The 125,694-nt window shown below is 38.7% G+C and overlaps 6 protein-coding genes and 2 long non-coding RNA genes across 10 annotated transcripts; 5 read left to right on the forward strand and 3 right to left on the reverse strand.

Moving 5' to 3' along the window:
- Positions 1-22,165: 22,165 nt before the first annotated feature.
- On the reverse strand, positions 22,166-23,770 carry ascl1a (achaete-scute family bHLH transcription factor 1a). The gene is made up of 2 exons (XM_078243051.1): positions 23,142-23,770; positions 22,166-23,026 (listed from the first exon to the last, which is right to left on the reverse strand). The coding sequence occupies exon 1, from the start codon at positions 23,755-23,757 to the stop codon at positions 23,155-23,157; it is 603 nt and encodes a 200-aa protein (XP_078099177.1). The 5' UTR covers positions 23,758-23,770; the 3' UTR covers positions 22,166-23,026; positions 23,142-23,154.
- A 3-nt stretch (positions 23,771-23,773) lies between these two features.
- On the forward strand, positions 23,774-26,253 carry LOC144512355 (uncharacterized). The gene is made up of 2 exons (XR_013500993.1): positions 23,774-24,077; positions 26,147-26,253. It is a non-coding gene; the product is annotated as an uncharacterized LOC144512355 (long non-coding RNA).
- A 1,118-nt stretch (positions 26,254-27,371) lies between these two features.
- itfg2 (integrin alpha FG-GAP repeat containing 2) lies at positions 27,372-37,436 on the forward strand. 2 transcript variants are annotated; one of them, XM_078242833.1, is made up of 13 exons: positions 27,372-27,819; positions 28,616-28,711; positions 28,806-28,847; positions 28,946-29,123; positions 29,211-29,350; positions 29,928-30,076; positions 30,160-30,254; positions 30,407-30,460; positions 31,849-31,940; positions 32,708-32,743; positions 32,857-32,974; positions 33,609-33,782; positions 37,293-37,436. In XM_078242833.1, exons 1-13 carry the CDS (start codon positions 27,724-27,726, stop codon positions 37,358-37,360), a joined length of 1,338 nt encoding a protein of 445 aa, XP_078098959.1. In that variant the 5' UTR covers positions 27,372-27,723; the 3' UTR covers positions 37,361-37,436. The 2 variants fall into 2 exon arrangements, with proteins under 2 accessions (XP_078098959.1, XP_078098960.1); XM_078242834.1 differs by lacking the exon at positions 32,708-32,743 and having other exon boundaries at positions 27,373-27,819.
- A 12,346-nt stretch (positions 37,437-49,782) lies between these two features.
- On the reverse strand, positions 49,783-80,475 carry nrip2 (nuclear receptor interacting protein 2). The gene is made up of 6 exons (XM_078242790.1): positions 79,767-80,475; positions 64,977-65,291; positions 58,590-58,672; positions 57,873-57,970; positions 54,066-54,118; positions 49,783-52,066 (listed from the first exon to the last, which is right to left on the reverse strand). Exons 1-6 carry the CDS (start codon positions 80,292-80,294, stop codon positions 51,950-51,952), a joined length of 1,194 nt encoding a protein of 397 aa, XP_078098916.1. The 5' UTR covers positions 80,295-80,475; the 3' UTR covers positions 49,783-51,949.
- A 2,245-nt stretch (positions 80,476-82,720) lies between these two features.
- klhl42 (kelch-like family, member 42) lies at positions 82,721-87,500 on the reverse strand. The gene is made up of 3 exons (XM_078242825.1): positions 86,327-87,500; positions 86,055-86,248; positions 82,721-84,684 (listed from the first exon to the last, which is right to left on the reverse strand). The coding sequence occupies exons 1-3, from the start codon at positions 87,088-87,090 to the stop codon at positions 84,230-84,232; spliced, it is 1,413 nt and encodes a 470-aa protein (XP_078098951.1). The 5' UTR covers positions 87,091-87,500; the 3' UTR covers positions 82,721-84,229.
- Positions 87,501-90,341: 2,841 nt separating this feature from the next.
- LOC144512310 (endosome/lysosome-associated apoptosis and autophagy regulator family member 2-like) lies at positions 90,342-106,237 on the forward strand. The gene is made up of 22 exons (XM_078242979.1): positions 90,342-90,570; positions 93,858-93,978; positions 94,147-94,336; positions 94,448-94,595; positions 94,719-94,808; positions 95,040-95,145; positions 95,250-95,399; positions 96,684-96,772; positions 97,579-97,759; positions 98,011-98,139; positions 98,297-98,387; positions 98,611-98,713; positions 98,901-99,038; positions 99,262-99,534; positions 100,479-100,652; positions 101,747-101,939; positions 102,029-102,125; positions 102,204-102,305; positions 102,476-102,602; positions 104,074-104,252; positions 104,997-105,159; positions 105,782-106,237. The coding sequence occupies exons 1-22, from the start codon at positions 90,466-90,468 to the stop codon at positions 105,851-105,853; spliced, it is 3,021 nt and encodes a 1,006-aa protein (XP_078099105.1). The 5' UTR covers positions 90,342-90,465; the 3' UTR covers positions 105,854-106,237.
- A 1,632-nt stretch (positions 106,238-107,869) lies between these two features.
- Positions 107,870-116,495, forward strand: LOC144512258 (tetraspanin-9). 2 transcript variants are annotated; one of them, XM_078242883.1, is made up of 10 exons: positions 107,870-108,066; positions 109,615-109,653; positions 112,967-113,028; positions 113,148-113,227; positions 113,374-113,565; positions 114,551-114,625; positions 114,730-114,831; positions 114,968-115,099; positions 115,523-115,606; positions 116,040-116,495. In XM_078242883.1, exons 3-10 carry the CDS (start codon positions 113,022-113,024, stop codon positions 116,109-116,111), a joined length of 744 nt encoding a protein of 247 aa, XP_078099009.1. In that variant the 5' UTR covers positions 107,870-108,066; positions 109,615-109,653; positions 112,967-113,021; the 3' UTR covers positions 116,112-116,495. The 2 variants fall into 2 exon arrangements, with proteins under 2 accessions (XP_078099009.1, XP_078099010.1); XM_078242884.1 differs by lacking the exon at positions 112,967-113,028 and having other exon boundaries at positions 107,871-108,066.
- Positions 116,496-118,019: 1,524 nt separating this feature from the next.
- On the forward strand, positions 118,020-118,974 carry LOC144512022 (uncharacterized). Its single transcript, XR_013500948.1, has 2 exons — positions 118,020-118,099; positions 118,518-118,974. It is a non-coding gene; the product is annotated as an uncharacterized LOC144512022 (long non-coding RNA).
- Positions 118,975-125,694: the final 6,720 nt, after the last annotated feature.

A 125,694-nucleotide genomic window follows, 5' to 3' on the forward strand; every position in this document is an offset into this window, starting at 1 on the left:
AAGCTGCCAAATTCTGCTCTGAAAAGACTATTTAATACAAACCAGTAATGCACTCTGAATATTTATGTACCAATCCTCAGTTTTGGTAAAACTGTAGGTCTTTATACAGGGTTCCCACGGATCCTTAAAAAGTCTTAAAATGTCGTGGATTAGGTGATAGAGCGAGGGAGATGTGAGAAAATGACAGCGACTCTAGAGTCATATAGTAAAAGAAACAAAGTGTCTCCCCTGTTCTTTCTGACCACGGTGGGAAATCTGGAGCAGGAAAAGTTAACCCTCTCCTTGATTTCATAACGCCATACCTGTCTTTCTCAGAATCAGAATCAGAAAAGGGTTATCGTTGAGTGACTCACTTGTGTTGTTCTTGTGTGTACGACTCTGCGTGCTTTCGAACCCCTGCCCAACTCTACCTCTGATTGGCTAACCATGACATTTTACTCAACCTCAGCCAATCGTCTGCATAGTCGTGCACTGCCCACTAACCAAGGAAGAAAAGTAAAAAAAAGTATTTGCCTCTCGGCTCAGACTCAGAGATCTAGTTGGTCTGATGAAAAAAACAGCTTCAAATATAGTAATGAGCCGCATTTTTTGGCAGTAACGGTAACGGCGTTATTAAGATGGGAAGAGTAATCAATTAGATTACTCTTTACTGAAAAAAGTAACGCCGTTTGTCACCGATGGCCTCCGGTAAATCACCTAATGTGTCTTTGGTTACCTCACCTTCGTAGCCATTTGTAGTCTATTGGAGAGTTTTATGATACGTTAGCTAGCTAGTGACGATGATGCATGTTTCACCTTATTTTATATAGCAGTGTGTGCTACGTTCAGGATGGGACGGTGCAAATTTAATGAAAAATGGTTTGACGAAAATAGGTTTCGGGGGTGGTTAAAGTTGGCAGGAAACAACGAGGTGCAATTTATGCCGTAAGATTTAACGTTTGGGACCATGGGAGTGAAAGCACTTGAATAACAAATTAGCTTGCTAAAACAAATGGGGCTAGTGGGGCTATTATGCTAAAAATGTCAGACTCCCTCGCTGCTTCTCACCTGGCGGCTTTGAGTGGTTTTGTGTCGCCTCCAGAAACTCATAGGGCAGAGCGGTTCTGTGTTCTTCACACGGTAAGCAGACACGATTATACAATGTTTAATGTTACCAACAAAATAAAAGTTAGCTTTGTAGAGATCGTGGGATTTCCCAAACCGAATAAATAGTGCACATATTGATATATTTTCCATTGACGAATTTAGCTCTGTACGTCACATGTAGAAGCTATTTTTAACATAGCGCCCTATCTGATGTGATCCAAACATTTCCAGTAACAGTTAACTTTGGAGCGTGAGTCGTTTAAAACAAATCACTTTATATAAATATGTTGAAGAGTTCCGGTGTGTTCCACTGTGGTTCCTGATTTATTTTCATGAATACAATTGTTTCAAAAATTGTTTTTGATTCAATTCTGTGATGTTGACATGGAAATGGCGGAGTAAAATTTGAAGTGATGAGCCTGGTGTGCTGTCGTCACGGATGTATTGGCTGTCATGTTGATTTGAGCACGTTCTACATGTCTAGTTGACCAATCAGATTGCCTTTTCGAATCGACTTATATAAATTTTTGTTTTTGAGGATGCACAAGGACTATAAGGACATTGTTAAGCTATTAAGTTAATTAACAATCTTATTAATGACTCACTAAATTGTCTTTCCTATCAGATATTTTTTCTAATATTTTTAGCATGGGCGTAAATCTGATCTAACAGTAGGGGGGGACAGTAAACGCAAAGCAATTTTTGAAGGGGACACAAATAATACAGCCACAATTCTACTCGTAGAGGACGTGTACACAGAGGAAAACCTTAATACCATCATTAGTGTAGCATGGAGACTCTACCATTATCCTTCTTTTCAGCGTTTCTCTTGATTCAATGAAAAAGCTGACTAAATTGACCAAAATATTGTTCTTTAAAACCATGTATTTATTTTTAAGTTGTTTACAATCAAGCCACAAAAATACCTTAAAACATAATGACTTATTTTGAAAAAGTGTCCCCATATAAAAGAAATACAGTGCTTTTGTACACTTGTTAAATTAGCTGATCATAATGTAAATTAGTGAGCCACTGGTAAAGCTCATCTGCTCACCCTGACAGCCACACACCTCCAAAAATATGAACTTACCTGAGACTCTCCACCTGACTGTCCCTGGTCTCCCTGAGACTCTCCACCTGACTGTCCCTGGTCTCCCTGTTCCTCAGTTCTTTCTGTCTCCTTTGCCTGTGACATAGTGACGTTAGTATTTCCATAAGCACCCATTCTTATAAAGATGTTACCAAATTGTCTTGATATGAGGACTTATTGTACTTACTTGACGTTTTGGTGTAGGCCTACTGAAAAAGGATCTTATGTCTGTTTTTCTTTTCTCTGTCATTTTTCTGGGCAACAACAATACAAATCTTTAACGTCAGATGTCTAAATATGAGTTAGGTTCATAGGTTCACCACGCGGTCATATTATAATTATAAAATGGTCTTTTGTTCTTCACATAAATATTAGGTTTCTTCTGGGACAGAGGATATATATTTATCTGATCAGCCACTTAACTTCATATTGAGCAAAACACAACTGTAGATCTTTAATATTAACCCTAATATCAGTTCACACACATAACGTTAGGCTTATCGCCGTGGTAACTTTAGTTGTAGTGGGTGCATTTCTATCCAACACGCTATTAAACAAGCTAGGTAACGTTACATTATATTACACTAACATAGCAAACTTTTTTGTCATGACTAATTCATTAATTACTCAGCATCATTTCTATTTGAGAAAAGAAAAACTTCCGAGTCGATAAAATAGCCTTGAACCGCCTACTTACTACTTTTCCACACTAAAATGTAATAAAAACGACTAGACCTATTGTATACATTTTGTTGAGTTTTACATTATCCCAAACGTTTCCAAAAATGTTCAAACGAGCAATGGTTTAGTCAAGGTAACTGTGCATACGTCAGCGTTGTGGTTATCTGCCAGAAGCTGCCATTAATGAACTTTTTATCAGTTTTAAGCCACACTTAAGATACACTTTTTAGAGCAAGCTTTAGCTGCAGCTCAGCCGTCAAGCCAAACAGCGTCGGAGAAACAGATTTTTAACGTGAAACTGCTTTATTCAGTGTTTTTACTGGTTTAAATCACCGGGTCCATTTGTTTTGGAGAGGAGGAGACCTCTGCCGATAATTCGGCTCCTGGGAAAAACCTTATGAACAATGAACACTGAAAGAATCCTAACCAGGAGAAGCTGACTGCAATGACGGCAATGGTGCTGAAGACAGCTCCCAAGATCCCACAAAATTTTTCGATATCACCAAACTCCGCCTTTTGTTCTTGTTTTGATTGAGAGACCCCTAGCAGCAGAACATTACATATTGTATGTTTAATGTCAAGTGAAAACCGATATCTAAGCCACATTACATTTTGGCCAAAGTTTGTTGACATTCATTGTTCTATATGTAATAAATAGGAAGAGATTTTGCTTAGTATTCCTTCATATACATTGACATTATAGATATCAACATTCGTACATACTCAGTTTACTTATCCTTTAATCTTAATCCTTTAATCTTTATATGCCCAGTTAAGTCTGTATGACATACATTTCTACCATATCACAGCATCAAACTCATGTAAGGATAGACAGAAAATAAACTTTACTGCTTGATGAATTGATGGCTAAAGAGCATTACAGATGTGCATACTTTTAAAGGCTACAAAGCACATTTAATCTACTCTGTGTGCACATGTGGGTCGCCTGATTGCTTCATCATTCTGAGAACCTGCTCAGTCACTTGGACTGCACCTCCTGCTGGTCTACACTGCTTTTCCTGTAACACTTTTATCAGATAAGATTTCGATCTTTACCTTTGATGTGAAGCCTCTTCAAAACACTCAACAATGCCTCATTCTATACTATTGTGAAATGATACGCTTGGCCTGGTTTACAGGTCTGCTTTGGCGCCCAAGACCTCTCACCTCCTTATCTTATAGCACCACACTACATATTTTATGCCTTTGTCTCATGGCGTTGAGGCAGTGGATTTACAGCATCATCACATGTTCAAGGACTTAAACTCAAAACATCCCATAAACCCATTTCTCACGGACTTTCTGCAGTTACAGATCGGTTTAGACTCTGTTTATCTCTGTGTGTGTGAATGCTATTTGCTCTAAATTTGCGCTCTTAATCACATATTTTAGGGCTGTATATGTGGGGCATGTTGCACTCTGACATTCTCCTATTAAAAAGGGGGTCACCTCCTCTCCACTGCTGAATGTGACCTTTGTTAAAGGAATTGTGGGACACTTTATATAGTGTGATGATGAGCAGAAACAAAAGTCTGGGATTAAGCGGGAGAGAGAGCAACAAACAAGTGAACTCGTTAAAAACACAATAGACCCCTGTGTGTGTGTGTGTGTGTGTGTGTGTGTGTGTGTGTGTGTGTGTGTGTGTGTGTGTGTGTGTGTGTGTGTGTGTGTGTGTGTGTGTTAGAAATTAGTATCCCCGACACTGTTTGACAAGTCAGTTATGGAAGTTCACACTAATAAAATGTGTTTTATTCGAAATTTAAGCACCAAACTGTCTGTTGGTAAGTAGAGCTGGGTATGATTTTAAGGTGTAATATGTAATATATTTACTGTATTAAATCCAAAAATGACCACAATATGTCATTAGATATTAAAGAAACATACTATTTTTTTTGACAACAATGCTAATGCCAGTATTTTCTCCTTTGAAAGATCCGTTCCGTGATAGAATGTCTGTTTGTGTTTTGGCCTGTGTGTTGGTATCAACTGCCTATTTTGATAGCCTGGCCGGGTTGCCAGACATACCTGTAAAAACGCAAACCCATGCACGCTGCAGCTGAAGTACAGACATGGAAGCGACAAACAAACAAATGGGATCAACGGAGATAGATTCTACCCGACCTAAAAAACCTCAGTGTTTCTAAACAGTTGTATGACCAGAGACGTATCAAACCCGGGTAAATATTGGAGATGTATTTGAAAGATGGAGACAGCTTAGAGCCCAAAAGGACGCTGAGTTGGCTAACGTTAATTTCCTCCTGAACAGGTAAGCATTAAGCTTCAGGCTAATTTATCACGGCTACTAGGGACGGGCATTTTCAGTCATTTCGTGTATTCAGATTGAATTATATAGAGTACTCGAGTTGGTTACTCGCAAAAACAATTGAGACACAGCCAGTGAAGTAATCCCGACTAGTCCTGGATAACGTCGCCATGCTAACACGTGATAACTGCTAACGTTACTGGAGGACCAGGCAAGCGGGCCACCGCTGTTTACAACCACTTTGACAGACCTATGAGCTAAGTTTGACTTCCTCATAATGGAAACATGCAATTTAACTTTGGCACCATGGAGCCTGTTCAGCGGGCGTAGCGACCAACGGTGAGTCATTTTAAGCCCAAAAAGTGTATCTGTCAGTAGAGAAGGCTGTGAGTTTGCAGTGTGTTTAGCGATTGTTGCCGTAATTTTAAGCCAAGAAAGTGTGTATGTCAGTCGGGTGGAGAGGACAGCAAGGTGGTGGTGTTTTTAGTGGTTCTTGCCATAATTTTCAGCCAAGAAAGTGTGTCTGTCAGTCTGGAAGAGAGGACGGCGAGGTAGTGGTGTTTCAGCGGTTGTTGCAGTAATTTTAAGCCAAGGGGTGTGTCTGTCAGTTGGGTACAGAGCTCCACATGAGCACGGCCTTTTTATGACTGTCAACATAGCCAGCATCTAACATTAGCTACTCCGCTGCGCTGTGGTGTAATGTCTGGCAATGTGAGACTAGCGTCCAGCAACATTGTTGGATGCTGAGTTCTCAACCTGGAAACCTCAGTGAACTTGGAGTCTGGGGAGGAAGGCCCGGGGGAGAAGACTCTCCAGTATTTTGAATTTGGACTGCAGTAACTCTTTTAAATGCTAGCTGTCAGTATTACATATTGCGTCTTTAAGAGAGATATTTACACTTCTCTCTGCATTCCTCCAACAACACAGGATCAAAAGGATAAAAACTTAACATTAGTAGGTGAGGCTGCAATTTGTTCAGCTATATCTTGCAGCTTGCCTAGGGCGACGTTTAAAGTGAGCTAACGTGAGCTTAACACAACTGTACACTACCACTTGTCATCACCACCACAGAAGGCCCGCCTCTCAATACATCCGATTGGACAATAGGAAATAGAATGGTTAATGACATCGGGAGCTTTTCAGCTCTGAGTGTTTTCAAATTAAGGCACTCAGGGCATTCCTGCAAAACGCGAGGCGCATAAAGTGGAAAAATGCAAGTCGTGGAATCTAAACTACAATAGTTTTGCAGCTACTGTGCATAATATTCCATTTTTAAATGTTTCAAAACAAGATAAAACCTCCTAGCAGTTGCTGGAAGACGCAACAGCGTCACTAGGAAACGTGCCGTTAACTTCCATAATGTGCTACTGACTGGAGCTCCTTTTAGTTCTGTATAGCCTATGAATGTTAATACAACACGGTTTTCCCCCCTTTTCAATAAACACATATTGCTGGTTAATTTAATTTAAAACAGTTATAACAGTTTGGAGGACTCATCATGCTATTGAGTTTGTATTTCATTTAGAAAGAGGAAGCTAGCGAGCTAGGCTAAGAAATTTTAGCTTCCATTCTTAAAGTGGAGGCTTAGTAGGCCTAGCATGCTAACATTAGCACTGATTTCCACTAGATGTTATTTTTCTTTCATGTTATTTGATTTCAACACATTTCCCCCAGAGAACACTGATTTAACTGCAGAAAAAAAGCCAAACTTCCATAAATGTAATGTTGTATCAAACTAAATAGCAAAATTATTATTCAAAAAAGGAGCTATCCAATCATATAAGTTTAGATCAAATAAGTAAACAAAACTGTAAATCTAACAGAACATTTGATGCCACCTTTCAATACCTGACAGTCTTTGATACTACAGACTGTGCTACAGACACATTTCAGGTAGTACCAAAAAAGGGAACATAAATCATACACAGATGAGTACTAATAGTTGTCAGACGTGTAATCAGCAGTGTTTTTCATCTGTCAGCTGCAGGCATTGAAAATGACGTCCAAGTGTGTGTTAAATGAGTTGTGACCCGCGTCTGTTTGCAGCCTGCGGACCGGTGCACGAGCAGTGACTCTGCAAGAGAAAAGGAACAAAATAGAAAAACAAACGGCAGTGAAAGAGTGAACCTCCCTGCTCATCATCATCATGGCCCCATTCTTCCTCTCTCAATTGCAACTGAATCGCCTCGGTCTCGTTACAGATTATGGCCTCAACAGAGTGACTCTCCCCTTTCTCTCGCCTTTCTCCACACAGTGCCTCTCTTGATTAACATTTTCTGCTAGGCTTCACACCAAAGGCACAACCTGTGCGCTTTAAAGGCAGGGTGAAAAAAAAGCCATCAAGCGCTGGAGTGGAATCAGATAAGGCTATCAGGCAGGAGGCTTTACTGCCTCGGCTTTGTCCTGCTCCTCCACCCGCCCTTGCTTCCTCCCTCAGTCTCTCACTCCACTGCACCTTTTGTCCGACTGATTCCCTGACGGAGTGCTCCCCTCTGCCAGGGACCCCCCGACCTCCTCCAGCACCACTGCAGTGTGTGTGTGTGCGTGCGTGCGTGCGTGCGTGCGTGCGTGCGTGCGTGCGTGCGTGCGTGTGTGTGTGCATGACAAGAACAGGCAAGGCTGTGGTCGGGGTTGATGTTGAGGTTGAACTTCCTTTAACTCTGCTTCATTCAGCATGTACTCTGCATTTCAGACAAAATTACTATCACGGTGTATATCATAGTAAATAGTATAAAATGTATGGTAGTTTTATGATATATATTTACCTCAAACAATAATTTCACCTTTTTTTGTGATTGCTTCTCAGTGCAATCGCTGATTTTTGATTAGGTTACCCTAATGTCTACGTTTTTTTTTTTTTTTTTAACAATTGCAACCAGGACATTTTACAGTTAAAAAATAAAGTACTTTCTGGTGGACAAACTACAGATTGGTAACACTGTTTCAAAACATATCTTTGTGCATTTCTGTACTTCAATTTATTGTCATTTATCGGCTGATATATATGCCAATACCAATTATATCTGTAGCTAAAGGCGACCAATTTATCAGTTCGGTCGTATAGCGTTTACTAATCACTACTACTACATGAACTACTACTCAACCACTGAGTGGCCACATTATTAGGTACACCTGTACAGTTTAATGTAATCCAGTACAACTGTATGGCCATAACCTCTGTCTTAATGAAACTCATACTGTTCTGTTTTTGGTGACATTGTGAATTCAATCATGTTTATTACTGAGGTCGTAGTTAAAGGTGGTGTTGTACTGGACTACATCATATCGAGAGGTGTTTATAATTGTTTGTCCTTCCTATTTATATACATGAGGGGGGAATATATGCTCTCTATATGATGCAGTCCAGTACAACACCATCACTAACTATGACCTCACTGCTTACACCTCTATGACTCAATAAAAACATTATAGGCATCATGCAAGTAAACTTTATGGCAGAACGGTTGTATTGGGTTGCATTAAACTGTACATAATAAAGTGGGTACTGAGTGTATATTTATTAACGCAAAGTATCTAGTAAGTAGAGCAGTAAAATAAGTAAAACGTTGAATATATGAATGTATGAAATGTAGTGGAGTGGATGTACAATATGCTCAAAATGGAAATGACTATAAGTGTCTTAAAAGTTAATTTGAATATAGTATGTGAGTAAATGCTCCTCCACCTGTGGAAAAAAGATGGACTAATGAGATAATAATACATCTATAACCTCCGCACACACACCTGACTGGTTCTGGATGGTCAGTAGAGTATAATATTAAACCACTATGGGTCCTTTAAAAAATTAAAAAATAAAAAGTATGCTTTTTTTTTTTTTTATATTAAAGGACCCATAGTGGTTTAATATTATACTCTACTGACCATTGTTGATCATTGTATGTATATATATATATATATATATATATATATATATACACATATGTTGATATCTATGTTGCTAGACTCACTGAAGTCACCACTGCTAAGTCTCCTCCAGATGGTCAGTGAACCTCAGCCTGCCTCGTTGTCAAAGAGAGAAGTTGGATCCATTCACTCTCTCACATAAGCTGCCATTTCACTTTAGCAAATTGACCAGTGCACTGATCCAGCCGCTGTGTGAATGTGTGTGTTGGTGTCTTTTGAAGAGAGAGGACTTTAAATCTGGTCCCATGCAGGCTGAGCGGTGTCTGCATGTGCGACTCCAGATCCTCCTCGTCCTGCAGCCCCTTCTCATCACAGATATTTGCAAACAGATGCGCAAAGCCGGCCCGTAGGTTTTTGATCAATCAAGCTTTAACAAGTCAAGTTGACTCGATGCGAATGTAACATTTTGCATGTGAAAGGATGAGGCCAGAGAAGGCCTGGTTTCGATTAGGCCTAAGCTGATAAATGGCAGATTCAAACAGCCCCCCTGCTATTGGGAGAAACCCCAGAGGTCCAGGGGTTTAAGTCCAGACTGATATCAACTCTTTCGCTCATGTTTCTTCTCCAAACCAATGAATAGATTCATTATTCAGTAGACTCATTCTCATCTCCTAAATTGAAGTGGCAGCAGCTTAAAAGCCTTCATTTTCTACCCCCCGTTTTTTCAAGTCACTCTCCCTCCCAAATTTGTCTACTGAAATATTCATGGGTGTGGTTAGCCTCAGTTTGTTCCCCCCCCCCCCGTGTAATCATCGTTTTTGTATTGGAGACTTTAAGCTTCATCATTACAGTTGGGTTAAAGAAATAAGGTGCTGTTTTATCAAAAAATAATCAGTAAAAGGCTTTGTTCACACTTGGTGTCTTTTATTAAGATGCCAGCGTCTGTTTTACATTATAATCCTATGGAGTAAACCGTGTTTTCAAAAAAGTTGTGAATTAACAGAGCACAACACAAAGATCTTCAGGTTTTTTTCCGCCTAAAACAAGGAGAAACTGCAAATTCTAACATTTGAGAAGCAAGGTACAGAGACTTAATCGATTGTCAAAATAGTTGCCGATAAGTTTTCTGTCGATATTCACTCAAAGTAAAACCCTTTTTTCCTGATAAAGCAGAATATTGTGGTTTATTTCATGCTCTTGGCTGCTGCGTCTCTCCAGCATCTATTCATTCCACTTTCTGTCTTTATAATAAAGACTCAGCAGCCAAGTGCCGCTCTGGCACTTGGTTGCACTCCCCCCCACCCAATCATGGCCGACTGGATGCCCTGTGAACCACTCGCCCTGTATTGTCCACCCTTCATGACCCTACTGCGACCGGAGGAGAGAAATATTGCTCCAATCCAATCTCACACACACAGAGAAGCCTGATTCTGTTACTCTAGCTGGAAAGCACTATTATGTATGCTATCAAATGTAAGATACAAATGAACAGTCCAGCTAAGCGTTGTACAGGCTCTAAAGGTTGGTCTTTGTTTTCCTCTCTTCTCTTTGCAGTCGACTTTTTGGCAAAGTTTTGCATTTTCAGTCAAGAGAAGCTGGCTGAGTACAAAAGAGCTTTTGAAACAGTAAGTAAAAAAGGCATTTGAACCCATTTTATATTCTGAATATTCTCTTTCGCTCACTGTAATATGTTGTGCTCCCTATCAAGAATAAGGTGATTTTTTTCCTAAAAATAACAATGAAGGTGACAAGGCTTCAACTAACAATATGTTGTATTATTTTCTCAATTATTACATAAATTGTTTGGTCTACAAAGTGTCAGAAAATAGTATATATAATGTCCATCAGTTTCCCAGAACTCCAGTTGACATATTTAAATTACTTGAATTACAGTCCAAACACAAAGTTATTCAAATTACTATGATATAATACTCAGAAAATTAGCAAATATTTAAATTTAAGAAGCTGAAACAGGATTTTTTTGTGTGGCATTTTTGCTTTTAAAAAATAACAGTTCTAGATGAATGATAAATCGACTAATCGTTTTGTCTAGATCAGTGGTTGTGAACCTGCAGGGGGTCCCAAGATATATCGGGGGGGTCATTCTTCTAAGGTGAAGAATGAACTTCCACTCTCAAAATCATATACATTTTTGTGAATTGTCTCTATACTGGATACTTTTGCATCTGAGACTCTTGAAAATGCTTCAAATGAGCCACTGATCCAGCTGATGATGATGATGATGATGATGATGATTTAATTGCAGGAGGACGATGATGGTGACGGCTACATCTCCTGCCTTCAGGTTCTACTTGCTCTTAAAAACATCATCCCTCCAGAGCTGCTGTCTGACGAAGAAGAGATCTACGTGTACAGGGTCAGCTTTTACTGTATCTGTACACATGCAAATAACCACCCATTCACACACACACACACACACACACACACACACACACACACACACACACACACACACACACACACACACACACACACTGCATTTGACTGACACAAAACAGGCCAATCAGAGCCTCCAACCCAAGCAATCATCATAAAATTAGCCCAATTCTTTTTTATCAAAGCCACTATTACAATAATGAAAAGTGATCTCTACCAAGTCTTTTAGATATTGTTACATTAAACGTTATAATTCTACTTTTATATAAAAAGATGTAAGCTTTTACAAGTCATTCGTCGCCAAGCTATGATTGAATAATACTTTCAAAGGACAATTACTCAATAACAAGACTGAGAGTTTGCAGCCATGTCAGCAGCTCGATGAGGCTTCACTTAGACACTGCAGTATTTTGAGCTCATTGCTAACACATTGCTGATGTTTAGCAGGTGTTTACAATGTTCACCATTTTAGTTTAGCGTGTTAGCATGCTAACATTTGCTAATTAGCTTATTAGTTCTGCAGGTATTTGGTCATAGTCAAAGTATTGGACAAATTAAAATGTTGATCTGATGGTGGCGCTAGAAGGAAAAGTACCTAAGTACAGTTAATCATGAATGTGTGTATCAAATATCATTGCAATCCATCGAGACATTTCACTCAAAACCACAAATATTAACCCCAAGGAAAAACTCACGAAAGGATCACGAAAGTCAGTAGGATTCATCCTCTGGGGATTATGAATGTTTAGACACAGTGTCATGGCAATCCATCCAATAGTTGTTCAGTCTGACCCAAAGTTCTGGATTTATGGCTGGGTTTTTTGTTTAGATCCTGGAGATGGTGGACTTCAGAGTGACAGATGGGCTTGTGGATCTGAGGCTCTTTGCTGTGATTGCTAGTCTGGCACAGAAAATAGCCACCATGGAGTAAGTGACCTTCAGCAGACACCACACTCTGAACTCCTCAATGAAGCCGGAAGAGGAGTCCCTGACCTTCCATAAATAGGAATAAGAGTGTGTACGCAAATTAGTTCCAGTGATTTTGTCGTCGTGTGTGGGTCTTCCTTTGATCCTCTTCTCCCTGTGTCTTCAAACATTTCATATGACTTCGGAAGTCAAAGTTATGAGTTTGGATGTGATAACCGCATATGCATTAGAACTAAAATAATTAATCAATTAGTCAAAAATGCTAATCATTCTCTGGTTTTAGCTTCTGAAATGTGGGAATTGGCAGATTTCTTTAGATTGATTTCACTTTAGATTGAATATATTTGTTTTATTGGACTGTTGGTCAAATAAAAGAAGACATTTAAGGGTGTTAATGTGGGCAGTGGGAGATTATAAACAGGCATTTTTCACAATGTTTTGACATTTCTTTTGACTAAAATGATTAATCAAGAAAACAATCTGCAGATTAATCGATAATAAAAGTTAGATACGGCCCTATATTGGACCCTGTGCAGACAGAAAACATCACTCTGATTGGCCTCGTCTTTAGCATTCTTGTCTCTACATTATGCCCCATACGCCGCAGATTCCCACACACATCGCTTTTTTCTTGCCCTGGGCTGTATAGCTTCCTACAGACAGGAGTGTGTGGAGCCAAGCCTACTCTGGAGGTCTCCGAGGGTCAAGGCCTGCTCCCAAAGCCCTCACCCCGGAGTGAGAGCTCCCTCTTAGCGAGGACAGGGTCAGGGTCATGGGTCCTCTGATTTACGGCCAGCCCTTTGTGTTGTGTGTTAGAGGAGGCCTGTAGACTGCCTGCCCCACTGGCACAGAGAGACCAGGGTGTCTCCTCTGTATGACGGTAATTAAAGTAATGATAATGAATGAGCATATTAAACCTCTTTTCACAGAACTCCTTTTTGCAATTTAAATAATAAGAAGAGAGAAGATCAGCGTTCATAATGCCAGCTGCTAAACAAGGAGAAAACAACAGCATCCTTCTGTCATCTCATCCCAACTGAACTAAATTGATCCTCTTACCTGTTTCAGTTAATCCTGTTGTCTCTAATCCTATTTTAGAAATGAGCTGCAACAGTAGTTACACAATCAGCCTTCTGATCATGTAAGGCTTTGAAATCTGAGGAGGTGTTTTCTGCCTTTTTATATAGATTTATTTTTCTTCTTCCAATTTTTACCTCTCACTAATTGCACCCTTCCCCCGAACTCTCCTCTTTTCTTTTCAACTTTAACTGTCCATGCCTCTCATGTCTCTAATCTCTCCGGCTCTCTTGTTGCCTACCTCTCGCCCTCTGTGCTGTGCTGTTTTGGCTCTTGACTCAGCCCATCTGTCCCTGTGAAGCATTGTGCTCCCAAACAAGTCCACCTCACACAGCGCCACATTCCCTCAGGGCAAGTCACATGATCTGCCAAGAAGCACATTGCCATACAGGATTCCCAAACAGCATCAGTGGCGCCGTCGCAGTCATTGTTATTGTCACTTTGATCCCTTGTCCCTTGTGTTGGATGGAGGATGCATGCACTGACAGTTACTGTAAGTGTCCTCGCTCCCTAAATTAGTCAGGAAGCGAAGCATAACTAAAGTTGGTGAAAACATGACCTCGACCAGCTCCCCGCCACATGAACTTGTCTGATAAAACAGGAATCCCTCCTCCTCCATAGAGTTCCCTCTTACCCAGTGAGCACAGCGTCACTGCAGCCCGCTCAAAAATACCCCAAAACAACTCTCAATTCTGTCAAATCAAACTAGGTCAGAATATGTTTGCATCCCTTCACCCCCCGCTGGACTGTATACCGGCTCCCAAATGAGGAGGCCGCCAAAATGTTGGGCATTACGTAAGCGAGACATCTTCTATGTTGGCCACAGCAGGGTGCCAGAGGAGGTCTGACAAAAAGAAAATGGGTTAGGCTGCTATTATCTTCCTTGCAGTCCATCACCAGTCCCCTAGCCCCTCGTTTACGCTAGCCATTATCACGCCAGTGTCCTTAAAGCACCAGCATTTGGACTCTTTTACTGCAAACCAAGTGCAATTAATGATCATTAGCTGCCCTGTCTTGCTTCATCCCCATCAAGCCCCTGCCTGCACCATGGTTAGAGGACAAGGGCCAATCACAGCACAGGGAGCACTCAGGCGTGCATTGCACTCGGTGGCCTAGTGCTTGGCCATTATTCGCTCTATCAGGCCATTGAGCACACGGCGAGGAGGGGCTCATTAACACCGGGCGCTCGTTAGAGAAGGGACGACCGTCGCTGTGCCACACGCTGGACAGGAGAGGTCTGTCCCAACACAATCGGTCGTCTCTCCCTCTCATTATCCAAATGGACCTAGATTTTGTTGTTTGCCAGTGGTCACTTAGCACCAGAGTGTGCCCTGGTTGCTTATTCCCCTCCCTAAACCTCAACACAAAACCCCGCTCACCCTGCTCTAGCTCCCCCCACACCCACTGTCCCCAAAACCAGAGCAGTTTTATCCGTTACTGTGGCGGGATGTCCACGTGTGCCAAAGTATTGTTTGGCAGCCAGGCCACCGTGAGCAACCACAATGGGCTCAGAACACTTTACCATCACATCTCTGCAAACACAACATCGCACGGAAATGACCCGCCAAAAATCACCCACCGCCATGAACACATTGTCCTGAAATTGTCCGCAGTGGCAACCATTTACCAACGAACACGATGAATGAGGTTATTTTTATCTTGATTCACAACAAACGTAGGCTTGTTAAAGGTGCACTGCACTGATTTGACACTCAACACTCTGTGGCTCTGGAAGAGCTTTCCCATGTCGGAAAAGTAACCCTGATCATGTCGTCAGGGTTACCTTGCTTTGGGCTTGGAGCCACCAAATTTATAACCGAAAACCTGCGTTACAAACTATGGGCGTGGGCATTTACCAGACAGGAAGGGTGTAATGAAAGTCGCTATTGAGTTGCATTGTGGGTGTTATAAGTGTAAGATCTAGCTTGACCCATACAAGGCACTAAGAGTCGAGCCAAGCTCTGCTGCCCATTTCTTGATTTTAATCTCTCTTTTCCCCCGACTTTATGAATATGCAATACTAAATCAATGGAGTACTTCTTTTGAAAAATATGCTCACATGTTCTTTTGCAGAAGCAAATAATCATTTTACGTTTTTCTTCCAGTGAGTTTATGCGATCACTAATCACCAACATGGACTTCCGCTCGTTAGAAGTGAGGCTCTTCAAAGCAAAGGTAATAAAATGGTTTGGATTGCAGTTCAAATTCAAATTCTCCCAAACTTCTGCTGGCATAGAACTCCCCACCACATGTTTATACTCTTGAATTTGGTTTCACAATGTGCACTTTACATCCATGCAGCATCAGATTAACTCTCACATTAGTCACATTCATGCCACAAACACCGTCTCCGCCTCGCTTTCATGGCTCCGCGGGTATAATTATAATGAAATAAATACTGGTAAACACTTTGAAGAGCAATTCCAAAGCATGCTTTGTAAAGCTAGCTTTTTTTTAATGAAAGACACTCAGTCCTCATGCATAGAAATGAGGGAAGCAAACCAGAGGGAGAAAGAGAGGGGTGCTTTCCCCTTTTCATAGATTAGCAAGGCCTTAATCTCATTAAAGTGCCCAGCAGTGAACATGCCGTCCACTCCGCCCAGCCCTGTAATCAGCCTGAGACACACGGCTCATCTCAGATGGACCAGGAGTGGCCTACCAGCTGGCCGCTCACAAGCAGGCCCAGCCCTCATTCATACAAGGAAGTACTGAGCAACTGAAAGGCAGGAGGAACATGAGAATGGGCTAATTGCCAGAAGGATTATTCCCCCCGCCCCCCGTCCCCGTCCCCCCCCAACAATTATCACCTTGACTGCATTAACTGTGCAAACAGGTGCACTCAAACAAGACTAGAAACAGGTCGAGGTAATCTGAGGCTCCCCTGAGAAACACGCACAATACAACACACACTCACACATAAGCATACACCCACACGCTCTCTACTCTGCTTAGAGTGAGTCCAAAGCCAGTTTACCTTGTTTTTAATCGTATTTATGTCAAATATTATTATTGTATAGCAACTGTTCCTGTTCCTCATGGAGGAGCAGCGAGGAGACACTGGAGCTCAGCGGGGCTTCATCAGTGCAGAGCAGCTTCTGTTGGAGCTGAAGGCTGGGGGAATCCATCTGGAGCAGGAGGCGGCCATCAGACTGGAGCTGCAGCACATTCCCCCCCTGGACCTGCTGGACTTCCTGGCCTACCTGCCCCTCTTCATAACCATTCACAAGTCGGTCATCTCCAACCCTCTCGATGACTCCAGCCACCTCTGACCTCAGTCACTGCACCGTCTGCCCTGTGTGGCTCAGGTATCAGCATTACTGCCACTGCAATTATCAGTACTGTAGTCTTGTGTGAAAAGATGACACGCAAGAAACAGAGACGCTTACATTTAAGGGAGTGAATTAGGCACTGTAGTCATTTTTCATCCTACATGGAAAATGATCAGTTCTTTATGATCTTTAAGGCCCGGTCACACCAGAATTTAAAGTAATGAAATTTCGCGGAATGTTTTAATTCATTCCAATAGGATTGCCGTGATCAGCACTGCCTTCACGTCATATCATTTAAACCGTAATTACAAGCAGCAGAGGAGAAAACAACAATCACATCAGCCTCTCATGGTCGGAGATTTGGGGATTGGAAAAATGGCTGCAAATGCACCACCGGTAGTAAAATAAAATTAAAGGCAGAATGAGTAGGATTTGTTGGTTGCGGTTTTTAAGCACAACATACAAAGTCCGCCCCTTCTCCTGGCTGAACGAAAGCCAACCCCAGATTCACTCTCGTTTTGGAACTTTGCGTTTTGCCTCTCCCTATATTTGCATTTTTTTGGCACAATGTCCACCATTTTCGTCTCTTCCTCTTAGATGCATGCTGATGATCTGGCCCCCGGTCGCTACCTTTTTGTAGAAGTTGATGACCAGAAATGTCCCAAACACAGTAATACACAGTAATACACAGTAAAATAAGACAAAAAGAGAAAATTCAGGCAGAGGGCATTGTCTCTGTACATCGGTCATACATAGCTTTTTTGGGAAAAATCTACTCATTGTGCCTTTAAACACGAATACAATCGACTCAGCTATAAAAGGAGCTCTCACGAATGCGTAACGCAACAAAAGAAGCTCATTAAGGCTGTTTATCTAGTATCTACAAGTCTAGCAATGGGGCTAAATGCCTTGGAATAATGGGTCAACACTCCCAAATTGTAGTAAAAGATGTTTTTTCTTTTCATTCTGTCGACATTGCGTAAATGCAGCATGAATCTGCGCGACTCGCCAAATTCTCCTTAAAGTAATAATCTCAAAGATTTTTGTTTAAATAAATGTCTATTCAGCCACTATTTGCCGCCGAATGACGCACATTTAGTGAAGCGTTGTCCATCACCCAGCTGTAGTTAGTCCACCAGAGAGGGTAGGGGGGGCTAACGCAAAATACGCTCACATCTGTTACTGCTTATCGCCACAGGTGCTGCCAAAGAGAACCAAACAGAGATCTTCAGGATTGGAGAATTGAAGAATTATTTAATCCACAAAGATGACTTTCACACAGTGGTGGAATGTAACTAAGTACATTTACTTACAGTACTGTACTTAAGTACAAATTTAAGGTATTTGTACCTCTTTTCTTTTAATGCCACTTTCTACTTTTACTCCACTACATTTCATAGGGAAATATTGTACTTTTTACTTAACTACATGAATCTGACAGCTTTAGTTACTAGTTACTTTACAAATTAAGATTTTTGCACACAAAACACATGTATTTTATAAAATATGATGTTTTATTATAAATTAAACTACCCAACAATATATTGGCCTACAAGCTGCAGCTGAAATGATTAGACCATTAAACACTTCCAGTTTCTAAAATGTGAGGATTCTTCTGCATTGAGTACTTTTACTTTTAATACTTTAAGTACATTTTCATGATGATACTTACATACTTTTACTTAAGTAACATTTACAATGCAGGACTTTTACTTGTAACAGAGTATTTTTACCGTGTGGTATTAGTACTTTTAGTAAAGGACTGGATCTGAATACTTCTTTCACTCATTCAATCAGATATGTTTAGAAAACGCTACAAGAAAAGCCATATGAAATGGGCCTGTTAGCTACATGACATTTCATAGAGCTGTGAAAGTGCTGTCTATGGTCCTGAAATGCTCTGCAGTAGTGGATGGTGATCATTTTTCACTACAGTTTGACAAAGCTTTAAAATGCACCACAGCATTAGATAAAACCTCCCAAACTCGCCCGGATGCACTGCTTCAGGGGCGGGGCTCATGTAAATCTTCTGATACAACAACTGCTTATTGTTCTGATTTGAGCCGCTCAGACTGTTGTCCTCTTCCATCCAACTTAATCAACACTGATGAATGATATTCAGTGAGATATTCAACTAATATAGTTTGAGCCATTGTTTTGCCTCAGCTTTGCCAATTAGATATGGCCCTGCTCTCCTGCGGTTCATACATGCTTGACAGACTGCCACAGAAGAAAACATAATGGACTCTGACAAGCAGCAAACCGGGATGCAAGATCAGGGATGTCCTGTACGCAGCATATGTCATCATGGAAAAACCCTCCAACAAACAAGACTGTGATTCTACCACCTAATGTGAAACCTTTTTCTTTTAAAAATGCTCTTCACACATTCAACTCTGCCATTTATAAGTTATACATATAACACTTTGATCTTACTTTGATGTCAAATAAAGATTATTATCAATGTTTGTCTTCAGTATCCTCCACTAATTTTGCAATAACGCCCTTATTTTACTGTGACCTTTAGTTATTACAATCTGCCACTAACGGGTGAAGAAAAAATGTAGGATGGTTAGGATAGTATGAATTTGTACCTGCAATTCCTGTTGATAACTTTCCTGATGGTTTTATTACTCTTTTAAAACGACTGTAGCAATTCTGAGAGGGTTTAAGTCTCTAAGACATGATAGATATAGCTTAGTTTGGGTTCTTGAGAACACACTTTGTGTTTATTTTAACAGTTTACATACTGTTATTGCTAAATTGTTGCATGATCAGCATTGTGCTACATGTTGGTCATGACCTCTGCAACAGTACAGGGGAAGCAGGTTTGCAGGTAGGTTTGTCTTTGGCTTGCAACATTGTACTATTTCTAATGACCTAATATTATAAAAAAAAATTAAGCAGAGCTTACAGTTACAGTTTTGTCAGCTCCAAGAAAGATGTTCAGGTGTTTTGCACACTGATTGGTTAGAAGGAACCCCCCAATAAAATCTCTCCTACGTTGCCCCCAAGACAAGCAGCAGCCTCAGCTTAGACAGTAATTTCCTGTTCAAAGTGTGTTTGCTACGTCAGGATCTCCTACACAATTGGAGTACAAATGTTTGTATTGTATAACATATGCATTAAAGCTGCAGTGGGTAAAAAACAAGAAAACAGAATTTGAAGTAGAGTGAGACCTCTTCCTGCAGCTCTCTCTCTCTCCCCTCTTTGTTGCACAGGCATATGCATGCACAGAGCAGCCAATAGAAACGTGCTCTCTCTGAAATGACCTGAGATTGACCAAAGTCTCCATGACAGCTAGACTATCCAAAGCCTTAAAACAGAGTCAAGAGGAGATGCTGAAGTCTAATTTTCTCTCAGACCAATTGAATTACAATATGCAGAATGATTATTATGGAATTTTTACCCCACGCTGCCAAAAATAAAGTGCTTCCACCAGCTTTAACTTTAGTCATACACTCAGTTTACATATTGTTGGGTGGTTTGTTAATTATATAATAGTATGTTGTTAACTGTGTATTTCACTGACTGTATTGTCTTTTATTAGACATGATTAGTTAATCATCATCATTTATTTTTTATCCAAATAAAGTTGAAAAATGAAGATGCTGATGTGACTCACAGCTTTGCAGGGTGTCATGTTAGAAGACTGAGTTTGTTTTACATATAAGTTTGAGGTATATTCAGACAAGAGTTCAAGTAAAATTCACATTTTATTGTTTTATAAGTTTGTCAGAATTGAATATAGGTTCAATTTACTGCTGTTTACACACATTCCTGATATAAACAAAACATTGCATCAGGAAAATAACATGTAGTTGTTGTCTCGTAGTTTGTGAATGAAAAGGCCTGTCAATTAATTTGGGAATGAGAGCAGGACCGGATCGTATGGGTTGGCTGTTCTTTACTTTAACTCCCAAAGAGTTTTTGTACAGTTTGAACAATAGCAGACATTGATTGATGAGCCTTTTGGAATCCAGACTTACTTTAAGATAATAAACTGCTGTGTGTTTACATATGTCTCAAACAGAAAAACATGCAATCCCTGGAATGGTTTTTGTTGCTGTATTTTATGACAGGAGACAACCGTGATGCAAGTAAAATCCTAAATGAAATAGTAATTTTTTACAAATTTGCAAGTTTTTACAGCAACGACTAGTTTTTTTCTTGTTGCTCATTTTTCAAGTGACCCTCTTCCCCCCACTCATGGCCCCCTGTCGGCCCATGAACCCTCCTTTAAGAGCAACTGATGCAGCGCACGCGCATCTTGCGCAATGAGCCCGAACACATCACGCGGTTTTGCAGTAAGTTTCTCTTTGTGAATGAAATATTTCATTATTAAAATAAAACTGAGAGTCAAATGTGTTAATTTCTTAATTTGATACGATTTGAGTTCATTATCAAAAAAGCTTTATAAAAAACAAGACCAGCCAAAGTATCTTCAGACACACACACACACACACACACACAGACAGACCCAGACGGGGCCTTTTCCCTCCTTCCCAGGTGGTGATTGTTGTATGTTCAGCGGCATGCTGCTGTCAGGAGGCACACGCCATCAGCCAATTCAGCTCTGTGTCTCCACTCGACCACCACACTAACATCATTCACTCATTAAAGCAGACACGCGTCCGGCTGCAGCCTCCGCCCTACCTGTCAAACTTAGTTTTGCAGAAACACAAGCTCTACCTTAAAATCGTTTGGTGATCGCAAAAGTGTGATCATCATTACCGCCCTCCATGTGCTAATTTAAAAGACACTGGCAAAGAAATGTTCTCGTTGTTTCACTTTTACTCGATTTGGGAGGTTTAGATGAAAAATACTTCCACACGAAAGCTACAACTTTGGTGCTTTCTCTTTTCGTTTCAGCCCGTTTGTGTACACGAACATTACAGATGGTGATTCCACTTTTAAAAAATAATGTATGCGAGGAGCTAACGCACCGTTTAAAGCTGCACCAGCCTCTCTTCATGGCATAGTCCAAACTATGAGGACAAGGCGTTTTAAATAAAATAAAAAATAATTAGTTTTATGAAAATGGTGTTTGGTAAATTTAAGATGCATTTCTTAGGAGAAACCACATTTCATCAGTGCCCGTATCTTACGTGTTTAGTAGGATTTCATATCTGTTCATGCTTTGAAATAAACAGAAATGGCTTAAATTGTACTCTTGTGACACCAGATTTGGCTACGTTTTGCGCTTGCGCAAAATTAATCAATTCTGTTGTAGATAGTGTCCAATTTTACAAAACAGAATGGGCAGACTTGGACATGAGGGATGTGACTAAAGGCTTGAAGGAGCCTTGTAAATTTCGACAGACGAAAATATATCGAGCGTAAAAGTTGTTTCTAATCCTTTTTGTCCCTCTACAGTGCAGTGTGTATCTCACTCATCACTTCCTTTGGCTTTCCCCTCCAAACAGCTACTAACCACATGTTGAAAGCTGTAACCAAAAGTGCCCTCCCTCCAATAAATACACCCCCAAAAAATAAGACAGAGAAAATAATTCAGTAGCAAATCATTTTATTCTTGGACTAGTGTAGAAAATATGGTTATAAGAGTTATTTTTTCAACATCTGTAATATAGAGCTGGCAGTATAAAGAGACAATGCATGGCCATTGCGCTCTGTTTGGACAATAGCTGCATAAGTTTTGATCATTGTGAACTTCATGACATAATGCAATAACATGGTTTTGCTATTAAATAAGACACATTGGTGCTAGAATAAAGGAGTGTCAAACTCCTTCTGGAAACCTCATGAACAGAAGAGCCAGAGAATAATAGACTACACGTCTACATAGGCAGGAGGTATAGAAGCAACTTCGCAATATATAGACAAAATATATACAAAAGGATGTGTACAAAACATCTATAAATCTCTTACATACAAAAATATCTTAATATATTTCAAAAAAAGCGTTTGATATAGAATTTTATAGAATAAATCCGCGACTTGGAAGCATTTTCTGAATTAAAACGTCTGAGAGGTTTACCAAAGGGTTGGTGTTCTGTGATTGGATTTAGCATAGTTGAAGAGCAACGTATTAAATAATGTTTTAATGTGCTGCTGAAGAGCATGAATTCGCTTTAGGGTTTTTATTGTTTTGTTTTGTTTATCATGGGCAAATGTAAAGAAGCTTGGATTCCCACGCTGTCAGGAGACCCGTCTTCCTTTAATCCTTTGGCGCTGATCTCCGGCCAGATTTTGCCCAAATTTTTGGGACGTTAAGGCCGTGTCTGTCTTTCTGTCAGTCTGGGAGGACCGGGCGTTTAAGGACAGTGCGTCTTGTTCTTGAGGACACCCAGCCGCCTCCGGGACCATCCCAGGCACGCGTACTCCAACAGGAAAGTGAGTTGATCCATATTTCTGTGAGAAGAGGAAAAAAAGAAATGTTATAAGCCACTGTTCAGGGTGTTTATCATGAAAGTTCATCTATGATAGTGTTTGCTATTAACTCCGATAGCATTAAGTCTATTCTTACCTTCTATGGATGCTCAGAACCAGTTGGTGAAGTCTAGCAGTTCCTGCTCCTCTGGACTGAGAGGATCGTAGGAGCCCTCGTCGGATGAGTATGAGGACACCGGTGAACCTGCCATGGAGTTCATGTCAGCGGAGTATCCCTGCGACATGGTGGGCGACAGGACGCCGGACTGAAACGCCGCGCTCACCGCGTCATGCTCGTCCAGTAGCTGCTGCAGGGCGCGGATGTACTCCACGGCTGAGCGCAGCGTCTCCACTTTGCTCATCTTCTTGTTGGCGGCGCCGTTGGGGACGTGCTCCCGCAGAGTGGCAAAGCCGTTGTTGACCAGTTTCACCCGGTTGCGCTCCCTTTCGTTTCTCCGCGCCACTGCGTGCGGCTGCTGCGGCGGAAGACTGTAGCCGAAACCAGCGAAGTTCAGTCTCCGCTTGCACCGAAGCAGCTCGGGAGAGGAAGAGCGCTGCCTCTTGGGCTGCTTGGACACCGACTTCCCGCTGCCTTGACTGCTGCCGCTGGGGCTCAGCTGGATGCTCTGCGCCGCCGCGGCGGAAAAGAAACAAGCGGGCGGCATGAGATGCTGCTGGCTGACGCTAATTTCCATCTTGGCTGTGAAGTCCATTCCTGGCAGTAAAAAAAAACTTATAAAGAATCACAAAGTCTCGAGGCGGTGCGTCCCGCTCGTGCCGTTCACGTGGTGTGGCTGTTTGACGCGCACTTGTTTCAATGGGGGCACTCCGTTGGGCTGCTGCCTCGCGCGCTTCTTAAAGCTGTTCTGAGTGCTCGAGGAAAGACGCCACTGCTTTTCAATACGCTTGGAGGGGGGATTGGCCACGCCCTCCGGTCGCGTGGATTCACCTTGGGCTCCTGCCCCTGCCCCGGTGCCGGTGCATTGCGCGCGCCGGACGCGTGCCACTTGAAGCACTAAACAAACAGTCAGTGGTGAGTTTTTCTTTCTATCTGTCTATCACGGGTGTCAGCTAGGTGTGCGGCAGAGCGGATAGGAAAGTGTTCAACACAGAGTCCCGTTCAGGACAAGAAGTTCACAACAGAGTCTACAGCCTACTTTACAGCTGCAGCACTTTAGTGTTTTATTCCAAACCTAGCAACCTGTTTGTGTTGATTTTTAATGACAGAATAAAAATCTGTTCTTTTTGTCATTATTTTGGAAATCATCATGAAAAACGCTCTCATTGGGCCATTTAGGGATCTTTTAAGGAATAGATTGTAGAGCTCAGTATACCAATTTGTTTTGAAAAGTCATGTCTCAAATGGACTTTTTTGTAAAGTTACGATAAGTGTGAGGACTTCCCATTGTGTTTCACTAAACGGACGCAATTAGAGTGGTCAGAGATGCTTAGCGAGTTCAGAAATTACGTTTGAAAGTCATTTCAACAGGTGACATCCAAACAGTCAGTGTATTCTCAAATCTAGTCTAGAAAATAATGCAAAGTGTTTCAGAGTTTGTCTTTGGAAATATAGCTCATTAAATGAACCTTCCGTTTCTCCAGAGTAATATAGATTTAAAATGAAGATCTATGCAGGGAAGCAAGAAAAAAATACATTCATATTTCAGAATAAGAAGTAATATATGTTATTACTTTGTCGTTTGATTTTTCTTGGCAGCTCTGGACCAAACTGTGGTGCTGAAATACAGCTCACCTCGCTGCGAACCATCCAGATTCATGCTGGAGTTTATCTGAGAGCGCTGCATGTAAATCAGTTGGTCGCTGGCGTTTCAACTCAATAAACACAGTCTAGTTTTATTGTTAACGTTACAGACGCGTCTGAATGCCGCTCATTTGAGGGACTATTGTGCGTCAGAAGCCGAATTTTCCACTTTGATTAGAGCAGATCATCAGCCTCGCTGCAGGCGGAACGGAGGGGCGCAAATCTGCGGAGTGGCCCTAAGAAGCTGTTTGGAGGAGGCTTTGTGTATGATTTGATACACCCGGTATGGTTACAGTAGCGTGGACGCGGTGTGTTCGGCCGATTATTGTCGCTTTGAAAAGCGCAGAATGATAAAACACGTCTTTCAGCGCGGAACAAAACCAAGACCGAACGGTATTGCCGCTCTGTTCTTCTGGGTTTGCGCGTGCATGTGCAGCGCGTGTATGTGCAGTTAAACTAAAATCTGATTGTTTTCAGTTTGTTTGAAGTTGCTTGAAGTTATCTATCCGTGTTTGTGTGATTGTCCGCGTTTGTGCACAATGATTGCCTGCGTGCTGTGTTTGCGCGTGCACGTATGGTGCGTCTTAATACAATAACACACACACAGAGAGAGAAACCACACTCAGGATTGTTTTTGTGCGTAATCTTTTACTTTTTGCGCATTAAGTTTTTCTTTATCAGCGCTTGTGTCTTTTCATTGTTACTGTGTGCGTGCGTGCGTGCGTGCGTGTGTGTGTGTGTGTGTGTGTGTGTGTGTGTGTGTGTGTGTGTGTGCAAAAAGAACCTCTGCCCACCCCCCTCCCCTCCTCTGTCTCTTTATTTCTGTGTGCGTGCGTCTGTGCATGCGCTTTCCAAAGAGGGGATTGTAATAAATTGTCCAATTTTTCTGCGTTGGCAGTGGCATTCAAAATCAAGCTTGCATTGCGGAACCACCCCCCCCCCACCACCACCACCACCAATACTTTCTTTTCTTTCCCTCCCCTCTTATTCTCTTTCTCTCTCTCGCCCTTTTTTTGGCCCAGCAAGAGAGTTTAGAAAAGAAGCGTGGGTTCTATTCAGCCTCCCCCTGCACCCCTTCACCATCGCCCGGCTTTCTGAAACCTATCCATGCCCTGTCAGTGTGCTTCCAAAGTCCAATTAGCGCTTTGTGAGGACTCTCTCTCTCTCTCTCTCTCTCTCTCTCTCTCTCTCTCTCTCTCTCTGCTGGTCTTCCAGTGGCTGGGAGGGCGCTCCTTTTTCTTGAGGGGCTTTCCAGTTATAGCTGAGTGTAATAATTAATATGACATCTGGGCGCCCGAGTTCTTCTTTAACCACTTTCTGTATGTTTCTCCTTTCTTTAGGGAGTTCTCTGTGTGGAGACAATAAAACAAAAACTCGTAAGCACCCGTATCATCCATACCATCTTTGAGTGTGATGTGAGGGATCATCTTTCAATTGGTTTGTCATTGGTTTGTCAATTGGTTTGGTTTGACAGCGTTTTGTTTTCTTTCGGCAGGTGCACCATTAGTATATATTTAGCATGTTTTTAAAGCAGTTAGGCTACTCTTTTTATCTAACATGCAAAATACGTGTGTGCATAAACTTACTTTCTTGTAGCAGAGATTCATTGTTGTAAGTGAATACTTTGACTGGGTTTAATGAATCTAGTCTGATGAATCTATTAAACATTAGTTTTTCTCAAAATGATGCACAAACTTGAGTATATGAAAATGTCAGCACTCCGATGCTTAGTGAGAGATGTATTATAGGTCTACCCTCTAAAAGTTACAATGACCAACTTTTTATTAGTTTTTTTTCACACCTTAAGGGCCCAAACATACTGTATGTTAAAAGCCTACAACAAGAAGAAAGCATAATAAAGTGCAAATAAATAAATGGAGGAGAAGAGAGGGAGAAAACAAAACATACAATCCACACACCGGTTACAATGAGCTCATGGCATTTTTAAAATAACGATTTCTATAATAGACTTCTGCCTCCTCTGTGATGTTTGTGTAAACATCTCCTCCATCTTGAACGTGTTGTTTTCTGCCTGACATGAAAAGTTGTAATTGAACGTCGCCCTCTAGAGGACAACAGTGGCACTTAACTCTGGGAGACAAATAAAACTGCGATACCAAATAGTAGTAATATTAGTACCAAACAGTATTAGTATTATATGCAAGGAGTTAAGTGCTTTAATAAAACAAAATAAGAAACACAATTAAATTGAATGAAATATTCAGCAGTTCAGTCAATTATCTTGTAGAATGTACATCTATTAAGAGTTTTGAAGGCCTGGATTGGAGTACTGAATGTTTTTATTGTAAGCCTATGCTTTTGCAATTTTAAATGAAGATTTTCTGTTAAAGAATTTTGGTAAATGCGAAATTTTGCTAAGAAAATAAAAATAACAAAAATAAAAAGAGTTTTTTTCAGATTTTTATTCATCATTCCAAAGATTCTCTATAACTAAAACGTCTCTGTCATCATTCAGGCATTTTAATAAATACATGAAAACATGTCATAACGCATTTTACCTCAATTAGGCTATGTTAGAAGAACCGCGAAATAGACAGTTTGTCTCTACTGAGCTGCCATACTTTCTAAGGTCACGTGCTTTTGTTTACTAGGAAGGAGCTAGCAGCTGTTGCCAACCATACAGCTATTAAACTATACAAACATATATACAGGCTTTAACGTCATTAAACAAAGGTATTTTAAAAAGCAGTTAGGTAAGAAGAATGCGATGTTATGTCACGCTCTTCAGGAGAGACTAACGGTAATGTTAAAACCTATGAGAGCTAACGTTAACGTTAACTGAGCTAACGTTAGCTATCATATCACGAACTGTCTTTGCTCTAACTAATTCTAGCAACAGCTGTCCAAATGTTTAGGGACGCTTAGCGGTTTCAAAATATAGCTCATAATAGTAGTTATGCGGTCCTTGAACTACGTTCAACGTGTCAGCTTGGATTTTACAGGAACTCTGTTTCCTCATGCTATCTGTCTGGGAGATGCAGACAACGACTCGGTGAGTAACGTTCATTTCACATAACTTTTTTTATTTTTTTTATTTAGACTCATGGATTATAGTGTCCAACGTTACATCCAGAGCTGCAATAAGTTTGTTCACTTCAAAAAAGTTTGAGTACAGATGCGAAATGCTCAAAACATGCATGTAATTTGGTGCTAGGCTTTTGAATGCACGCTCCTTACAAGGTAGACTGGTTTTCTTTTTATTTGCTCTTGTCTAATGTACTGTATTTGTAAAGTTGCTGAAATGTTCTCTGCAAAAATCTCAGAGGCAGTGTTGTTTTAAAGTTTACTTTCTGTGTGTCCTTGATTTGAAATAAAGAGGATAAGTACTTGGCATTCTATCTGGGCAGCAATAAGGTCACAAAACAAAAGTCTTGTTCCTATATATATTAATTACTATTTATATAGCACCTTTTAAAACTACCCTTACAAAGGGCTTCACAAGAAAGGAGAACAATCAAATACAAAATCACAGTCAGCAAATAAAGATACAAACAAAACAGCTAAAAGTGAAGATAAAGAACAGTTAAAATAAGTAACAAAAATAATTAAAGAATGCAACTTGCCAACACACCTGAGACAACATTGGGATGTGTATACACTACTTTGTGGCTTCTCCCATATTTATTTAGCAGTTTTTAGGAACCAGAATATAAATTAGTCAAAAAAGAGCATGTCTAAGCAAAATATCAAGACATACACCTTAAGATTCAGATTATTCTTCACAGTGTTTAAATAGTGGTGGTTCCATATTATAGCAAAGAAAATGTGCTTTCTTTCATTCACTGTAGTTGAACGAGCTGGTTGTGGGGGACACCAGCGGAAAGCTTCTTGTGTACAAGAATGACGACTCCAAACCCTGGATCACAAGAACCTGTGTGGGCATGGTCAGTACATAAACCAGGAAACCGAGGGAAATACTTATTATATCATAGAGTAAATTTATTTCTGTTACTCATATAATGTGTCTTCGTTTGGCAGCTGACATGTGTTGCAGTTGGAGATGTCTGCAACAAAGGAAAGGTTAGTTATAAAATGATAAATGATCGGCAGCAGCCTATAATGAATATCTTGGTGCTGATGTTCCCAACATTGTGTTTTTTTTCCCCCCTGTTTGACAGAACTTTGTGGTAGCTGTCGGTGCAGAGGGCTGGTTTCACCTCTTTGACGTGACAGCTGCCACCGCAAGTAAATCTGATTCATCCAGTCAGCATGAATTCATGTCGCCTGATGACCAGAAGCCCCTCTTTACCCAACATATTCCTGCGAACACTAAAGTCATCCTCATAAGTGATATCGGTAAATTACTTTCTCATATGTTGTATTTGTATCCTATCTGTTGTGCTTTTTGAATTTGACTACAGCGTGTGCATGCCTGTACTGTAGACGGTGATGGCCGCAGTGAGCTGGTGGTGGGCTACACAGACCGGGTGGTGCGAGCTTTCCGTTGGGAGGAGCCGTCTGACGGTTCAGAGCTGGGATCTGGACAGCTGGTTCTGCTGAAGAAATGGCTTCTGGAGGGTCAGGTACACTTCAATTAAGCTCCATAAATTAGTATCTCAACCAATAATTATCATCTCAACATAGGTTAACTGAAACTGTGAGGTGCATGTCTTAATCAAGTTTGGGTTTATACTGGCACATTTAGTTTATGTGGTAGAGTCAGGGCAATTAAAGCTATAGTGCGTAGTTTCTGTCGGAGGATTAAAAAAACACGGAGGATTAAAAAAAAACATGATGGACTCTTCAGAAGAGGTAATTATCTTGACTCGATTTTTCTGCGCGCGAAAGTCGCCGGACGACACCAGTTTCTGAACATAGCCATACTGAGAAATACAGAGAGAGTTTGGTGGAGCTGATAGTCTTAATTAGCTTTGTATCAACTCATTTGGCAACGGCTTGAATGTAGTCATTAATATAAAAAATGTATGCACTAAAGCTTTAATGGACAAACGTCTTTCCTGTACACTAACTGGATAGCAGAGCTGGGTGATATAACAACTATTTATGTGCAACACAGAGCACTAAAGTCATCCTGTACAGTGAAATGAAAGCTTATTATCACACAAGGTGAAAGCCCAGTGTTGACTGTCTGTTGTGCAGGTGGACAGTTTGTCAGTGAACCCGGGTCCAGAGGGTTTACCAGAGCTGATGGTGTCTCAGCCAGGCTGCGGCTACGCTATCCTGCTTTGTTCCTGGACACAACAGGACTCCAACAGCTCTGGGGAAGATGCCCCCGCAACCCCTGGGAGGTAGACACTGTTGCAACAGTTATAGATGTGTAGAAGTAAAAAGCTGTGATTCGAGAATTAAACTTTGATTTCTTTGTTCACAGTGAGGGACCTTCCAGAGATGTAGTTCTCCATGTGACCACTGGGCGGATACACAACAAGAATGTTTCCACTCATCTTATCGGCAGCATCAGTAAAGGTACCAAACTGAAACCTTGGGCCAGTTGGTCAATTTTTCTTTACTATACACAACACTTAATAGATAACTCATGTGTTATATTTTGAGAAAAATAGGTGTAACCATATCAAAAAGATTTTGATTAATACATTTTGATCTCTGTTTTTCATCAGGCTCAAAAGAGGAATCTTCTAAATGTGGGCTGTTCGCTCTCTGTACGTTAGATGGTAAGTCATGAATTTGACACATTTGAAATCTTTTATTAAATTAGTGTATTATGTTGAGGGTGCTCTCACATCAACCTGTTTGGTTCAGTTCTCTGGTGTTTAGTTTGGGTCTGTTTGGGCTGATATAAAAGTGTGATTTTAACATGAATTCAAAAACAAATCCACAATTAAAAGATATTGAAGTAATATATAGCCTATTGATACAGCATCACTGTGTAACCATTGTAACAGGAGCGCATGGAATTTCTCTGATCAATTACAAAGTGAAAAGGAGTTAAACCAGAGGTATGTTGGGCTTGTGTCCTCCTCTGTGTACTTTAGCAGTTCCTCAATAAAAAAAAGATAGTAAAACAAGTAAACCATGTAGTAACTATCTCCATCATATTACAGTACCAAGATCTTTTTTTGGTGAGCTTTTTGTGACACCAGAGAAGAAAAATCAACACATAAGATAAATAAACACATAATGCACTGTAATGTGCTGCATAAATTGCTGTCCGTCTCACGATTTTCTGTCCCCCCAGTCCCAATCAATGAGTTACTCAGTCTGTTTGACTTCATGTTTTCTCCACACACACACACACACACACACACACACACACACACACACACACACACACACACACACACACACACACATACATACATACATACACATACACACACGCCGGCCCTGCTATTCTTTTAAAGAGATTGACGCACACACCAGCACAAGTATCAACTTCAGGCCACTTACGTAGGCTATGGCGAAAGCGCTGCGTGGAGCCTCCGCGGGACCATAAATCACACTTTAGTCCAAACCTGATGTGAAAGCACCCTTATCTACGTATTTGCTTAGCAAGGTAAAATACAAATTAGTACGAGCCATATTATATCTTGTGATCCACTTACTGTATTTTGGAGCCGGTAGTGATACTATATGTGGTAAGCCATTTGTCATATATTGGTGGCTGTTAGTTGAGGCAGAGGATCCTCCTGGCAGCAGCACATAACTGGCAACCAGCTCTCAGAGCAGCTGGAGAATCCATCAATATTTAAACAAGAGAGGATCTAGTGGGATAATCAGCACTTAAGGCTCCTGGTTGCCAATTTTTTACACTCACAACCTCCCTCTTGGTGACACCTTGATGAGCCAACATTGAGAAACGAAATTACAATACCATTAGAGGTTATGAACTTAGAAACAATTACTGTCTGTATTTCAACATCATCAGCAATTAAAAGCAAACTTCTCAGAATCAGTGTTTGTCAGAAAGCACCTTTTGTCCAATATGTCTTGAGATTTGTTGATGTATTCTTAATTTTTTTAATAGCAGTAGCATATAATAACAGGTAGAACTGTACTTTAATGTTATACTTACATCTCTTTTTGCCTTTAAATGTTACAGGTACCCTGAAATTGATGGACAGCTCAGAACAGCTCCTGTGGTCCGTCCAGGTGGATCATCAGCTGTTTGCGCTGCAGAAGCTCGACGTTACTGTGAGTTTGTGTGTATTTATGTAGGAATACATTTCTTTTTTTGAAATAGTTGGATTTGCCCAACCAGATTCAATTTAAGATGTATAAAACGGATAAAAGCTTCATATCCTCATGTTGGAGAAGTTTGGCCATTTTGCTTTATAAATTATTTTAAAAAGTAATTTAACAGCAGCTGGAAGTCAGTTTTTGCTGACCTCCACTGGTTTAACTTCTCCCCTTGCTGCATTGATGTACTGTATAAGTGTACTCCAGGATGCTGTTACATAACTATGGGGTGCAATATTAAAGCACACACCTGACCACACCCAGAGGCTTTAAACTGTCAACCTTGAGAGTGCAGTTAAACACACACTGGTGTTAAGTTACTCTTTACGATTCATCAAATAAAAGTAGCAATCAATTAATCGCCTAGTAATTTTAGAACTATATTAAAGGGATAGTTTAGATCTTTTGAAATGGGGTTGCATGTACTTATCCATAGTCAGTGTATTAGCTACAGTAGATGGCGGTTGGCACGCCCCCAGTTTGGAGAAGCAGGCAGGAAGCAGGTCCTGACACAGAATCTAAGCAATGCACTGCTGTGGACGTGGGCACCCAGCAAAATGTTTTGCCACCTAAAAAAAATGGCTGCTACATTGAGAATTCTTTCACCACTTAACATTGCCGTCAAACAGTTCTTCACAATGGGGAACTAAAGTCATTATATCCATTTATGCTCTCTTCAAAGCCACCAGATTCCTGACAAAAACAGTAATTTTACCTTGCAGAACGGGAGAGTTGCTGGTCTTCCTCTGGCTCGATCGGTTAGTTTGTTTGTGTTTTTGCTTTGGTGTTTTAAAGGGTTAGTTCGGATTCACTAAAGGCAGGTTCCACTTGTTTCGATAATCATAGCGAGGATGTGTCTGTTTGCTTCCAGGGAGACGGCAGAGAGGAGGTGGTAGCGTGCGCCTGGGATGGTCAAACCTACATTATTGACCATAATCGGACAGTAGTGCGGTTCCAGTTCGATGAGAATGTCAACGCCTTCTGTGCGGGTGAGGGACCTCATACTTAACTCTAAATTATCTTATACATCAGGTCAGATTTTCTCCTGTGTGCTCACCTGTTGGATGGTGTAAGTAAATACATGGCTAGAATTTCAAAGGCTAGAATTTCAAAACCTCTCATGACACCACTAGGTGGCAACGTTGAGCTTTGTGTTCACCCAGCCTTTGCTTCTTCCTTCTACTTTATTTTCTCTGTCTGTCCTTTTCAAATCTTTCTGCAATGTTTGAACAAGCCACAGTTTATTTGAGGCAGCTAATATGACATGTGCAGTAGTAAGTGGATTAGAGAAAGAGACAAGAGACTTTGTTTGTTCTGCCTGATTTTATCGTGGTTTGTTTCTTCTTTACACCTACCGAGTGTTTGGGAGAACAGTCAACCCCTCCTGTCCACTCTGCTTTCTGCCTGCTCTGTGAGATCATTAAGGCAGATGAGATTGGTTTCTCTGTTTGTGTGGAAGCTGGCTCTGCCACAGAGACACATATTAGTAGCCAGGCAGCAGAGGGTTGCTAATGTTTTCATTGGAATTCACATAACAGACTATATCACAGAACTGCCCCCCACATATTGAATAAAAACATCCCTTATATATGAAGTTTAAGTGTGTTCTGTGTGTGGTTGCAGGTCAGTACACATGTAAGGAGGGTAAGAATAGCCCCTGTCTGGTGTACGTGAGCTTCAATCATAAAATCTACATCTACTGGAAGGTGCAGCTGGAGCGCATGGAGTCCACGAACATGCTAAGGGTCCTGGAGGAGAAACCCGAGTTTACGAGCCACCTGAAGGCGCTGGGAGTCGGTGAGTACACCAACAACTCAGAGCCAGTAATTCAGTTCAGATTAGAGCATCCTTCATCATATTCAAAGCGACATCTTGTCTGTCTGTTGCTGTAATTGGACGAGAAACCAACTGTGACTATTTGTAGTCAATTTATTTGCCACCCAGTTCAGCACAACACTCAGACTCTGACCTGAATACTAACGATGATGGAAAAATAAAAATGATCCCCACATGACAGATTTTTACTGCTAACAAGATCCTGCTCGCTGGTCTCATGCAGGGTCAACTCATACTGTACACACAGATTATTTTCTTCTTACATTCACCAATCTTCTCGAAATTTGAATTTTTTTTCTCAGGTATTAACATAATTCAACATTTTTAATTCTTTTTAGATGTTATATTTTATTAGCATATTTTGGTGGGGTAACTTATTTTCCACTCAGGATGAATTATTATAACTTCCTCTGGCACCATCATCGGGTCAAAATGTGTCCAATACTTAGGTTTATGACCAAATACCTGAAAAAATGACATTCCCATCAGCCTCAGCTGTACTTTGCGTTTAGTGCTAATTAACAAATGTTAGCATGCTGTTACAAATGGCTAAGGCTAACCTAGCCGATAACATTAAAACCCCCTGTCTCCTCTCCCTGCGTGTTGTGTTTCACGTGAGATTGAGACTAAATTTGCCTGGATGAGTGTATGTCTTTCCTACTTTAGAGGGGTTTGTGCTGTGTTAAACTGACTCACCCAACCGTTTTTTTGCGTTCTGAAGCCGGGCTTACTAACTCTGGTGTCCCCCTCGTCGAGACGACCTCCGCCCTGGGTCGGCGTTCCAGCGTCCCTCGTTGACTTCTCCGCGAGCCTGCTCCTTGGTGTGTTTTAGTTCAGGTTTTAAAAGGTGCATTTACAAAAAAAACAAGAAAAGCTGTCTTTTCCATCAGAAAACAGTCTTTCTTTCAGTGTGTCTCTTCAGCGTTTGTCACCTGTCGCCTCAGCTTCCTCAAAACCATCTTCTGAATGAATCAGAGTGTGTGAGAGAGATTCATTCAGAAGTCACACAAACATCCCCTGTCATGTCACATGTCAGCACTGTCCCTATCGGCTATCTACTCAAAAGAAACTAAACTAAGATGGCGAACATGTAAACATTGTCATTGTAAGCATCTTAGCATTAAGTACAGCCTCACAGAGCCGCTAGCATGGCTGTAGACCTGTTTTAGCATCTGTAGACCTGTTCAAGCCATTTGTTCTTTATACTCTGTTGACACATCGTAAGCAGCTATATTCATATTTTAGAATTGCTTCACTACTTGAACACTACTGACTCTGCTAAATCTGTTGCATTTTCACCAGCTGATTTCAAACAGCAGGGACTTGAACCTCTGCAGTGTTAAGTTCTTATTTTTTCTGAGACATTTTTGTGAATGAAACTTGCCCATAAACCAGCAAAACCAGATAGCCTTATTTGCATGTCTATTCATTCTGTTTAAACCTGGTATTTCTGCACAGTTGCAGATAAAGATTAGGCTACAATAATATTATTAGTATTATACTATTTGTAGAATTAGATTTCAGTGGTGACTGCGTAGGATTGTTTATTATTTGTGTGCATTTCCAATAACTTGTAGCATAATTTAGCTATAAGCCTAAAGGCACTGTGAATATTTCATCATTATTCCATGCCCTTATTGGATCAGCCTGCTTCCTACATGTATTTCTGTTGAAAAAACTGACTCATTCATTCATTAAAGAAAGTTGATTCACTAAAATAAAAAAACTAACTCATTTAATCCGATGAATGACTTTATTTAAATTGAAGGTTTTGTTTGAGGATTTTTTTTTTAGGGGTGATGACGCCATAAAATATAGGAGAGATATCCCAACCTTCATTTGAAAACCTCAATAGAAGCTTTGAATGTTCGTTACAGCCCTACCAACGATCACACACAAACACGTACCTCCTCATAACGGGAGGTGTTCATCAAGCTGAAACAAGCCATTTATGATTTGTGCAGTTAAGAGAGTTTGGTAAATCTGACTCCTACAAAAAAGGCGTTTAGGACAAAAACAAAACTTTTGTTGCAAGAGGCCCCTTGTCTGGCTTCTCCTTAACAAATAAACACGTCTACACAGGAAGAGGTCATGGAGGAAATTCATTTAGAAAGTCTTAAATCCAATGTTTTCATTTCTACATCCAAGTGTATATAAAACCGCCTGTCAGTCAAGTGTGCTGAAAAGACTGAAGTATTTTTAGAGAGGCTGTAATCCCCTAGCACACAGAGCACAGAAACCAAGGAAGCTGCTTTCTGACTCGTTTCATTATCTTTTCACCCATACCCCCCCTATGGAAAATTGCGTCTCTGCTGTCCAGCTTCTTTCCAAACACAATCCTCCCGACAAACACAATGTTTAACTAAGTCAATAACTTGGTTAATCATTGTGAATGCGCACAATGGTTATTTATTTCCTGTTAATTTCCTTGTTTTAGAACATGAATCTGTCCAGATGCATCTTCAGTCTCCATGCATGTCATATATAAAATGTTTTTGAGGGGTTAAATCTGATTAAAATACATAACAGTCTTCTTAGTCTACATGGATGACCTGCTAGCTAGTCAACCGCTTTGTCAGAAATGCACTGTTAAATGAGTGGAAACCTATTTAGTGAGGAAAAAATGATGATAAAACACTAACATGTAATTAGCAGGACTTGCTGGAGCATGATATGGTTGCAGATGGAAATGCAGGTTCCATTCCAGCTAATTTTTCTGACGCCTGGTGGAGGTGTTAGCTAGCTTCCTGCTGCCTCTGTTAATAATTCAACCTCTGGGGCATGTTGTTTCTTTTGACTAGGATTTTGCAGGCCTGTTACCTAACCCAGTGCGAAAAATGTCTGATGTAGCAGCCTTAGGGAAAAGGAAATAGAGAGGAGGAGAGATTGCAATAAAACTGCAGACAAATAAAAGTGTAAAAATGTGTCTGATATGTAGTGTGGGGGAGGCGATATTTGGCTTTGCATATTAACTGTTTTTGTCCACATGAGCACATGCATCTATCGGAAATAGCTTGAAGTGCATTTTATTTCATGTGCATTTTTACTAAAACATAAAGCCATTAAATATTAAATATACACACAGTATGGCAAACACTGAGAGTAAAAAAAAGAAAGGAGATCTCTGTACTGTACAGTAGGTGTTAGCTGCCTCGCCCTGACCTAGAAATGTCAGTAGCAGCTCTCAGGCTCTTCCCTGCTGTTCATTCACCTTAATACCCGCCCTTTAACCAAAGGGTGATGATGAAGAGTCTGTCAGTTCTCCATCACACCGTGGGAAGGTTTCTGAATATAGACAGTTCCTCCTACATTCAATCATCAGCTAGTTTTCGACTAGTTTCGCTGTAGTTTGACTTCCTACAAGAAGAAGAAGTTTTAACTGGTAAGAAAGCCCTCATAATGTTTTGTCTGGGCACACACTGAATGTCTCGTGCCGATGGTCATTGCCACATTTGTGTTTTCCCTCCACAGATACTGAGGACCCGGCAGCAGTGAGAGCGCTGGTGGCAAATGTTCTCTACAAGGATTCACAGACTTAGCACACACATCAACACACTGCTGTCTCTCTTCCCCCCCGACTGTAAATACTCTGTTAATAAACACTGATTGTCTGTCTCCTGTGCTGCTGCTCTTGTTTGTGATCCCCGCAGACAGACGTGTCAGGTTCAGGTTTCTGATGCTGTAATCTCAGATGTACACACTGCCTCTGTCATTGGTATTCTATCCACCCAGGTTGTTTATCGGTGTTTTAAGCCCCCGTCTCCTTTCAGGCAGCGCTGCCTGGAAGGCATTAGGATTAGGCAATGGTTATGGTTAGGGTAGGTGCCTTGAAGTCAACGATCGCAGCACTGCCTGGAAGGAGACGTTGGGGGGCTTAAAACACCATCGAGCACCCAGGTTGCTGAGAGAGGATGAAAGCATGCGGCCCAATGCAGTGGAAATAACCTTCTATTTAACGTCCTGTTTTCGCCGCTGAGTGTGTGAATTTGTGAGTAGGGAGGATCAACTGTGGCATTATGCTGCTGTCAGTTAGCGCTCACATGCCGTCGAAAAAAGATCAAAAATATAAGTGACTGCATTTTTCCTTTTCATCTCGTGTAGTCTGTTAGGATTTTCTTTCATCTGGTGTATCATCTCAAAGATATTACGCGCTTCAGACGTTACGTAATACATATGATATTTACATGGCAGTAAGGCAGCGGTGTTTGTTTTCTTTGTTTTATTTGGATCCCCATTAGCTTCAGCATAAGCTAAAAGCTATTCTTCCTGGGGTCCTACAATCTGTCGTGTGACAATACAATTTACGACATCACATTACACACCATACACACAGACATTACTTCACATTAAACAACATTTGAAAATACAAATCATTTTTAAATTTTACAGTTAACGCAATTAATCAAAAGAAGAAAAGACATTACGCTACTCCAAATAAATCTATTTAAGCCCAATAACAGACTCTCTAAATTGGTATTAGATATTGAAATTTCTTTGACGGTAATATTTCTTAAGTGATTGCTTTGAGTGTTTTGTTGTTTGATAGTATTTGGGAGAGAGTTCCATTCACACATTGCTCTGTACCTAACTGAACATTGAATTGATTTAGTTTTCACTATAGGTAAAATTAAAACTACCTCCTACTGCATGCCTCGTTGGATAATGATGTGTATCAGTACTAAAGGATAGTTTTGTATATAAAGTAAAAGGTGCTTTGTTTGTTATAACATTATGTAGAAAAAACAAACAGTGAATACACAAATCTATTTTTAACTTTAAACCATGAGAGGCTTTCATGCATTTTATCGACATTTGATCTAAACCCACATGAGAGAGCCACACGTGCAGCTTTATTCTGAATCACTGGTAGTTTTTTAATATTACTTGTTGAAGTGCTGGACCAAACCACAGAGCAGTAATCAAGGTGTGAAAAAAAACAAAGCCTGAAGTACTACACCTTTTAATAACTGACAAGGTGTTGCCCATTTTAGTTACCAGTTTCTGAACATGTTTGCCCCAACACAATCTATATCTATATCTATAGCCTCTTCTTGTTGCTCTGCAGAAGTTTGCTCTATACTGAGTTCAAGTTTTGGTTTGGAACATAAAGAAAAATGAGTTAAACCAACCACTAAACTGGTAGTTTTAGTTACATTGAGAATCAGTTTGTTACTTCTGATCCAGTCCACCACTGACTGTAGCTCTCTCTGTAGTTTGTAGTTGTATTTAAATCACCGATATCAGTTCCTGATAAATATATAGTGGAATCATCAGCAAACATTGAAATGCTTGCTTTATCTAAAACAGATGGTAGATCATTGGTAAAGATTGTGTAGAGGAGCGGCCCAAGACAACTTCCTTGAGGCACGCCATGTTCCACAAGCCTTTCCTTTGAAAAGCTTCCATTAAAGTAAACTTATTGTCTTCTGTCGGTCAAATAACGTGTTTGTCAGTGCCTGCAGAGCATGACAATTGGAGGTATTGGGGGACTCACCCACTGTTCCCCATGGGAGGATCCTATAATCACCTGTGTACACTGCATATCTTTTTCTCATGCAATATAAATTAGTGTGTGTTTGTGTAAAGGGTAAATGGAGGCTCAGGTGTCCTTGTAGGCCACAGCCTCATATCTCTCCTGTGTTTCTGCCCTTTAGAGGACGTGCCATGGGAAGGCTTTAACTACAGGACCTCGTCCATGCTCTCAAACGCTCCACAGATCAAGTTGTTAGGGCATGTTTTTGCCTTTTTTTTGCCAGACTTACACGTAAAAGTGAAATCCTAATCACAATGTAACCGTTAAGATGTAGCTATTATGGTTGCTTTTTAAGTTGTTGAAAATTAGAAATCAAGAGAGCAGATAAGTTGAAAACAATACAATAATGCTGCCTCAACATGCTGTTCAAAATAAAAGGCGCAGCTTCAGTCATTGCTCCAAACATCACAATATCTTGTGTGTGCTGGGGGGTGGATGTACTTTGTTCTCTTTGAATGTCTAATCTTCTAGTAATGTAAAATTCTTCTTATATTTATTACCTCCCTGCCCAGGGACTATGGACAGAAAATAGCGACTTGCTAAAAATCCGGTACATTACATCTCTCCTTTTTTATATAAGGTTAATGTTCTTTGTGCATTGTCCCTGTTCAAATAAAGAAATTTAACGTAACACAAATTAGCTGGCCATTTCAACTGGAAAGAACTGAGGCGGATTGAAAGAAAGGGATTGCACCAAAAGTTAACTCCCTGCATAAACATGACAGATGGATCCTGACTGACCTGTTACTCGCCTCGCCTCATTTTTTTTTTTTTTAAAAGATTATTTTTTGGCCATTCTTTGAAATGAATGAATGAAAGGGGGGAGAGAGAGGGGGAATGACATGGAGCAAAGGGCCGCAAGTCAGAGTCAAACCCGGGCCCTCTGCGTTGAGGAGTAAACCTCTATATATGGGCACCTGCTCTACCAACTGAGCTATCTGGGCGCCCTCCTCGCCTCATTTTTGATTGGTATCATTTTAATAGGGAACAACTCTTTCACTAAACCAGTGTACGTCATGAAACAAGCAAGTATTTCGTAGGTTATATTATGATTTATTATGGTAATAATACGTTTGCCTCATAAATGTTTAAGCGTGCTTATGTCAAGTATAATCATTTACATTAGTCAATGATAAGTTAACTTTGTATCACAAAGTCAACACATCCACCATTCAGCTGCAGTTTGTCCTTATAAGTGGAGAACTTTCCTGCACAGTAAGCTCAGACTGATTTGCGTTTATGACCATTAATGGTCAAGCCAGGACCAAACCGATATGTTGTGTTCTTATGGATCCTATTTGTTATACGTGGGTTGTTAGGTCTGTTAGTTTGGACTCGGTTGTGTTTAAATTAACCATCTGTCTTTTGGTTCCCCAGAGAAAATGTCAGCCTGTTAAGTATGCAAAGCCCCCCCCCCAGGTTTCCAGTGATGAATCCTGTGTGACTGTGACTTTTGCTTCCCAAGCAGGCAGGCTGGACATAAAACATGTCTCCGACATGTGACCCTGGGACATGGCAACACAGGGTAACAGCCTTGTCAGGATCTAACTGACCTTGTGTGTATTTGTGTGTGTATAGATTTATCTGCAATTATTTTAGCTACATCATTTCTTGTATTGGCCAAAGCAGACTGGCTCTTGTAGCCAAAGCCAAACTGCCCTTTTTTTTGCAGCGTTATTGCAATCTCGAAGTCAGCCCACAATGGATGTTGCCTCTGGAAAGTTATTTATGTTTTTGTATTAACTTCTCTAAGAAGTAACAAGGTTATCATGGTACCAGAGCAATATTTAAAGTAGAAAAATGGCATACAGACCCAATTACTTTGGTTCCTCATCTTGGGTCATGAGTTTTTGGGACCATTTTGATGACTCATGAAGTAAACTCATAAACTCTAGATTTCCAAAATAACAGTATTATGGCAACAAAAGAGAGGTTGTCTGGATATAAAGATTTAACTCTTTGTCACCAGAAGGAACAGATTCTACTTTTTTGTATATTCAAGTTCAATAGTCCTTTTTATAATACTGATTCTTATTTCACTTGTTTATTTTCATTTTACTAATTTCTTTATTTAATCTTAAATTAGTATTTTTTCATGCAATATTTTAAGTACTTGATTTAATGTCTTCTTTTCTTTTTTGTTTTTATTCTTAAAAAAATGTTTTACATATAGTTTTTACATTACATTATTTACATACATGTTTTTTTCATATAATCGTTTCATTTTTTTATTAAGTATTACAATTATTGTATTTCTGTTTTTTGTTTTTATTTTATTTTTTTTCATCATTTTACTTATTTTTTTAACATCTAATTGACTAATTGATTTTTTTTAACATCTAATTGACTAATTGAAATAGAATAGATAGCCTTTATTGTCATTGTGCGGAATACAACAAAATGAACCTTCAGTTGGAGTTGCAGATTTTGCCGGCCCTATTGGCTCAGGTAAACATTAGACTGCTTTTTGAGACTAAACTACTTTTTGAGGTTTTAATCTGAAATAATCCTGTTAAACCATATCAATTTGATAGAAATTGGACAATACTAAGACTAAAAGTCTACAGCCAATGCTAGCGCTTCTGTGAGGCTGTACAGTGGTGCTTTGAGCTCAATGCTAATGTCAGCATGCTCACAATGCCAATGCTTACATGCTGATGTTTACCTAATGATAATGTTTCCAATGTTCACCATCTTAGTTTAGCGTACAGCTGAGGCTGGTGGTTGAGACATTTTGTTCAGAACCACAAATGTCAACCTCATGGTGGCGCTAGAGGCAAGGACAGGGGATCACCTAACTCAGTAGGATTCATCATCTAGAGACAATGAATATGTATACACATTTTCATGCCGATCCATCCAACAGTTAAATATTAAAATATTTGTCTGTTTCAGTCTGAACCGAAGCGATGGACCGATCGATCGATCGACCGACAGACTGCCATCCCCAGAGGCGTGCTGCTAATAGTTAAGGTATGAGTTTTTTTATGGAGGCCACAAAAGGTTGAGGCTTCAACATGTACTATGGCTTTAATATCTATAAAAGACCACTGCCATGAGACATGTTACTGAGTAATAAACCCATCACAAGGACCCTCTCTATAGAAACTGACAACACGCAACCACACTTCCTTGAGGCGACTCTCTACATGCTGTACTATGAATGGATACTGCAGCCTTTGCTTGGTATCAGATACATATTACTGTAGATATGTTGCGTTATTTAAAATTCAATATTAAGGATCCGTTTTGCAGCATTTACACATCACCCATAAGGACTAACATGATTTCAATTAGAACAAAGTTGTCTTGACTTTGTTCTAAGTTTAGGCTTTATAACAAAAACCTTTTATGAATAGAGAGGGTATTATAATCATTTCAATTCACGAGTCTTGAAAGCTTAATCTGCTAAAAACCAAATGTTGCTTCTCAAAATAAAAACGAAACTCTCCTCTGTGATCTGAATATAAACTGACAGCCCACCCCTTCCTAAAGCACACATTGCATCCTCCCACCCTCCCGCAACCTCCAGTGTCGGGGAACAGTTTGGCAGTCGCTGTCAGTTCTGTAATATGTACAACTGTTGGCGTTCAGACAATCTGTTGTCATGGTGCTTGTGCTGCTCCTGCTTCGCTGTCACTGTTCCTGCACACTCTTACACAGTTTGTTTGGTTGGTGTAACATTAGGTTGTTTCCTGTGTTTAGTAAAAGGTGTTTTTATTCTCCTATCAAACGTTAGCGTTTAACATTATTATATTTTAAGTAAAAGGTGCAACCACAGCTGAATTAGTCCACTGATTAATTGACCAACAGAAGATTATTCGCCAATTATTTTGATAAAAGATTTATTTTTTAAGTCACTTACTTACTCTTACATGTGATGATTTTCTGCTTTTCTCTGTTATACATCATTGTACGTTAATTACCTCTGGGTTTTGGACTGTTGGTTATTGAAAACATTCTATTTAAATGTGTCACCATGATGGCATTTTTCTCAGTTTACTAACACTTTAGGCCAAGCATTTAATTGAAAAAAATAACTGGCAAAATAATCAATAATTAAATGAATTGTTAGTGGGAGTAGAGCGTATGGGGATGTCTTCAAATTGCTTGTTTTGTTAGATCACAGTTCCAAAATCAAAGACTTTACTTAAAAAAAAAAAGATATAACACTGAGAAAAGTAGCACATCTGCACCGTCCTCACCCAGAAAACGACAGTATAGGTCGATTTTGCAAGCAGCTCAGCGCAAACCTTATTTACATTTGCTGTTATATAGGCGACCTCTCATGCCCGTAGTAGCCTAATTATCGTGAGAGCAAATGAGGAAGTGAGGTGACAAAGTAAAGGAGGGTAAAAATCTGCATAAGCAGGCAGGTTGGGGTGGCGAATGATTTAATCCAACACAGGAATTTCACTTAGGGTGGAACAAAATTAGACTGGGTAAACCCAGCCCGATCTGCCGCCGATTTGATTTCGCCCTGCAGCTCAGGCTGGAAACCTGTACATTTATCTATCCTGCTTCCATTACAAATCTGCGGGAACCAATCACAAACTGGCTTATCCACCTGGCGCGCTATTGGCGGGTTTAACACGATGACTTTTTTAAATGAACCAACTTTTACAGACCTAATTCCGTGACGTAGGTACGTCTGTGACGTTGTTGGTGCTATTAGCACCAATATCAAGCATTTTCGATTAATACCCAGAATTCGGGGACAGAAATATCTCCAGCACATTGTCTTCAGCAAATCCCTTGCACTTATGACATGTACATTTACATAAATGTATCATTTTTATCTTGCATTTGTATCCTTTATCTTTTCTTTCCAAAGTCTTTGAGCACAATCTCATGAGCATGCCACGTTGCATTTCACTACACATATTACTTACAATCCTTTAATTTTTTGGTAAAGGAAGGTGCCGTGTGTCTAAGGCTTAATGAGAGAGTAGAGGAAGCACTGAAGCTCCCTAACTTTGCATTTCATTTCATTTTCAAAAAAACAGCTTTTATCATGGCTGCCACTGTAACAACTTAGTCATGATCCTCGTCATTCAAGACTTTTTGACCCGTCTCGTTTGATGCACCCATATACCTGAACATGCTGAACATTTCAGGTAAACAAATGCAGCTATTATGTTGAACCAGGCTGCGTGATTCATTCACTCACAAAGACGCTTTCCATTTAAACATTTCAAAACATTTTCAATACAATGCTGATGACTCATAAATGGTAGGGCTCACTATGTTTGCTTAGATTCATGGAAATAATTATTCGCAGGCTTTGAAAGACCATGAACCCGGATTTTAGCTAAAGCTCGTTTTTAGACCTTTTATAACCCTGCAGGAGGTGGGAGACATACCAAGAACACCTGTGAGTCTATACTTGAGTATTTACATTTTAGCAACTTTATACTTCTACTTCACTACATTTCAGAGGGAAATATTAGATTTTTTTACTCCACTACAGACAGCTAGAGTATCTAGTTACCTCGGAGGTTACATTTCGGTTTGGCTTGTTTGTTTGTCTGCAGGATTACGGAAAAACTACTTGCCCATTTTCTATGAAACTTGGTGGATACACAAAGTAGTATATTTTAAACAAAAAAAGATAATTAAATACAATGCATTGTTTGGGATTAAAACAGGGGTTCCCAACCTTTTTGTCCTATAAAAAAGGGGGATTTCCAGATGGTGTCATTTCACAAAGTCCTCTAAATTAAAGCTTTAGTGCATAACTTTATGATATTTATGATCGTCCGTTACATTCAAGCCATTGCCAAGTAAGTTGCTACAAAGCTGATTAAGACTATCAGCTCCGCACAACTCTCTCTCTGTATTTCTCAGTATGGCTATGTTCAGAAGATTATGGCGTCCAGCGACTTTCGCACAGAAACTCAGGCGAAGGTAAACTCTTCTGAAGAGTCCATCCTTTTTTTAAATCCTCCATGTTCTCCTTGAGCTACTAGCAACTGTCTGGAGAAGGGGATGGGGCACGTGCGCGGTCACAGAAGGATTGTGTCATGTGGATGCGCCGCTGTTGTCATTACTTAGAATTCCTCATGGGGGCCACAGAAACTACGCACTATAGCTTTAAACGTTGGTCTACATATAACCGTTTTAGGATCTGACGCCGCTATGGTAAAGGTCTGGATAGGGTTTAAGTGCAAAAATAACTTGGTTAGGTTTAAGGAAAGGTTATCTTAGAAAATAATCTTGGTTTGGGTTACAATTACTACTTAAAGGGATACCTGTTAAAGGGATGGTTCATATAGGTATATATAAGTGGGGTTGTATGAGGTACTTATCCAGTCATTGTATTACCTACAGTAGATGGGGGTCAGCGTGCACCCAGTTTGGAGAAGCAGGCAGGAGTACCGACACACAAGCTAAGCAATGTACTGCTGTGGACGGGGGCAGCAGCTAAACATATTTTAGACACCTAAAAAACTATCACTTTAAGTGTACGCTATATTTAGAATATTTTTTTTTGTCTTGTTTAAGTTTACATGGGGGAACTGAAGTTGTTATGTGCTCTCTTCAAAGCCACTAGACTCTTTTTGACAAGAACAGTCATTTTGTCTCAGAGAACACGGGAGTTGCTGGTCTACCGCTGCCTCGATCGGTTAGTTTGTGTTAAGAACTAACAAACAAACTTTGTTAGGTAGCTAAAACATTGCTGCCCCCCTCCACTGCAGTATATTGCTTAGCTTCCATGTCGGTACTCCTGCCTGCTTCTCTAAACTGGGGGCGTGCCGACCGCCATCTACTATAGCTAACACGCTGACTATGGATAAGTACCTCATACAACCACACTTCAAAAGATCTATCCATTTAAGAGTAGTGGACCCTTGTGGTCATGGCATTATATTGTGCAGCATAACTCTTTATTTGTCCTCATCCTTCGTGCTAGTTTACATCCCTCTCTTCAGCCTTTGCCCAGTGCCAATGCTTGGTCCTGGTGGCAGCGTGGGAGCTGGGTGTGGTAATATGGATCTGATCCTGACTGACAGACAGCTGGATCCCCAGCATCCAAAGTGGGGGGAGGGCTTGACATGAGCTCCATCACGTTCCATCAACAGCTCCGAGCCACTGAGAGAACTGACACCACTGATTAAAAGCACCCAATTTTGTCTGCATCAGGCTTAATTCTGCGGCGTTTCATCATCTTATCATGCTCAATGGGGGATAGCTGCAGGATGACAGCACAACAGGCCGCCGTAATAGCCAGTGGTTTTATCTCAGCAGATGCAGAGAGGATTTCAATCTGACTGGTTGCTTTTATTATACAGAGTAGCCTGCAAGTGGTTTTTATAGCCTATGTTTTATGGATGCAGTTAAAAATTGTAACCAGTGTTTTGATCGGTGGAACAGCAAGCCTCAAATGCGAATGGCTAATACTTCTTTTTAACTCTCACTTTGAGATAAAGTATGAAATGTAGTCTATGCAAGGAAAAATAGAAAAGGGATGTTTTAATTAATCCCACATCATTTTTCAGCATGTGGGAATTATGGCACAGGATTTATTTTATACAGCAAGAAAAGTAAGAATATTTCTCCCACAGAAAGGAGGGTATGCACGTATGGTACTTTGTGCTGTAGTGGTTTCCAACAAACTTTACCTGTGCAACACTTCAGGATGTGACAGAATATACCTCTACAACTAATGTCTGAATCCCCCCCGTCTGCAACTGTACTTTGAAATTAGTGTTAACATACATTAGAATGTGCTAGCATGTTATGCTGCTAAATGCTTAAAAAACATGCACATGTCAGCTGCTGGCTTACATGCCTGTTTGCTTTTTCAGGCACTTCCATATTGTTTGGTGCCAAGTTGGATGTATTGTAGCTTTCAGTAAAATCCCAGTCGTAATTCTGCCTTGGATGAGGATTGGATGAGAATGGTATTTGCAGTACAGAAAATTGTGCAGTAATTACAATAATTCTGACATGACATGAATGTTGCATTCATCTTTTTTTACCCCTATTCTCTACAGCCTAAAATGATAAACGTTTCTCTTTTTGCATGTTATTTTCAGTGTGATTCTTTCTGGACAAGAGCTTAAATGTTTTGTCTTGTTTCCAACCCTCTCTGGAGGATCTCCCACTCACTGGCACTGTGTTACATAACAGCCGCCTCACCATAGAGGGTCTAATCAATATTCCCCTCACAACACCCCGACTTCACTCTCTGGGGTTAAGGCCTGTGGGTCATTCCCAGTGAGTTAATCGAGCCTTTGGGGTTGCCTTCACCAGATGGAGGGAGATGGGAGGACAAAAAGAGATAGAAAGCTATTTCTGGTGAGAGGCAAAGTAAATAAACAGGCTTTGATGAGGATCTGGATGGAGGAGTTGGCTGTGCTTATATCAAAGGTCTGGGACAAAGGAAAAGTATTTCTGCCCACACCAGCCTTCCAAAGACTCCAATCATGTGAAGTAGAGAGGAAAGCCAAAAAGTAAACTGCAAATTAGAGTTTCGTATGGAGGCTTAAAATCTCACTTTTAGCCAGCAAAACAACTATTGTATAGATTGTTGTGAAATATTGTACAACCTCAGTATGAATTGTAATAACTTTTGTGATCCTTTAACTTTTCTTTTAATGCCATCATCAAGTCAAAAGTTTCATGGTATTGGTTTTTTCATAAGGGTTTGTTGAAGAAAAATGTAGAATACCACCAAGCTGACTACTTTAAATGCGCAAAATGAAATGATAGCTAAAGATGGCGCTTGACTGAATTGTTGGATACAATAACATACAATAACTTTATCAATTGTGAGGACATTTCTATTCTCTACTCTTACACCTGACCTTGCTTAATTATAATTATCCATGAATACAATAACAGCCCACATGCAGTGTACTTTAAGTCTACCTCAGGTAATTTATTCCTCGTGAGCCATAGCCTGGGGAGATCCCTTTGATGCTGTGTGTGTGATTTTATTCCTCTGGGTAGAGATTTAGATTAGTCATACTGCTGCAGATCAGTGTACCCCCTCTACTGCAATCTCCAGTCATCATCTGCCCTCTGAAAGAGAAGAGCTTCTGCATGCATACTGTATGGGAGGCTGATGCAGGCTGATTTATGCAACATCTCTACTGCACGGACACAACACGTCCCATTCTTTGTGGTTTTAAGACAGCATCTGCTATGTATATGTCTAAAGACACTAACACAAAGAGAAGTGTCTTATGAGAGAATCTGGTACTTTCGTAGCAGAGGTGTTACCTGCTGCAGTGTTAACAGGATGTGGTTTGCAAAGTGACTCAAAACAAGAGAGGGGGCGTAATGAGGGGGATCTTCTCTAACAAGGTTTGCTGTGATTTCATGTTCCTGTAATGTTTTTTCCCCGTGGTCCCTGCTTGGCTTACTCATGCCGGGAGCTGTCACACAGAGCCTAACGGGAAAAAATAGCATCGTCTGACAGCTCTGACAAGATTAATGTAGTTTGTAAGGAAACAGCTGTGTCAAACCAGAAATGAAATACCAATTTAATGCAGATGTGTCCCTGAACAAAAAAATAACGGCAGTGGAGGACTTGTTTTGTGGTGACTCATTTTGTGACATTTCTATCTGTACACCTGTAGGTTTACTCATTAGTTTTGCCGTCTAATATTGTTTTTCTTGTTCTTGTCACAATGGCATCTGTAATATAATAATACAGCACAGGGGGATACTTGTATGACTAAATTTGAGAAGTTTGTACCAACCCGTGGCATTTTTGTTTGATAAATGAGTTAAACAATTATTCAATTATCAATTACATTTTCTGTCGATTCATCAGTTTAGCACCAGCTGAACACCAACACCACCATCATATTTAAACACCAACTTAAATATTCAATTATGAGGCCTTTGCATGGAAAGGACTTCAGGTCTCAGTTAAGTAAAAAACACCATTAACACATCAATCTGGTCAGCGTTCAGAGACATGAAAGACTTGGATCTTGATTTGCAGTTTGCTTATAAACACCTAAGCCTTGGACTTGTCCTAGGACTTAAAACTGGACTTGAGACTCTAACAGACTTGGACTGTTTTCTATCTGTGTCATGGAAGAAGGGCAATACAGCGAGATGGGAGCCTTCAATGGCCAGAGGGGTCAACTTTCGAAGCCCCCTGGTGCTGTGGGAACATCTGCTACTGTATATGTTCTGACACGACAGAGTCCTTTATATAGCAGGATGTACAAGTGAAGGGCACATACAGTACAGGGGTATTTTGTGAGTACAGACCATGGGAATCAATGTGAGGTCCAATAAAACTAGTGTGTCTTCTAGTGGAGCCCTCCCACCACCAGTCTGCTGGTTCAAATTTTTGAGATTTGAAACAGCTGCCCATTCACATTATGTTGCTCTGCGTTTCCAAATAGGCATGTCACTCCTCTGCGCTGTGTCAGTTTATATTAAGAATATGAATACAAACAGAGCTAGCCAGAATACATGATTTTATTAGGCAGAGAAAATACTGTTCAGAAGAAGAGAAACACCAAAAATAAATTTCTGTCATACATCGATTCCTCTCAGACAGCATACGAAGGTTACTAGTACATCAAAAGAGAAACAAACATTGCCAATCTATGTGTGGATGACCTCCGCGGAGGATGGATACTGTAGCACAGTCAAAAATGCACGGTACAGCTCAGGTGTTATTAAAGCACCGCATGATCTGAGGCAGTTCTTGATTCTCCACACTATGAACACACTGAGAGACGAGAGAGGCAAGTGGCACTGTAGTGGGGAGTTTGTTTTCTTGTGACAAACATGAGTCAAAGTGAATAACATTAGCCTTCTGAATGAAGAGGACGATGAACTTAAAGAGGGGCCTTGGCACAGAGCTCAGCATCAGCCAAGTGACGAGAATCTCCTGAAAGAGGCAGAGGGAAGGCAGCTGGGGTTGGCTTTGGGCAGCTTGTTCTGACCGGACCTCAGTGGACCGATTTGGGGAAGATATTCCACTTTTTCCCGTGTGAAACACAAGCCATAAACAAGGCATGAAAAACCCTGCTTTGACTCACTCACACACACACACACACACACACACACACACACACACACACACACACACACACACACACACACACACACACACAGCCCCTTCAGACACAATCAGACTAGTACACAAACATGCACACTTATACAAAGGCAGAACTTTACAAAGTCATGCAGATGGAATGTTTTGGATATTTCTGTAGCTGAGGCAAATATGTTTTGCTGGGGAACTATCTGTAATTTAGTCTAGGCTGTCATGACAGACAGGAAGTGTGCTCCTGGAAAACATTACCACATCCGTCTTTTGATGGGGAAAGAAAGAGCAAAGGGGGCTTTACAAAGCTAAATATAAGTACATGAGAAAAGGTGGTGTTTTCCTCAGATCTTTTGAAATTCTAGATGAGAACCCATCTTTGTCTCTTAGATTTGGAAGCCCATTTCTGCCCAATGTGACGAAAAAATGTCCCTAAGTGATTATAATAAGAAACCTTTTCAAATTAAACAGTCATTACTTTGAGAAAGTAATGACTTTCATTTAACTCATTCTTTTGTCTCATTATTTTAAGATACTAACTTATTATTTTGAGATTCTAACTTATTATTTTGAGAGACTAACTCATTATAATGACTTACAGGAGCTTTTATTTCATCACATTGATGGAAATGGGCTTCCATACTTAAAGAGGTAGCTTTTTCCAAATCTAATCCCATAAGACTTCAAAAATTCTTCTTAAAATTTCCTTTTAGCATGCTGAAAAGGGGATCCTGAGTACCGACACTTTTTAGAAGGGTGATATTTGTTTTCAAAGGAATAGTTTGACAATTTGGAAATACGCTCATTCACATTCTTGATGAGAATACAATGAGTAGATCTATACCTGTCTCATGTCTGTACCGTAAATATGAAGCGCCAGCTAGCAGCTGGTTAGCTTATCATAGCGTAAAGACTGGAAACTGGGGAAAACAGAGCCATGGTAGCTGTTTCCCCCTGTTTCCAGTATTTGTGCTAAACTAAGCTAACTGGTTGCTGGCTGTAGTTTCATATTTACCCTACAGATATGAGCGAGGTATCTTCTCATTTAACTTGGTAAGAAAATTTACTAGCATGTGTCCTAAAATATAAAACAATTCCTTTCACCCTCTAAACTGAAATGATTTACAGTTAACACTTTTTTCATTTACTTGATGATTTAAAGTAATTATTGTACAGCCAAATCACAAAATAGTCCACTAAAGTTCATTTTAAATGATTATAATACGTTCCCTTTTTCGAGAGCATCAGTGTACCCAAGCAGCTCAGTAGAGTAATTGCACAATGTACAATACATAATCATAAAAAATTATTAGACTCTCAGAGATCGGATCGGCTCATAACTGGCTTTCATACTCTGTAAACTAGACTAATTTAATATAAGAGATAATCATAGTGAATGTTTTAATTCTACAAACACGATGTAAACTCAAGAACGACGGTGGTGAATGGTCATCCATGTTCTGGCAGTGTGTGAAAGACACTGATCGTACTCGTCCAGACACAAACGTCATCGCGCCACGTTGCTGCAACCGGTCGAGATTCGAGGAAGTGGTCGCCGTCGTCGAGTTGGGCTCACAGGTTCTCGTTGGTGTCGTGTTGGCACTGGCAGTCGGTCAAAGGGTTCAGGAAGGGCAGCTCCTCGCCACAGCCCTGCAGCTTCAGGACCCGGCTGCCCAGGTCAAGGGAGCACTGTGAGAGGACCGGGGTGCAAAATTAACTTTTTTTGTCCACCAGCCAAATGGCTAGTGAATGTTTGAATTTTACCAGCCACTCAATAGTTTAAAGGTCCCATGGCATGAAAATTTCACTTTATGAGGTTTTTTAACATTAATATGCGTTCTCCCAGCCTGCCTATGGTCCCCCAGTGGCTAGAAATGGTGATAGGTGTAAACCGAGCCCTGGGTATCCTGCTCTGCCTTTTGAGAAAATGAAAGCTCAGATGGGCCGATCTGGAATCTTCCCTTTATGATGTCATAAGGGGAAAGGTTACCTCCCCTTTCTCTGCTTTGCCCGCCCAGAGAATTTGGCCCACCCATGAGAGAGAGGCATCATGGCTTGCAAACAAGCGAAGCATGGCAGTTGGTCAAGGCCACACCCCCACCCTCCACCTTGCCCCCCCTCTCTCCTCCTCAATAGCATTTAAAGCTGCAGACGCAGAAATTACACGTCCTAAGGAAAGCTCATTGTGGGACTGGCTCATAGTGGCTGAATTTCGGGAAACAGACTTCAGATACAGTATTAGGGCACCAGTAAGTCCTATACGTATAAAAGCATCCAAAAAGCAGCATGTCATAGGACCTTCAACAATACTTTTTGGGCTGGTGAGTGAAGGAAATCTACCAGCCATTTGCATATTTTACCAGCATGTGGCTGGTGCTAATTTTGAGCCCTGGAGAGGACACATACAGTAGTGAAACATATATGGTACATCGGTGGTTCCCAACATGGTGGTCAGGACTCCCAAGGGGAAAAGAAAGTTTTCTCTTTTCTTCTTTTTTAGGCTTTTCATATTTTGCTTTTCTTGTGAAATACAAGATAGTTCTACTCCCTTAGGTCTCTTAAAATTACTCAGTTAACAATCACTATAATAGCCTGCATAGCTGAAGTAGATATTGCTTTGTAAAGGACACACAAGCTAAAATAACTTGTGAAGCATTACACTACATGACCAGATTTGCTCAAATATGTAATGTCCTTCAGTCTAATGGCGTTTGTCCACTGCCTGGTACGGCTCCACTCGACTCAACTTGCTTTTTTTAGTTTTCCATTAAAAAAGGTTGTGGATAGTACCTGGTGCTTTTTTTTTTTAGTACCACCTTGGTCAAGGTTCCAAGCCAGCTTAGCCGATACTAAAACGTAGCATCAATAGCGACTGCAATTTTTGTATTCACTTGACCCAGATTTTGAAAAATGGCATCCCGTTAAACAATGCTGTACAAAACGCTGTACAATTGACTTCACATGTATTTTCTGACCATAATCCAAAACCCCAAATATTCAGTTTATTAACCATTAAAACAAAAAAAGCAGAAAATCTTCACATTTGAGAAGCTGGTATTTGGGAATTTAGTATCTCTGATGATAATTTATGCCAGTAATTATAATTCATTACTTTTCTGTTTATGGAAATTTGCAGCGAAAGCTTAGCACTGGGGTGAGCTTGGAGGGAAATGTACATCTTAATTACAAAGTCCTTCAGGGCTTACTTACAAAATTAAGAAAAAAACAAGCTCATGTTCCTTTTAATACCATGACGTCCCACTTTAATTACATTTTTTAGGAGGATCTTAACCAGATGCAGAATTTATTTAATACTGAAATAACAGAGAGCACTACCTTCAGATTGCCAGTGAGTCTTTTCATGGGATTTAAATTGCATTTTCAAATGTGTGAATTCAAAAATTCCACATCACAATATGTCCTCAATTTGGTCTTATCTGGGATTTACCTGCACAGTGGGGATCTAGCAGATAACACCATCTAGCATTTCCCCTTAGATAACACCACATACAGTACATCTGTTTTTAAGAATGTGGGCCTCCATCTTTCCCCCTGAAATGGTAATTCTCTTATCCTTCCCTTTTGCTTATTTTAAAAGCCATGTGAATGTTTCAGGCTGCTGCTTTTTGAAAACAAGCCAAAAAAGGCTCACGATAAGGCACACAAAATTATCAAATGAGGACCTTACTTTAAGTTCCAACAGAGTCTGAAGACCCAGGCACAGTTCAAACGCCTCATCCTCTGAAAGTGGAAAAGGAAAGATAAGAGGAAAGAAAAAGACTGCTTTATGATTCCCATTCATGAACACCCTCATCTGAACATGCATACATTAGCCTGAATCCAGGTTAAAGCGTCAACACAACTAAATTATTCATTCCTGTGTTAATGAGTGCTAATAAGCGTATATACTTTTGAGGATGGGTATGTGTTGTGCAGCATCAAGAGTTTTGGAGTACAGTGAGAATTTAATGTCCATGAAAGAGTCGGGCTTAGGGATTGAATTAAAGTCATTAATCACTGGAGCGGAGGAATTAAGGAGTAGGTCCAGACAAGAACTGTAACATAAATAATTGTGTGTATACAGTCTTGTTCTTTTATCTTTGTGAGGACCAGATAACAAGAGGAAGGTCAGGATACATCAAAGCAAGGACACAATAATATTTCTATAATTAAATGGTTTGGGGCTCTGGAAACAAGATCTGACTTTTGAAAGAATAGTTGGACTTTTTTTGTAAATACATGAATTCACTTTCTTGTCGAAAGTTAGATGAGAAGTTTGATACCATTCTCACGTCTGTACAGTAAATATGAAGCTGCAGCCAGCAGCTGGTTAGCTTAGCATTTGTCCAAAGGTAACAAAATATACCTACCAGCACCTCTAAAGCTCACTATTAACACTTTATATCAGAATTAGAACCAGCTTTAATCGCCAAGTAAGCGCAAGTAAACACATACAAAGAATTTGATATCTGGTTTGGTTAATCCATGTACAAAGCAAAGTGTAAAAACGATATAAAATGTGGTAATTAATGAGCTTAAGAGGTGCTGGTAGGTGGATTTTGATTGGTTTCCCCCTGCTCCCAGTTTTTTCTGCTAAGCTAATGTTCTCCTGGTTCTCCTGGCTGTAGCTTCATATTTACTGGCCAAATGTGAGAGTGGTATCGACAACATATTTGTCTTGGATTTCATCAAACCTAACAAGTGAACTGTATGCTGCAGCTTTGTTGGACTCAGCAAAACAACTAACATCAAATACACACACACACACACACACACACACACACACACACACACACACACACACACACAAAAAAAAAGCAGCTTGTTAAAAGTTTAAGACTGGATTTGTCTGTTATTGCAGCATATTGTCTGTGTCTCTTTTTTGTTTTATATATGTTCTGATTTCTTTTTTGGTGTAAATGGTTTAAAATGTTAAAAAATTGTTAAAAGACAGAATGTAATAGTGACGGACTGTGGACTATGCTCTCTCTCTCTCTCTCTCTCTCTCTCTCTCTCTCTCTCTCTCTCTCTCTCTCTCTACCCCCTAGTGTTTAACTCAACACCCATGAACTAGCCTCAGTAGGTCGACCAGCTTATGTTAGCATAGCAAGTCTCATCCGGAGTAGCTACATTCAGACAGCCGAGCATCGTGGTTCTCTGGTCCTGCCGTGGCTGCTTCCTTGTAGCTATTCAAAATAAAACTATGAAGGCAGGTTGCTGTGAGGCCATAGTCATGGTAATGATGTAAAACCGGTGTACAGGCACATCTCTAGCACCTATTCATGCAAGTGTTTACTCTTTCTCTTCTAAACATCAATAAAGGCTGTGTTTACCTGGACAGAAAGTGATTTATTTTTATACAAAAGCAGAAAAAAACAGAAACCTGAACATAACAAACCTTAAGTCCAAGTAAGAAGACATTGGAAAACAGACTGTGGACAGTGTCCTTAAAAGGAAAGAAACCGTCTTCATGACAAAAATAAACTCTGGTATTCCCTTCCAGAGATGGATTGTGATGGAAAGGGACACAGATGATGCAGATGTCATTTTTCCTCTCCTTATTTTGGACCACTTTTTTATTTTTTATTTGCGGTTGATGTTGTATCTTTGGACCAGTGCCTGCGGTGACGGTAACTGGATTTTTTGTTTTCTGTTTTCTGCTGATGATTGGTTCCAGTTGGCAATGTTCTTTCTTTGTTGGTTCAGCCGTAATGGCAATTACTGCTCGTGATAATTATCTTTTTCTGCACCAGGGGATTTTCCTTACAGCAGAGGTAAAGGCTTTCATAAAGAGTGCAAGCAACATTATTGAAATTGGAAAAGCGAAACGTTTATTTGCCTAAAAATATTGGTAATTACTTAATTCTTGACAACCCAGCTGTCCTTTTATTTAATGGTAATTTCTGCCTGGGTGCTCCAAGAGGACAATGTGCTGTCTGAATGTTAAGTACAGAGACGAGCACATATCCAACTCAAAATCTCAATCAACAGTATCTGCAGACACAACACAGCAGGTGAACTTGTGTTTTTCTACTAGAGCTGCAGCTGCATTCATTATATGTATGACCAGAGTGTTGTGACAACTGTTAAATCACCTGCACCATTTGTGACCAATCAAATGTCCCCTAAGGTAAAGATATTGAGTTTTTAGCCGCACCTGTAGCAGTTTAACAACTATCCGATGGATTGCCGTAACATATGCTACAAATATTCATGGTCTGCAGACAATGAAGTCTACTGACTTTGGTGATCCCTGACCCTTCCTCTAACACCACCATTGGGTTTACATTTATGGTTTTGAGTGTAATATCTCAACAAGTGTTGGATCGATTGCCGTAAAAATTGGTACACACATTCATTTTCCCCTCAGGATGAAATTGAATATCTTGGATGATGCTATAAGTTCTCATTTAGTGCTGTCACTCTGTAAAAGATCTGTTTTAATGTCTTCAATACTTTGGGTTATGACCAAATACCTTGTCATTGTGAGCATGTTAGCATGCTGACATTAGCATTTAGCTGAAAGCACAGCTGTGCCTAAGTACAGCCTCACAGAGCTGCTAACATGGCAGTAGACACTTGTTATAAGAAATCCAAATCATTCAGATTTCACTGGCCTCATGAGTGGTCCTAAATGGTACCCTTAAAATTTTGTAAAAATCAGATGAGCCGTTCATGAGCTATAAACTTTATGTACTTGTAGCGCCTCCTAGTGGCCAATTTTTGTAAAATGTGTGGGGCATCTCCAGAGGGTCATGGCAAACAAGAATCTTAAGTTTTGCGTTGATAGCAATCATTTTGGTCGAGACATGGCAAAGTTGGTGTTTTCATACTTAGCTACACAAATTTGTTTGTGCGTAATATGTGCAATTTTTATCCTATAAAAATTCTTTGGATACCTTTTTGTCAGGTCCGTCTGGAGATTGTACCTGCCAAGTTTCGTGCAGATCAGTCGCACGGTCTAGGAGGAGTTCGGCAAAGTAGGTTTTTAATCAATCGCAATTTTTCACGCATAAAAGTCTAGGCGGAAATGGGCGCAGCCTATATCAGGAGATTCAGCTGGATCCAGGGAACGCGAAGATATATGGTTTTTGAATGTGCGATGTACGGCTTGGGAGTTATAGGGCCAAACGCGTTTTTTCTGCAATAGCACCACCTAGTGGTGCATATGAGTAATTATTTTGAATCGTTGTAATTTTCACCAGTTGTGACGTGTGCAAATATTTGTGAGTTTTCGTGCATTCTAAACCCCTCAAAAACCCGACGAAGGACTCGGAAAAATAATCAGATTTCAGTGCAAGGCACCGTTGGGGCCTTGCACTTTCGTGCTCGGGCCCTAATTATGTAAAAAGACCTTAGATTTTGCAATTTAGGTAGGTAATTTGATAGCTAATTAAACATAATTATAATGTAAAATCAAATACAGTTATATAAGAAAATAATGACAATTAGTGATCACCACTGTAATAACCACTGTGTGATTGAATATTCTTACCTTTGACGTAGGCGGAACACTGGACCGTCTGTCTGCCCAGCTGCAGCTGCAGATCAATCACTGAGCTGCTCTCACCACATGGTGAACTGGGCACCAGTCTAAACACACACACACACACACACACACACACACACACACACACACACACACAATATCTTCAAAAACTTTTTATCACATTTCATTAATTTAAGCTGTCTCCCAGAAATAGATTTTCTCATTATACTGTATGTCACCATGTGAGCTTTTTATTAAAGTGTCAATCAGTCAAAGGTTTGTGCAGCTGGGATTTTAATAACAAGCATTTTGGAGACATACATTGCGCCAATATTAGCAGCTTTTACCTTTTTAGAGCTGATTTTAAATTAAGATGAGAACAAAATGTCACATCTTCTCAGCCAGTGCACCGACTCTGATCTAAAGACTGAGCTTAATTTGGCATTTTAATATCTTTCCTTGAAGATGAAGGTGATGTTGAGTCTTTAACGATTTTGAAAAACCTGCCTGAATAGCTGATAGGCTGTCATCATTAAATCCCTGCTAAAAGATTATTTTTTAGTTAATTCTTTTAATGTTGCGTACTCTTTTTTTTGTATCAGTGTTTAGTATTTGTTTTTTGCTCGGTTTGATCATCAAAGCACTTTGTAAACTGTTTCCAAAGATGGCAGGTAATATATGTGTCGTGAGTGTGTTTGCAGTTTAGAGCAGGGTGTTTCTTACCCCAGCCTCTGGCAGAAGGAGGTGGAGATGTGGTTATGTTGGCTGCCAGTGTTAATGGATGCCTTGACTTCAGTCTCGCAGCACTGTGGGGAAGACAGAGGGGGAATTTGGTGTCACAGTGAGATTTTTCCACTTCAGTCTGGCACACGAGGAAACAACCAGTCACAGCACAGCACATTAACATGACTCTCGGGAGCCTTTGAAAACCCTCTTTTTATTCATGAACAAATCCATTCAGCTCCCACATGCTTATGAAACTGACAAACTGGAATCCAAGTCGACTTGTATTCAACTTTGCACAAACAAAACACATTTCCCATTGGTGGTGGTGGAGTATTTTCAAGCCAGTTCTTGTTTTTAGAGGGTTTGCTTGAGTCACATGTTGTTTTGTGTTTGTAACTTGATCTGTATTGACTCTGTTTGGACTCTTAAATCACTACTCGTCCTTTGAATGCTGCAGCCGTTTGGTTCAACCGTTAATAATCACGTTAAAAATAAACCAATAAGGACATTCTGTATACATGTACCATTACAGATCACGAGTTGTTCATATTGCTGACTCTTTTTCCCGCCTAGATGCTGATTCTTCAGTTTGTTCAGTGCACTTAGATTTTTCAGACTTAATGATCTAAAAACCCTCAACAGAGCATGAAATATTAACTAAGTGAGTCATGAGTATGTATGTCTCTCTCTCTCTCTCTCTCTCTCTCTCTCTCTCTCTCTCTCTCAGAGAGAGCTTCATAACATATTGGCTCATTGTGTTGGTTTTCCACCAACGCTTTAATTCACTCCCACCGCTCTCATAGCGTCGTTTTCGTCAGAATGCAGCTGTTTTCAGCAATAAAGCTCTAAAAAAAAACACTGTATACTAGACAGACACAATAAGAGACTAGCTGGTGAACATAATGGAGCATTTAGCAGCTAAAGAGACAAATATTTCCCTCAGTAGGTGGTGGAGACCAAAAACAGATCTAAAAGAAGAGTTTATATTGGACTTTCATCCATCAGGTGGACACAAACATAGTTTCGCATTGCCAGACCTATCTCCACAGCACTGTGGAGGAGGGTCTGGCTAGTCCACACAACATTCCGGGATGGGAGAAAAACTTGCTCTCGTTTATTGGCATTTCTTTAAACCAGTCACAATCGTCATGGCTGGCGCTAACCCTGGACGCGGCAACGGTGCCTCTGAAAAAAAGCCTTGGGAAGGAACTTCTTTTGGTGGAACATGTGTACATTCAAAAGTTGTTTTAGTCGTGCAACAGAATCTCAGATTGGACAGATAGTCTAGCTAGCTGTCTGCTCTAGAGCTCTGTGAGCTCTAGAATTAAAATGGCTGTCGAGTGTGTGATGACAATTTTACTCAAAAAAATGGCAACACAAAGAAAATGGAAGGTGAGGGACATCCAGCCAAAAATGAGGGACATCCGGCGAAACCTCTGGCGGCACCTGAACAATCCCGTAAATGAAATGTCGTTGATATAGACTAACACAAACATGACTCCAAATGAATGATAATGTTGCTCTGTAACTACTGTAACAACTGCTGGATGTGTAAATAAGCTAACAAGTCTGCCCCAAAGTGGCCAAAAAAGTACTTACTGCAGGTTTAAAGTGCACTGATAGTGACATTTACAGTTAGTTTAGCTAACAGATCAGGTAGCAGGGTTCTGTCCAAAGTTCAGAAATACACCTACCAGCACCTTTAAAGCTCACTAATTAGCACGCTATACATTGTTTATTTAATCTTAGCTAAAGTTTAAAAAAAAAACTGCAAACTATTTCCCAATTCATCTAGTCCTTATGCTAAGTTAAACTAAGCATCTCCTGGCTCTAGCTTAATATCTAACAGACAGATATTAGAGTGGTATTATCTTATCTAACTCCAAAATGTCTTTTCCTTTAATCAGATTTTCCCATAATTCAAGATGGAGTTTTCCAGTAGTAATGCTAACACAGCTTGTCCTTATCTCCACTGAAATTTCTCTTCTTTGTTGCTCTGTTTCCTGAAGGGCACTTCATGTCACAAAGACAGGTTTCATGAGAGGCACAGGAAAGTCTACAGTGCAGCACATTGTAATGTTTTATGGGAACTCTCTAATGGCCTTTTTCTACTCTGCATCATCTTACTATTACTTGATGTCATGCAACCTGTTCATCAGTAGGAACATGTTTGTGGGTAAAAGTAAAGAAGAATGTATTCAGGACATATGGAAGCCCTGCATGCATGTGAGATAAGCAGTATGCTAGCCTGGCACCACCCCCACACTGTTACATGTAACTGTGTCACACCATGTATAAATTAGATTTCTTCCCACTATTAAATGCAAATAGATCCCAGCTAGATTAATCTATGGTCTTTTATTGTTGTTCTTTTTTTATGATTTTTGCTTTCAGAGAAACTGCAGTTCAAGAAACACAACTTTCTTGGTTGGAGTGTAGTTGTAATATATTAATCGAACAAGGTTAAAGTCTTCACAGGCAGAGCATTTCTAATACTGGACCTTGCGAGCTGTGAATACTAATATAACGAGCAAGCGAATACTGACAGGGTGGAGTTTAAAAAAAGGCAATCTTTTTAAACACTCAAACACTTATGTTCACACTATATGTAAAGCTGTTGGAATTCAGTATTGATGAAAAGTATTGCCTCTAAACCACAATACCAGATAGACCAAAACACAACATAGTGTATATTTGCACCCAGGATCATTGGCAGTTACTAAGTACATTCACTCAAGTATATATTAAGTACAAATTGAAGGTACTTGCACTTTACTTGGGTATTTCAATTTTTTGTAAATTTATACTTTTCCCTCCATTACATTTGTCGGACAGCTTTAGTTAAATTTCAGATTATAATTTTTTATACCATTCCTATCCAGTGAAAACAAAACTACATATATTTATTTCTGATAAACTGAAGGATTAAGTGTTCCTTTATGTGTGGAGAAAATATTTTTACTTGTTACGATAAACTACTTAATCTACTAATTTAATCTTGGATCAGTTGGAAATTGCATCATCACAAAGCTGAAATATTTGATGTATTATTGTCTCGCCAGTCTGGGATATACTGTGTGTGTGTGTATATATGTGTATATATATATATATATATATATATATATATATATATATATATATATATATATATATATATATATATACATGATATGATATGATCATGTTTTAACAATTTAACCTGACAGGAAAAAAAGCAAAAACATTGTTCATTTAAATACATTTGTATTTTGGAGTCAGTATGTTACTCTTTTGAAAACGTTACATTTTTTAACACAAATTAAGCACATTTTAAATGTTATAATGAGGCCCCTTTTTACTTTTTACAGAAACCGTTGACCTATATGAAGAGATTTTATAACATCTGCGTGGCACCCATCCTGGTTCTGGAAAACATGTCTGCAGAACTTCCTCTCCGTCATAAATCAATACCTTATCCACTTGACCCGAGGATGTTTCCCCCTTTGGAAATAAACATGTTCAGTTTCCATGAGCCTTGTTTTGATTTCTTGCACTCTGTACAGACTGAGCTGAGCCTCCTTTGTCCTCACAGCCACACCAGCTTATCAGCAGACCCACAAACCTGCTCCTTTGTCTCAGTCCCAGCGGTGCAGAAATCCTGAGGTTTTAAAATAGCTGCCGAATAAGTAACCGAGGAGGACTTTGCATTTAATAAGTTGATGATAAAACCAAACAAAGCACAATGAGTAATAGGAGAACAATGCTGAATCTACCAGAAAAGTCTGAAATGGACTACTCATTTTAAATATACTCACAGAAGCTGTGCTACATACTTTTAACACCACAGGGGATAGCAGTTGTTTGATCACTGTATTGGTTTAAAGGATAAAAAATGTATCTGTCCCAGTGCCTGGGTAGCTCACCTGGGAGAGCGCAGGCCCATATACAGAGGTTTACTCCTCAACGCAATGGCCACAGGTTCGGTTCTGACCTGTGGCCCTTTGCTGCATGTCATTCCCCCTCTCTCTCCCCTTTTGTATCTTCAACTGTCCTATAAAAATGAAGGCCTAAAATGGCCAAAAAATAAATGGATCTGTCCTTGGTGTCATACATAATATAGTCTATATCCACGCCGTTCCAATTCCGGGATGTCTCAGGTGCCGCTGGAAATTCGGCCGGATGTCCATCACCTTCCGCATTCTTTGTGTTGGAATTTTAAACTACGGTGGATTTCTGAGGACTATTGTTAACTGCTCCTCAGATCTCTGCAGGGTAAATCCAGACAGCTAGCTAGACTATCTGTCCAATCTGAGATTCTGTTGCACGACTAAAACAACTTTTGAATGTACACATGTTCCACCAAAAGAAGTTCCCTCCCGAGGCGCCATTGCTGCGTCCAGGGTTAGCGCCAGCCATGACGATTGTGATTGGTTTAAAGAAATGCCACTAAACAAGAGCACGTTTTTCTCCCATCCCGGAATGCTGTGTGGACTAGCTAGACCCTCCTCGGCAGCACTGTGGAGGAAGGTCTGGCAAAGTAAGACTATACACTAAATTAAATATTAGCTCTTTAGGATAGTTCGAATTTTTTTGAAGTGGGGTTGTATGAGGTATTTATCCATAGTCAGCGTATAACAGTAGATGGCGGTCGGCACGCGCCCAGTTTGAATTATCAAAATTGCTGTAATTTACAGTAGTAACTGTTATATTTAAGGCTTAAACAAATATGTGTCAGGGAACCTGCACCTATTATGTAATGTCAGTTATTCTATAATAGACGTCTGTTAAGCCAAGCAGATACTTTTCAAAACATTAATTATTGGCCGTCTCTGGTAGCTCAACACGAAAAAAATCTGTTGAGGATGGAGTGAAGCACCTTTCTGCATATATTAGTCATTGTGTTGAGTGTGTGTGTTGGATCGGGGACCAGAGGGAATATCTGAAACCAGACAACCATTAATGCTTAGTGTGTTTCAGACAGACAAAGACAGTTAGTAAAAAGCATGAATACTGAGTCACTGCATAATGGGGTAGTTTTCTTCTTTGTTTTGCCTACAGCAGTTGAAGACCTGCACATGTGATTTACTCGCTGTATGCTTCTCTTCAGGTTTTGTTGGGTTTAGGGTCATTCATTAAAGAGGCACTTCACCGATTTTATAATTAAAGATTGTATCACAAAGATGACTACTCAGCTTGTATAATGTCTTTTGATGGTAACCAGAAATGTCGGATTGGGCTTGAGGGCTTACAATCTCTATTATAAAGCCTGTGTTACAAACTTTGGATGTGGAGTGTGGCAGATGTGGACATTTATCACTTAAACATTATTGAGCTGCATTATGGGAAATGTAGGATCCAGGGCTTGAGTCAGTCAGCCACTGCTGCTTAAATTTTGACCATCTCTTTTTTTTTTTTTAAATGTGTTCCCTGTAAGTGTCCCAACTTTTTAAAACTAAAAGGCTGGAATGTCCCTTATCTTAAATCTTAACTCTATCCTAAATAAAAATTTAGAATAAAAAATTAAAAATTTTGCCTTATATCATTAGCAGCTAGTAGAGAGTTGACAGGAAATGATGAGGGGTGAGAGATGTGTCAGCTTGGTCATGCACCGATTCCTTTGCTCACTGGTGTGCAATGTCCCCAACCATTGATGTGTACATATTGCTGTGCTGTCGTCTTTACCGTTGCCCAGTGTTGCCAATGCACACTGGGAACAAATCTACAGCGAGCACCGAAAGCTCAACGTAAAACAAGGACACCCTGATTCCTTTGTTTTTAAAACAATTTTAACAAGCTACACTGACATAATAGCAGAGGTTTGCAGCCATAAATAAAAAAATGAATAATACATTTTAGTCTCAAATAGCTTTATGTGAGACTGCCGCTGCATCAGTACTAGAGTCTGTAGAGTCTAAGGGCATTCTCAATGGGGTTGGGTGGTACAAATGGGCAAAACTAGACCCAAAGTGGGTTACCTGTTGGTTGCTGCATGGGTTTCAATAAGCTACTGCACAAAGAAATGCTAATGTAGTTGTATTGTTTTCCCTCGTTTTGTCCTGAGACCCTACACGTTTGTGCATTTCAAACCCTTGTGCACTTGTTACTTACACTCCCTGTAACCTACTTTTAATCCATGTGGGACCCATGTATGCACGTGTTAACCAGGTTGGACCTTCAGTCACCATGACTCAGTTATCTATTATTTGGCTCCAACCAGACAGCCGCTGGGTCCTGCCAAGCTTTGGATGTGTTGTAAAGGCAGAATAAATGACGAGTGGGGGCTTTGAGTGATGAGTCATGGGAGCAGAATGGTGCTGTCTTTGTATCTTCTCTTGTTTTCAGTTTGTATGCAGTATAGAAAGTGTCAAAGCATTGAATGTGAGCGAGGAGAGACAGGCATAGTACCTTGCATGGAACAACCAGAGCTGTGAGGAGGGTCGAGCTCTCCGTGCCCTCGGCCTTCTCAGCTGTCTGTCGGGCTCCTGCTTCGCTGCTGTCGTCCTCTTCGTCCGACCGTAGGCTCCTCTCGCTTTCCTCCAGAGACTCCCTTTCCTCTGTGGAGTCGTCGGCGGTGCTCTCGCTCCTCTCTTCGGTGTCAGCCGGTCCGTCTTTCATGTCGGCCAGCGGGGAGCGAACCCTGGCGTTGGGGTCCCAGGCCTCCCCTCGCAGCCGCGTGAAGTTTCCCTCCATCAGGCGACGCTGGACGATGCTGTGAGGTTGCTAGAGGGGGAGACACAAGTGAAATGGATTTCAGATGGCAGGATTTCTTAGCAACAAGTTGAAATGGAAGATCCAATTGTACACCAAAACATTGAAGGTTACAGGTTCTCAAATGTGAGACTTTGCTGCTTTTCTTGACCTTACAATACAGTAAATGGAATATCTTTGGGTATTGAACTGTTGGTCGGGCAAAACAAGACCGTTACTTTGGAGTCTGAGACACTGGGTTGCATATTTTTCACTGTTTCTGATGTTTTCTAGACCAAGCGATTAACCGGTTAATCAAGAAAATAATCAGCAGATGAATTAATTGAATGCAAATAATTATAAGTTGCAGCCATAGACAAACTCTTAGTTCAAAAGCTGAAACTATGGGACTGAGTCACATCAAATCCAGAAAATTAGATAGAGTTGAGCAATGTGTGGTGGCAACTGTTTTATATAGTGAGTAAATTGAATGTATGTAAGAGGATAGGCATTGTGAATTAATAAAGTATTATGATCTCAACAGAGTACGTCACAGATAGCTTGTGACACCTAATCTGAAAAAAAGATATGTAGGTCATTGTGTTAAAGAAACATCAGCGTCTGCATTACTCCAGATTATCTGCATATTCAGAGAACATTATGTTTTTCTTCCACAACAGTAATGATGAAGCTTAATTATGCACATTTATGCAGGTTTAGATGAAAATAATGAATTAAAATCAGCCCCATACGGACGTGTCTTGTGCGGATGCCTAGGTGGGGTACAGATTTACGCGAGCGTAGCATCACATTTCAGATCTCTCTCCCCCCCCAACACACACACACACACACACACACACACACACACACACACACACCTACACACACCTACACACAAAATAACACACACTGAGATTTAAATTGCTAACTTTAGCTTCAGTGACAGTGTCATGAAAGCTTTTTCAAGGGATGCTTCTAGGTCATCACTGTCAGCAGACATTACAGGATTTCTGGTACAGTGGCCATATTATTTGCCGAAACACACTTTTCAGATGTCAGCTGGAGTCTTTTAATAGACAAAAGCAGTTTTAGAGTCAATGCACAAAGCACTTTAAAAAGACATGTTTGGAAAAGTTTTCTTCACAGCTACAGAAACACTGTATTTATGACAACACTCTGTAAGAACAACCTGTATGTTGCAATTTTGCTGTATACTTTTAATACAAGTGTGTTGATCTTGATTAATGACACAGTTCCGCAGTTTCAAAACAACATGTGGCCAGTGACTGGCTGTTCTTTTTGGATCATATAAAAAAGTAAATTATATTTAGGCTGCCTGTTTCTCTGTAATCACATTGCTGTTAACCAGAGTCTGGGTCCAGACTATCAAACAGCACGCTTGAAAAGAACAGGTCACCCAACACCAGCAGAGTCTCTGCATTAATAAAACACAAAGCATTTGCTTTCCTTTCAACATATTTTTCGAACACTAAAATCACCAGGTTTTTAAGGCCAGTTCAAATGAAGAACATAAGATAAGATAAGAGGCATCCTGAAGTGTTGGAAGAGGACATTTTTAACTGTTTGTCAGTCAAGAGATAACCAAAGTCAACAACTGACTGAATAACCGGGTTACCAGCCAACATTGGCATCTGTATAGCCATAAAGTCACAGTTTAAGTAGCTTTGGTTGAGTGCCAATCTTACATTAAATAGCACATTCCCATCTGCCTACCTGTTGCTCTCACATGCTTTGTATTGTTCTGTCAAACAGAATAGGATTTCTACAACCTCCCTCTAGCTCTCTCCCTCTTTACAATTTTCCAGTTGGAGAAAACAACACGTCACTGTCGATGCCACTGTTTTTGTAAGCGATGGCAACGATTTTCCACAGTCTGGGTCATTCTGGGCATTTGTCCCCCATCAGATGTGCTGACATCATGGGACATCTATTGGGAGACTCCTCATTTCTTAGAGCATGATAGTATGGTGGCTGAACTGAGATGTTTGAGTGCTCTGTGAAGAACACTTAGATTTGTGATTGGTTTTTAGCTGACACATGCTGGATGATAGCGCCATCTGCTATCACAAAGACAATAGTTGATTACGAATGCCAACACTTTTTTTGTCTGTGAGGGAACCCCATCCTGCAGCTGTCTGACCCGTATTAAGAGGAAGCTTCTGTAGATAAAATAGGGATAGAACAGGTTCTCATACCTGTTTTTTTTCCACATTACTGGTCATTATTTGATGTTCTGCTCTGATTAACATGCACATAGCAATGCTAGATTCTGCTGTTAAAGTATTCGTGACCAGAATGTGAATCAAGGACGATTTCATGGGCTGGCAAGCAGCAAGGAGACAGAAAAATATGGAAAAATAAATAAGAAAAGACTGTGAGCCCCAGGAGACCAATAATCTTAACTTATATAACTGTCCATGGCCTCAATCTGATCAAAAGATCATCAAGAGTCATATTTTTGGCAGCTTTGATTTGTCAGGACAAAGAGAACTGATTAGCCTTGAAAAAAATCAAATGCTATAAAACAAACAAAAAAATATTAGGTTTCTGTAGTAGATTTCTTGTTATTCATCTCCCTGTCCAAGCTGCAAAACAACACTTCAAACTGGTAATCACCAGCCATGTCCATCATTCGTTCCTCTCTGAGCTCCAGCTGTGGCCGAGCACTTAAACAGGCTCCTCTCCTCTCCTCTCCTCTCCTCTCCTCTCCTCTCCTCTCCTCTCCTCTCTCTCTCCCTCTCTCTCTCCTTTCCTCTCCTCTCCTCTCCTCTCCTCTCCTCTCCTCTCCTCTCCTCTCCTCTCTCTCTCCCTCTCTCTCTCCTTTCCTCTCCTCTCCTCTCCTCTCCTCTCCTCTCCTCTCTCTCTCCCTCTCTCTCTCCTTTCCTCTCCTCTCCTCTCCTCTCCTCTCCTCTCCCTCTCCCTCTCCCTCTCCTTTCCTCTCCTCTCCCCTCTTTCAATCTCTCCCCTCCTCTCCTCTATCCTCTTTCCATCTCTCCTTCCCTCTCTCTTCTTTACATGTCTCCTCTTCTCTTTACATCTCTCTCTCCTCTCCTGGCTTCCTTTCTTTATTTCTCATTTCCTTCTATTTTCTTCACCCATCCTTTCATTTCCTTTCCTGATTTCTCCTCTCTTACGTTTCTTCCATTGCCTTTCATTATTTTCCTTTTCTTTCTACTCCGAGTGTTACCTTCTGTTCTCTTTTCTTTCATTTTCTTCCTTTTCTCATTTCTTTCCCCTCATTGTCTCCTCTTTTCGTTAATTTCCTTCCTTTGATTTTACAGAGTCAGGTGTTTTGTGAATATAGTTTGAGAATTTGTTTTGTGTTAACAGTTTTGAGAAAATGGATGAAGGTTTCAAGAAGTCTTAGCAATCAAGAAAAACTGTAACTTTCTTTTTTTTTCTTTCCACACCTCTCATTGTTTCCTTTGTCCCATTCTCTTCACTTTCCTTTCTTCTTCTCTTTCCACATTTGTTTTACTTTCTTTTTCTTTTCTTTTTTCTCTCCTCGCCTTTTTTAATTATTTTCTTTTCCTTACAATTCTTTACTTGACCTCTCTTCTCTTCCCTCTTCCTTTCTCCACATCATTTCTTATCTCCTCTCTTCATGTATTTCAATGCAATCAAAAGAAATCAAGATAGTATTTTTTTCTTGCATAGATAACATTTATTCCCTAAACCAACCCAAAGATTAATCCTGATCCTAAAAGTAATCTTCCCCTCTCTCAGGAGCTCTTAAGTTGAGCTCCTTGACATAAAAACTAATCAAATTCAATCACTAAAGCTTCACTTTAGACTGGACTGATTTTTTTATTGTTATGTTCCCGACATCAGCTTCTTCCTCTGGCCTCTGTGTGTTTGTTCTAACAATATCCTGCAAATCAATTAACCTCTTTCCCATTTGGGCGCTTACTGGCAAAATCACACATTTATTAACAGTGATAACAGTAATTATCCTCTTTTGCAAATTATAAAAAAACCTGCTTGTTAGCGGTGGATGCAAACAGTGACAGATCAGATCAGTCAGCAAAGTGTGGGAAATATTATTTTAATGATAGTGCTTATCAAGTGCATACCACAATGTTTTAATTTTTATAGGCGAGGGAAATAATGTCAAGCTAACAGTTTGGAGAGTTAGATTTTTCCTCCTCTGTGCTCTAATGAGACTGCAGGGAAGCAAAGATTGAATGTGATAGACGCAATGAACACAATGTAATTTCATTTCAGTGGCTGGCGTCTGTTTTTTGCTGAACCCTGACTGCTCTAGGGTCAACTCCAGAGCAAATCATGTTAACAACGTCAAGTCGAGGGTGATCTTTGTCTGCTTTTTGATATAATGTAGAGGTTTTTTAAATGTGAGTCGGAAAAGTTGTAGGGGGAGACGTGAGCAAATGATACTGCGTGAGGGTAGAATGCAGGTAAAATTGATCCAATTAAGGCACTTTAAAACCCTTAGCACCTGATTGCCACAATTTACGTCATAACTCTGTAAATTCTGAACACACAGACATGATACAAACATTTTTAGATTCAGTTTGACTGACACTTTCCGGGCATATCATTATCTCAGATTTCCATCTTGGATAAACGTCCACAAATCTGCTTAGAAATTATAGAAATCATAGAACTTATAACTGCAGAACTATAACGTTTTTAAGTTTTCTTCAGTATCAATCTGGTGATAGTTGTCTGTATATCCATTAGTACACTGTAAACGGGAACTGCTAATAGCTAATTATATATATAAATATATATATATAGTTAAAAATATGAATTTATCTAGGCTAAAAACCAGGCTCAAGCTGTAGGCTACAGCACTGAATCCATGGCAACATTTTACTTTCTGTTTACATCCTGCAAAGCATCATGGGGACTGCAGTTCCAAACCTTAGGGGCTGTTTTGACATTATATGCCCCTTATAAAAGTGCACTAAACTGCAAGCTAAACTGTGTAGAGAGTCTTTAAACATCTTTCTTTCAAGTTTGTATCTCATTCTACCATCTGCCTGTCAACAAGCTGAGAATATAAGAATCAATCATATGGCCTCTTCTCGTCATGAATTCTAATGAACACAGCAGGCAGCTATGTCCCATAAAGAGTTCATCTATTTTACATGACAGTTTTACTGTTGAAGCATCTGAGGTACAATTGGCATCGCTGAGGTATAATCTGTTTGTTAATTTTTCACAGCATGCACAGTGATTTTGGACGATATTATTTTGAGCGATTATCGCTCCTGAATATAAGATGTGTCATAGATATTGTGGCAACTGAAGAAAGCTTTCACCATTTAGTACGCTTAACAAAGAATTAACTGTATTGATCAAATACTGCGGCCACCAGTCTTCTCTTGCTGAAACATTTTCTTCTTTTGTGTGTGAAGCGGATCAGCCAAATATGTTACTTTTTGCCAATAGGTTACTTAATTCATGTGAGCTTAAAGTTATGGCCGGTGATATCTTTCTATACTTTGTCATTGCCAACAAATCCAAACTAACAAGTATTGCCTATGTGTCTTTGTGTATTACATAATCAGGATATTAGTGTGCATGTAAATGGTAAAGTGGGCAAAATTCAGGCTATAACTGGTCGTGTCTTACACACTGTGTTCCTTTGTGTCTGTCCATACGTGGTCTGTTGAAACTTGTTGATGTGAGTCCTGTGATGACCCCATAAACATTAACCAGTCCAAACTAGTCCTCTCCTCTGCCAGTTTGGCAGAAAGTTAATGTGACGCCAGCACTCCTCCTACTCTCTGTTTCTTTTTCTCTGTATGTATCCCTCCGAGTCACATTAGAGGCTAATTGCCATGTGGACTAATTATCTGACTGCAACAGGCTGCGCTCTCTCATCCAGCAAGTCGCATAAGTTTTCTAATGTCCTCTTTCTCATTCTGATGGAGGTCCCCAGCGGCTGACTTCCTGTCACACCGACCAGGCAGGAGGAGGCTCCTGCAGTTTCACATCTGCTGCCTGTCTGCCACCTCCACTTCCTCTTCACTTCTGTTTCACATCTCTGGTTCTCTTTCTTTTGCTTTCTCATGTCGCTTTCAGTCTCTTCACTAAATCCTGCATGAAATATAATTTTCATGCAAAACTCCAGTAAATAAAAAATAGCCAGTATGATCAAAACAGATGTGGTCACCAACAGTGTTGCTTAACCATGCATCCTCCCTATTTGATACCATTAGAAACCTTAGAGAGGGCATTTGTTAATGCTTGTAACACTGAATGATTAGGTCATTAATCGATTAGTTGAGCAGCAAACAATTTTATAATCAATAAACGATTCATTCATTGCTCATTGTCTATAATAAGCGTATATTCTGATGTTTTTATCTAATTACATTAGTGCTAAAAATTGATTAGTACATCAAGAACCTTTTTTCTCATCAGTTTTATTTTTCCTTGTAGATCATTTAAAGGGCTTATTACTAGAGGAAGTAAACATTTGTTTAAACGGTGATGAATGAAGAAAAAGCCATTTTCTCCATTTAAAGAAACATTTTGGAAATATTGTTATTTGCTTTCTTGTGAGATGAGAAGATCGATACCAATCTGATATTAATCCATTACTGTAAATATGAAGCTACCACCAGCAGCAGGTTAGCTTAGTTTAGCAGAAAGACTGGAAGCAGGGGGAAACAGCTAGCCTGGCTCTGTCCATAGGTGAAAGAAATCCAGCTAGAATAACTCTGTAAGAAGCGAATAAGCGTATTTTTCAAAATGTTGAACTATTCCTTTAAAAGAAAAGCCATAATGCAGCTATTTTGAGAATCTAAATATAACAAAATGTAGATTATTTTGAACAGTAACGTCATAAATCATCCCAATGACTTCATTAGTTGGTCAACAGAAACAACAATTTTGAAAATCAATGAGTTGTTTAAGTCACTTATCAAGCTTCTTTATGTGACGTTTCACTATATTTATATGTTTTATTTTTTGTATAGGTAATATCTTTGGGGTTTAGACCTTTCAAAACTAGTGTTTTGAAGACATCACCTTGAGCCATGGGTACTTGTAATTTGGGCTGTGTATCGGTACTCAGTAGCCTCCCTTTTTTAAGGTATCACCCGAAATAACCCAGCCAGTACCAAGTTATACCAAAGCTTCTCCTGTCCAACAACACCTGCATTTGATGCTTTTTGTACCCAAAAATGACTATTTGTGTGGTTTTGCTTGCAACCAATCACCACAAGTGTTTAAAGCTATAGTGCATAGTTTCTGTCGCCCCCATGAGGAATTCTAAGTAATGACAACAAAACTGTCGGCGCGTCCACATGATTCAAACCTTCCGTGATTGCACCGCCCCCACCCCTCCTCCACGCAGTTGCTAGTAGCCAAGGAGGACATGGAGGATTAAAAAAACATGACGGACCTTTCAGAAGAGGTAATTATTTTCACTTAAGTTTCTGTGCGAAAGTCGCCGGATGACACAATCTTCTGAACACAGCCATACTGAGAAATACAGAGAGAGTTGTGTAGAGCTGATAGTCTTAATTAGATTTGTAGTAACTCATTTGGCAACGGCTTGAATGTAACGGACGTTTATTAATATCAAAAAGTTACACACTAAAGCTTTAATGCGACTTGTGATTGGTCCCCTACTGCAGCAGCTACAACCCAAAGGTTGTCTGTGGTGTGGTGATGCTTCCATTCACTTGATTGTTTTGAATGAAGTAGACAAAAAAGGTATCAAATGAAGTACTATTGGTATCTACATCACTTTAAAGGTACTGGTATTAGAACTGGTATCGTAACATTTTATTTTCCATCATTTTATAGACTAAATGATTAGTCAATCATCAATAATGAATCAAAAATAAAAAATAATCAGTAGTTGCAGACCTACAGTCACCCATATTTGTTCTTAAACTACATCCAGCTTTATTTTGTAAATGTGAATCATAATTTTCTGATTCAGATATTGCTTCCGCATAAACATTTCTGGCAATTTTGGATTACTCCTTTCAATTTTAATTATAAAAAATTCCAAGATTACATTTGGAGCCACTTTCGAGGCTACGCTGTTATGTGTCACACTTGGCCATACCCCGAAAATGAACAAAAAATACTTCTTCTGTCTCAGTATGATGCATCCTCTCCTCTGTTGTTGGGGTTATTTTGTCGGGTATTTTTAGCCTCCTGTCTTCCTACACTGCACTGAGGGAGCAGCTGGGGGTGTGTTGCCGCCCATCCACAGCTCCTGATGACACAGAGAGAGACAGGTTCACACTAACCCCTCTCCAGCCCATCTAATTGTCCTGGAGCTAATAATAAAACCTGCATCTGAACCTGAATTAACACTGCTTGTTTTGGAGGGAACAGGAAAAGGCAAACTCCCAAGAGCCTGGCGATCACACCGAGTAACATTGTCGTATTTGCTCTTTACTTTGAAGTGCTACTTTGCCTTACAATTGACTTTTTACAATTGAGTTCAGGGAGTGATTCTAGATCCATATGAATATATAAACCTGTTCTGGGATGTGATGTACTGTACACCATCTGCTCGTACAAATTCATGACTATTTGAAAGGACAGGAGATCAAAAGGTTCACAAAATTCTGATGGACGAATGCACAACACCTCTCCACACTGGTTTATCTATATTTTGGAAATGTCTAACAGGGTTTTTTGAGGCTACAATTGGACAAAATGATTAGTAACTCCAGACTTAAGTTGTATTTAATGTACATAGCAAAATGTGCTGCTTTCCATTCATCAGTTCCTTCTCTTCTACAAGCCCAGTTCTGTAGCTTTTGATCATCCTCAGAAAGTACCTGGAGACTCCTATCGCTCGATTAGACAGGCCTTTACTCACACATACACACACACACACACACACACACACACACACAGATTTCAGACTCACTCATCTGTAAGAGAGGGACATGAGCAAACGGACCACTAAGCTGCAGGGAGAAGAAGAAAGAGGCTTTGCAGCAGCAGGCTACAGTAGGTGTGTGCTGCACAATTAGACCAATATGAGATTTGAAAGGACACTATATTTGTGTTGAAGCTTCCTACAACCAATATGTATCTTATTTTACATTTCTACCCATTTTAAAGCCATATATGTTGACATAATTAGTAGGATTTATTGTTTTATGTGAATTTTCATAGTGAAAATTAGCTGATAAGTAATTTCATTAAGGAATAGTTCAACATTTTGGGAAATACGCCTATTGGCTTTCTTGCATACCAGCAGCTGGTTAGCTTAGTTTAGCATAAAGGCTGGAAATAGGGGGAAACAGCTAGCCTGACTCTATTATTATATTACCAAAGGTAATATAATCTGCCTACACCTTTTGAAGCTCATTTATTAACACTTTATATTTTGTTTGTTTAATCTGTTAAACAAAAAACAGTAAACTGTGCGTTCTCCATGACCCCATCTCAGCCGACTCTTTCCTTCCCCTCCATCGCTCTGCGTTAGAGCGGTGGATTTTGCCCTTTTCATGCTCACTGCTCCCCTTACTCTGCAGCACAACATGGCTGGAGTGATGATGCTACTGAGAGTGAGAGGTCCTCAGGCTAAAGAGCAGCAAAACAAATTCACTCTTACATAACAGGCTCTTCTGCTGAATTACACTCTGGACAGGCCAGCTAGCAGAAATGAAGAGGAAACAAGACGAGGTGTGTGTGTGTGTGTGTGTGTGTGTGTGTGTGTGTGTGTGTGTGTGTGTGTGTGTGTGTGTGTGTGGCATAAAAAACTAAAATGATTCACCATTTTTACTGATCGTGTGGCATCAGACCATTAATTTGAATATGGAATAATAATAATGGAATAGCTCGGCATTTTGTGAAACTTCTTTATTTGCTTTCTTTCAGAGAGTTGATGAGTAGATTTATACCACTTTCATATCTCCGTCTTAAAGTATGGAGCTGGAGCCAGGAGGTAGCTAGCTTAGCTTAGCATAGACTGGAAGCAGGGGGCGTAGATAGGGAAATGACTACCTAACTTAATCTTCCTATAATTTTTTGATTGATCATGCTTGTTTAACCTATAGAACGTCAGAAAATTGAGGGAAAATACCCATGCAAATGTCCCAGAGCTCAAAGTGACATTTCAAAATTGCTCATATAGTCTGAACAACATTCCAAACTCCCAAATCTATTCAGTTTAAAATGACATAAAACAAAGACAAGCAGCAAATCTTCACATTTGAAAAGCTGGAGCCTGCAGATGTTTGGTAATGTTTGCTTAAAGAATGACTTGATTGATCATTTGTTGTCAAATTAATCTTAAATTGATCAACTATTCACTTAATGGACTAGTAGTACAGTACCCCCCTCCTATCTCACTGACCCCCTACGACATACTCCTACCTGCAACCTAAGATCTGCTGACAGAAACCTCCTCAGCCCTATCGTATATACATTTTCCAGAAAAGAAAAAAAACAAAGATCATTTATTGTCAAAGATAAGTGTCTGACATTTAAGATATGACCTATTGTTTATGGAGGCCACAAGCCAAAAGGACAACAGTCATATTTCAGCCGTATTGTAATTAGATAAGAAATACTATGATATAACTGGAAAATGTCGAAAACAAACAGATTTGTAGTCAGATGTCCTACAGACGAACAACTGGATCTGCCTTATTCAGATGATTGCATCTTTTGTCTGAGAGGGTTCGGCCACCTCAGAAACACATCATGCTTTCTTCTCATTTTGTATGTCTATTCAGAGCCTGTGTCTGCAGAAAAGGTACACAGGCATGGCAGAGGACTGCCAGCAATTTCCACCCCTCCCTCAAGTACCCCAACATCGAAAATCACTTCTTACAGATGCCATGCAAATTGTGCTGTGCTCCCTGTGGCCACGTCTGCGCCACAGATTGTGTTTTAGATAACTACTGAGATGAGTTTCATTCTGTATCAAGGAGAAGATAATTGGTATTATGATGAGGATTTTAGGGCCCTGCAGATTGAGTAACACGCTGCCAATATATGAGTTGAGCATTATGCTCCTTGACTATAATGGAATTTTGGGGGATATTATCTCTACTTAGATTATTTTTTTCATATGATCTTTAATCGTTTTTAGATATGTCGTACTGGTTTTGTACAGAGCCCAAGAAGTCCCAAAAGATATGTTCTTTATAACATCTTGTGTGCACCACATGATCCATCTTCCATCTAACTGCTTTAATGGAAGTAATGAAGATTGGACTGCAACCAGAAAGCAATTTAAGGGGGGTGAGGGGGGATGTTAACCCCCTTGTTAGTAAAAAGAACCAAAATGCAAGCCCCTGGTTAACCTGTCATCCCTGCTCTCCATGCCCTAGTAGCAGAGAGAGTGCAGGGGCAGAGGGGTTGTTTAGTTTATTGATAGCCTGCCTGATGCATTACTCCTTTGTCTGACTTGAGGTTTGTGCAAGTTAGAATCTATGGGCCCGACAATGGCCTTGAAATAGCAGCCTAACTGTGTATTGATAAATCCCTGGCGCTGTCCGTGGTGCTGAAGTAGCAGACAGATTTGTAAATGTGACATTCTCTCGGAGTCCCACCCTCCTGTCAGTTTCGTCTTGGGTCTATATTATACTTTAAACCAGTGTTTTTCAAATGGGGGTAGCATAACCCTAGGGGTACTTTGGAGTACTGCAGGGGGTACTAGAGATTTATTTTTATTTATTTTTTTAAATATCAGTCATGCATAATTGCTAAAATAATTATACTATAATAATGAATAAATAAAAAGTGATTAATTCAAAAGATTTGAAATGTAGCATTGAAGTTTTTTTAAGTTACAAGGTTGTTGTTTAGTAAATTAGACACTGATGGTGCAGCACTGTAATGTACCTCTTTATTTAGGCTTTTTTTTCCACCCAAAATGTTTTGCGCTAGTCAGGCTACTTGGCTAAATAGATATTTCAAATAGAGTACAGGGGGGGGGGGTTCTTGAGTTCCTAAACTACGGAGTGGGCCGAGGACCAAATCACAGAATGTGCATGCTTTAATCGCGTGTTAAAAAATTAGAGGCGTTAAAAGCAATTTGCGTTACCTCGTTATTGTGTTCATTTTGAAAGTTTAGATAACTTCTCTCAAAACCCCACGAATGTCAACCTGAAGATGGCGCTAGAGAGAAAGTCAGGCGATCACCAAAGTCACTAAGATTCATCGTCTGGGGGACATGAATGTTTGTGCCAAATTTTCATGGCAATCCATCTAATAGTTAGAAAGATGTTCCAGTCTGGACCAATGCCACTAACATTGCTGAAAAAGTCCAACAGAGAAATGTGTATTTATATCTTTAACAACATCGACTTATTGTAGCCACATTTGCAGTTTTGAATTATGTTACCTTAGGAACACAGGGTCAATAAAGGAGGGAAGAGAGATAATATCTATCATTATGTATTAAAAAAAAACTTGACTCAGTAAAAGAAGGATAGAAGGTGGGTAGAATGTTTTTACTGCAGCAAATGTTGGTATTAAAACCTAGCAGACATAAATGCATCACAGTGTAATATTCACAGAGCAAAGAACACTGCTGGTGCTGCTGCACAGTGCCAGAGTGATTGTGTCAAGATTTCTTGGAGAGCTCTGGGGAATCTGGGAAGTCGCCATCAAACCAGAACAGTGTCACAGGAGAGGTGGAGTAATAAATTGTTCAGATTATTACAGCGAGTTCCTCCAGAGTATAACAGCTTCGGTTTATAAGGCTTCTGGAGGAAGAGGAAGTGAAGAGGTTGGAGATGTCTTTGATCCTTTTATGTCAACCCTAAAATATGTGTGTGTTGCTGAATGTATAACGGCATCTCTCTCTGTTTGGGATGCATGTACACAGTGTACTGTAGTAGGCTTTGACTTGACGTTTCCCTCCTCTTCATGCAGAGTGCAAGACTCTGAATCTTTCATGACCCTTTCAATGACGAATTTACTTTTCAAGGCTTCATTTAATGACATACAGTACATAAAGTAGTGCATTATTGCAGTAAAATGGTGCTCATACAAAATGTATTGTTAGGAGTGAAATATCTCTGTATGCATGACATTGAAATAAAATGTGACAAGTGAGAGCAAATATGAAGCCAGGTGAAAGAAGTGGTATAAAGCCTTTTGTGGTTTCAGAAGGAGCAGAGTGAAATCTATATTGCCTCAAGTGATGTCACTTGAGTCGGCGTCTGTTGAGCCTGAGGACTACAAGTTTGAAAATGGAAAAACATCTGGAGTGTTGAGTTAGAAAGATATGAGCTTACGAGACCTCTGTAGCCCGCTGCCTACCTATGCTCGAGGCTGGCAGCTCGAGGCTATATTAGCCGCTACTAGCATAATACACCCAAATCTCTGACTGAACTGTTGGCAGTTGAGTTGCATTTTGGGTAATGTAGGAGGCAGGTTTTAAGAGGCACGTATTATATAGCATTTTCAGGATAATACTTGCATTTTGTGTTTGTACTAGAACATGTTTACATGCTTTAATGTTAAAAAAAACACTTTATTTTTCTCTTGCTGCCCATGGCTGCTGCATCTGTATTCACCCTCTGTATGAGACGCTGTGTAGGAGCACCTGCCAGCATGTTTCCTGGAATCTCCGGTGTGTTTCAGTTTTGCTTCACTAGCTAGTTGAAGCTGGAGCTACTGCAACGGAGTATATAGCAGGACTTTGTACTGTGAAAAATCACCAATAAAGGCTTCTAAACCAAATATTACACAACCGGACATGTCCCAGCAGTAAAGTGATCGAGATGAGGGGAGAAATTACCAGCATTGGCCGCCAAGACTACAGCTATTTTGCGTTATCATGCAGCTACTTAATATTTAGCAGTAGGCTAACGTCAGATTGTAGTGAAACGAAGCCGCACTTTTTACCGTAAAAAATCACAGAAAAAGGCTTCTGAACCAAACACTACCCAATCGGACATGTTTCCGCAGTAATGCGACCCGGAATTGGGGAGAATTTAACAACACTGGCAACCAAGATGACATTTTACTGATGTTAGCATTTAGCTAAATGCGACAATGTTGACACCGCAGTGGCTTAAAATAAAAACACTCCAGTCCTGCCTACCTGGAGAAGATGACCAATCATAGAAGGCCGGCTTAGAGTTGCGTAACACTTAGTAAAAAAAACAATTGAAACCGGAACGTTTCCAATTCCTTTAAAATATGTTTACCTCATTATTTGAACGTTTAACATGAAAATCCAACATTATAACATTGTAGATATGACAGAAAATACGGAAAAGCATAATATGTCCACTTTAACAAGGAAGAAGAATGCATGGAATATAAAAGATGATATTTCTAGTTCAATTGTCAACATGAGTCTTACATTATCACAGGAGTGCAATGCTAAATCAGTTAAGTATTCTTTTAAATGTGACATGCTTCTACCGTACAATTGTGACATCTACTTCCACTTAAACTCAACCCTGAACTGCTAAGCACCTGGCAACACACAGAACAGCCTCTCCAATCAAGTAAATCATGACCTGATTGTCTAAAGCACTTGTTTAGAGTCTCTAAGAGTCCACTCACCAAGTCTTTAGATGTGCCCAGTCTCTTCAGCCCATCCAGAGGCAGGAGGTCAGCTGAGTCCTTGTGTGTGAACTGGGTGGCCTGCTTCAGACGCCTCTGCTGGTGAAGGATGGCTTTATCCCGGATGGCAAGCTCACCTTTCTTCGCCTCACTCATGGTCTCGGACTGTAAAGCAGTCTTTTTCTGGTGCTGTGCACAGAAGCAGATACTATATACCCTCGCAGCAGCAGAGCTCTCTGCAGACAGTAAGAGACAGAGTGGATGTCCGTGTGCAGTGTGGTGGAGAAACCCCAATAGGCAGCTTTTTAAGGATTGCTGTTTATGTCCAAAATAAACCTGCAATTGTAACCTCTTCCACTCTGTTTTGCCCTTTCTGAAATGTCCTTCCCTCTGGGCTTGCTGTTCTCTCTCTCTCTCTCTCTCTCTCTCTCTCTCTCTCTCTCTCTCTCTCTCTCTCTCTCTCTCTCTCTCTCTCTCTCTCTCTCTCTCTCGCTCTCTGTCTTTCTCTGTGTTTGTAGTCCTTGGCATGTATTATTCTCAGTAGCTTTAGGAGCTATTGACCTGTCCTGGACGCTCCTCTGATGTAGACATGCATCTTCCTCACTGTCAAGATCTGTTCTGTCTCGTACAGAGTCTGCGTGACGGCTGTTGGGTAGGTGTGACTGAGAGTGTGTTATTTCCCCTCCCCTTAGTGCCGTCTGTCCTTGGATCTTTCTCTCTCTCTGTTACACTTACATGTCTACTTTCAGTAGTGTATGCGCTCGCTCTCTCTCTCTCTCTCTCTCTCTCTCTCTCTCTCTCTCTCTCTCTCTCTCGCTCTCTCTCTCTCCTAAGAGCCCTCCTCTTTCCGTCTCACACTCAACAGATGCATGCTCACCTCTGAATACAGAGCCCAATATTTCAATTGACTCTCAGCCAAGGAAACACAAAGAAAAAGACTAAAACATATGCAATACTGTCGTCTATGCAGCTACAATATAACATTAGATTGTCAGCATTATTTAGTCTTAGTGATGGCACAACACACACCGACACACACACTGATACACACACACACACACACACACACACACACACACACACTGTCATCTTTTTTTCTAAGCCAGGCACAGTTTGCAGTATTTGTCCCATGAGCAGTGATTGGTCTCGATGGCCTCCGCTGTGGAGGTGTGAGAGAGATCATTGTGGTCTGACCCCAGATAGAGGATCAATCTTGACAACTGCTGGCAACAATTGATTTCCTCTGCCACCCCCCCCCCCCCTAGTGGCAGCCACGGTCAATTAAAGAAACACTATTTCAATCACTCTATCCACACCATGCAACAAAAGGTAAAAACTATCACATCCATCCATGTTTATGACCTCTAGATGATGACACATTCTTAAAACAGGGGTGATTCAGCCTACAGGTATGGCAGATTTCATGTTTAAACTTAAACTTGTCTTTCATAGCATTTAAGGAGTGAGTTTTTTCAGAAAATGCATGTTAATGCTAATATGGAAGATGATTTGTTTTAAATATATGTCATTTCTTTGAAGAAGGGAGTCCTTGTGAAGGTGGAAAATACTGAATGTCTGCTGAGATTTGTAATGTTTAAAAAGCATGTGCTGCCCCCTGCTGGTTGTTTTTTACTTGGATTTCTTTTAGCCTGAGATGCATCACCATATTTAAATCTCTCTGTCAAGCATGTTAAATTCAGATTGCATTTTACAGTCATAGAAGGAAACATGCGGCCATTTTTATAGATAAATATTCCATAGAGAGAAATATATTAGGGCATATTGGATGATTTTGGTCATGTGGGATGGTATTTATTGGAGTCAATGACATTTCAGTTGATCATTTACAGTAAGTCTCAAGTATTCATTGGTTTCGAAGACTTAGGACAGGGTTTTCCTGTTTTAAATTAGTTTTATATTACTATAAATTGTGAAATCTTTGGGTTGGGGGCTGCTGGTCAGGTAAAACATGCCATTTTAAAAAGTCATCATGGGCTCTGGGACATTGTGATGGGCATTTTGTACTGTTTTCTGATTTTTGTTTGTGCTGTTTTTGTACATTTGATGGACTAAATCAGTGATTCGCTGTGCCTGTCACACTGCCAGGGGCTTCGTAAAAAATTGAAATATATGCAGTATATACATTCTTTTTTTTTTTTCAAAAGGCAAATATTGAAATTTTTATATCTTTAATAATGAATAGATCACATTTTAATCTAACAAATTGTATATTATTTTAAAAAGCCTACCGTATTGAATCCGTGCTTATGTACGCACTGAGTGAAACACTCACTTCATACTTATCTTGGTGTGTGTGTGTGTGTGTGTGTGTGTGTGTGTGTGTGTGTGTGTGTGTGTGTTCTGAAATGCACTTCAAATCAGCCCTTTTTTTATGGGTATTCTTTGTTAAGATGGTGAAAATGTTCGTATTATCTTTCTAATACATTTCTCGTGTTGTTATTTTGCATAACTAAGATTATAGAAGTGTAAAAAAAATAGGCTACATCAAATTATTCCAAATATTATAGATTAGGGGGTCCCCGGTATATTCTTTATCTTGTAAGGGATCCTTGGCTGAAAAACAATTGAGAACCTCTGGACTTAAATCATAGTGAAAAAGTGATTTTGATCAGTGATTTTTTATTTTTCTCACATTTGTTTGTTGATTTATTTTGAAATTGTAATCTGCTTGCGCTGCAGATAATAGTGGTGACACTGAAACCCATTTGAAATATCAGGTTCATACATTCTGTCTTCTAGGGATTACTTGTAATTATTTAAAAGGTCAGTTCACTCAAATGACATTTTCTCACTTATCTTAAGACGTCACATCAAAGATGTTACGTGTTATGCTCAGTTGATTAAGAAATTTTGAATAGAACAAACCTCGGAGACACAAGTAGAATATGGAGAAATGACAGTATAAAATGGTGAATTAAAAGAACTGCAAAACAGACCCCTGAACTTCATCTTTATTCATCAAGACCTAAATTCCAAAAACTGGCAAACAATAAAGTAATGCAGAGAGAATCTGAAATCCACCAAATCAAACATCAAAAGTGCTGCATTTACCCAAAACTTCAGCAATTCAGAAAAACGTTTTGCTTCGAAGCTTATTTCTCGTGTCGGCACACCTCCAATATTTGATAAAGGAACTTAAAAGTACCTTAATGAAAACAAAATCTGCTTTAGCAGAGAGAAAAACAAACACCCATTTTGGTCAGTTGCTGGTAATGTAACAAAGTCTTGCATTGTGTGCTTTTTTTTGTATTAAGTTCCATTAACTGAGGTTGCAGAAGGCACATGTGCATCGTTCATTTCATGGAATTGCGCTTTAAGCTTCACTTAGTTTATCTCTGGAAAATAAGACTGTGCAAGTGTACATACAACACATTAAGCTCTCTCTGATCCCAAACAATAACTTTCAAGGAACCTTTAATTCCCATAAAACTGGCAGTGTAAAACCAAAGCCATATTTCATGATTATCTGCTATGTACAGTTCATGAAGACATGAGAATGAGAAATGAGTTTTGTTTCCGAGATATCTTAAGGTTTGTAGTGAATTGTGGATAAACATATACGCCAATGCCATATTGGGAGTGTAAACATTGGGAATACTGTGGCCTATAAATTTAAAAGCATGATGTTATGTACACCCAGTTTGTGTGCCTCTCATGTATTAGCATTACATCCGACAGTGGTAACCATCCGTTGTATAAATAATTACTCGACAATGTTTGAAAAACCAAGAGGGATCGTTAAATAACACTTACCGCTGTTGTGTAGATGTTTCCAGAATCCTAAGACTCTTCCAACCATCTAGATGGTAAAATATTCTGTCTACTGCACAATAAAAAAAAATATGTTAGCCAGTTTCCCAAGATGCAAATCTGTTTCCCAATCCAAACAAAGATGGCAACCGGCAAGTCACCTGGATATGAAACAAGTCGCAAGTTGGGAAACAGTTTTAAAATCTTTTTAATTGTGCAGCAGACAAAATATTTTCTCATCCAGGTGGTTAAGATAGTCTGAGATATCCTGGAAATACCTTAGGAGCAGCAGTAAGTGTTATTTAATGTCCTCCTGGGCTTTTTAAACTTTCCAGGGAATTATTTCTTAGAAAAACAGATGATTTCCACTGTGACTAATGTTAATACATGAGAGGCACAAACTGGGGCTAGCTGTTATGATGCTGTTGACCTACGGGCCATGCCGTTTCATCACTTTATTTGCCATTGTAGCTTTTGTATTTGCATCCGCAGCAGTATGTACAATGTAGTGCAGGTTTTTTTTGTTGTTTTTTTTAGGCACAAAGGTCACAAGGTGTTCAACCTGGCAACCGGACACAGTTTCCACTAATGCCACAGAGCCCCATTCTGTGCCATAACAATCAAGCCACACACTGGCCTATATACTACGCATGGGCTCCACTTCTGTTAGTCTTTCCCATCAGCCCTCTCAATCACAGCACGTTGGGTAGGTAAAGCGAACAGAGCAGCATGTTCTGTCCCAGAGCCGGGAAGCGTCTGAAGGCCTCCCAGGCATCAGAGAAGATGTTGTACTTAAGAAAGACACGGTGCTCCAGGCTAGTGGGTAGGCTGACGTCCCTGCTCATGATGTAGATGCCGTCGTTGTGCAGCGTGCACGTCAGGTTCAGGCCAGACTTGGACGTGTTCTCCTTCAGCTGGATCCACTCCCCCGTGGAGACATTGTAGGACTGCACCGTCAGCACGTCCTCCGTCTGGCTGGGACGCCGCTGCCGCTGGCCCACCTCCAGCTCGTGGGTGTAGCCACCCACCAGGTAGATTGTGTCCTCCACCGACAGCATTTGCTGCTTGCGGATGTGCGCCGGACAGGACCGAAACACCGTCCAGGTGTCAGACATGGGGCAGTAACGGAGAACACTTGTGTTCCTGTCTGTCAGACACACAAAAAAAACATGTTAAACTCAAAGACACAAAACTGAAAGAAACATGTGGCAGCACCAAGGGTATAGGTCTGGTTTCAGAAAACATGCAGCGCAAGAGGAAGTTATTTTTTTTATACCTGACAACTAGGGATGCACCGATCCAACTTTTTCAGTCACGGTACCGATACCAATGCCTGGGCTTTGTGTATCTGTCGATACCTGATACCGATCTGATACCGTTGTTGAATTAATAATACACTGTATACCTTCTACCTTATACCTTCCTTCCACCATGTGGAAGAGACTAAAGGCACCAGACTTTCCTAACTAAACATTACTTTCCTAACTAAGACAAAATAACATAGATGTAATGTATTGAATTCTTATTTATTTGTACACTCAACTCTTCCAGCATGCGACACATGTGCGACAGAGGGAAAAAAAACTAACAAAACTGGATCTGTTAATTTTTCCGATCCCCGATCTAGCTATTTTGTCAATATCGGGACCGATATCTGATCTTAATATCGGATCGGTGCACCCCTACTGCGATAAAACCACCTCCACCAACAAAATACGTGTACAGTATGTAGCATGAGGGGTGAATTAAAAAACTAAATTGCTTGCTGCTGTTAAATCAGAGTCAGCTTTATTGGCCAAGTTTGCGCAAACAAACAAGGAATTTGACTCCGGTTAATCTTTGCTCTCTAAGTACAACACTCACTTAACATATAAGAATAAAAAAAAAAAATTATATATATATATATGTATAAAAATACTGTTAAGTATACAGTATAACAATACAATAGAATTTAGAACTTTACAAAAATATACAATAACAATTGAAGAAACTGTAAGCGTTATTAATAATTGAAACCAACTCAGATGTGTGAGATCGACTTTTTAATCAAGTAATCTAGTGTCCTTCAAATATGCCCTCGGGCAGCAATAATTACTGTAACATCCTGTGCACCCAACAATGCCAAGGCCCTAATAATTGAAGTTATATAAGTAATAATACACGACAGTGTCCTCCTGATTTTGAAAATACCAAAGACAGAGGCAAAAACGCCTCAATGCAATGAAGTGAAGGTATTACTTTCCATGTTGCTAACTGTTACCACCATTATTAGCCGTCCAGGTCTTCATTTATTTTCACTGCTACTATCACATAAGCAATATTGTAGCATCAAGGCGCACATTGCTTGTTTCAAAGACTGTTTTCACCCTCCGGGCAATAAGACTTTTCAAAAGTCTGCAGGACAAAGGGACAAGTGGCCATCGCTGTTTTTATGTACCAGTTTATATTGTTTGTAATTGTATGTGTGTAACACTGTGTGTGATAGCATGACCGTATACGGAGCTGAGTTATACCAACCTCTTGCAGTGTATCCACCCATAACATAGATCATCCCTTGGCATTCACAGGCAGAGAACTCAGCCAGTGGGTTGGGCATTGAGGACACACAGGTCCACCAGTCCTGTTCTGGGCTGTAACACTCCACTGTGCCCAGACTCTGGCCTCCTACAGCGTACATCTTCCCTTGTACTGCCAGCAGCTTGAAGTTGGACCTAAAGGAATAGATGCAGTAAGTTAAACATGATAGCCGCTATTGATATTTGAGAGAAAATGTGTAGATGTGGTTTTACCTCTTTTGGTTGAGCGGAGCCACCTGGTTCCACTCGTTCCTACAGGGGTTGTAGCAGTGCACCGCAGAGATCTCCTGACTCGTCATCCTGTATCCACCGACTATGAACAGGTAGTTATCGAGGACAGCTGAGCCATATCCTCTGACGTTGATCATATCTGGAGGCAGGTTGTTTGCGAGCGGTTTCCACCGCTGCTCCACCTCTCCATACCTCAGCATGGACCAGGGTTCATCCTGATCGGGCACGTCCAGGGAGAGACAGGTGAAGTCTCCGATGGCTACCAAGGTGGCGGTGCCTTTCATGCGCATCTCCCTGACTTGGTCTCTGACAGTAGAGGGGAGGCTGCTGAACTCTGGCCGCCTCAGCATGGGATGATAGTAGCAGCTCATGTATTTGAGGCAAGCATTACGCAGATCATGAGTCCCGTAAACTTCAGAGAGGCTGTACAGCTCCACGCAGTTGTCCAGGCGGATCTCCGAGGTGAGGAGCTTGAGGATGGAGGTGACCTGTAAGAAGGAGGCGGTCTCAATCAGGTCCTCCAGAGTCTCGTTGACAACCTGAACCTTGGAGGTGTTGATGAACTCCAGGACCAGCTCCAGGCCGGGGACACTGAGCCCCTGCAGCTGCACCGAGTCCTCGGTGGACTCCCTCATCCCGGAGCTGTACAGTGCACGGAAGTAGTCGCTCTTCTCTATCAGCTTCTTTTTATTCACCTCGTAGATTTTGTCATCCATGACGATGGCAATAATCTGCTCAGATGACATGGCGAAGCGTGTTTTTATCTTCCAGGCTGAGTTTTGTTTTTGCTCGCCCTTTGTCAGCCTCCTCCGGGAGTCACCGTTTACATTTCACCGGCGAGGGAGCTCTGTGGCCGGTCTATATATGGTAATGTTCAGCCCATAGATAACCATGGAGCAACTTTCGTTAGCCGTGGAAGCTAACCAGGTAGTCACATAGAGAAGAGATGATGCTGCTGCTAAAACTAGCCAAAAGTACCTTTTCCTCGCATTAGCATTCCTCGACAGTCCGGTAAAAACTCGCTCCAATATCTAAACAGTGTAGTTTATTTCTAACACTGGCAGTAACCTTTCCCATTACATTTTATAAGCCTTTAGTGGGACAGTGCCGAGCTGTCAAACGTTAACTGTTTTGATTCTGCACTACATACGTCACATCCGGGTTTCATACTTCTTATTCGTGAGGATATTTCTGCAGAGCTGTTGTTTGCTGCTGTCACCTGCCGGTAAATGGACAAATTACTCCACATCAAAAAACATACACAAATGTTCACAAAATAAATAAAAAATAAAACCAAATAAAAAAAGAAACTCTGAAAAAAAATGCTGAGTCACTGCAGCATTTGAAGAAAATATCTCTTTAACTAGCTTTTTTTTTTTGTTTTTTTTTAACTAAAAGTTAACATAACTTATTTCCTTAATGGTCCTGCACCAAAATAAATATTAAATAGATTCACTCACCTCGACTCCTTTCCATTTACTTTAATTTAAGTTTTTACACCTGTTACTCTACTGTACACAAGGACAAAAAGACAAAAAGAAACAGAATAATAGATGCCACAATTATAAAACAGCAAGTTATTATATTATTAATAGTATATTATAATTATAAGCCTAACTTTATAATAAATAAAATAAAATAAATCATTTTCCAACAGAAATTTCAATCAGACTTAACTCTGATTCAGTCTCCGTAGGACTACACTTTTGTTTTGAAAAATAATCTCAAGTTTTACACCAGTGACAGTGTATAATACCACCAATTCAAGTTGCACTGCAGTGGTTTGTGATGAGTTTACCAGCATGGATTACATACTAAATGTATGTATGTAATGTATGTATTTGCTCTTGTTGTCTTTTAAATGTCATTTCATGTCTTCTGTTAATCACTTTGTGTTTGAATGGTACTGTACAAACAAACGTGCCTCTCCTCGTCTTAAATAATTTGAAATCCTCATTTTCCTACACGGGGAATGTAAAACTTGCAGGTTTCGAATCAATGTCCTGAGTTCACTGGTATGGCATGGCTTACAATCAGGAAATCCTCTTTGTAAATAATTTATTTATTTTTTTAAATTGAACCATTAAATTAAGACCAAACATGAAAAAAATCTCCACAACTTTAATTAGTTTGATTCCTACTCTAAAATTAAAAACTTACAGCAAATAACATTTATTACAGGTGGGTTTGGAAGCTTTGGTGACAAATGGCAGTGGATGTAGGAGATTAAATTATGGTTTTTATCAGATCAACACATTTGTAATAAATCTGAATGTGGACTTTTTAACCTAAACTACATTGTATTGCACAATTTAAGTGTTATCCTCAAAGCTCCTACTTATGTGTCAGTGCAGAGTTATAATAAGATCAGCAGCCAGCAGCCCTGCTCCCTGTTGTCTATATCCAGCTGTCAATCAAGATAACGTGTGACTTATCACACTCGTGGCGTCACTGTCTAAGGGTTTAGCTGAGCGAGTAGTGAAAAGACCAATAATTCTACAGGCTGTGACAGGCGGTGGTGCCTTCAAAATAAAAGCATAGAGCTTGAGATAAAATAATGTGCTACGATTTTACTCAACAGCTTCACCGGTGTCGATGTGTTAAATCTGTAATGAAACATAAAGGAGCAGTTAACCCACTTTTATCAATAACAGCATATAGTTTTTATTTTTTAATTTTAGAGTCAATTTAAGGTTGAATAATGCAGTTTCTGGTTAGAAATACTGTATAAATGCTTAGCCTAAATACTCAAAAAACGAAAGATTTAAATATATGAATTTGAAAAAAGATTTGGGCTGCAATTAGCAATTATTTTCTTGACTAATCAATATGAGGAATAATGTCTACTTTAGTCAATTAATATGTCTAATGTCAGATGTATGTGAAAATAGTGAAAAATGCCCATGGTTAGTTATTCAAATTACTTGTTTAATCCGAAAAACAGCTAAACTCAAAGCTGTTTACTATCATAGGCTATATGATAAGGAACAGCATCAAATGTTCACATTTTGTGAAGCCTGAATCAGCAAATGTTTGGCATTCTTGCTTAAAATAATGAATGAATTATCCAAATAGTTGCCTGTTAATTTTCTGTCGATCAGTTTTTTGATTAATCAGCTAATCCTTTCATTAATTATTGTTAGACAAAAATCTACATCTGTTTAATAGTACTTAGCAACAGAAAACTAATTAACTAAAATCCTCCCACTCTGTCCCCAGAGTCAGAACTAAACAGGGGGAAGCAGCGTTCAGTTTTTATGCTCTACATATCTGGAACAAACTCCCAAATAACTGCAGGTCCGCCGCAACTCTCAGTTCTTTCAAATCAAGGCTGAAGACCTTTCTTTTTGATGTTGCCTTTCTTTAAATCATTGTTCATTCATAAGTCCTCTGGGAGGCCAGGTTTGGAACCTGAGTTGCAACAGAAAAAGAGTTAAAGTATAAGTCCTCTGGGAGGCCCGAGTTGGACTTGGTTAGCTTGTTAAGTCCTTTGGAAGGCCCAGTTTGTTCTTATACTACACTGTACATTTTATTCTCGTCTTTTATAATCGTTTTTAACTGCTCTTTAATGTTTTAATTTTTTTTAATCGTTTTTAAATTTAGGTAAAGCACTTTGAATTGCCCTGTTGCTGAAATGTGCTATACAAATAAAGCTGCCTTGCCTTGCCTTGCCATTAATCATAAATTAAAAGTATTAGCATTTTCATACTAGCACCTTTCTTAAACATTGATTACACTTTGTAAAAGTCTGCAGAATAAAAAATAACGCTGTGTGAATTAAAACACAGGGAATTATCATAAATAATAACAAGCCAATAAGAATAATAGGACATAAGAATAAGGGTACATTACACTGTGCCAAATCTTGTCGTTTACTTCTAATCTTTATTCTCACTCTATTCTAGGGATACGGGAGTTTTAATTTGAAAGCGGGACCGGAAGTATGATTTTATTTCTTTTACACCGTCCGTCTTGCCTGCAGTGTGGGTGGAGGGTAAAGAGACAGGCAGGCAGGCGTATCAATGACAGGAGCACCACCACATAAGCACTCACCTCTCGGCCTGTTTCATGTTTCTGGCTCCAGGCAGCGGACAGCCGGCTGTTTGTGATCCGAGCTGAGGATGCGGGAGCAGGTGTGGGCCTCCTGGTTCCCCCGCTGCCTTGTACTCATCATCACCGCTCACACATCATCTGTGTCCGCCGACCTGCTGCGGCCGTGCGATGAGGTGAGTGCGATTATTATTAAGCTGTAAAATATCCTGATGCTACTTCTAAACACAATTGTGTAGCTTTTTAAAATGCCAAAATTCGATGGTTCTTTAAAAAAATATATTATTATAATCTAGAAATGACGTTTATCACATAGCCTATTTTGATGTGATGATCAAGTCAAGAAAATGGCCATACATGCAGGAATCTAGCCTACAAGCACATTAGATAAAGGCTTCTCATAATGCACAATAATAAAATACAAGTCGTTTTCCATTTTTATATATTGGTTTAACACTGGATCTAAGCGAGAGCCTGCGGTCCTCTACATGCCGCTGATCGGCTTAAAATGCGGTTCCTGTTGACCAGAAACACGCTCCATAACGAGATGACGTTGTCTGCTGGCTTCCATCCCTTCTCTCGGCAGCCTCCAGCAGTGGTGGAAGAAGTAGGCTACTCAGATCTTTTACTTGAGTAAGAGTAACAATACCATGTAGAAAATACTCTGTTAGTAAGTAAAAATCATGCATTTACATTTTAAGTGAAAGTAGCCTACAAAAATATTAGCATCATATTATACTTAAAGAATCATGCATAAATTATATTACTGGATTATAATTGGTGATGCATTAGTGGGTTCATCATTTTATTGTTGCAGCTGGTAAAGGTGGAGCTAATTTGAATTATTTTCTATACATTTATCTGCTGGGTTGTGAATTTCCCCGCCAACATATATACCGTTTTATCTTAATCTATAATCACATCATAGTTTATTGGTTGATCATATTTTGTATTATTAATCTGAATCTGCAAACTACAGTTATCAAATAAATGTACAATATTTGCCTCTGAAATGCATCAGGTAGCTGCTGGATTTAGAAATGAGATGACGTTCAACTTTGCCAATTACCAAATTGAACTAATCTTTCAGTGAGTTTGTCCAGTGATGATCTAAATTCAGGTTCACTTTTCCACTCTGAGAAGAATGCAATTTCCTTTGACGTGTCTGTAATTTTCTGGATGTTTTTGCCATCAAACATTTAATACAAAATATCAGCAGTCCAAAAAGTGTAATGTACATTTTTCCTTACTACACACATCCCAAAACCCCCAGTCCTATAATCAGAGAGGCTGGCTTGTCATAGCGTTGAATTTTATCTCCTGCCCCCCCCCTTCTCTCTTCTTCTCATCAGTCTCCATGACAACCAGTGTGAGTCACCTGGGAGACCAGCGAAACAGCTAATGTCTTTTTTATCAGCTGACCTTTTCCCCCAACTGTTGAGCACATTAGCACTGGTAACAGCCCTCTTGTTTGTCCAATGGACAGCAGGTGCTACATGTTAATAAAGTAGTCGAACCTCACATGGCAATCCAATTGTTTGTGTGTGTGTTGGGAGGGGGGGTGGAGCATGAATGGCCATTTTTGTTGTTGCAGAAAGGTGATTAGTCGCTTGTAGAGCTCAAGCTTATCTGTCTCGCACACATCCTGCAATCTGCAAACTGTCTCTGCTGAATTCCCCCCGTACACACGTCGCAGGTCATTTCTGTGATTGTTCCAGTTTAATCAGCTGCTACTTAGATGTCCGTGCTCTGCTGCAGCCAGCTGATGATTTGTCTGCCTAGTTGAACAGCAGGTTGAGGGGAGGAGATGGAGATCTGCCAGAGGCTTTGGACTCGAAGGAAGTCACATTAGAAGTACAAACCAGGCCTTATTTGATTCTGCTAGATTGCATCAAGTAGAAAACAGATTTGAAGGCTTTGACATTTAGGTATTCAAAGGTGAAATGAGAATGAGAGGAAGCAAGACATTGGATATTAATATAAAATCTGCTTGCTGTCCTCCTGCATCATTTTTACAGCTGTAACATACCTGAAGTCCACATCTAAATACCACTATGGCAGAAAATATAATATGAAATTGCAATAATAATTTCAGACATAGGCTAGCTGTTTCCCCCGTTTCCAGTCTTTATGCTAAGCTAACTGACCGTAGCTTAATGTCGTATCAATTGCCAATAAGCGTATTTCCCAAAATGTCAAATTTTTCTTGTAATAAATAATAAAGTGTATTTAGAGAGCATTTTTCCCAAAATCATAATAAAAATATCTTACAGAGGGCTACAAAACTTATAAAAGTAGAAAAAAACCCTGCACAATTTCTTGTTTACTGGAGGTTTATTTGATATTTATTTAATACAATGTTTTGGTCCAAATAATATACCTGTTGATGAAGATTGTTTAGACAAAATAAAATCTATTAAATTAATATGAAATAAACGAGATGAGTTATTAAACAGTGTGCCGGAGTTTTATTCTTTATTTTATTCTATATTATCAGAAAAAAAAAAAGTAAGCAGGATATAGATTCAAACATGTTTAAAGGCAGTTTGGGAAAAAAATTAAATATGTTGAAACCAGCAAGTTTATAACCTGTAATATATGTCAGATCTTGTAAGATGTGTATCTTGTACTTTACCTTAATTTCCTTTGGGATAAATAAAGTACCTCTATCCATCTATCCATCTATCCATCTATCTATCTATCTATCTATGAAACACTGTTCATTACCTTAATTATTACCATAACATTATCTCTAGCTCTTGTTTCTATGGAGATTAAATAAAAGCACCTTATTATAGTTTGCTTTGGACAAAATGTCCTAAATAAATATTCAATCATTTCAAATGATTAGCATAATGTCACAACCAGCAGTCCTTGGATAGAAGCAACTGCACAGATGACCGGATGTTGTGCTCTTAAAGGACCATTAGTGTTCCAGTGGTTGGTTGCCGCAGTGATCGGGGTCAACCACCACTTTTGCACTGAAACCAGCTTTTGTTTTCATAAGAAATCAGCTTCATGCTCACAAAAAATGGATGTGTGTCCAGTGCTATATGTGATGCTTTGAACTAAACATCAGCATGCTTACATTCTCACACTGACAATGCTAATGTGCCGATGTTTAGCATGAAGAAAAGTATTGGATGATTGGAAACTTTGACCTGATGGTCAATTCATCCTGAGGAGGGCATGAATGTGTTTACCAAAATGTCCTGGCAATCCATCCGATAGCTGTTGACAGATTTCACTCAAAACCACGATTGTGAACATCATTGAGGCGCTAAAGGAAAAGTAGGGGGATCACCAACATCAGTATGCTTTATCCTCTGGGGACCATGAATGTCAGTACAAAATGTAATTCCATTCCATCGAATAGCTGCTGAGATATTTCAGTCTGAACCAAAGTTCTCCTCTTCTTGGATGGTGTATTAATCTTTGTGTGTTCTGTATGTGTGTCCTGCAGACAGACTACTACTACCAGTACACAGAGTGTGACAGCACAGGGTCGCGATGGAGGGTCGCCATCCCTATCAATCCAAGCTCCTGCTCAAACCTTCCACCTCCAATCAGAGGAACAGACTGCTGTAAGCACTGTGTGTGTGTGTGTGTGTGTGTGTGTGTGTGTGTGTGTGTGTGTGTGTGTGTGTGTGTGTGTGTGTGTGTGTGTGTGTGTTTCTGTGTGTGTGTGTGTTCATCTTTATGTGTGTGTACTTGCATGTCAATGTGACCCTCTTTTCCTCACTGCCTCACAGCTTTCTCATGTCCGGCTGGGAAGTTCTTAGAGATGACTACACAGCAGTGCACGCCGTGTGTGGCCGGCTCCTATTCGCTGGGCAGCGGCCTACGTTTTGACCAGTGGGACGCCATCCCTGCAGGCTTCACCAGCCTGGCCAGCTTCTTGGACCCTGGGCCAAATGGAGAGGACATTCTGGCCTGCAACAGGTGACACAAACACTCACTGACAATACCTTCCCCACAGGATAACATGGAGTTGAGCATGCAGCCATTATTCTTTTTTGCTGGTTTGCTGAGTGTGTTTTGTCCATGCTGCAGCTCATCATGGACGCCACAGGGTGTGTATCTGGAGTCGAACCGCGACGAGTGTACAGTGTCTTTGGTTTACGCCGTACATCTGGAGAAACAGGGCTCCGTCTCCTTCACCTACCAGTACCCCGACAACAACATCTTCTTTGAGTTCTATGTAAGCACCTCTAACTGCTTCCTACTGTACAATACAGCCTAATATATTTTGATTCATTCGTTTGCCAATATGTCTGGAAAACATTTGTTTTATGGCTAAGCTACGATATTAACATGTGTTCAGGTCCAGAACGAGCAGTGTCAAGAAATGGCCCAGGCTGATGACCAGAAGTGGATTAAAGTCACCAACAATGGACAATGGGACTCACACACAGTGAGTATCTGACTCCGCTTGTGTTAGTAGGGGCTGCATTCACCGTGTGCATGTCTTTTTATTTTTGTTTTTATTTTTTTTAAAGGTTATTTTTTGGGCATTTGTAGGCCTTTATTTGGATAGGACAGCTTAGACTTGAAAGGGGAGAGAGAAGGGGAATGACCTGCAGCAAATGGGCGCCCGCTCTACCAGGTGAACTAACCAAGGGCCCATTTTTGTTTTTATTTTTAGGTGACTCTGAAGTCCGGTACGAACATCCTGTATTGGAGAACAACCGGCATCCTGGTGGGAGGGAAGGTGGTCAAACCCGTGCTGCTCAAGAACATCCAAATAGAGGGTAAAGCATAAGTCAACACACACAATAAGGCATTCATGAGCTTCATGAAGATAAATTCCTAAAATCGGTTCTCAGATGTAAATTATAAATATAAATATGTCCAGGTGTGGCCTACACATCGGAGTGTTTCCCGTGCCGGCCTGGCTGGTTCAGCTCGGCCTCCGGCTCATCATCCTGTCAGCCGTGTGCCAGCAACACCTTCTCCATAAAGGGGGCATCCTCCTGTACAACCTGCCCTGAACACTACTACTCACGTATGTACACATGAAACAACAGTAGTATGTCACTAGTTGTCTGTTGTTGGCTTAATTACATCCACTGAGAAGTGGAAAAGAAAGATTGGTGTAAGCTATAAAACCAAAAGTAAGTTTTGCTTTAATAAAGTTAGAAAATGTAATCAGTTTTTTTAAATCAGCCAATCCTTATCTACCTTAATGTATTTAAATGTAACTTAAATAGAAAAATCTGAAAAGATATAGTATAGTCCAATGGTACTGTTTTACTCAAACACTTAACATAAACAAAAGCTCTTTTTATGTAATTCCTCAAATTTGGTTATTTAAGGTTTGTTTGACACATTTATTAGAGGTTATTTAATAATTGAATAATGGTGTTTACTATCAAATTATTTATGACAGTAACTGTAAATGTAACATGATAGGACATGTTTTACTGTAAATGGAAATAAACTCAGTATAAATAATAACCAAGTAAACAAAAAAGTTATAACTGCCCACTTCTCAGACAAATCTATTTAGGACATTGTAAAGAAAAAACTAAAAGCCAAAGTAAATTAGAATGTTATCTGGCCCTACAAAGAGATTATGATTCGGCAGAATATCTCTCTACTGTCAGAGATAGAAAGCAGAGACAGATCCTTACCAAGTACAGGCTCAGGGACCACGAACTGGCACTCGAATCAGGAAGACACCAAAAAAATCATGTCAACCAAAAGAAATCAGGTGAGGCTGAGACAGAAATTTAGGACACTTCCTCCTACGATGTAAAACATTCCATTTTTACTTCAACAAGTTCAACTCTGTAATGTCAGATTTCAAAGAGCTGAATGACCTCTCAAAATTAAAAATATGCGTAGGAGAAGGAGACAGGGCATATCTTGCTGATATAATTAATATATATCAATCTGAATGTTGTGTTAATGTTTCTATTACTGTTTATTGTGTAGTGTCCAAACATTTGGACAAATTGTATTTTGATGCTTTGGCAACAATTCTTTGTATTGATTACAATGTAGCCTTTAAATACGATTATGTTCTGCACTTTGTATTTGCATATCTGCCAACACGTACATGATAATATCTATAGCTATATTGGCTACACTCTGCTATTGACTTATAATATATACGGTATGTAAAAAGATATAACTAATGTTTGTGTTAACCCTAAACGTTTTACATTCTCTTCTGTAAATTAAAAAAACTAGTCATTTGGATTTAGAGAACATCACATTCTGGTTGTGCATGTTTTCTCTGCATCACTGTGCACTGGATCATCATTGTCTCCTCCACCTCTGTCAGATGAGGGATGGGCAGAGTGTAAGGTGAGGCCCCCGTGCTCAGAGAAGGATTACTTCCAAATCCACACGGCCTGTGACAGCGAAGGGAAGGTCAGCAGCATCCACACGTTTCACATTTCACACACACACACACACACACACACACACACACACACACACACACACACACACTCACTTTTTACTACACAAGGACATGTACACCTGTCAAAGATAAATTGACAATTTTTTTGTTTAAATTTCTAGGTTACCTAAATTAAACTAATGGCTAATTTGGAAATATAAAGACTTTTAACAACATACATACAAGACAAAAACACCCATGATTGGTTTTATATTTAAAACATGATAAGCATTCCTGTTTATCTTTGATCTAATGTTTACACTTAACAAAAGGACATATAATAAATGATGCCTGTTTGCGTGTATTCTGTAAATTTCCTTAACGCACTGCTTATTCACACAGAAGGATAATGCTGCCTGTTTTTACTGCATTACATTTAAATTGATAGTAAACAGTGGATACGTTCTGTCAGCTCTTTCAGGGTATTACTGTATCAGAAACTAGAGAAGTCACACAATGTGATGAGAAAGGAAATGACGACTTAGTGAACATTTTGCATGTAATCTGATCCAAAGTCAACTTCCTTGGCACTCGTCTACAACCTTGGCCTGTTTTGATCCACATCTCTGAAAGCGCTGAGTAAGCATGATGATGTTTAAAGAACAGAAATGAAACACATCTCTATTGTTGATTGTGTAGTTTGCTTTTTATGTATCTCAGTCTGTATTACTCCAGGTACATTTACATTTCTTCTCTATTTGTATGTTCGTAAAGCCCCTCTATTAGAATACGCCTTCCCACCCTGATCATAATCTCTGTGATTTGTCGATTACAGACGCAGGTGTTGTACCGTTGGGTGGAGCCAAAGATCTGCGTGGAGAACATCACAGGGGCCGTGGAGCTGCCTGTGACGGGACAGAGAGAGCCCTGCCCCCCCTGCAACCCCGGCTACTACAACAGCAACGACTCCACCTGTTTGCCCTGCCCACCTGGAACCCACTCAAATGGCACCTACGGTAAACCTGCTCACACCTGGCACGTACTGTTACCGAAGCAGTGGTGCTGTTTTCATATAATTTGAATCTTTTTGAATCTGTATTTAGCTAAGGAAAGTCAACTAAAGATGATTATGGATGGATTATCTACTCCTGAAAAGCTATTCTTGTGCAAACATAATGTTTTACCAAAGAGTAAAAATACCATTGTTGTATCTAAATAAAGCTTTTGCGCACGTGGGTGTGTGGGTGTGTGTGTGGGTGGGTGCCAGTGTGCACTAAGTGCCCTGCAGGTACAGAGCCAGTGTTAGGTTACGAGTATAAATGGTGGAATGTACTGCCCTCCAACATGAAGACTTCCTGTTTCAACGTGGGGAACTCCAAATGTGACGACATGAATGGTGAGCACAATTCACAGAGACACTAAAGAAGTGTTCACACCTCACAAAATAATTTACAATTGAGTTAGAATCAAATGTACTTACTAATACAACATAAAAGATCTGTAATCTAGAATCAGTGAGATAATGTGTGTGCATCATGTCTGTTGTTCATCAGGATGGGAGGTTGCAGGGGACCACATCCGCAGTGGAGCAGGCAGTTCAGATAATGACTACCTCATCCTTAGCCTGCATGTGCCTGGCTTCAAGTAAGTATGTGTGCTTTCTTTCTGGGGAGATCTGATTGTTTCTGTGACAGATTTGTAATTATCTAGTGTGGACACCATAGAAAGAGAAAATCAAGAGCGCTGTCTTAAGAGAGAAAAAGAGGTTTTGCCGGAAGTAATTGCCGGCTAAAATCCACTTAACAACACAGTATTTCTATGTCTATATCATCTTAGTCTCTGCCTGTGTTTGTGTTTTTGGTGGCAGGGTCCCAGCCTCACTTTCAGGGATGACCGGCAGTGAGTTTGGCTCGATAACCTTTGTGTTTGAGACCATCTGCTCTGGCGACTGTGAGCTCTACTTCATGATGGTGTGTGCTTTGATTGTGTGTGTTTAGAGCAGAAAGTTAGTAATTAGGGGACTTATTTTTACCAGCAAGCCAGAATAGTCACGTTTGTCTCACTGTCGTCCAGTTTATTACAGTGTTCTGCAGATTGTTTAGTAATCCAACCTGTATTTTCCCCCATCTAACTGTTTTCCTGCGACGCCCCCTGCAGGATGTGAACAGGAAGAGCACCACAGTGGTGGAGTCCTGGGAAGGCAGTAAAGGGAAACAGTCATACTCACACAGCATGACCAGGAATGACTCTGTCTCATATACATGGGCCTTCCAGAGGACTAACCATGCTCTGGACGTAAGTGAACTCACACACACATAAGGTACTTTATTCCCTTTCATTTAAACCCTGGGCATGTCATTCGCGTGTATGAAGGTATAATTCAATTGTTTGTTAAATTATTACTGGCAATAATGCTACTGTACGAGGAATGCAAATGTGACAATAAATGCACTTTCATTATATATCAAGATTATATACCCCAACATATGTGTCTATCCTGTGTATGTATGTTTTGTAGGTGCGTCATTATGTCAGTGACATGGTGAAGCTGTACTCCATCAGCGTGACAAACGTCCTGGATGGGGTGGCGTCATCATGTCGGGCCTGCGCTCTGGTACCCCAGAACTCCCAGCGGGCCGGCTCGTCCTGCGTCCCCTGCCCTGCAGGATTCTACATCGACAGAGACACCAACCGGTGCCAGGAGTGTCCGCCTAACACACACCTGGCAGGGCGCCACACCTACGGCCAGGATGCATGCGTCGCCTGTGGGCCTGGAAGTATTAGCAACAAGGTAGAGAGACCTCCTCCTCTGGGTTTTTTGGTACAAGTGCTGATATTGTTCCTGAGTTTTGGTACAGACACCAAAACAATCCTTGTTTTGATAATTTACTTTGAGAAATATAAATAGGTTTTTCTACTTAAACCTTACTTGTTCATCAAACAAAAGAAAAGTTTTCAAATGTGTTGTTGTCAGAACACAAGCAGCCACACAAAATGTTTTACTGAAGAGAAACGTCTAACATTTTAAATTAAATCAGGAACTATCTGATCCAAGCATAAGAAAACAAGATTACAAATCTGACATTGTGCTATGGGAATGTTTTGGTCGCAACCAAAGTGATTTGATGTTTAATACCCAGTCCTACTCTGGGTTTTATCAGTAAGCAGTGTTTGTGTATTTGTTTAAGCCAGAGTGTCGCGGTCGGGAGTGCTTTTTGGGCCATATAACTACTACTAAAACCAATATATTACAATTGTTTTTTAAATAGTTTTTATATTATATTTCTCTATGAACCCTTTGGAGCTCTTGCCATGGTTCTGAAAACAAAATAGAAAAAACATATATGAAAACTTTACATGGTTGGTTGGTGTCAGGGGCCAGATCAATTTATACAAATCCTGTTTCAAGTGCTAAGCCACTATAGGCTTGATTTACAGTTATTACAGAGGACATGAAAAATGTTTATAGGAACAAAAAAAACATAACTTACTAAATTGACTGTAAATAACAATAAAAAAAATACTTTTATATTACTGTAAAGCGGTGATAACAGATTATTACATTAAACATATTAAATAAAAATGGGATGTTGCAAATCACTAATTAAATAACCACATAACATTTATTTTATTTGTTGATTTTACTCATTATTTATCATTATCATTAGTTTGTACTGTCCATAGTGCATCTAATATGTTGCATGTTGAGAGTTCATGTGTTTCCTTTTCTTTCAGGAACACTCTCGTTGCTACAGCGACTGCTCCTTCTCCCACACAGAGAACAACCGTACGCTGACCTTTGACCTCAGCTCCCTGAGCGCCCCGGCCTCGCTGACCATCGGGCCAAGTTTCACCTCTAAAGGCACAAAGTACTTTCACCTGTTCAACATCAGCCTGTGTGGCCACGAGGTAATTCGCACATACTCGATATCATCGTATATTAGCAACAGTTGCTATTCCAATGCAATTAAGGTTCTGAGATTAGAGATTCCTTTAAAGCCTCTGAACATCCACGCAGATGATTCTAGTTACTCTGGCTGATTAGACCTCTGCTCAGGTTTAAAGTGGGCTGGAGCTGTGTGGCCGGGTTGGATCAGTGGGTAGAGCGTGTGCACATGTACTGAGAGGTTTATGCCTCGAAGCAGAGGTCCAGGGTGCGAATCTGACTTTTGACGATTTCCTGCATGTCTTCCCCCTCTTTCTCCCCTTTCTCACCTAGCTGTCCTGTCAAAAATTAAAGGCGGAAAAGCCCCAAAAAATTATCTTTAAATAACATTTTAAAAAGTGGGATGGAGCTTAGATGGGAATTTATTAGGTCACAAATCTTTTCTACCAATAAGATGATCAAACTGTAATTTGTCCTGCCCTAACAGGTGCAACAAAGCTAAAAGGAGACTCAGGAAGATGTCAGTCAATCAGTCTTAACACACCCACACAGTCCTAGGAAGAGGTCAAATCCGCAAGATTAACTGAAAACACCTGAATGGGTGTTCAGGGCCTTTAAGTGGATGTTTTCTTTTTGGGTGGTGATCTAAGAATGGAGACTTATTCTGCTGTTGCACTCATGGTTAGCTGTCTTGTATGAAAGCAAGACTGAAATGTAAATGCCTAAAATATGCAATAAATGAGAAATGATTTTTTGGGGGGGATTTATTGTTCATTTTTGTTAAATTGTATTTTGCCTGAAAATGATAGTGGTGTCTGGACTATTGATGTTTTTGTCAGCATTACTTTACTTTTCTTCACTCGGTCTTTACAATTATTGTGTATTGTGGCCGTATTCCCACCAGACTTCATTAAATATTCCAGCTATAATACAAACTGACATTTTCCATTTTTTTATTTTGAAGATTGATTCACAACGTGAGAAGAAATTAAATGTTTTCACGTCACCCCAGTGTGATAAAATGTTTTTTTTTTTAAAGATGCAGTAAAACATCAAGTGTAACCATAGCAACTGACAGTTAACTGTCATGCTATCTGCATACACATGTCTGTTACAGGGGACAACGAGAGGCGCTGTCTGTACAGATAATGTCACCGACGTGTCCAACAAAGACGACCAAAGCGCCTCGGCTCAGTTTGTCAACTCAGTGGACAGCTTCATCTGTCAATCAACCATCATCCCAAAAGATGGGCGCGGTTTCAGGATGGCCATTTCCTCCCAGTCCATCAGTCTTGCAGACGCTTTCATCGGTACGACGCTTGTTAAATGGCAATATGTGGCTGTATGATAACCAGCTTGTAATGTTTCCTTTGATATCTTCATCCATGTTTCTTACCAGGAGCAACAGTAGACTCCGTTCTGGATGGCGTGAACGCTAAACTAGAGCTTTTTCCTGAAAACGTAAAGGATGTTCCAGACATAAACTTCTTCTACAGGTACAGTATGAGATATGGAGGCAGAGTTAGTGAGTGCATGTTTTTGCTGTGTTTAACTGGGTCCTTGTTTTCTTTCAGGTCAACGCAGGCAACGGCTTCATGTGATCAGGGTCGCAGTTCAGTCATCACTGTTCGCTGTAACCCCAAGAAGTCTGAACGAGGAGAGCTCTCTGTGCCCAGGTAGGTGGTAATGTGCTCTATGTATGAGATTGTGTTTTCATTTCCACCCAAAATGTTTTTTTTACAAACATACACTGTAAGAATTTCAGATAGATTAGACAATATGAGTTGTGAACATGATACAACCAATTCCAGAAAGTCCGTGAAACTCTCTGTGTGTGTTTTTGCAGCTCCTGTCCTGCAGGAACATGCGATGGATGTACGTTTCACTTCCTGTGGGAGAGTGCCAGCGCCTGTCCGCACTGCACCGAGGATGACTACCACCGGATAGACGGAGCGTGCAAGGGAGGCGTCCAGGTAACATACCTGCTATTGCCTGCATTCATTCTCTAACATCACCCTGACCTAAAACTAATCCAACCAGGGTTGTGTTCCAATGGTTGCATTTTGCAAACAGTTACAATCTGGTGAAATACTCTTTAAGCAGCAAATCTAATGAATCTCTCTCAAGTCGTTATTAAATCTCTAGCGTCATTTCATATTATTATTTTTTTTTTTAAATTGTATCTTTTTTTGGAATGAACAGGGACATATACCAGCATAGCAACATTAGTAGAAATAACAACACATGTCCTTCCAATTTTGTTTGTTTTGAGTGCAGAATAAGTACATCACCAGTCATCCAGGCATACGGGGCCAAAGGAAGTATAGTCATGGATCAGATGACGTTCATCCTTTGTGTTGCCCATTCTCCTCTATTAACTTAGATTTCACAGCAATTGTGATAGAATAGCATCAGTATGTACTCATTATCCTCTTAAGGACAGTACTGACAGTTAGCCTGGGATAACATTTCATATTATTAAAGAAGATACAACAATTATCTAAGAAGTAGCCTAAATAGATTTGATTGATTTTAAAGGATTCTGGTTCAATATCCAATATATACTTTATAAAACTGGATATATGGATATATATTAATTGCATCATTCAGTTTAGACTGTTATTATAATTCCTGCAGACAAAAACCCTCTGTGTTTTATGAAACCACTCTAAAGACATTGAGATAAGACTAAACTATATCAAAAATCAATTTATTAAAACTAAATTGTTTTTTGTTGAGTAAAACTAGACTAAATCAGAAAATCACACGGATGAAGCCCCTGCGCTGAATCGTGGTGGTATAATAAAGATTTGTTCAGTTAGTCAGCTAGTGTTTTACATTTAAAACTAAAAGGCTGATGTATGTTAGGACTAAAACTAAATTGATACTGTGATTTTTTCATCATAAACCCAAGACGTATTTTGACATTGTCATATCTTCCGAATCCTCTGGCTTTTCATGCTAATAACCCAGAGCCGGTCAATATATCGATATTACATCGACACTGATATATGAGACTGGATATCGTCTTGAATTTTGGATTTCATAATTTCGTAATATGACACAAGTCCTGTCTTTTCTAGGTTTTAAAGGCTGCATGACAGTAAAGTAATTTTCTGAACCTACCAGACTGTTCTAGCTGTTCTATTATTTGCCTCAACCCACTTAGTCATTATATCCAAATTACTGATGATTATTTATCACAAATCACATTGTGTAAATATTTTTTGAAAGCACCAATTGTCAACTCTACAATTTAGCTGCAATATCGACATTGATGAATTTGGTCAAAAATATCCTGATATTTGATTTTCTCCATATCGCCCAGCTCTTACTAACCTCAGAAATGAAGCCAAATACACATGCTCCACTATTTGACTTATAATGCCAAATATCTGCTTGCACAAGCAAAAATGTGGAAATTCTCCATCTGTCACCGTGCAGGAAACTCTGTTCTTGTGGAACGAGCCAAAGCTGTGCACCAAAGGCGTATCGCTGCCTCCCAGGAGCTCCTCTCCGTGTGAGGTCATCGCTCTGTGGCTGAAGGTTGGGGTTGGTGGCGGAGCCTTCGTGGCCGTGCTGCTCATCTCTCTCACCTGCTTTTTCTGGAAGAAAAACAAGAGGTTAGAGGCACCTGCCAATCGGACGCTACCACCAATCTCAGTCAAGGCCAACGTACTCATTAAGATCACCTTGTTTTGTTATTTAAAGGCAGAGATGTCAGCGGCTGTTTTTCCGCGACAGTAAAGGCTCTGATTCTTTCAAGAAGTACACATTTTATTTACAATTTCAGAAACATAGCCAGAGTTATGTCTTTACTTTTACTTTATTTGTTGTTTTTTACTTTAGTCATATTACCTTTGGTTTTAATAGGGGTCACCAGCTTTTTTAGCTGTGACCTCTTAAAATGAAGTCTATTTGTGACCTTTTATGGTTTTTCTTCCTTAAAACACAAGTTGTGAGCAACCAAACCAGTTATATTTTCTTTTTAGATTGTGTCACGTGAAGGCATTTTAGAGGTCTGAAAAAGTGAAAATGTCCAGTTATTTTTTACAAATCATGAAAGAGTAGAGAAAAAGTGAGGAAAAAAATGAACACAATTTTGTGTAACAGAATACACTTTTTTTCTTTTTTATCCACTTCATCATCTTGTGACCCCCTCAGATTTATCTTGGTCTAAACGCTTTTTTAGGAGAACAATCTGTTTGGTAGAATCACTTTGATTTTTGGATTAAACTATAATATGACAGCTTTTCCGGTTAAAGGAAAGGTTTTAGTATTTGCCTTTAAACACCTAACACTAGATGTTGTCTATGCCTAATAACATGTTGTCTCATGATGACGGTGCCCCTGTGGTCTGTGGTCAGGCTGGAGTACAAGTACTCTCGTCTGGTGATGTCTGCGAACAAGGAGTGTGAGCTGCCAGCTGCAGACAGCTGTGCTCTGGCTGAAGGGGAAGAACCTGACGACGACGTGGTCTACACCCAGAAACCCTCCCTGCTGGGGAAACTCCGGGCCATCGCCAACAAGGTGTGTATCTCACTTATTATAAACTTAATTGAGGCAAGTTGACTGAGCATGTACTGCATGCTTATTTCCACTAATGCCTTACTTTACTTCACATATCTTCACTTTCACTCAAGTTCGGTTTCTACACCCAGATTTTAATAGCCAAATCAGTTGTAGTTCTACTTTCTGAGCCAAACTGCAAAAACAGGTAATTTAGTTTCAAAGCTAACGAAAAAAACGAAAAAGGCGTGTTGTTGCAGTTGCATCTCAAAAAAATACAACTTAATCGTAAGAAATTGTTTAAAAAACAAGTTATTTAGGAAAGTGAAATCATACACGCAGGATAGTTTGGAACCACAAATGTGAACTTCATGGTGGCGCTACAGGAAAAGACAGGAGATCACCAAAATCCTCTTGTAAACCATGAATGTAATGAAATTTCATGATATTAGATATTTCAGTCTGGAGTGACATTGTTATCCTGAGAGCTATACAGCTATAGCATGGGTAAAAAGTAGCCCAATTGAGCTGAATCCCCCCCAATCTGGTAACACTTCTCCAGGGATGCATCTGTAAAACATGTACCTTTTGTGGTGTAGTAACAGAACTGCCAAAAAAAATATTTAATATCTGTATCTTTCAGCACGAGGGTGGAGAGAACTGTGAGTCCGTGCAGCTAAACTCCTCCCAGTGTGATCGATGGGTCCTGGGATAAACGGATGCCAACAGAGAGAGAGAGTACAAATCATGGAGGAACAGTCAGTCAGTGACAGTGTTTATCACTGCCGTGTGCCCTTTGCCTCCCTTCATTGTGTGTGGGGGCACCAATACAGACCTCATACAGTACTTCCAGTTTTTACTGAAAAATGATTGCAGATGCAAAAACTGGACAATGGCTTTTACTCCTATAGAATACACAGGAAACACTGTTGCTTTAATGCCATGGATGCTCAAGGGTGGCAACTGAAAGAGAATCATGCTTTTAATATTTTCTTTTTGTATGTTTTGTATTTTTATTTGGTATTTTCTGTTCAGAGTCATGTATTTATATAAATGTTATAATGATGAACCTTTATTAAAGTCCAATTTGACTTTGGGATTTGTGTGTGGATGTTTAGAGTTCATATAGGCCTGCAGTAGACTACAGTTTTCCAATAATCTATAGATTGTGAAAAAAATTAAGAAAATGGTGAGAAATGGCTTTACAAAGCTTGTCTAAATTATTAAAAGATAAATGATAAGTGTTAAAAGGCAAAGCAGCAAATAGCAATTTGTAAAGTAACTAAAACTGTCAGATAAATGTAGTGGAGTAAAAAATATAATATTTCCGTCTGTAATGGAGTAGAACTATAAAGTATCATGAAAAGAAAATACCTATGTAAAGTACACATACCTTAAAGGTGCAATATGTAATACAATATAATATATGATTCAATGTGAGAACACGAATGTTGAAATGACATAAAATGCCTGTCCCTTGTAGCCGTGATAAATGAACCTGAAGCTTAATGCTTACCTGTTCAGGAGGAAATTAGCCTAATCTATCTATCTATCTATCTATCTATCTATCTATCTATCTATCTATCTATCTATCTATCTATCTATCTATCTATCTATCTATCTATCTATCTATTTATCTATCTAACTATCTATCTCTATCTATCTATCTATCTAACTAACTATCTATCTATCTAACTATCGATCTATCTATCTATCTATCTATCGATCTATCTATCTATCTATCTAACTAACTATCTATCTATCTATCTATCTATCTATCTAACTATCTATCTATCTATCTATTTATCTATCTATCTATCTATCTATCTATCTATCTATCTATCTATCTATCTATCTATCGATCTATCTATCTATCTATCGATCTATCTATCTATCTAACTAACTATCTATCTATCTATCTATCTAACTAACTATCTATCTATCTATCTATCTATCTAACTAACTATCTATCTATCTATCTATCTATCTATCTATCTATCTATCTATCTATCTATCTATCTATCTATCTATCTATCTATCTATCTATCTAACTATCTATCTATCTATCTATCTATCTATCTAACTAACTATCTATCTATCTATCTATCTAACTATCTATCTATCTATCTATCTATCTATCTATCTATCTAACTAACTATCTATCTATCTATCTATCTATCTATCTATCTATCTATCTATCTATCTAACTAACTATCTATCTATCTATCTATCTATCTATCTATCTAACTAACTATCTATCTATCTATCTAACTAACTATCTATCTATCGATCTATCTATCTATCTATATATCTATCTATCTATCTATATATCTATCTATCTATCTATCTAACTATCTATCTATCTATCTATCTATCTATCTAACTAACTATCTATCTATCTATCTATCTATCTATCTATCTATCTATCTATCTATCTAAACGTGTAGCCTACTTAAGTAGCTATACAGTAAGAATAAATATAGCCTACTTCCTTTCCTCTACTGGAATTTGACTATTTTCTGTTGCAAAATTATTATTTGTAATAATTGAGAAATCCGTGTGATTCAGCCAGAATCGACAAATATGTCCTATTTGTAACAGCCATATTTACACCTCCATATCTCTAGGGTCTTTGCCCGGCTGGTCCCTGTCTCCAGCACAGACAGACACGCCTCCACTCCCGGGTCCTTCCTCCGCCGTGCTCCGCCCTCTCTAAAGACATTACCCTCCTCCTCCTCCTCTCCTTCTCTTCTCTAGCCATCGACGGAACTTCAAAGTCGACTTCTTAACCGTTTACAACCGTTGGATTTATGTTTCCACAACGAGTGAAGCTGTGAGAGGAAAGCAGCAGAAGTTAAGCCGGCATGTGAAACTTGTTTAACGGCTGAGTCTTGATACGTTATCGGGGAGATGAGGTCATAGCCAACGGTAGGAAAACTAGCTAAACTGTTACTCTTTTTTTCTTTCCCCTCGTCGCATGGACATGCAAACAAACACGGCCTGAGCCTTCAGTGGAGCGGTTTTAGTTGGGTGTAAGCAAACTTCAGCGTGTTTTGTGTCACTAAAGTTTATAATCAGTGGATTTGGCAGTGATTCTAGCGGTTATTTTGCGTGTTTTTTTACACAAAGTTTTGTAAAAACCGCAAACTTCAGTCCAGTGACGTCACGTCAAGACACTAATAATAAAAATGGTAGATAAAGGTTTTCATTACAAAAGTTTGTGCTCCATGGTGCACTAACTAATCAAGTAGTCTATTTAAAATAGCTACATTTATGAGTAGGTAAAAATGTCCATTATTTTTCAAATTCAAGGTAATATCTTCAAAGAAGCTGAGATTTTTGCTATGAAAATTAAAACAATTTGCCATTAATTTTCTGTTAGTAGACTTTTAATCGATTAATCACTGAAACTCTACAACTGATATATTTTATTTATTTTATATTATTAAGATGAACATTTCTCATAAAGATCCCTAAAGTTAGTATTTAAATAAGAGTTTAGTAGTTGTTACTGCTGTCTGGTTGACAAACAATCTACTACAGGCAACAACAATACTAAATTAATATCTCAAATATATATTCTGTACTGTAATCTGTTATTTAGTGGCCAACATATACATTATATTATATAGAGGCTAATTATCAGTCTAGCTGTATTTGTAGGTTTCTTTTTTAAATTTAGTTGATACTTGAAGAAAGCCTCAGAGATGATTAAAAGTCCTTTAAGATAAGAATAAACTGTAGGTATGTAGCAGTTTGCTACATACATCTCTTGATTGAAAGCATGTAGAAGAACTTGACATAAGTAAGTGATGTTTTTGTATATGTATCACTTGAAGGTGCATGTTTTGTCAAATAGTCTGTAACCACATGTGGGATGGGCCAGATGTTTGGCATGACATATAAAAAAGTAACTAACTATAAACAGACCACCGTTGGTCCAAATGTAAAGATGAACCTAAATAACATCAAAATGCATTTTTTTGTTGTTGATGGATCAGTAACGTATACACATTCAGAAGTAAAACAATATTTTTTAATTGTGTTTCTTAGTTGAGAAACACAACATGCTTATTTATAGTATAGGTAGGTCAAACTCTTCACTTGTGTGTGTTTAATTTCTGACAAAAGAAACAGGATTTAGCCTTTAACTTATTCTGCAGTCTAACTGTTGTATGCCCATACGCTCATGCAGTTAACAGTTTCAGGTTTCATGTGATCAGTAGGAATGTCTTACTAACTACTCATAGACCAAAAGACCAAAGAACAAATCAAGAAAATTAGTTGCAGCCCTACTTCTTAGTTTACCAACATTGACACAGGATCAAAACACTTTAGCCCCGACATTTAAAGTATTCAGTTTTCAGTCCTGTGTTTTGAATTACAAATGTTGTCTGTAAACCTAAATCATTACTTTCAATGATACCTTGTAAACAATATATAGTACAAATGTTTGTGTACACGTATGTGTTACAGGTACACCACTAGAGCTCCGTTCTCCTGCTAGTTGAAGTGGTAAGTTTATCTCCTCCTTGTTGTGTTTGTGTGGTTTCAGCATGACTCCACAGGGAGAACATAATGTTTACAGTTAGTGTGATGTTACGGGAAACAAAGAGGTTGGTGATCTACAGTGTAATGTCTGGTTTGTGATCATGGTGACACAAACAACTTCCAAAAGATAAAAGAAGTTGCAAAAAACATTCAATTATGCCTTATACCGTAAAGAAGACCCAACCCTAGCCAGTTGTTACAATGTATGACATGATTTTTGTATCTAGTGTGTCCGCTGGGTCTTAAAAAGTCAATATATAGACAATTAAGGCACTTAAAAATATTAAGTCTACTATGACTTTTTTATGACTTTTTGACGACATACTGTACTATGACTTTTTTATGAAATTTTTACGACATACTATACTATGACTTTTTTATGACATACTATCTATGGCTTTTTTGGTACATTTTGAAGACATGACCTTGACTTTTAAGGCACATGTACGACATACTATGATTTTTTTTTTAAAGGCATTTGTACGGCTATGACATTTTTATGACATTTGACGACATACTATACTATGACTTTTTTTTTAATACATTTTGACGACATCCTATACTATGACTTTTTTAAGGCATTTGTACGACATACTATGAACTGACATTTTTACTATGACTTTTTTATGATTTTTTTCGACATACTATTATGACTTTTTTGTGGGGTTTTTCGACATACCATACTATGACTTTTTTCTATTATTTTCGACATACCATACTATGACTTTTTTATGGCATTTTGACAACATACTGTACTATGACTTTTTTTTAACATTTTGACGACATACTATACTATGACTTTTTTTTGGCATTTTGACAACATACTATGACTTTTTAAATGAAATTTTAACAACATACTTTACTATGACTTTTTTTACGACATACTATGACTTTTATGACTTTTTTACGACATACTGTACTATGACTTTTATGACTTTTTTACGACATACTATACTACGACTTTTTTACGACATACTATACAATTACTTTTTTATGACTTTTTTCGACATAACTGTGCTATGACTTTTATGACTTTTTTCAACATACTATACTATGACTTTTTTGATACATTTTTACGACATACAGTACTATAACTTTTTTGATACATTTTGACGACATATTATATGAGTTTTTTTTTTTTTTTAAGATTATTTTTGGGGCTTGTAGTGACAGTGGATAGACCAGAAAGGGGGAGAGAGATGAGGGATGACACGCCGCAAAGGGCAGCAGGCCGGAGTCGAACCCGCGCCGCTGCAAAGGACTCGGCCTACATGGGGCGAACACTCTTACTGGGTGAACTAGAGGCCGTACTATGACTTTTGATACATTGTTACGACATACTATACTATGACTTTTTTAAGGCATTTTTACAACATGCTATGACTTTTTTTACGACACACTATCCAATGACGTTTTATGGCAATTTGATGACATACTATACTATGACTTTTTTAAAACTTTTTGACGACAGCATTTTGATGATATACTACAATATGACTTTTTTAAGGCATTTTTACAACATGCTATACTATGACTTTGACGACATACTACGCTGTGACTTTTTTAAATACATTTTGACGACATACTATGACTTTTTTCTACATACTACACTATGACTTTTTTATGACTTTGACTTGATACATTTTTACGACATACTATACAATGGCTTTTAATAAAATTTAACAACATACTATATTATGACTTTTTTTAGGAAATTTTTACCACATACTATACAATGACCTTTAAAAAAATTATGACTTATGGCATCTTGCTTTAATTTATTGCTTTATCCCTACACAATGTTTGACTGACCTATACAGTGGGGAGAACAAGTATTTGATACACTGCCGATTTTCCAGGTTTTCTATTTTTATTCTGTCTGTAATTTTTATCATAGGTACACTTCAACTGTGAGAGACGGAATTTAAAACAAAAATCCAGAAAATCACATTGTATGATTTTTAAATAATTAATTACTTAGTATTTGATCACCTACCAACCAGTAAGAATTCCGGCTCTCACAGACCTGTTAGTTTTTCTTTAAGAAGCCCTCCTGTTCTCCACTCATTACCTGTATTAACTGCACCTGTTTGAACTTGTTACCTGTATAAAAGACACCTGTCCACACACTCAATCAAACAGACTCCAACCTCTCCACAATGGCCAAGACCAGCGAGCTGTGTAAGGACATCAAGGATAAAATTGTAGACCTGCACAAGGCTGGGATGGGCTACAGGACAATAGGCAAGCAGCTTGGTGAGATGGCAACAACTGTTGGTGCAATTATTAGAAAATGGAAGAAGTTCAAGATGACGGTCAATCTCCCTCTGTCTGGGGCTCCATGCAAGATCTCACCTCGTGGGGCATCAATGATCATGAGGGAGGTGAGGGATCAGCCCAGAACTACACGGCAGGACCTGGTCAGTGACTTGAAGAGAGCTGGAACCATGGTCTAAAGAAAACCATTAGTAACACACTACGCCGTCATGGATTAAAATCCTGCAGCGCACGCAAGGTCCCCCTGCTCAAGCCAGCGCATGTCCAAGCCCGTCTGAAGTTTGCCAATGACCATCTGGATGATCCAGAGGAGGAATGGGAGAAGGTTATGTGATCTGGGGAGACAAAAATAGAGATTTTTGGTCTAAACTCCACTCGCCGCTATTGGAGGAAGAAGAAGGATGAGTACAACCCCAAGAACACCATCCCAACCATGAAGCATGGAGGTGGAAAAATCATTCTTTGGGGATGCTTTTCTGCAAAGGGGACAGGACGACTGCACCGTATTGAGGGGAGGATGGATGGAGCCATGTATCGCGAGATCTTGGCCAACAACCTCCTTCCCTCAGTAAGAGCATTGAAGATGGTTCGTGGCTGGGTCTTCCAGCATGACAACGACCCGAAACACACAGCCAGGGCAACTAAGGAGTGGCTCCGTAAGAAGCATCTCAAGGTCCTGGAGTGACCTAGCCAGTCTCCAGACCTGAACCCAATAGAAAATCTTTGGAGGGAGCTGAAAGTCCGTATTGCCCAGCGACGGCCGCGAAACCTGAAGGATCTGGAGAAAGTCTGTATGGAGGAGTGGGCCAAAATCCCTGCTGCAGTGTGTGCAAACCTGGTCAAGAACTACAGGAAACGTATGATCTCTGTAATTGCAAACAAAGGTTTCTGTACCAAATATTAAGTTCTGCTTTTCGGATGTATCATATACTTATGTCATGCAATAACATGCAAATGAATTACAAATCATACAATGTGATTTTCTGGATTTTTGTTTTAGATTCCGTCACTCACAGTTGAAGAATACCTATGATTTAAAAATTACAGACTTCTACATGCTTTGTAAGTGGGAAAACCTGCAGAATCGGCAGTGTATCAAATACTTGTTCTCCCCACTACATATCATTCCGTGACCTTTTTATCTAACTTTAAATAATGTTTAAAAATACAATTTCTTGCAGTGCCTGTCAATTTAATCATGGCTCGTGGTTGCATCTGCTGCGTTAAATACATGCTCTTTCTCTTCAACCTGCTCTTCTGGGTAATTATTACACACACACACACACGCACACACACGGAGTCAAAAATTGTTACCATGAATCAGTAGTAAGATCAAAATACCAACAGAAGTGTTTAATTATCATTAAATCAACAGGAAGTTTCTGAGTTTCCTGTGTTTTTTTTCAGCTGGGTGGATGTGGATTGTTGGGTGTGGGCGTGTGGCTGTCGGTGTCTCAGGGCAGCTTTGCCACCCTGTCGCCCTCCTTCCCGTCGCTCTCCGCCGCCAATCTCATCATCACCCTCGGCACCGTCGTCATGGTGACAGGTTTCCTGGGATGCCTGGGTGCCATCAAGGAGAACAAGTGCCTGCTGCTGAGTGTGAGTAACACTACAATACCCATCATGCATCACTAGTGGAGTTGTTTTGAGTATTCTTTAGTGGTGTTGTGTTCAGGTTGTGTTGGAATTTTAAATGTTGAAGCCACTTAGTGCCTGCTAATATGAGAAAGGTCAAGACCTACCACCAAACCCCAAGTTTATGTGTCGTAATTTATATCTCAAAGCTGATATGTGTATTTTTAAAGTGCCCATATTATGAAAAAATCACTTTTTCTGGGATTTGGGGTGTTATTTTGTGTCTCTGGTACTTCCACACGCATACAAACTTTGAAAAAAAAAACATCCATGCTGTTTTGAGTGAGATACGGTTTCTGAATGTGTCCTCCCTTCAGTCTCCAGGCAAGCTGTTCAAAATCTCTACGGCTTTCTACGTCACTAGCTGAGACGAGGGGCCTAGGGGGCTAACCGTTAGCATGCTAGCTAGTTCTTAATGGCAAATCACTGCTACAACGCACACAAATTCACTCTAATCTACAAAATAAATTGTATAGAACTACTTCCATGTCCCTGTTCTGCAGGTATTCCACGCAAAGTTGGAAGTGCGCCCTAGTTTAGAAGAAGTCTCCCGGCTAATCTTGCCTTGTACAGGCCGAAGTTGGAGCTAGCTCATGTAATCCTTACCTAGCTACTGCGCATGTGCGACTGACAACAGAGATGTTACAGAAGTTAAGAGGTCTCACTCTGTAGCTAAAACAGAAACCTGACAGCATGTGAAAAGAGGAGCTGCAGCAATGTGCAGTGGAACAAAAATATGGTGTTTTTTGAAAATTAAACCATGTAAACCTATTCTGGTACAACCTCAAAATACAATTATTAACCTGAAAATGAGCATAATATGGCCACTTTAAGTAAGGAGATCAAATGTATTTGTTTTACATTCATATAAATGCAACATTAGTGTATCGGGCATGTTTCTGCTAAGGGTAAATCATTTTAATCTGACTCTTTTCTTCGCTTTCTCCAGTTTTTCATCGTTCTGTTGATCATCCTTTTGGCCGAACTTATCCTCCTCATCCTGTTCTTTGTCTACACCGACAAGGTAAGACTGTTAAAGTATATCCATATTTATTTATGATCCTCTCCTGCTCTGGGCGCGTGTGACTACTTGTCCCATGATCCACCTCTTCACCTCTGTTTGCCCAGGTGAGCGAAAATGCCAGACAGGACCTGAAAGAAGGGCTTGTGCTGTACAACACAGATAACAACGCCGGCCTGAGGGATGCATGGAACACCATACAGGGAGAGGTATAGAAATGTTGTAACAATCACTCCCTCTACTTCTTTCTTATTGTATTTTATATAGATATTTCTTGACATTTCTTTAGTTTTTAATCAAACTTTGTAACGTCATCTGCTTCTGTGTCTCCTGCCTGTGCACCAGTGGCGATGTTGTGGTGTGATCAACCACAATGACTGGTACACCGCCCTGCATGACAACGTGGTTCCTGACCGCTGCTGCCAGCAGGTTTACCCAGGCTGTGGACGCAACGCCTCTAATACCTTCTGGACACGGGTCAGTGTGTTTCTGTCTTACGTCTTAAAATTGCTATTAAAGTTGTACTCTGTGGCATTTAGGTTGCTAAATACTCTATGTACGGAGTGGTATCAATCTTTTCATCTAATTCAAGTCATTGCAAGTGGACAAACATCAATGGTTGAAATAGTGGAGTGCAGTTGTAGTTAGAACCAGCTCCTTTTAGCTGGTGTGCATTTCTGACATTTTTGTGTTTCTTCCAAACTAAAGACACCATTGTATACATAAGTTGCGACAAGATTAAGAAAACAAGCAAGGAATGGATCATCAGTTTCAAGGCTTTCAAATTCTTTAACCTTTTTGAAATTTGTTGTCTGTATAACTGTTTGGCTTTAAACTGGATCTCTTCTGATGTGCAGTACTCTTTTATTTTTCCTAATTACTGTTGGTGTGTGTTTTTAGGGTTGCTATGAGAAGGTAGAGGAGTGGTTGGATGACAACAAACACCTTCTGGGAACCATCGCCATGTGTGTGTTGGTCATACAGGTAAGCAGCTCTTTATCAAGCACTTATCCAAACAGCACTAGTTTATTAAGTTCGTGCTTTTATCCAAAGTGACTTACAATTGCAATCAACCATTTAGATATACCACAAAATGGTAAGAGTCATGCAAGTACAGTAACGTTATGTTAAAATATGTTGAACTGCTGCGTTAAGAAACAATGATCGTAGTTCTTTATGGATGGTAGGAAGGTGCTGTCTGAACAGAAGATGTGTAGTTTCTTTTTTCCTGATGTCAATTGTTTTACCATTGGGGAACAGTGGTAAAAGCAAACAGTCGTGGTTTTGTTGAGTAGCAAGCTGATTGGCAGTGGCAGGGTACGGAGTAGTATTGGAGGAGCACTTATTCAAACTCTGAATAAAGCAACATTGTATAAATGTCTTATTTGTAACAGTTTTTGTTTGTTTGTTTTCATAGCTCCTTGGTATGGCTTTTTCGATGACCCTTTACCAACAGATCCATCGAGCCGGGAAGAAGTATGAAGCCTGACAGGATTAATGTGGTCATTCCAAACTGTTAATATTGGTTACATAAGATATATCACCTTTTGTTTATTTTTTAAACTGGCTTATTTTTTTTGTAAAAAACAAATAAGCCAGTTTTCATGTGTGCCACTAAAGTATATTATGTCACACTATTGAACATCTATTGAACTTTCTTAGTTAGCTTTTTAAAATCACACTCTAATACATGTTATGTAAAATATTTGTGATTTGCCTCTGACAATCATAACCGAGAGAAAAGACTGAGAAGAGGAAAAGTACGGAGAATTGTTGTGGTTGTTAAAAAGCCATGCCTTTGGACAAGTATTATGTATGGATCCATTAAGTAGCATTGTATACAAATGTGTTCAATAAAAGCACTCTTCACAAATGTGATGTTTCAGGTGTACAGAGGATTACTGACTCAATGACCGTCACATTGAGGCAGCACGAATAACGACATCTAAGTCTAACTTTATGATTTTTTTTGACATACTATACTATGACTTTTTTATGATTTTTTTCGATACACTATACTATGACAATTTTTCGACAACGTATGACTTGTTTTACGACATACTATACTATGACTTTTTTATGATTTTCTTGGCATACTACTGCATACTATGACGTTTTATGATTATTTTTCGACATACTATAGCATGACTTTTTTTTGACATACTACACTAACTTTTTTTCGATATACTATACTATGACTTTTTTATAATCTTTTTCGATATACTATACTATGACTTTTTTATGATTTTTTCGACAGTCTATACTATGACTTTTATGATTTTTTTCGATGTACTAAACTATGACTTTTCTCCGACATAAGATACAATGATTCTTTTTTCGACATACTATGCTATGACTTATATGATTTTTTAGACATACTATACTATGACTTTTTTATGGTTGTTTTCGACATACTATACTGACTTTTTTTATGATTTTTTTCGACATACTATACTATGACTTTCTTTTCCCGACATAAGATGGCAGATTACAGCTAAATCACCTTCTTAGTGGAACGAATGATACGCTGCAGTCTGGTTCTTGGCTGTAGTAGCAGTGTACTGTACCAGGTGGTGATGGAGATGGTGAGCATGAACTCAATTTTAACTCATGTCCCGGGTGATGATGGAGCCGAGTAAAGCGAGGACTCATTTAGTGTTACATACATAATATACTATGACTTTTTTGTGATTTTTTTCAAGGTACTATACTATGACTATTTTCAACATACTATACTATGACTTTTTCTGATTTTTTTTCAACATACTATACTATGACTCTTTTTTCGACATATATACTATGACTTTTTTCTTTTTTTCAACATACTATACTATGACTTTTTTATGATTTTTTTTCAACATACTATACTATGACTTTTTTATGATTTTTTTTCGACATACTATACTATGACTTTTTTTTTCGACATACTATACTATGACTTTTTTTTCGACATACTATACTATGACTTTTTTTATCATGACTTTTTTTCGACATACTATACTATGACTTTTTTTTCTCATGACTTTTTTTCGACATACTATACTATGACTTTTTTTATGATTTTTTTTCGACATACTATACTATGACTTTTTTTTGATTTTTTTCGACATACTATACTATGACTTTTTTCGACATACTATACTATGACTTTTTTTCTGACTTTTTTCGACATACTATACTATGACTTTTTTCTGACTTTTTTTCGACATACTATACTATGACTTTTTTTATGATTTTTTTTCGACATACTATACTATGAGTTTCAAGGCTTTCAAATTCTTTAACCTTTTGAAATTTGTTGTCTGTATAACTGTTTTGGCTTTTAAACTGGATCTCTTCTGATGTGCAGTACTCTTTTATTTTTCCTAATTACTGTTGGTGTGTGTTTTTAGGGTTGCTATGAGAAGGTAGAGGAGTGGTTGGATGACCACAAACACCTTCCTGGGAACCATCGCCATGTGTGTGTTGGTCATACAGGTAAGCAGCTCTTTATCAAGCACTTATCCAAACAGCACTAGTTTATTAAGTTCATGCTTTTATCCAAAGTGACTTACAATTGCAATCAACCATTTAGATATACCACAAAAATGGTAAGAGTCATGAGTACAGTAACGTTACGTACAAATATGTCAACTGCTAGCGTAAGACACAGTCGTGTTCTCTATGGATGCGGTGGAAGGTGCTCGTCTGAACAGAAGATGCAGTTTCTTTTTCGATGTCAATTGCTACACATTGGGGAACAGTGGCATGAACAGTCGTGGTTTTGCTGAGTAGCAAAGCTGATTGGCAGCAGCAGCGGCTGCGAGTAGTATTGAGAGCACTTATTCAAACTCCCGATAAAGCAACATTGTATAAATGTCTTATTTGTAACAGTTTTGTTTGTTTGTTTTCATAGCTCCTTGGTATGGCTTTTTTCGATGACCCTTTACCAACAGATCCATCGAGCCGGGAAGAAGTATGAAGCCTGACAGGATTAATGTGGTCATTCCAAACTGTTAATATTGGTTACATAAGATATATCACCTTTTGTTTATTTTTTAAACTGGCTTATTTTTTTTGTAAAAAACAAATAAGCCAGTTTTCATGTGTGCCACTAAAGTATATTATGTCACACTATTGAACATCTATTGAACTTTCTTAGTTAGCTTTTTAAAATCACACTCTAATACATGTTATGTAAAATATTTGTGATTTGCCTCTGACAATCATAACCGAGAGAAAAGACTGAGAAGAGGAAAAGTACGGAGAATTGTTGTGGTTGTTAAAAAGCCATGCCTTTGGACAAGTATTATGTATGGATCCATTAAGTAGCATTGTATACAAATGTGTTCAATAAAAGCACTCTTCACAAATGTGATGTTTCAGGTGTACAGAGGATTACTGACTCAATGACCGTCACATTGAGGCAACACGAGTAACGACATCTAAGTCTAACTTTATGATTTTTTTTGACATACTATACTATGACTTTTTTATGATTTTTTTCGATACACTATACTATGACAATTTTTCGACAACGTATGACTTGTTTTACGACATACTATACTATGACTTTTTTATGATTTTCTTGGCATACTACTGCATACTATGACGTTTTATGATTATTTTTCGACATACTATAGCATGACTTTTTTTTGACATACTACACTAACTTTTTTTCGATATACTATACTATGACTTTTTTATAATCTTTTTCGATATACTATACTATGACTTTTTTATGATTTTTTCGACAGTCTATACTATGACTTTTATGATTTTTTTCGATGTACTAAACTATGACTTTTCTCCGACATAAGATACAATGATTCTTTTTTCGACATACTATGCTATGACTTATATGATTTTTTAGACATACTATACTATGACTTTTTTATGGTTGTTTTCGACATACTATACGACTTTTTTATGATTTTTTCGACATACTATACTATGACTTTCTTTTCCCGACATAAGATGGCAGATTACAGCTAAATCACCTTCTTAGTGGAACGAATGATACGCTGCAGTCTGGTTCTTGGCTGTAGTAGCAGTGTACTGTACCAGGTGGTGATGGAGATGGTGAGCATGAACTCAATTTTAACTCATGTCCCGGGTGATGATGGAGCCGAGGAAGCGAGGACTCAATAGTGTTACATACATAATGTACTATGACTTCTTTGTGATTTTTCAAGGTACTATACTATGACTATTTCAACATACTATACTATGACTTTTTTCAACATACTATACTATGACTTTTTTCAACATACTATACTATGACTTTTTTTCAACATACTATACTATGACTTTTTTCAACATACTATACTTTGACTTTTTTCCAACATACTATACTATGACTTTTTTATGTTTGTTTCGACATACTATACTATGACTTTTTTCAACATACTATACTTTGACTTTTTATGATTTGTTTTGACATACTATACTGTGACTATTTCGACATACTATACTATGACTTTTTTTTCAACATACTATACTATGACTTTTTTCAACATACTATACTATGACTTTTTTCTACTTACTATACTATTACTGTTTTTTTTGTTTTTTTTTACAAATTTGGACATACCATACTATGCCTTTTTAATTTTTTTTTCAACATACTATACTATGACTTTTTTGTGATTTTTCGAGGTACTATACTATGACTATTTCGACATACTATACTATGACTTTTCTTTGACATAATATACTGACTTTTTTTCCGACATACTATACTATGATTTTTTTCAACATACCATGCCTTTTTATTTTTTTTATTTTTTTTATAACATACTATACTATGACTTGTTTATGATTTTTCGAGGTACTATACTATGACTATTTCGACATACTATACTATGACTTTTTTCGACTTACTATACTATGACTGTTTTTTTTTTTTTACAATTTGGAAATACCATACTATGCCTTTTTTTTTTTTTCAACATACTATACTATGACTTTTTTGTGATTTTTCGAGGTACTATACTATGACTATTTCGACATACTATACTATGACTTTTTTATGATTTTTTTTTACATACTATACTATGACTTTTTCAACATACTATACTATGACTTTTTATGATTTTTTTTTACATACTATACTATGACTATTTCGACATACTATACTATGACTTTTTATGTTTTTTTTTACATACTATACTATGACTTTTTTCGACATACTATACTATGACTTTTTTCAACATACTATACTATGACTGTTTTTTTTGTTTTTTTTTACAATTTGGACATACCATACTATGCCTTTTTTATTTTTTTTCAACATACTATACTATGACTTTTTTGTGATTTTTCGAGGTACTATACTATGACTATTTCGACATACTATACTATGACTTTTTTTTTACATACTATACTATGACTATTTCGACATACTATACTATGACTTTTTATGATTTTTTTTTACATACTATACTATGACTATTTCGACATACTATACTATGACTTTTTTGTTTTTTTTGACATGCTATACTATGACTTTTTTCAACATACTATACTATGACTATTTTGACATACTATAATATGACTTTTTGTGATTTTTTCGACATACTATACTATGACTTTTTTCAACATACTATACTATGACTTTTTTTTCAACATACTATACTATGACTTTTTTGTTTTTTTCGACATACTATACTATGACTTTTTCTTTTTTTTTTCGACATACTATACTATGACTTTTTTTTTACATACTATACTATGACTTTTTTTCGACATACTATACTATGACTTGTTTATGATTTTTTTCGACATACTATACTATGACTATTTTTCGACATACTATACTATGACTTTTTTTCGACATACTATACTATGACTGTTTTTTTTTACTATTTTTGGACATACTATACTATGACTTTTTTTTATTTTTTTTTCAACATACTATACTATGACTTTTTGTGATTTTTTTCGACATACTATACTATGACTTTTTTCTTTTTATGACATACCATACTATGACTTTTTTTTAACATACTATACTATGACTTTTTTATGTTTTCGACATACTATACTATGACTTTTTTATGACTTTTTTTGACATACTATACTATGACTATTTTAATTTTTTAGACATACTATACTATGACTTTTTTATTTTTTCGACATACTATACTATGACTTTTTTATTTTTTCGATATACTATACTATGACTTTTTTTATATTTTTTTCGACATACTATACTATGACTTTTTTGTGATTTTTTTCGAGATACTATACTATGACTATTTTTCGACATACTATACTATGACTTTTTTTTGACATACTATACTATGACTTTTTTTATGACTTTTTTTTGACATACTATACTATGACTATTTTTCGACATACTATACTATGACTTTTTTTTCAACATACTATACTATGACTTTTTTCATCATACTATACTATGACTTTTTTTTCGACATACTATACTATGACTCTTTTTCAACATACTATACTATGACTTTTTTTCAACATACTATACTATGACTTTTTTTTCGACATACTATACTATGACTTTTTTTCAACATACTATACTATGACTTTTTTTTATTTTTTTTCAACATACTATACTATGACTTTTTTTGTGACTTTTTTTCGACATACTATACTATGACTATTTTCAACATACTATACTATGACTTTTTTTTGACATAATATACTAGACTTTTTTTTCAACATACTATACTATGACTTTTTTTCAACATACTATACTATGACTTTTTTTTCGACATACTATACTATGACTTTTTTCAACATACTATACAATGACTTTGACTTCTTTCAACATACTATACAATGACTTTTTGACTTCTTTCAACATACTATACTATGACTTTTTTTTCAACATACTATACTATGACTTTTTTTACTTTTTTTAACATACTATACTATGACTTGTTTTGTGATATTTTTGACATACTATACTATGACTATTTTTCGACATACTATACTATGACTTTTTTATGATTTTTTTTTCGACATACTATACTATGACTTTTTTTCGACATACTATACTATGACTTTTTTATGACTTTTTTTTCGACATACTATACTATGACTTTTTTTTTCAACATACTATACTATGACTTTTTTTAACATACTATAATATGACTTTTTTCAACATACTATGCTATGACTTTTATGACTTTTTTGACATACTATACTATGACTTCTTTCAACATACTATACTATGACTTTTTTTCTACTTACTATACTATGATTTTTTTTCGACATACTATACTATGCTTTTTTTTATCTTTTTTTTCAACATACTATACTATGACTTTTTGTGACTTTTTTGACATACTATACTATGACTTTTTTTAACATACTATACTATGACTTTTTTCAACATACTATACTATGACTTTTTTCGACATACTATACTATGACTTTTTTCAACATACTATACTAAACTTTTTGACTTTTTTGAACATACTATACTAAGACTTTTTGAATTTTTTCAACATACTATACTATGACTTTTTTAAACTTTTTTCAAACATACTATACTATGACTTTTTTCAACATACTATACTATGACTTTTTTCAACATACTATACTATGACTTTTTTCAACATACTATACTATGACTTTTTTCAACATACTATACTATGACATTTTTAAACATATAATATGACTTTTTTCAACATACTATACTATGACTTTTTTCAACATACTATACTATGACTTTTTGACTTTTTTCAACATACTATACTATGACTTTTTTCAACATACTATACTATGACTTTTTAAACTTTTTTCGACAAACTATACTATGTCTTTTTTTTCGACAAACTATACTATGACTTTTTTTTACTATTTTTTTCGACATACTATACTATGACTTTTTTTATTTTTTTCAACATACTATACTATGACTTTTTTATGACTTTTTTTCGACATACTATACTATGACTATTTTTTTCGACATACTATACTATGACTTTTTTTTCGAACATACTATACTATGACTTTTTTTCGACATACTATACTATGACTTTTTTTTCAACATACTATACTATGACTTTTTTCAACATACTATACTATGACTTTTTTTCAACATACTATACTATGACTTTTTGACTTTTTTCAACATACTATACTATGACTTTTTTCAACATACTATACTATGACTTTTTATGACTTTTTTGACATACTATACTATGACTTCTTTCAACATACTATACTATGACTTTTTTCAACATACTATACTATGACTTTTTGACTTTTTTCAACATACTATACTATGACTTTTTTTTCAACATACTATACTATGACTTTTTTTATGACTATTTTTCGACATACTATACTATGACTTTTTTTTAATATACTATACTATGACTTTTTTTCAACATACTATACTATGACTTTTTTTCAGACATACTATACTATGACTTTTTTTCAGACCATACTATACTATGACTTTTTTATGACTTTTTTTTTCGACATACTATACTATGACTTTTTTCAACATACTATACTATGACTTTTTTTTCAACATACTATACTATGACTTTTTTTCAACATACTATACTATGACTTTTTTTCGACATACTATACTATGACTTTTTTCAACATACTATACTATGACTTTTTTTCGACATACTATACTATGACTTTTTTTTTACTTTTTTTCAACATACTATACTATGACTTTTTTTTATGACTTTTTTTCGACATACTATACTATGACTATTTTTTCGACATACTATACTATGACTTTTTTATGACTTTTTTTTCGACATACTATACTATGACTATTTTTTCGACATACTATACTATGACTTTTTTTTACATACATACTATACTATGACTTTTTTTTGATCATACTATACTATGACTTTTTTTCTCGACATACTATACTATGACTTTTTCTATCGACATACTATACTATGACTTTCTTTTTTCGACATACTATACTATGACTTTTTTTCAGACATACTATACTATGACTTTTTTTCGACATACTATACTATGACTTTTTATGACTTTTTTTTCGACATACTATACTATGACTTTTTTGTGACTTTTTTTCGACATACTATACTATGACTATTTTTTCGACATACTATACTATGACTTTTTTATGACTTTTTTTTCGACATACTATACTATGACTTTTTTTCAACATACTATACTATGACTTTTTTTCAACATACTATACTATGACTTTTTTTTACTTTTTTTCAACATACTATACTATGACTTTTTTTATAAACTTTTTTTCGACATACTATACTATGACTTTTTTTGACATACTATACTATGACTTTTTTTTATGATTTTTTTTCAACATACTATACTATGACTTTTTTTATTTTTTTTCAACATACTATACTATGACTTTTTTTTCAACATACTATACTATGACTTTTTTATGACTTTTTTTCAACATACTATACTATGACTTTTTTTTTCAACATACTATGACTATGACTATTTTGACATACTATACTATGACTTTTTTTTCGACATACTATACTATGACTTTTTTATGACTTTTTTTTCGACATACTATACTATGACTTTTTTCAACATACTATACTATGACTTTTTTGTACATCATACTATACTATGACTTTTTTTCGACATACTATACTATGACTTTTTTATACTTTTTTCGACATACTATACTATGACTATTTTTTTTGACATACTATACTATGACTTTTTTTTCAACATACTATACTATGACTTTTTTATGACTTTTTTTCAACATACTATACTATGACTTTTTTTCGACATACTATACTATGACTTTTTTTTCTACATACTATACTATGACTTTTTTATGACTTTTTTTTAACATACTATACTATGACTTTTTTGTGATATTTTTTCGACATACTATACTATGACTATTTCGACATACTATACTATGACTTTTTTATGATTTTTTTTGACATACTATACTATGACTATTTTTTGACATACTATACTATGACTTTTTTTATGATTTTTTTCGACATACTATACTATGACTTTTTTTCGACATACTATACTATGACTTTTTTTTCAACATACTATACTATGACTTTTTTATTTTTTTCAACATACTATACTATGACTTTTTT

This window comes from Sander vitreus, chromosome 23 (genome assembly GCF_031162955.1).
Source record: "Sander vitreus isolate 19-12246 chromosome 23, sanVit1, whole genome shotgun sequence".
In the NCBI taxonomy this organism is placed as follows: Eukaryota; Metazoa; Chordata; class Actinopteri; order Perciformes; family Percidae; genus Sander; species Sander vitreus.

Excerpts from the sequence above, each read along its gene's own strand:
- LOC144512258 (XM_078242883.1), top strand. Across the intron at positions 114,832-114,967 it reads GGAACACCATACAGGGAGAG|TGGCGATGTTGTGGTGTGAT; the intron begins GTATAGAAATGT and ends CCTGTGCACCAG. Across the intron at positions 115,100-115,522 it reads CTAATACCTTCTGGACACGG|GGTTGCTATGAGAAGGTAGA; the intron begins GTCAGTGTGTTT and ends GTGTGTTTTTAG.
- klhl42 (XM_078242825.1), bottom strand. The coding sequence starts at position 87,090 with ATGTCATCTGAGCAGATTATTGCCATCGTCATGGATGACAAAATCTAC. Across the intron at positions 86,249-86,326 it reads GCTCCGCTCAACCAAAAGAG|GTCCAACTTCAAGCTGCTGG; the intron begins GTAAAACCACAT and ends CTATTCCTTTAG. Across the intron at positions 84,685-86,054 it reads GGGTGGATACACTGCAAGAG|ACAGGAACACAAGTGTTCTC; the intron begins GTTGGTATAACT and ends TGTGTCTGACAG.
- itfg2 (XM_078242833.1), top strand. The coding sequence starts at position 27,724 with ATGCGGTCCTTGAACTACGTTCAACGTGTCAGCTTGGATTTTACAGGA. Across the intron at positions 30,461-31,848 it reads CGCTCTCTGTACGTTAGATG|GTACCCTGAAATTGATGGAC; the intron begins GTAAGTCATGAA and ends TAAATGTTACAG. Across the intron at positions 31,941-32,707 it reads TGCAGAAGCTCGACGTTACT|AACGGGAGAGTTGCTGGTCT; the intron begins GTGAGTTTGTGT and ends TTTACCTTGCAG.
- ascl1a (XM_078243051.1), bottom strand. The coding sequence starts at position 23,757 with ATGGACTTCACAGCCAAGATGGAAATTAGCGTCAGCCAGCAGCATCTC.
- LOC144512310 (XM_078242979.1), top strand. The coding sequence starts at position 90,466 with ATGCGGGAGCAGGTGTGGGCCTCCTGGTTCCCCCGCTGCCTTGTACTC. Across the intron at positions 90,571-93,857 it reads TGCTGCGGCCGTGCGATGAG|ACAGACTACTACTACCAGTA; the intron begins GTGAGTGCGATT and ends TGTGTCCTGCAG. Across the intron at positions 95,146-95,249 it reads CAAGAACATCCAAATAGAGG|GTGTGGCCTACACATCGGAG; the intron begins GTAAAGCATAAG and ends AAATATGTCCAG.
- nrip2 (XM_078242790.1), bottom strand. The coding sequence starts at position 80,294 with ATGCCAAGGACTACAAACACAGAGAAAGACAGAGAGCGAGAGAGAGAG. Across the intron at positions 58,673-64,976 it reads CTCTGGTTGTTCCATGCAAG|TGCTGCGAGACTGAAGTCAA; the intron begins GTACTATGCCTG and ends TCTTCCCCACAG. Across the intron at positions 54,119-57,872 it reads GTGTTCCGCCTACGTCAAAG|AGGATGAGGCGTTTGAACTG; the intron begins GTAAGAATATTC and ends TTCCACTTTCAG.